The sequence below is a fragment of the Haliaeetus leucocephalus genome, unplaced genomic scaffold (genome assembly GCF_000737465.1).
Source record: "Haliaeetus leucocephalus isolate CR32 unplaced genomic scaffold, Haliaeetus_leucocephalus-4.0 Scaffold517, whole genome shotgun sequence".
Taxonomy (NCBI): domain Eukaryota; kingdom Metazoa; phylum Chordata; class Aves; order Accipitriformes; family Accipitridae; genus Haliaeetus; species Haliaeetus leucocephalus.
Window position 1 is genome coordinate 953,106 of NW_010972953.1, and position 144,179 is coordinate 1,097,284.

Genomic DNA, 144,179 nt, shown 5'->3' on the forward strand with positions numbered 1-144,179 from the left:
TCTCCAGCTTCCTCTGTTCTCTTTTTTTTGCTCCGATTCTTGTGATGTTCCTGCTCCCTCTGCCCTGCTCTCACTCCGCACCCTGGAGCTGGGCTGTCTGCTGGGGGCTCGTGGTGCACAGGCGGGTTTCTCCCCTCCGTGTGCCGACGGCGCGGGACGCTCCCCATCCCCGAGCCCGGCTCGTGGCCGGCTGCGGTCACGCTTCAGGCAGCGGGCTGGGAATCAGAGCCTCCCTGCAGCCTCCTGTCTGCCGCAGCATTTTGGGGCACTTTCTTCCTCTCCGGCGATCTGCTGTGGCTCCCCCAGCTCGGGGGTCTCTGCCGGAGACCTCTTCCCCTGCCGGTCACCCTGCCCGCTGGCAGCGCACCGCTCTCCACAGGAACGGCCGGAGCAGCCACGCGAGGAAGGTTCACTTCCTCGAGAGCTTTGGGACGTGAAACCGGCCATTTAGCACTGCAGAACTCCAAGGTGGTGTTCTTTCATTGGATGTGCAGCAAAAGGTACATCATGATTAACCTTAAAAGTATAAGCTTTTTCGTTGCCTGTGCGAGACAGATTTATAATATTTTCTCTTTCTTTTTTAACACTGGATTCTTAGTGCGGACAGTGATTTATGGAATAATCAATTTCCTTATCTGTGTAATACATTAAAGTGATCCATCAACGCCAGATAATCAATCCAGCTTGGGATTTTAAGTGTGTAAGAGTGTATGTATGTGTACTTGTATATATATTTTCCTCCTGTATCATTGTCAAGCCAAATAACGTCTCCCTTTCTGTGCTCCTTTTTCAGTGACTTTTGTTTATGGTGTGTAAAAGAAAACCATGACATTATATTACACCTTGTAAGTTTTACGGTACTTGAGAGGTTTATGCCGTATGAATGTAAAGGGCAATGCAATAATGCAAAGGGCAGTGAGACATTTTTAAGCACAGAAGGATACACACGGAGCTGCAGAGATAAATCTGGGTGGATAATCATCCCACAGTGTCTCTCCTATTTATGAGAGAAAAAGACATTCACTGCAAATCATGCTTCAGGTCACTTTTGCCCTGGTCTCTGGCTCTGCTTTGCATTATAGGCTGCTTAAATTGTTCTTAATCTAATTTGGGATCTCTGCCGTGGTACGCTGCCTGTGCTGTGCTGTGTCCTGTGCCCAGTGGAGGGGGGCTTACCCCTGGTGAAGGACAATGTAATTCCCCATCACTTACGTGGTACCTTGGTCTTGTGCAGTTCAAGGACCTGAGTAAATGGAATATCGTTTGGCTCTCCTCTGTGAGGTCGGAAAAGGCTGATCTAGAGAATTTAACCATGGGAGGAAGCAAGAGGAATCAAAATTACCAAGCCTGAAGCTTAGAGGTAGTTTAGATGAGGAAGAAGAGCCTGGGTTCAGTCTCCCCACAGTCTGGGTGTTTGCTGCCCAAGTCTGCTCAGTTTGAGCTGGGCAGAAAATTGCCTCTGAGAACAGGTCTGGGAATTTTAGCAAACGCTCTCTGTACAAAGAGAGAAACTTCATGGCATCTTGCTGTTGTTTGATTTCTTAAACAATCGAGCGATGAGTCCTTCTCAAATGTGATTATTCAGAATGCAGCATTTGTAATTAGCAGTAGAATTGGAGACTTTCTGAGGTCAAGACAAGTTTTATACATAGGTCACTGTTCCATGTGCTTCATTCAAAATCCAATTTGTTTTGTGGGCTTACGATGGCAGAAACACTGATTGTTATGCTATCTCCACATGTTCAGTACTTTCTGCTGCAGGAAAAGATTTTGCCTTAATTACTTTCAGTTTTAACTGTCTGGCACAGAGACAGGATTTTCCTGATTTGAACCATCTCATCCAAAGTTGAAAACTTAACTTGAGACTGGAATTCACGAGAGCTGGCAAAGCCCCATGGAGTTCCCAAGGTGCAGAAGCAGGCTGATGGTGGCATCTTGTTTCCCATCTGCAGCAATGGCAGCTCTCCCGCAGGCGCTTTTAAAGCCTGCACTTGGCCGCTCAAACCACAATTTGCAAACCCAGGGCCAGGCCCCTCTTTTGGCAGGACATCCCTGGGATGAGAGGAGGGGAGAGGAGAAGCCGCAGGGAAGTCCTCCGAATCCTTGTCCCTCTCCTCTGGACCCCAGTTCTGCAGAGCCAGCAGCTTCCCTGGAGCTCGCTGCAGCTCGAGATGCCATCACGGTTCCATTTTTGGTTTTTTTTGCACTATTACTATTACCATTTTAAGCTGAAACAGGGACCCGTAAAAAGGAGGTTCTTGGTTCAAATTTCTGGTCTATAAAATCTTAAGGATCTGTTCTTCCTTTATAGGGAAAGAAAACCATTTTCTTCCTCATTTTATGTACTTTTCTTCTTACAAATTTTTATTTCTGCAAAATCAGTTTTTGTCATCTTTACTTATAAGAAATTCAAAATGAGTCCTTGGACGTTTAGCTTCAGGGTGATATCTAGACTTGACTCATAATATTTGAATGGAAATAGGATCTTTAGTTTCTTTTCCTATTCATCTACATCATGGGGAAAGGGTTATCCAGAAAGTGTGTTGCAAGATCATAGATGAAGCTGATAACATTTTTTAAAATGTAGAGCTTGTCTTTGCACAGATTATCAACTTCACTTCAGATTAAAGTTACAAATAAAAGTCTCAAATATAAACAATCCTCTGTTCTTCTAGGAGCTACCTTCAATCCCAGTGGTGTGTTTCAATAGACAAGACTTTGTACATGTGCCCATCTATTTATAAACTGATCAGTAAAAAGATAGTTATATCCATATTTACTTAATTTTCTTATACATTAGTGTGGTGGTGGTTATCTGAGGAAAACATGAAATATTTTCTTGTCTGCAGTGTAACTTTATATGTTAAGTGTGGCAATTTTAGTTGCTGGATCCATTTCCTCCAATTAGAGGGAAAGCAATGGCATACTAAAATCTGAAACCCAGCCTGATTTGCATATCCTTATCTTTACATTATGAATTCGCATTTAGTTTTAGTACTTTTTGGAGGCAATTCTAACCTAATTAATGTTCACCCTCTTTCCTTCTCTCTCTTACTCCAAGGAACCCCCCCATACACTTTGAGTGAAGCAACAACTCGACCACACAGATGAGCCACAAGAAAACCCCACGATCCTTGTTCAGGATTTAACCTTGGCAGATGCGACCTGCCACTTAGTCTTGCCTAAATAATAGCCTCAGCCCCCTTGCATGGCAGCTCCCCCCACACTATCTTCATTTTGGATGCCGAACTCTACTCCTCACCCTCTGGCCTCAAAAGTGGAGGGAAGAAATGAATACAGTTTAAACCTTGAACAAACTGTACTTTCTCCTATTTTAAGAAAAAAACACATTCACAGGCTTCCTCAGCAGCTGGTTGGGATTTTTGCTTATTGCCAGTGCTTGGAAACAAAACGCTTAATATGTTCCTTGTTTCCTAAAGATCCTGCGAGGTGCCACCAGACTGGGTGACAGCACTGAGCACATCACTCCGACTGCACCGCAACACGCCTGACTCCACTCCGATGAGTTTACCTGGGAGTTTTTCCCCTAACCTGGTGACCGTCTATATTTAGTACTGGCCCAGGAGTCAGATCTGTATTTTTTGACTGCATTATTAAGGTCATTCTATGTGGTTACGTGACTCTCTGTGCTTTGTGAGTGTTTGTGGGGAAACCTATTTCCATATGAATTATGAAAGTTTATGCCAACAGGACTGTAATTTGTAAATTGTTATGACAGCAGCATTTTGAAAGAATACACAGAGAAACCAGGGTAATAAAACTTGCCATTGAGGGAGTGGACTTGTGGGTCCTGGAAATAATTCTTGTCCAAGGATTATTTATGATCATTACACACCAAAATGTGGTTTGGCATTTTTATTGCTAGCAAATTACTTGTAAACCCACTAGGGAGCTAATGATTTTTCCTTTGTGGCCATGCTACTTCGTTTTGGTTTTTTACATATACATTTTTGCGACCAGTTAAGCCATCACTTTTGATTTATAACAACAATAATTATTTCTAAATAGCCTGGGTGTTAAAGGGTTAACCATCCTTTGATTTCAGCTACCAAAAACTAGGTGACAGTGATGGATTTCAAAGGGAGAATGGCTGGTGGTGCCTGGGCAGGTTTTTCTCTGGATTTAGCTTTAATGGTGCTAACTACCTCTAATGGGGAGCACGGATTATTTATGTTCTTCAGTAGCTTCTCATTAATTTTACAGTGCACTTGGTTGAAGATTCCCTATGTTTTGGCTTCTTCATTAGCGTTACCTGTTCAGCAGTGCAGAGTAATGGAAGTGACTTACTTCAGGAAGGAACATTTGAATTCAGGTTCCTTTACAGGACGAGAAAAGGAGTAGGAAGCTCTGGGCAGCTCCAGTGAGAAGGTGGGAGCAGGGGCAAGATTCCGGAGACTGTTCAGTCTGGCACGGGTCGGCGGGGACTCGGTGCCCCGAGCAGCGTGCTCCGGTCGCTCAGGACCGGTTGCTGGTGCTGAAGCGTCCTGGATGCGACCCCGGCAGTACCACCGCGACCCCGTCGGGGACGCGCGGTGGCTTGTCCAGCCCAGCGCCAGCGAAGGGTCTGTGGGCGCAGAGCCGGGGCTGCTCCTGCTCCCTGCCCGCCGCCGCCGGGCGCTGCTCGGGGTGTCCCCTCTTTCCGTCCTCTCCTCCAGATGCCGAGACACGCGCTCTGTGCCGCGGGTGCCGGTTTACAGAGCAGCGGCAGTTTACCCAATTACTCCTCAGGACACGCCGATCGTTCATTGTAAGAACACCGTGGCTGCAGAGAGCAGCAGGCAGCTCAAAGACCAACCTTAATACGAAGGTTAAGCGAGTCCTAAATTATTCACTGCCGTGGTTGCGGGGGTGATTACACCTCTTGTTTCTGATGTGCCGTCTTAGAAGGACCGTCCTGGTGCAACGTAGGTGAGAGCTGCCTGCCAGGGATCAAAGCTCGGTGGCAGGCCATCTACTGTGGTCCCTCCCGGAGCCCTCTACCCTGATCTGGTATTCCCTGGACACAGAGAGCAAATGGATGGAAACGTTCGTTAGATTTTGGGGGCCGTGGGACATTTGTATGTTCATTACCAATGTCAGCGACAAAACCAGCGTACAACTAATTGCATTTTTGATCGTAATATAGCAATTTGTTAGAGCCGCATTTCCTTTACAGATTTTCAAAGCCTTATTTTTAGAAAAGTATTTTTTGATCTTTCGTTAGCTCCTGTTCTGCTCTGTTACAGACTCCCCGCGTGGCTTTGAACAAATGACTTTGCTCTTCTGTGCCTTAATTCTGTACTTGTAAAATAGGGCTAAGCGCACTCCCTGCTTCTCTGGGCTGTGGTAATGGTGAGGGTTTTAAAGACTGACATGAGGATGTAAATAGCGGAGATTGCTGCACCAAGGCAGGGTCTTTGAGGCAGAGCAAATAGATATGAGCAGGCACAACCCTATTAAACCAGTGAAATACTGAGATTGCAACCCGGGACTCTCTGACTGGAGTCATTCTGAAAAAAAATGACTATCCTAAATATGCTTAACTGCTTATTTAATGTAGATTTAAAAAGTTATTTATTGAAATTTAACAACTGTTTACTCAATATGGGACTGTAAAGCCTTAAAAACATACTCTTAATAATCCCTTGGTATTTAACTAATGTACAATAGTGTGTGCTATTACATCCCAATTAAATCCCTATTTGAGACACTTAATTAAAGAGGAGGCTATAATAAGCTCCCGATCATTTGGCTCCCCAGCCAGATCCATCCGATCAAGGATTCTGTGCGTCAGTCGGTGCCAAACGCATCCTGGAGCAGACGTGCCTGCAGCGCGGGGCTCTGCTGCAGCGGGGCATGCGCGGGGGCTGCCTGGGGGGCTCGAGGGGCAGGGACGGGGGGCTGCTGCCTGCAAGACGGTGACCGCGCGGTGCTCAGGCCTTGGGAATAGTTCCTGCCCCGTACATGACGGCTTCGATCCTGGGGTCGACAGAGCCAAGGTGCTGCAGGAGAGAGGTTGGGCTATGGATGCTTCAAGCTTCTGGGCGCCAGAGCTCTCCAGGGACTGGAATGTCACTGGGGTCCATGCGGGTGGAGGATGCTCCTCAGAAGCAGCAGCCCATAACGGCAGATTTGGCTTTATCACTGCCACAGGGAACAGCGTCAGGCCATTCCCCTACAGGAGACACCACCAGCTTCGTGGCCCCTTTTGGCCAGAAGTCCTGGTGTGAAGGAACAATCTTGGAAGGTGCAGCCAAGTCCAAAATATTGCATGATGTCTATGGGAACCTTGGAAATCCTGCGCTGCTGCCTCCCTGCTGGGTGTCTGAGCAGCACTCTGCCCTGGACTCTTCTGCAGTTGGGAATCATAAAACTGGCAAACAGTGACATGCCTGTATCGTTATCCTGTCCTGTGCCAGGCTTTCACAGGCAGGCTGCATTAGAAAGAGCCCTCAGGACATCCGTCTGAAGACAGCTGCTTGCCATCCAGCCAAGTGACTTCTCTCTGCCTCTCTTTAAAAAAAAAAATCCAAGCCCCCTATAATTCAAGCATGTTTGAAATAGGAAGTGACAATAGCTTTGTGCTAGCTCCACAGCATGTGATGTTAATTTGTATAAGTGATTTTTTTTGGTTTTAATTATCAGGCTGAGATTCAAAACTGAGGAATATGGGGACCCCACGAGGCATGCTTGACTGTTTCAAGGATGGAGTTTGTTTGTTTATTCAAGTGCTTAAATATAGCTCTTAATTGTGTGGCTGATACCACAGTACAGTGTAAAAAATAAAGGCAGGATAAGAGATTGGCATCCAGGAGCCTCAGGTCAGGTCCCAGCTCTGACAGAGACCCTGAGTAGCCTTAGGCAAAATACTTAAGGAAAATACTGTTCCCATTTTGCATATGGTGGGCAGGATGCGAGAGGGAGTAAATGCTACTGAATTCCGTGGAAAACACACTCTGAGTCCGGTGGACCTTGGGTCACCCGCCAATGGTCCCTGTTTCTTCCAAAGCCTGTCCCTCCTTTGCAGCCCCCGGAGGTGAGGGCTGGCTGCGCCTGCCTGCGCACGGTGCCCATGGAGGCTCCTGGGCAACACTGTGAGAGCCACGGATAACATGGGAGAAAAAAAGACACTTTCGCCTGTATTTTTGCGTAAAGAGCTGCCCTTCGGTGTATAACTACCCTCTCCCCCGGAATCCAAATGCTTCCAGAGACCGGGGGGCTTGCAGGCTTCTAGAGCACGTGTGCTGCATCAGCGGGGTCCTTGCCCCATCCTGCACGGCCACTGGCTGCTGCGGGGAAGTTGTGTAACTTCACCGGAGTAAGAAGGAAAGGTGGGGACCAGCGGGTTCCGAAAGCAGCTCCGCCAGCAGCTCCAAGACACCTCTGCTCTTCGGGTCACCGTCCAGACCCTTGCGGTGTCGCTGGGTGCAGCAGCTCAGGGCTAGTGAACCACAGAGCAAAGCAAATGGATTTACAACCGTAGTGTCATTTCTCCTAGAGAGAATTGATGCCCTTGTTTCCTTTTGTAGGCAGATAAAATAAGTACAGAGAGCTCTGTGATGTGGCAGCTCTTTGGACTTTGCTGAGGATTTTGAGGCAAGCCGTGGTTTATGAGCAGCCCATTAACACAGTGCACACTGTGTCTCATAAAAAATCCCATTTTCCCCATTTCAGCTCTACAGTTGTATTTCATTTGCAGTCTAAATCTAATAAGAGGATGAGCAGAGGTTTTGGCAGAGAACCGTCCCCGTCCTGGGAGTGGCGACCGAGGCAGCCGCATCCCGGCAGTGCGGGTGTGAGGCTGGATGGATGCAGGAGGGAAACCCAGAACAACCTGCCCTCCTCTCCTGGGGCGGCACGGCTCCGCAGGGATGGAGAAGTCTGTCCTCTGGGGACCTCGCTTAGGAGAGAAAAGACACTTCAAAGTGAAAGGGAAACATGACCATCCACTCCTCTTTTTGTTATCGTTGTTCCCACTCCTTTAAAATAATGTTTAGATTTCATGTATTGCTAATTACATACACTAGTGTAGCGTGGTATTTAATGCCAGCCAGTGATGGATGCTCTATAATCTTATATAAGAGACAGCACATTTGTTTTCTAAGGCTAACTGCACACAATCTGTTATTGTATAATGCTGAATACTTGGAGGGTTGGTGCCTTTCAGTGTTAAGCATAAAAGCCAGGCCACCCCGACAATAACGTTCATTAATCAGGCTTCCCTAGTCTGCAAGCATCGGAGACCACGATGTCTTCCTTGTACGTCAAAGCTTGCTAGGATTACACTTTGAAAAGCCTCCCACCGATCTTCCATTCTTTCATTTTTCTTTATTTAGTTTAAATGGGAAAATATCCTCCCAGTACAGCTACCATCATTTTAGTTGCATCTCCACACATTTCTTTTAAACTAACAGACAGCTTAAAGGAGGGGAGGGAGAAGCAGCTGCAACTTGCTGGGAGAGGAGCGAACTTCACTTAAAGAGGATTCAGCTTCTTTTGTTTTTCACAAGAGCTTTTGAGTGTTTGGAGCTTTAAAAAATACGGCCACTTATTCAGACTCCTGAAACATAGATTTAGGGGAGAGGTGTTTTGAGGGCTTTCAAGAGATTTAGAAGCACGAGTGAAGGTCACACAGAGCTCTGCTGGCTGGCGTGCTCTGCAGCATTCTACAAACTCCTGCCGGAACCACAATTTTGGTGCTTCAGCTCAAGTTTTCATAGCTGTCTGGAGTTTTAGATATAGCCCAGACTCCTTAACTCTCTGAGCAGATGAAAATTACAATACACAGTATCACTCCAAAATGAGCCTGCTTTTACTTAGGTGCCTAAATATGTCCAGGCTTTCAGAGCTGCTTCCCAAGTGGAATCGCCCCTGTGGCAGGGAGGGCAACGGTCTGAGTGAGGGTATCAACCGTCTGCCGAAAGAAGTGGGAACGGTGGCTAAGAGGGAGTGTAAGCGAGTGCCTGGGGAAGGATGCTTTACTCGCTAGGCTGAGAAACTGGGTTTGAGGAGACCTGGACTGTGTCCCCAGGGATACAGCCCCTGTCGGGGCAGTTCATCCTTGGTTCTTGGGCAACTTCAGCGGGGACGTGCGTGCAGTGCCCAGGCTTTGCAAATGCAGCGCACAGCTAAGCCATTGCTGGTCACCTAGTTTGCTAGTGTTCCCAGGGGTAGGAGAGGCTAACGTTTCATGGTGTTCCTTAGGGAGAAGGACTTGCCACAGTGATTTAAAGCACTTTGGGAAAAAACAAAACAAGCAAGAAAAGCCAACCAAACTTGGACTGCAGCTGAACACTTCGGTGTTGAGCAGTGTGTAACCTTGACCTCATTCAAGCTGTATTTTTCTCCTGGAAGTCAGTCTCAGAGCTCCCTGCCTGTCCTTGACGGGCAGTTCCTCAATGGAGACAGGACTCCTCCGAGCTGCTAGCCAAAATAAAACGAATTGTTAGATTGTGTCTGAGCAACTCCGAAAGTTGCTAGTAACGGCTATGTCAGGCCATTACAATCAACATAATTTTAGCTTTAATTGCCAAATACTGCTGTAGAAAGAACAGTTGTCTTCCTGCTCTGAGTCTGCACAGTTGCTCTCCCAGGTTTCAAGATGCAGTGAAAGTTTTTGGGTTGGTTTTTTTTTTTTTGCACTGTACGTTTCAAATGCTTCATTGTCAAACTGGTTAAAAGCCCTTATTTATAAAATGTGTGCGTCTCTTTCAGCTTAACTGAAAAGGCATTAAAATAACTGCAGCTGTGGAAAGAATAATTACAGCGAGATTTTGTCAAGGACTCTCTTGTCTCATGTTGCCATCTGTGACATGGTGAATGCAAAGATCATTTTAAACATAGGCAGTTAATGTAGAGAATAATTTGAGAGCTTTAGATATTTATGGTAAATTATTTAACTTTATTGTTTGGTTTTATGGCCTCATTATTCCATGTAGTAAGGATCTCTGCATTTTGTGTTGTTCTGCGCTTCGATTTTCACTTTGTGATGGAAAAGTACACTGCAGTAAAAGTAACACTTCACACGTTTCAGAAGTGTTTCAAGGAGACATCATATTAATCAGATTATTTTCATGCTCTTCAGTATCATCCTTGATGCCTTTTAAAAAGATTTTAGAGAAAGATCTTATTATTGACCAGGTGTTAATAGTTAGCCCTTCAAGCATGGGCAGTGACAGGGGCTTGTAAACACCACATTTTCGCATTAATTTTCTCCTGTCTCTTAGAATATTATTTTTGAGACCCCCACTAAGAGGACATTGCTGCATTATTTCCTTCAACAACCCCCTAACTGCCAAATTAAGAACAGACTGTCGCACTGAACTAATTGGCTGCTGGAGACACAGAAAAAGGGGACTTGGCTTTACTGATATTCGCTGCTCTGTAAATGGGGCTTATGGTGGAGCAAAGTTGGCTGTGCTTATTAATCAAATTAGGGCACGAGCAGCCCATGGGGCTGGCTCCTGCACAGGGTGCTGGGCTCTGCCGTGCTCCCGGGGCTCCTCCGTCCCCGTCTCCATCTCCTGCTGCTGCGTGTGCGCCCGCTGCCGCCGGCCCGTCCTGCCCTGGTATCAAGATGGGGCTGCAGATGCTGTGTGAGCATTTCCCTCCTGATTCTCCAGGTTGCAATTCCTTCACTCGGCTCAGAATGAGGTTTGAGCAACTTTCTCTTAAGGAGGTTGTCTCCAGGAGGAGACTGAGATGGGGGTGAGGGCTCCCTGGGTATGGTGCTTGTGTCCTTGCAGCTGGCTGCATCTGCTCCTCGCTGTAGATCCTTACTATAAAACACCCAAACAGCTTTTAACGAGCAATCTGGGGGACGGTTCTGCTTACAGAGGATGAGGTTTGCTCCTTCAGGGAAACTTAATGTGAGTCCATCTGAAAAGTGTCTAACAGCTCTTCCCTCGGTGGTGCTGCACAGCACATCCCTAACCCCACGGTGAAGTGCAGCAAGTGCCCCCACCCCTCCTTCCCTGCTCCTGCAGCCTTTCCACAAGCCCACGGATACCCGAGACAGCCCAGCACAAGTATTTTGTCGGATGTGAACTTTTCAGTGGAATTGAGATCATCTTTCTGACAGCTGAAGGCCACAGCTCCGTTGCATGGCTGCAGTCCTTGGCAGCCACCTTTGGAGTACACGAAACAGAAATAGGAAGGGACGAGCAACTGCCCGTTTGTTCTCGCAGAAGAGCCCTTTTCCCACCCAGCTTGCCCTCTGCACCCTGTGGCCGTGCGTGCCCTCTGCAGCGCCTCAACATCTGGATCTCTTTCTGGCTCGCGAACAGGCTCTGTCCATGCTAACGAGGCGACCGCACCGCAGCCCATCCGCCCAGAAAGGCACCACGTTCTCCATCGACCGCCGGCCTCGGCAGAGTCCCGGGGAAGGGGCACAGCCGCTCTAGCTCGGAGCACTGCCCTGCAGATGAACATTCGTCTCCAAGAGATGAGAGGTGGGCAGATCTGGAAACCATCTGAGAGAGCTGAAGTGCTGGAGGAGGTGGGCAGGGGACGGTCAGGAGCACGCGGTGCTCGGACGTGTTGCAGCAAGAGTGCCAGAAACTCAGGCTTAGTGCAGGTAATGGCACAGAGGTGGCAAATCCAGTAGCCATGGACTTACTACAAGGTGAACTAAACTGGGAACAAATGTGTGGTCTATGGACTAGTAGGGAAGACACCAGGTCACGTTAATTTTCCTATCTATACTACAGCCCCGGGGTGATTCCCTGTTTGCCCTCAGCCACCCAGGTGACACAAGAAACCCTCAGCAGGTTCTGCCTGAGCCTCGCTTTCCACCCCAGGCTGTAAAGGAGGCTTTGCCACATTTGGTTCAGTCTTTCACATTTCAGCACCTAAAATTAGATCGCTAGCTCCATCCCTGCGCAATTTGAGCACTTAGCTTTAGAGAGGCCAACTTGCAAACGTTTGAGAGCACCTGGAGAAATATTTGAAGAACAGCATTTGCAAACCCCTGGAAGTTAGAGGCTGCCAGGTGTTCCTTTGTTTAAAGGAAAATTGAGTTTGTGTGTGCAGGTGTTTTGTACTATTTAGTAAATTTTGGTAATTTGTCTATCACTGTAACTTGCATTGCAAAACAAAGCAGATCTTGGCCAGCCGCTCCTCCCCTTGCAGCAGCGGGTAAATAAGCACGGCTTTAAGTAAGAACTCCCCCAGAGGCAGATGAGTTAGCCGCTCACATCCTAGTATTTTATTTCTTCCTCAGTCATCTGCACCACCCGTGTGTCACACGCGCCATCAGGGTGCTGCTCTCCCCTCTCTGCTCCGCCGGCTGAAGCCGGGCCGGCTGCCTTCTCCGCCGAGACCCCGCAGCACCCGCCAGGTCTGGCAGCACCCAGGAAAGGTGGAGGCACCCAACTTCTTAGCTCTTTTGGGGAACAACTGAAGCAAATGGATTGAAGAGAATTGCCTGCAGCCGATAAAATAAGGGCTGTACTTGTGGACAAAACAGTTGTCACCACTAGCAACTCTTTTTTTTCTCCGAGCAGTGATGGTTTCTAAGCAGTAGCATGTAAGACAGTAAGAATCCCATGTACAGCCCAGCCCCAGACGGAGAAAGAACATGGTCCTGCTTTACTCAAGTCTCACCAGCCTACGGCGCTGACTGTGGAGTAGGAGCAGAAAAACACCAGTGGGGACAGCAAACCGCTGGAGCTCTGAGACAGCCTCAGACGATGAGAACAGAAGCATCGTCTTTAGGATTCCTGGTTTCTCAAAGACTGACTGTTTTAGTGATGGGAATGTAAAGGCCACAGAAATATCTCTATGCAGTGAAATGTACTCATCACATATGTATTTCTCTTGCTTGGCATCTTTCAGTGCATGCAAGGCCAAAGACTTCACCCTTTGTCAGTAGTTATTTTGATAGATGGACATAGAAGCCGGGAGCCAGCAATAATTCCTCAGTTTGAAAAGCTATTTTCTGCAACCTCATAGTTTATGTGTATAAAGAAAAAAATCTATGCAGTGTTTGCTTTGGCCATATGGAGGTGGAGTAAGAGGGCCTGATGATTAATGCAGCATTAGGTAGAGAGCATGGTGAAATGGGCCAAGCTGACTCTGCCTGATTCCTGTGCGTAGACAACAAGGTCAGAGATTTCTCTACTCCCTCGTTTTTGCGTTCTGAATTGAGGTTTGTTTACAGCCACTGCCTCAGCCCGTGAAGATACCATTGGCTCTTTTTGACACGATGCTGTTTAAAGATCTGTCTTATAGGAAAAGCCTTTCTCTAAAGATCACAGAAGCCTGTCCCCATAGGTCTCTGCCAGCAGCATAGGCTCCCTTTGTCCATACGTTTCTCTTCCCTGTACAGAAAGGCACAGATGGCCAATCCCTGGAGGCAGGCATGCAGAGTTTGTGAGGGCATGTGTGTGTCTGGGTGTGCATGTGAATGCACACTTGTTTGAGAAAGAGCCTGAGCGTGCGCAGGGCTCTGAGCGCTGCACTTGCTGCTGCCTCTGCAGCGAGAGTAACAAAAATGCCAGAATTAGTGCTGGTTTGGGTGTTGTCCTAGACAGCAATTTTTCAGCTTGGTACAACTATAGTGCAAAGGTGCTTAAATAGATATTTGTGCCTATAACAGCCAATACATATCTGACAGTTGCAAAGCTCATTCACCAAGGTCCTTGGACCCAAAGACCAGATACTACAAAAAAGCATTTGCTCTTCTATTCGCAGGGGTGCACTGTGGCTGCACTGGGTCTACCAACAAAGACGCTGAAGATACTTAAGAATTCAAGATACTTTTACCTTCTTTGAATGTGACTTTGTAGCTGGAAACAATGGGAAATGGTGTAGTATGATGGGATCAGACAGCTCTCAGGAACACATTGAAATATCACCTGGCCAAAGTGTAGGCTCTACACTACATCCATCTAAAACTGGGAACAGGGAAGTGCAGGAGAACATCTGTACCACCAGTGGGCTCATGCTATGCCCGTGGACATTTACAGTACGAGCGCAAGCCATCAGCAGTGCAGTACTTGCTAATACAATGCTTGGACATCAGAGTGTCCAAAGGCCATGCCATCTCTCACCCAGCACCCCCGTGCCTGCTGCACAGCCTCCGTGTACGGACCCAGATTTTGGAACATTATACCAAAGTCACAGAATCGACGCCAGCAGAAACTCGGGCTCACTGGCCCAGTTACTAGCAAAAACAGGCAGGAGAAGACCCTGCGCTTGCTCAGAAGCTGAAAGTCCTCATGCTCTTCGGTTCCCTTTCCTCTAGCTATCATACTTGTTAACTCAAATTAACATTCATAATGCAAAATCTATTGGAACATGCCTTCCAGACTCACAGACATTTCTGTTACGGTCAGGATTAATCACAAGGGATAATTAGAGTATTAAATGAAATAATTATAACATTATGACTCTAATAACCAAATTCATGGATATTAGCTTCCGAGAAGAGACAAATATGGGAACCAGAGAAGTTTTGATGGATGCCTCTAGCGGCATTTATTTTTCTTTGCATTTTCAATTCAAAATTCCCAAACATCTGCCACACTGAGACAACTCACCTTAATTTGAAAAGGCTAGGTACCTTACGAGCCACGGGGCTGATAGCAAAACAGGCTGCCGCAGAAACACTCCACGACCGCTCATTGCTGCAGTAAGCCATGCGTCTAGGAACGGGCCAGCGATGAAGACCACACTACACCAAGATTGCCCCCGGACCAAAAAGCCGCCTTCGCCATCCCGCTGGGCAGATTTCCAGGGAGGAGAGGTTCTGGCAGCCCGACAGCCCCGGGGCTGGGCACCTCGGAGCGGGCAGGCAGGGCTGGCTGTAATGGTGGAGCTGGTGCGTTTGGAGAGGGTTTGCTTGTGTGGCAAACACCGTGGTCCTGCTCTGCTCTCCCCGTACCCCACCTCCCCGCAAGCTCTGAACCGCTTGGCAGGTCCCGCTGGAGGCCAGGTCCAAGCTCAGCCAGCTCAGCTCCGCAGGACGTCAGGCTCTGGCAGCATCTCATGGCTCCGGGCGTTACCTCCTCTGAGAAAACAGAGATTTCCACTGCCTCTGAGGGCACGATTATCTTATCTGACAGAGCCCTCTGTGCAGCCAGGCCTGGCTTGTCCTACCGGACAGCCAGTGTCCTCCGGGGATCGGCAGCAAAGGGCTGGGGCTCGTAAGCCTGATTGTCAGGGTCCTCCTTGGAGCCGAGAAGTTTTTTGCACCGCTAATGTATGCGTAGTCTCTCTCCAATATTCTGTGTCGTGCTACAGAAGAATAAATGAATTCATTAAAGTATTATGCAATTGCAAATGTTTAAAAATACCAAGTATGCACATTTATGTAAGCCTACATAACAGCGTGTAGCAGAGTGCTGTGAGTTGCCGTTACGTGGATCTGGCACACGCTCTCAGGCAAGGGAATGCAAAGCACTGCTGGGAAAGCAAACGCCGGCGCTGGTCGCTATTCTGCACACACCTCTCAGCACAGGCAGTGCGTTAAAAATGCAATGAAATTTAAAACACACAGACTAAGCAATTTCATCTTTTCTACAAGAGATATTAATTCTAGATAATAAATTAGGATTTTTATCATATCATTCCTCAGTGATTTAGAGTACAGCCAAATTTATATTAATACTGAATATTTCCTCTATCAGGCAACAAAAGAGAGAGTTCCCTTTGGTACCTGGAAGCAGTTCCTAAGATCTGTGGAAGGAATCCTCTCAGTGTGAACTAGTAATATGCTGTACTCCATATATAACCTAGTACCTCCATACGCAGTCTGCATATGCTAGTCTAAGTTTTAGTATCACTCAGTTCCAAAAAAGAGATATGACTTATGGAGCAGTTACACATCATAGCATGCATAGATATGTATTGGCTCCTACGGACATACAGTGCTCTTTCTGTGCTGCGTGCCGTAATGTTCGTGCACAAGTTGGCTCAGTGCAAACCCATGCAACAGCTATCTACTTTGTATTTGTGTGCCATTCTTGAGTCCACTGCATGGAGAATACATTACACCAATTTAATTCCTGAATTTCTTCATAATATTAAATGATAAGAAATTTCTTGCATAGTTCTGACAAAGCAGTCAAAATCCAGTTGCAAATGCTATGCTGTTTATTGATAGCTCCACAATACAGGCGAGGTAGGTTGCCAGACAGCTGCGTTTCCTGGCATTTAAAAAGAATTCACTGTAATGTATTGTAATACATTAGCATAATAATTGGTAAGCATTCGCAGATGAATAGTTTACTGACTGATAGATTTTGTACAGAAACTGTGAAGGTTACGTGGAGGGTGAAAACATTTCACTGTGTCAATGAACATACTTAATTTTTGTGGAAGTGCTATTTAAATTGTGCAGTACTGGGACATTAGCATAACAAAGACATAATGCATTAGTTTGTGCTGTAATGGGGAACACTGCCCTGCAGTTGCTTCTTCAGGTGACCCATAAAAGATGGGGTTCGGAGTCTTCCCATACCTGGCCACTGAAACGTGCAGAGACTCTCTCTCAAGCTGCAGCCGCGGCTCCCTCCTGTCCCTGCACGCTTTCTCCTCCCTCGCCGGCACGGGCCAGCTCCCCTTTCTCCTGCTTTGCTTTACCGGGCGACCGTGTTCGGATCCCTTTGGTCCGTACCGGTACGTGGCACCGGGCTGGGCAGAGCTCGGTGCTCAGCCGGCAGCCCGCGGTCCCCAACCCCATCCCCGTCCCCGCAGGCTCTCCCGCGGCGAGTCACTACAGCTCTCCTCTCCGTCCCTTTCTTCTCTAGTCACTTCCATTTTAAATCCTGCAGGGCCCCACCGACACTTTGCTCTCCAAAGGCGAGCCGCAGAGCCCTGCAGCCGGGGAAGGCGCAGGACTGAGCAGAGAGGGTGAAGGGGGACGGCACCCGAGAGGCTTTGGGCTCAGGGGAAGATGAGGGATGCAGAGAAGCAGCTTTAAAATATACATGAAGTGTCACGTGTGTGTCTGCGCCGTTTCAGTTAGGGCACGGGTACGAAGACCTGCTAATGGACAAAATGTCATCTCAGATTGGGATATCTTGGCGAGGCTTGAGTTTACTCCCAAGTTTTCTCTGGGTCTTCTGAGTTCTTGGGCATGAACAGACGTCACCTGGGTCCCCTCGAGAAATGCATGACATCTCTGAATAATTTACACCCTTTGGCTCCTGCCTCCGTCCTTTCTTTCCCTCGTTTTACAGCAGACTGTCAGAATGACAACTTCACAATTAACTTAGAGAAAACCTAAAAGCTAATTGAAAGGGACAGAGCTGAATCTTTTGGACAGAAATTTTTTGGAAAGCATTTTAAGTCAGATTTTTGCTTGCCATTATATATGTTAATTCCATTGTCATTTGGAATAAATTGGGGAAAACAGATGTGAGGAGGAATGAAATATTCCAGCACATGAGAGGACAAAGCTTTCATCTCCACTGTCACCAAATGGAAGCAGATCAGACACGCACAGATTTTGCCTGCTGAGGGATCCCAAATCATTTTACCACATGGTTACCATTTATCTCCACATCAGGAATATGTTTTTTAAAAAACAATCAAAGGAGCTTTTTGCCCAGGTGACAAACCAAAAATCCATTCTTTCAGCACAACCATTTGACCTGCAGTTTCTACCAGAAACATACAGATTTTAAGTGTTTCAAGATTTCACCTGAAAGCCTTGTGAACAGCAAACTCTGGAGTATAGTTCAATGCATTTCTTCCAGGAATGACGGAAGGATGAATCAAACCTCATTTACAAAGATCTTTTAATCTTGACATTTGTGGCTCTCACTTTTCCTTCTCAGAAAGTTGCTATGGCATAAAGAGGGTAGGTGCAAACAGGATTTGTACTTAACTTCAAAATTTGTCATCAACCACCCTGTAACATGAAACACATGGGATATAAATTATGGATTAAGAAAATCTTCCCAGAGGTAAGAATATTTAATTGCTGGAAGAGGTTCGCTATTTAAGAACAGGGATGTTTAGGACTTTGGGGACAGCAAGCCACTGCTGAGGAGTCTACAGACAGACAAACATCCTGGCGATCTCCACCCCGACCAGACCCTTCCCACTCACCATGCCTAAGCACCGACCCCTTCCCTCGAGAAAGGCAGAGTAAACAATTAAACAGCTCTTGCTCTTGTTATTTTAACTGTGAAAGCTTGTTCCTGACGAGCTGTATACAAATACGACCTGTTTGACTCTCTTAGTCTAATTGGTAATAAGGAAATCGAAACACAATTTATAGTAACAGATTTCTTCCTACTTTACAGTTGCAACGTGTTTCATTAACACTTCTGCAGCAATTTGCACTATTAGGGACGCATTTGCTTCCAGTAAGAAGAGAGAAAATCTAACAGTATGGAGTTTAATGATGGGGTCAGCATGCCATGGTGCAGTACTACTGCAACACATGGGCTTCCAGCCGGCAACTGGTTGGCTGGTGTGATGCGACACCTCTTGTAAGAAAAGTTATTACTGGTACTTTTTATTTCTATTACTGTAGTCGCCAGGAGTCACCAAAAAGGGCAAGAACCCTGTTGAACAAAGGAGTGGGCTTGGTGCACCCAGAGCTGGTGTGTAATGGGAGAGGTGATGGCAGGTCCTACAGGCAAACATCTCAGCACAGGTTGATTTTTGAAAATGGGCAACATTTCTAGAAGTGCATCAGTAATTACACTGAGGAGGAAACATCATTTTTCTCATTCTTTCTTCCACAACCCCTTTTCTGTATCTGTAGTACAGCACTGTCTTCCTTCATATTTCTTAATAATTTCACTACATTTTTTAATGTGAGGGAAGAAGAGAGAACTCATTCCCCTCAACACTCTCTAGAGGAGGATCGTCCCGTGCCCCGTCTCTCGCCCCACAGCTCACACGGGCCGACTCTGTCGCGCTTTACCAAAGCAGCATGAGAGAAACCTCAGGCTCCTTGTACCAAATAAAGATTTCCGAGGAGTTCAGAGCTGTTCAGACAACAGGAACCGCGCCAGGACCTCAACAGTGCCATTCGGCATTACTACCACCTCGGTACCGGCTCTAGCTGCTGCATAAGGCTGCGTGATACAAATAAGTATACTTAATGCTACACGTTGTATTTTAAGAGCGTAGTCCTCACCAAGAAAGGACATCATATTGTGAGATGTTCTGTGAACTAAAGGCTGCCGTTATTCCTGAGTGTACCTTCCAGTGAAAGTGTGAAATTAGCTCATAGAAGAAGCGAAACCGCTCCAAGGTAACTGGAGCTCTTCCAGTTTGGGTTTGCTGAGGCTTTGGGGGAGACCAGGGCTTTCTCAAGGGACAGGCTGTCTCAGCACAGCTCTAGGTCTCGCAGTTTGCTTGAGAATAGCTATAAAACCCTGTATTTATTAGCTGAGGACTGGGACTGGAGAAGAGCTTGATGGCTAACGAGAGGGGACAAAGGCACACGGCTGCCAAAGCCAAGGCAGGGCCAGAAGGAGCTGCGAGGAGCCGGTCTGGGAGCAAGTGGTGCTGAGCAAGCACCAGAGGTTTGCTGTGCGCTGACGGGGAGGGCGACGCCTGTGGCTTAGGATGCATTAAGGCTACTGCAGCTTCAAAGGGGAACACACACCCCAACACCAAACACTCATTACATTTCACTTCTGCTTCTTTAAAGGAAATCTATTATTTATTTCTGTTCAGATATATTTAATAATTAGCATGAAAGAGAAATCTAGCAGCAGATGGGAACATTCCTGGGGAAAATTTCAGTGCTGAATATTTCATTATGTACAAATGTAACTTTCAGCCCTTTGCTTCAGACAGAATGTGGTTTGCAGACAATGTGGGAGGCTGCAAGTTTTTTTAAAAAATATACTATTTGTTTAACAAATAAATTGTACTTTATTAAAAACACACATTTTTAAGTAGTCCTGAGGAGTATGTTAACATTCGTATTAACATCTTAATGTTTTACTCCAGATGAAAACAGATCACTCCTGCAAATGACAATGATGCTAATCCCTTGACAATGTAGACAAAATCCTGAGTATAGCTGCAGGTGGGTTTGCCCGTGACAGCAGTACTTTCTCCTCTCATGAAATATCCCAGGGATTTCAGAAGTCAGCAATTCTGCTAGCTTTAAATACGAAGCTCATAATATTTTGCATTGAGATTAAGACCCCAGGTGGGGGTGTTCTCTGCTCAAGGGCCAATAGCATTGTTCCTTAACAGAAAATACAATTTTAGCAAGTTTTATTAGAGGAAGGTAAACCTTGCATGATCGAATCTCGGTGAAGATGCAAGAATGGGCCCCGAACTTATAAAATACCATGATTTTCGGTCCATTGCTTCAGAGTTACTGGGAAAGGCTTCCTGCGCACTCCCTGGGATGGGTTTTGGGGTTTAACTGAGTCTGGAGTGATGAGGAAATTCCCGGTGATAACTGATTTTACAAAGAAGAAAGGGGGATGTCTGCAGTGATGCTCATCCTGCTGCCTTTTCAAGGCCAGCGGGGCATGCGAGCTGTGCCTGGCTTCAGACAGGACCACAGATTACTGCACTTAATTAGTTTCTATCCCAAGGGAAGAAAATAGAAAAGTCTCATTCTTGCTTTTGTTGCTTTGGGTGAATCACTCCCTTGCTCAAATTGTCAACTGTCAGATCGTAATCAGAAAATGATAATGTGCCTGTCTGACAGCAGCTCTGCAGAGCTGTGCGGGACAAATGCTGACGGCTTCTTGCTCCCGTTCGGACACGGGTTCCCTTTGTCACCACAGAGCACGAGTGCACCGGGCGGCACGGCCAGGCCAGGCTGCAACCTGCTACCGACTCGCCCACCCCAGCAGCGCACAAGCACACTGATCCAGGGCCTAAAACATCCACTGAACATTAGTCAAAGTTTGATCAGTTCTTTAATGTACTTTTTCATGAAAACGCGTGCTTTCGTCCCCCAAAATTTAACAGGCTTCTCTCCCTTGCATTATTAAAAATCCCCACAAATTTGAATGTTTAAAAGTTAAATTCTATCTTAGTGTTGTTTTGCCAAAACCACTAATGGTCTGTAATTGCACTAACGGCAGGTCCCGGCTGCAGACAGACTCTCCGGACGGCACTGTCCCGTTCCCCATCGTGCGGTAACGCCGGCGAGCCTGCCCGGTGCCCGCCGCCGCGGTGCTCCTGCCGCTGCCGGCTGGGGATGAGTTAGCGCCCTCAGCTCTGAGAACATCCTAGAAATGAACAGCATGGTGGTATGCTGTAAAGTTGTATCCTGATATGAGATGCTTTGTGTGCGCAACACACTAGGCTGCCCCCATATATATTGGGTAATAAATGCCCCTTTGGTAGGAGGAGACAGTATTTCATTGCAAAAGTAAAAAATAATAATGGGGGAAAGTGCTATCTCAGCTTGCTGCATAAACAGCTAAAATAAGCAATATGCAGGCATATCATTTGGAACACAGATTAATAATTTCTGTTCTGAGTAGTGGTAGCTAGCCTGATTTATTGTGGTGATGGTGTTATGGTCCCAGGCTTTATTGTCCTTTAAATTATACTGCAGTCTATACAGGAGGCAGACAGGGATCTAAATCAAGTATTATTGCCTGTAAATTTGGAAACAAATAGTAGTTTCCCCCCCTTTAAATCACTGAGTTTGTGTGTTTTAGAAGGTGAACATTACGACTTTTTATGTGACCGAAGTTTTTGTTTCCCTGCTTCGCTTTTTCCAGCCTGCGGAGTCCACCTCCGCTCGCTCCCCCCGTCCCCGGTGGTTTTGCAGCCGCTGCAGCTCTGCAACTGCCTCCATTTTCCCATGTGGTGAGAGGGGCCGAGGAGTTCTGCTCCTCTGGGATTTCGCCACAAAGGAGATGGTTTTTATCTGACTCGATGCCACACAGCTACCTCTGGGTAGCCGGAGTTGGATGTTCACTGTGGCTCCCTTGCACACAGGTGGCAAAGGAGCACCTTTGCATGCCAGTATATTAATACTAGTTTTGCATTAAGCAGCCGCCATCCACACCACCAGGAAAGCCCTTTCCCCGCTGGCAGGATGGGAATCCTGAGCTCCAGGTGCGCGGGGAAGGACACAGCCCCGTGGGACGGGGGCACGCAGCCCCGCAGGAGCACCCGCTGGGGCGGGGGGACGCGGGCACCATCTCCCTCGTGCGACAGGAGAGCGATCGATACCGCCGGGGGATGGAACGAGGGCTTAGAAACCTTCTAAGCTGGTCTTTATTCCTCACCTTTTCCGAGGGAAGGGACAGCTGCTGATCCGCCAGCTGCTTTCTGTAAGGGGCCGGTGACTTCTGTGCTTTCTGTGAGGTCCACTGTTCAGCAGGTAATTGAAAAGATGATGAGAGGAGCTGTCATTCCCCCTGTCAGCTCTGCTCGCCTGGTTGCTGAATTGCAATTCATTTACAGGCACTAGGCGCGATGTTTATGTTTTTGTCATCTTATACCTGAATGTCTGGATCAGACTCTTTATTTTTGTCTTGCCCTTTGTACCGCTCGGTGTATTTGCAGTCTCCCTGTCTGTTTGCTGCTTTGATTACACCGCGCCTGCACCTCGCTCCCGCTGCCGCCTGCGCCGGGAGCGTGGAGTAGAGGGAGGGATGGCTCTGAGAGCAGCCGAGATGAAAGAGCAGAGACCACCTGTGGCAGAGCCGTGCTCGGCACGTCTTGCTACAACAGAGATGCTCCTGACTCACAGCAGAGTGCTCCTGCCAGCACGGGGACAGGGACACCGAGGAGGCTCCAACATCAAAAGGGCCCTAACGCGAGAGGGGCTTTACAAACACAGGGCAAAAGGCAGTTGTGGCTGCGAGGAGCTTCTGATGCAAACAGCTGAGAAAAATAAAAGGAAGGGGAAGGAAAGGGAGGGTGGGAGCCTAACAATGCAGATGGAGGAAAGAGGGGCTGGAGCGTGGTTACAGGGAAGACAGCATATGGCACATTACAAAGTCAGACCTGGAAAATGGGTGCAGGAGTCCACCCCTTCTTTCAGACTTCCCCAAGCGCAGTATTTCAACTGTCAGTTCAGCACAGAGGGAACCACGCAGATCCACTCCTTACCGGCCCAGGGACTGAGAAGGGATCACTTTGGTCCTCTGCTCCGTCCTGTGTGGCGTAAGCCTTGGCCAGTGGGTTACCAAGAGCAGGCAGGGCAGTGACGACAGGAGTCCCCAGTCTGGTAGGAGGTACGGACAGAAGGATTCATAGCATTTTCATGCATTAGTTGATGGTTGTGATGCTTTGCAGACCCTGTGGTGTATTAGCCTGGCCTCTTCTCAGACAAGAAGAAAAACGGGGTAGGTGAAATGTTTCTGTATTTGTAGGCTTAGAACAAATTATGTTAAAAGAGCAGCTGTAACCATTAGGGAATCCTGGTAGCCTTAAAGAAGAGCTGCAAAAAGCAGCTTTCCCCGGAGCTCATGTGAAACCTCGGTGGAGATGCTGGGTCTGACCGCACACTGTCCGGAGCTGGGATGCTGGCTGGGAGAGCCGCAGACCCCGTGGCCGTCCTGCAGAGCCGCAGGCGCCCGTATCGCCAAAGCAACTGCCAGGCACCAGCACTGCTGGTACAGGAGACGAAGGGGAGATTCAACAAGCTGAGCAAGAAACGGGGTGGCACAATAGTTTGTTTGCTTACCGTCTGAGCTGGGCCATATTGCAGATCTGATATCTGCTTTCCCAGTCTATCAATACCGTGTTTGCCAAACAGCTCTTGGCAGAGCCATCAGACACAGCCCTGCCAAACTCCTCCTTGGCACACGGGAGTAATCGCATTGTGGTAGCAAGTGAAGACATCCCTGTGCGGGGAAGGGGAGGAAGGAGGGACAGGACTCCCGTGCTAGATGCCTTGGGCCCGATCCTTCGCTCCCTGCCCCTGGTGTGAAGTCGCCCAGGGTTGGGGGCTGCCGGAGAGAGCGCAGAGGGAGGAAAATCGACCCCTGTGCATTATGCACTTCCTTTCCCAGCGCACTGGTTTCAATCTAACAAAAAGCTTTCTAGTAATGCTGTCTCCTATTCAACATGGTATAAACCACAGCCTTACATGCAAATAAACACAAGAAAAGACATACTATCACATATGCACGTTTTAGTCGAGCAAAGGCCTGAGTTACATGCAGCATGAAATGGCCTTTAACTGCAACAAGTGGGCTAAAATCCCGATGGAGTAACCCTTTCCAGATCTCTTAAGTGCACAATGCCCTCACAGAGGAGGAACAACTGCGTTACCTTAATACTTAAAGTTCCTGAGACTTCCCTCCTAGCATTCATTGCTCCTCCCATGCTTTCAGGCAATTCAGCTTTCAGCAGTTTTCTAGCTTGTGTTACGCTTTAGCCGAGGGGAAGCCCCACCACAGCCGAGCAGCGTGCAGAGACAGTACAGGCAGCAGACCGGCTGTCCTGCTGTGCGCTGAGGTAGAGCTCTGTACTCAAGAGATGCAAAAAAGGTATAAGATACTGCCTGTCTGAGGTATAAGTGTCCTACACTGCCCTTGCACAGGTAAAAACGATGAAAAGAGGCCCCAGGCCATGGACAACTGACTGTGTTTCGCCTACCCTCTTCTGCCTCTTTGTCCAGGCACTTGGAGTTATGACACAGACACTATCAAGGCTGAACTTCAGATGACTGAGCTGAGTTTTGAGCCCCTGCTTTTTGAGTGGGTTCATAAATTAAGCATCACATGATTTTTTTTTTTTCTTTTGTGATCTATAAAAAGCAGAGCGAACAGTGCTCCAGCAGGGCATCAACACCAGAATGTCACCATTGTGAGAGCAATTTCCCTCTGGCTCCTATTTTTAAACAACCTCCTGGAGTCCCTCCTGCCCATGTTCTGGTGAAAGCACTCCAAAGCTTAACAGGTTTGACATTTTCATTTCTGTCTTCCTTGAAATCCCTAACATCATCTGATTGAGCATTACAGCTTGTTTGCGTCCTATTGCCTGCAAATATGTATCACAAGCCCTAACACTAGAAACACAAGGCAGTGAGGCGGTGACAGAGACATCCTGATTAAGTGAATGATTGCAGATTAGCTGCTGCAGACCCCCCCATCTTTGAGCTGTGCTCTCCTCGCGGTCCTTTCTGTAGATGATTTGCTTTCTGGATAATGGCTTCTGGCGTGTAGCGCAAGAGGCATGTTTTTATTTCATGAGCACCGCGGAAGCTGCTGCCCAGACTCCTGTGCTTCATTTTGCCGGTAACACAACTTTGCACTTTCCTTCCGTCAGCTGCTGCTGCAAGTGCATTACAGACTCTGTGCTATTTAGCATTACCCCTCAGTGTCCCGCTCATCGGGTACAAGCAGTTGGGGAGCGAAACGCAGCCTCCTGCAAGTCAGCGTTGCCCTTGACTGTATGACAGTGCTGCTGTGTCAGTAGATGGAGCTCATTCCAACCAGCTTCACTGCTGGGAGCTCTCTAACTAAAGAGCTGTTGCTGGGAGCACTGTCGTGTTATTAATACCCCATATATCTACATATTCAGACATTAGCAATGTGCTCCTCACAGCTCGTCTCAGTTCTTGTCCCACAACTCTGAAACATCATCTTCCACGAACCTGAGTCTCTTGACGTAACAGACCCTCTCTGTGGGGTAAGGGAAAGCGGCAGGGCGAGAGCACGGCTGCTTCGTGCCGCCGCAGCTGGCTCAGCCGGAGATCCACGCCGCAGCCGCCGGCTGCAGCACGGCTCCCGTGCCTTCCCGACCCACGCTGCGCCACGTTCGACACCCGCCTCCGAAGGGACCCCCGGGAGCAGGGGGAAGAAACAACACCCACGTAGCTTTGGAGCCTTCAGAGCTGCACCTCTTACTCCAGCCCTTATCTCCTCCATAAAGCCTGTTCTGCTTCCCCCTCCGCCCTTGGTTTCAGCAAATCCATTGCAGACAAAGTGAGGGCTACAAAGGCCGGGCAATCTAGAAGCTTTTCCAAGCCCCATCATGTTTTCAAAGGCTAATGCACTGGACATCATAGGAACCTCGTGTCCCTTTCATTGCATAGCAACTAATCCTGCCAAAATTATTATGACAAACATCGTAATTTCAGCGCTTCGGGGGACAAATCCACAGCAACAGCATGGCAGAAGAGTGAACAGACTGTAGTATGTCACCAGGGACACATTGGTGTCCCCTTCACAGGACATATGTTCTGTGGGTTAACACATTCGAGGGATTCATTCACCTTTGATCTCTGGTTTTTTAAGCTTCTCATCTTGTGAGCAGCGATTAAAATCTGGGTATTAGGCCAGCCTTTGCCTAGATGACATGCTGTGCTCTCAGTGCAGGAGCTTTATACGTGAGCAGCTCCAGCAGAGATGACACCTATGTGGCTGTACTGACTTTTTCTTTCCTTTACTTGGGGGGCCCAAAGCATTGCAGGGTTCAAAGAACCCCTGGCAATATGGCAGCATGCTATCATCTCTGGGAGCATGATTATAGCTAGTACTGAAAATTGCACAAAATACCTCCCCAATGATGAAGATTGCAGGGAGGCTGGGAAAATTACCTTTTTCATTACGTCTTAAAAATACGGCAATCTCAGCCTGTGCCTGAGATTCTAGGAACCAATGCGTTATTCAGAATAGCACTGCTGGAGTGGGCTTGCAGAGAGCAAAGAAAATGGAGCCTTCTCTTAGCCAGATATATCAGGACCCCCATGACCGCTGGTTTTAAATCCCAATGCTTTGAATTTACCATGGTTGTTGAAAAGCTTTCTGCAGCTCCCACGAAACAGCAGGAAATGCTGTAGGCATCCTGGAGGAGGCTTAAAAGAGGAGAAATTGGACCCCAACAGATGCTTTTGCGGGATCTCAGAGGGTGCTTCGCAGCCTTCCACCAACCCAGGACCGGGTCTGGAGAGGACCTGGCAAACAGGATCCCGCTGGAGCCGGCGCAGGGAAGCGTCCTGCTGCAGGCTGTGCTGGCGGCTCCTCGGTGGGCGCGTGTCCCCTCCTGGGCTGCAGAGCGGTGGGAATCCCGCAGCAGTTCAATCGGCAGTGCGGACGAAAGCGCTGGTAATTCCCATTAGCAAAAACCGGCTTAGCTAAGTGGCAGGAGGACACGTGCTGAGGTGGGAGTGCTGCAGTTGCCGGCCGATGCTCCGTGCACCGTCCTTGTTACCGTAAGTCGGGATCTGCCGGCAGCTCTGCCAGCCTCCTCCTCCTCAGCCGCAGAGCCCGCGCCGCGGGGCTGCCGGCTCCGTGGGGATAGGGCAAACGTGCTCCACGCTTCATCCCAGGCACACGCAGAACTTGGAGACAGCCTGGGCAGAGAGCCGCGGGGGTGGACGTGGGGCTGGCTTGGCTCGATTCCTATCTGACTAAAGGAAAAACCTGTTCAGAAGTGTCTGGACAAGGTGCTTCAGAGCCACAGAAGCAGCTACTTCTCTGTGTCAACCAAGGAGCATCTTTCTACTCCTCTGAGCTGTGTTTGGGCTCTGGAGCAAAGGAGGAGCACACCAGGAAAAGACCTTGCCCAAAAGGAGTTGAAAACTCCCTTTATTGCAGTGCAGTACTCGGGATTCTGCCAATTTAAAATATAGCTGTGTCACAGCTGACACTCTGAGGTGTTTGAGCTGCAACACATCAAGTCATTTAACCTTCCGAAGTAACTTTCTGGTGCTGGGCACCAGCTTACACAGCACTGGCACCAGAGTCCCGGCCCGTGGCTCCCGGGAAGCCCTCACCGACCCTCACACCAGTGGGAAGCGGACCAGGCAGCTTGGGAGAATTTACCAGAATATGGAGTTATATTTTCTTTGGCAAATCAGAGAAGAAGATAGCTTTGGCTAGGAGCCCATCCTGGTTTATTGCTGAACTGAAGCCAGCGAGAAAATTAAAAGCCAGAAACAAAGCACAAAAAGCATAAAGGAAAAATATGAAATTGGTAACAATAAAGATAAATTAGAAGTTATGCTAAGTAGAAAATTTATAAGAAAATCTAAAGACATCCTGGTAAAATATCCATGGTTAGGGAGGTAGAGGAGAATAGATGAAATCCTACAAAATGCTAATAAATCAATAGGACATGATTAGATGAATATGATGTAATGGTTGTTAACAGTGCAAAAGTAATACACAGAAAGGATTCATACATATTTTCTGATCTTCACATGAAAAGAAAAGTGGTATCTAGTACCACTGAGGGATGCTGAAGTGTATTTCTTCCCATTGGTATTGGAGGGGGAGCCCAGACTGTGGTTGTAAGGAGACACTCAAAACCCAGAAAAGCTTCCCCAAGGCTCCCAGTGCTGGCCGAGAGTAGCACTGGGTAGTCACGGGCTGATTTTAACAAAATATGTAAGAGCTGGGAAGTTCCAGAAGCTGGGGAGACAGCAGTGTTAAAGAGAGGAAGGCAGGATGAACCAGTTAATGCAAGCTTGCCAGAGCTGACAGGAAAGTCAATTAATGAAGCATTTAGCAGTAGCACTAATGTAATGCCTCTCAACGCATTTTCACGGAAAACAGTTGTCAAATAAATCTGACTTCATTCTTTGATGAGGTTTGGGATTCGGGTGATGCAGCCCTCTCTCTTACTCAGTGTTGGATTTTAGTGTCAGTGTGAATGGGGGTCAGAGCTGTGTGGAGCCCAACTGGCATAAATGAATACGAGAAGCCATTTGGGAGGATGGTGAAAAGGCACAGAAGCTGGTAAGGTGCATCTGGAGGGGCGTGCATGGCACAGGTCATGGGTATTAAGGTGGAGTCTGGCATTTCTTGCTTCCCTGTCAAATTTTAGGGGAAAAAATATCTCTGTAAGACTAACTCTGAAGCCTCCCTAGAAAAGAGGGTTGGAGGGTTGGAGGCTGGAGGGTTATGTGTAATGAGTGGAGAGTTTGCACAATTCTAAGAGCAAGGGATGAAGGTCTCTAGTCTGTACAGTGGATATCTGAAAATGTGAACGCCACCATGCTTTTGGACACCAGAATCAGAAATTTGATTGTGGAAGAAAAGGCACTCAAGGGCTATTTCTTCTTCTTCACTTTATTTGGTTTAATCATCCTCCCCCCAACCCTTCCCATCACTGGGAAATAACACATCCTACACATTCCTGAACCAAGAACTCTAAACAATGTGCCGTCTTTAGCTAACCATGAATAAAACAGAAGCCAGCACATTTTTAAAGCAATAGTGGTTTTTAGTGCTTCTGCTATAAAAAGAAGTTTATATGAAATGTGCTAGTGTGGCACAGCTGCTCAGGTTACTACTGTTGCTCCATACATACTTTCTCTGCCTGGATCAATTTTTTGTGTCATTTTTATCATCCAGTGAATCTTATTTCTTGAAACAGTGTAATGGTAGGGTGCTAAATAATTTCATTAGGGGAGGTGAGAACAGATGCATCTTGTTTTTGAAAACATTATTTCCAATTGAATAAGCCAGGCGAATTCACTCTCAGATAGTCTGTGCTATAGAGACACTTAATAAAGGTTCCTCTTCTTTACTTGCTTTTCTAGGGCACAAATCTAATATATGACTTCCAAACTCTGGTCCCTATTGAATTTGCACTGACTTTTTTCCTGGCTATCAAAAGCAACAAAAGTAGCCCCAGACTCAGGTGATTTGTGGCTGTTTGGAGGAGCCAAACATTTCCCCCTCTGAGCCAGTTGGTCCCAGACACTCAGAAACCACCAGTTGCGCCCAGAGGTAACTGCAGACCTGCGCATCATTTAAAGTACTTCAGTTTGGTTTATAAAAGTCAAGCTCTTTCAGACCAAGGGCAGGAAGCAAAGGGGATGATTGCTACAAGACCTCCTGAGGGATAAGGGTCCCCCTCGGATGCAGGAATGATTGGACAGCAGCCGGCGGCTGGAAGGGGCTCTGCGAAGCACCCGGCGGCACTCCACTCCAAGGCCGCGGGCAGCACGACCGCTCTGACTGCGGCCGGCTGATGCTGGGAGACCTAATCCCATGCACAGGTAGTGGGAGCGCCTGGAACACATTGAGACACGAGCGAGGTTTGCAAAGCACCTCACAGTTTTGTCTGTGCGACCCTTCGTTCATCCCCACCTCACCTGCCCTTCCCTCCCCCTGGCTCGCAGCATCCCGCGCGCGTGATGGATTCAGAGCATCTCAGGGCATGACCTTGTCTAACAAGGTGCCCTGCTGAGTGTCTGAAGCACACTTTAAAACAATGACTATAAATGCAATCATAAAGATGCACTAATGCAGAAAAAAAAAGAATAGCAAGTATACACAACCCAGCTGAGAAGTAAGGGCCAGGCTGACCCGAGGTGTAAGCAATCTGCTTCCCCGTGGTCGCTGACCTTTCTCTCGGCTCCGACAAAACCAGCCTGTACCACAGGCGTTGAGATTTGCAAGATGAAAGACGGGAGGAAGATTGACAGGTTATTGATTGAAGGCTGGATTCGGGCTGCACGTATGTGATGCATGAACAAAGCAAGACATTAAAAATTAGTAATAATAGCCAAGTCTCAGCTACCGGGGGACATTATCGTCTTTTGCTGTCTGCTTATCAGGTTCCTGACGGCAGAACAGCTTCTGTGCCAGTTCTTTATTTGAATGTTGTTACGCTCACGGCTGGGCAGAGCTAAGCTGTGCCTGCTGCTGCTCGCCATGCTTCCCATTTGACTTTTGCTTGTCGGGACCAGGCTTAGTCCTTATGGGGCAAAGTGATTTCTCCTTCTGTCAGAATTAACTAAATATTGTCCCTTTGGTGAAACGCACAAGTGAAAAAGCACGTATCAGACCAATATGCATAAAAAGCTTTTTTTAGCTGGGTTTCTGAAGACACTGCATTTGAAGTCTGTCTCTCCTATCTGTCCCATGGCAGCCGAATACCTGCGGTTATGTACTCTCATTAGATCTTGGTGTTAATTGAAAATGCTGTTGAAAGCCATGTACTGTTGTTGTGCCGTAGCCCAAGTAACCTCAGTGAGGTCTGAAAAAAGGAGCTTCTTCCTTTGAAGAACACAGGGAAGAGATGTCTGTCACCAAGATACTTGGAAAATTTGCCCTATTAATATTTTAGAAGCAGAACAAACCTAGATTTGGCATCATCAGCAGAGAGCGTCTGACCTAGGTCAGTTATTTCTTGCACGTGCTTTTCCCATTCGGATAGGCTCTTCTGCACGTGTGTCTCCCGGCACCGTGCACCACAGGCAAAACATTTGTCATTACTACACAGCATCAAAACTTGCAGGCAGTAAGTATTACTGTCTTTCCATTAAACCCGCTGGAAATGCAGGTGCACCAGCCAAGGAAGAGCCAGCACAGGGCGGCACTGCCGTCTGCGGAGAGGCTCTAGGTATTTGGGAGAGGCACCGTGCGGCTGCCTCAGTGCAGGACGAGCTCTGACCGGAGCGAAAGGACTTCACAAAGGAGACGTCCTCCTGCATCTCCTCTGGCTAGAGAGCTGAAGCAAGCCAAGCTTGCTGAGAATCAGTGATTCAAGGCTGGGTTTCGCCCTTTCAAGCACCTGCATTTCCTTCTTACTTAGCAGGATACATACAAAAAGTACTTGACTAAGTCAGACACCGAGTTTCATGCAGAAATCAAGTAAAAGCTATCATACAATTTTGCTCTGATGGGAGGCAAATATAGAGTAATTTGGGCTGAGTTTTCCTTCAAGTTTCTTCAGAAATGAAACCTGAAATGACAAGGAGCATGAGGAAAATTGTTCCTATGTATCCCTGGGAGCTCAAATTGCTGAGTATTGCAGAGCTTCACCAAATCCCCTTATTCAGGACACACTCTCACAATACTGGTAGACAGGACAGGGCTGAGATTTGAAAATGTCACAAACAGCAGAGTGAACAGGCAGGGGTTCTTTCCTATCCAACAAGTGCGTAACAACTATGGTAGGCATAATATTTCAAAATATTCCCTCTGTAAAATTGTTTTTTTTAAATGAATCTGCTTGCCGTATATATACCATATCTGCAAACAGACAAGGGACAGCATTTTACAGATAGGAGTGAGTGTTTGACACAAACTAATTTTATCATCACGTGAGCTCATATATTCACAGGAGACCTGTATTTGAGCAAATTAAGTCTATATAGGAGCCAGAAGTACCTATTTGGTCACCCAGTAGAGCAGAGAACATGCACTAGGTGGCTTCTTAAAGAGCTCAGCTTTCAAGATGGGATAATCAGTGATCAATGACCATTACTTCAGCATATTTTCCTATCATCTAGATGAAAACTGTCAGACTCTGAGCCAGGGGTCAGCTCCAGCACAAGAAAGTTTCTTCTTGCTTGAGATGAATCACTGAGCATCACTGAGAGGAGACTGCAATATATACATACATGCTTTCTTTAGATCAAGGTTGTGGTGGGATCTACTTTTCTGATAGGTTGGGAAACAAAGCTCTTCTGGCCTTGGGTCACTGCTAAACACACTGTCCTGTGGGAGGTGGTCATGCTAACAGACAACACGCAAAATGCATCTGTCCAGCATTTTAAAGGCTGCACTTTAAAAATTAAGATACAAGAGTGCCTGCAAATCTAAAATACCATGTACATGTCAGTGGATTTAGAGAACAGGCTCAATAAACAATGGAGCATCTGTTTGCAAAAAGCAGACAAAGCCAATAATCAGGCCTGTGCTTATTTTTATATCATAATTCACTGCTGGAGTGTGAGTGTCTGTGGCTTGACTCCTGATAAGCAGCAGACAGACAGAAACGTGGTCACCAGCTGGTGCTGCTGGCACCGCTGCCTGCATTGCAGCAGGGCTGGAGCCCAGGCAGGATGGAGCAGGACAGGAGCTGCGAAAGAGCACAGAGAAAAAAGGCAGCAATTCTGTTAGAGAGGAAGGAAGGGGGCAGGGAGCTGAGTCATGTCCCTGGTGCACAAAGGCACCAGTGATCACCTCCTCGCTGCGGCAGTCCAAGGGTGGTGGTGGACCCTCACGGCGCGATGGGGCTGCCTGCGCCTTGCTCCGCACGGTGACCTGCGCTGAGGTGCACGGCCCCTCTGCACCGAGAGCTGGTTTTGGGAAGGGCACGAGGGACTCGAGAGCCAGAAGAAGAAAGTATTGGCAGAGAGAAGAAAAACAACCCAAATGTAAGTGACAAGTGGTGTTCGAATAGGAAACAGTGTCTCGCTGAACTCTGCACATAAAATGAGTGGAGAGAGTGGAAAACGTCTAAAGCAATTTGAGGAAGTTTATTGAATCCCCACAGGGAGCTCCAGATTGTTTGCGTGGCTAGCGCGGCTTTTGCTGCTCATGTAAAAGCTGCCCTGAGCTTTCAGGAGCATTTGTGATAATAATGGTGTTTGCTTTTCTCTCTCCCTCCCTCCACGGATGCGTGGATGTTCTCTTTCCCCACTGAAGCACTACCGGGGGCCCCTCTCTCCTCCCCAGTACCAACGCCAGCCTCGGCCGAGAGGGAAGTGCCCTCCCCGTGCAGCACGTTAGTGCTTCTCCCCCTTTTCCATGTTCTTTGGGAGTTAGAGACTCATCCTCAGATCTGCCCTTCTGGTTTATATGATGCTTAAAGATGTCTTTGTGGCCTCTATAATTAGACAATCTGTTGTCATTGAGCTGCGGGCTGTTTCATTAGGTTTGTAGCCGCATTAATGCTATGACATCGCATTTCCTCTGGGGGATGAGAGCGATGGGGCTAGGCTGCTCCTGACTCCTGTCGTGGCTTCCTCTGCTGATGCTGCTCCAGGTATAAGCCTCCATCCTGTCCCCAGCTGCATCTCTCAATAGCTTAAAAGTGTCAGGTTTAAATCACGTCTACAAGAGTCCCACATGGTTCTGTCACATACTGTACAGCCATCCCCTGTAAACCCTGAGCAAAGGCATGGTACAGGTGAGACCATCTCTTCCCCAGGCTCCATTTTTCATGGTCTCTCAACCTCAGGCTGGAGCACCAGAGCCAAGATGTTTAACTGGTATAAAGCAAATGAATCAAAGTCCAGAGGAATCAGTAGCTCTGGAGCAGCCTGTGACTTTGCAGAGCATCTCAGAGGCACAGAGAAGTCTTTCATCAATTGCACATGCAAGCTATTGTTTTCTTCCAGTTTCCAATTGTCTCTCCCCCCCCCATATGCTGTGTTCTCACTGTATTCTACCTAAAGTAAGAAGAAAAGTATTTGAGGTTTTCTTTTTTTAGTCGTGCATTTTTAATTGGACTATAAATTCCACTCTGTTGTGTTCTAGAATGTTGTTTTTATTTTCCAATAGAACTGTCTCTTCTTTGATGAGGGCAGAGATTTATTACCCAATTTCCAGCTTTATGTTTCCCTTTTGGTCTGTTGTTTTAGCTGTTTCCTAGTTATACAGACAACCCCTTTTTCCCATCTTTTTATAGTTGAATTTCCTCAAGTCCTTATTTCTGTGCTACTCATTAATGCCCATTTCCTGTACCCAGTCTCCTCAGGATTCATCTTGGATGCATCCATAGACCTACATTTCCACTTTATATCTTCTTGAGGACGTCTTTGAGTCTTCTATAATTAGACAATATATTGTCATTGAGCTGTGTGATGTTACAATGATTTTATGGCCATGTTTATGCTCTGGGCCCCCTGTACAATGCCTGCACAGAAGTACTGAAAGGACATCTTAGGTGTTTATTTTTATACACCCATGGAGAACATAACACCGCGACCTTCAATCCAGCTCGTGGTTATTAATCAGTAGATAAACTCACAGCCACTTCCTAGAGAACCTGTTAGAAGCCTGCACTATTAAGTGGTGTTTTAACCAAGTTTGTGTAACAGGAGAAGAACAGAGCCAGGGTTAGTTTAAGCACAAACACCTTGTAGCCTGGTAATTAGACCAACTCCCTAGTGCTCTGCCCTAAAACGCCTTCTCATTAATTGGTGCAGGCAGCACACGGGCAGCAGTGGCACAAGTAGGACAAAGCTGTGCCGTGGTGGACGGGTGTCCCGGTGTGGTCAGTCCCCCCCAGGCTGCAGGGCAGGTGCCCAGCAGAGATTCACGGAGACCTTGAGTATTTGTTCGAGGTGAGCTGACCTGCTCAAGTGCTGCGAGTGGAGATTTGCCTTGGTTTGGAAGAGCTGGGGCAAAACATGACCTAGGGCAGCTTCTCCCCAGAGGGCGAAGCCCAGGAGATGCCATGTGGTGGCCACGTTGCAGCCAAAATACAGACCAGGGCCGGCCCCCGTTTGGTAGGGTAACTTTGAGGGGGCAATTGGGGGCTGGTGGAGATCCCACTCCCCCCTGACTGCAAGTAAATACTTGCATCCTTTCTCTGTGGCTGGGGAAGAAGGGCTCTGATCGAGATACCCAGGCTCACGTGGACTTTGGCAGAGCTCCCAGTGCTATTTCCCCTCAGACCTTCTCCCTGCAGAAACCTCTCCTCCTTCTGGGAGGACCGGCCCCAGAGAGCAGGGCTGAGGCGTTCGGAGGAGCACACAGGCCGACAGGAGCAACCAGAGCAAGAACGGGGCGTTTTCAGGTCTCCCATGGCATCCATCCCTGCTGCGCCGAGCCTGGCGGAGCACCCGGGAGCAGGGGACACGCAGGGACTGCTCTGCAGGAGCTGCTCGGCAAGGCACCGCGCAAACAGATCGACCGCGGGTGGATCCAGAGGCAGAACCAGCATCTCCGAGACCAGACTGAAGAGATCCACAGGCACCACCAGAGCAAAGCACTTGTCCTGCCAGAAGCTGCAAAGCCTGCGACCGCCGTTCTCCTTCCCGACACCTGGTTTCCCAGAGGTGATCAGGTCCTTGCAGGCACAGAAACATGGACAAACTCCCCGTGGATTCACCTGGGGACACTGCCAAAGGGATTACACCCATCACGCTGCTCAGCTTTGAAACTGGTTGGGTTTTAAATACCAGCCTCTGCACTGACTATGGGACTGCGTTTGCTGACCTTTCTGCACATGCTTGCCATATTTATTTAAGGAAAGCCTTTTTTGCTTCTAAACTGAAGAAACAACCATCATCCTTCGATATTATTTTAGTCTGTTTATACAAAGTGTATCTCAGTGCAGACTTCAAAAGGTCACAGGAAAACTCTGGGAGCTAATTGGCCCCATCGTTTCTAATACTGCCTTGACATCAGGAAGATTCCTTGTTATTAACCAGGAAAAGGCTTAGTTACTAGTATCTGAAATGAAAATTTGCAGGAAGAGATTCAGCACATGTAGCTCTTCAGCACAGCTAAGATGCCTCCCCCCCCCGCAGAAAAGGCTGCATTATTTCCACTGGTGGTAGGTGAGGGTCAAGAGGATGATAGAAGTTAAGGAAGGCATTTGTGTTTATCCCTTTAGCTCCATAGGCTAGCCTCATATGTTCTCCCTGTGACCTTTAACTTATGTTCCTCCTGCAGAACTAGACCTTCATGTATATTTGTTTCTGCACTTAACAAGCAAGGATTATTTGAAGAACTCTTAAGGAAAAAATAAATGTCTTCTATTCATGCAATATACTCTATAAGAATGTTTTCAAATTTGCCAGCAAGATATATTTGAGAGAAATAAAAAAATACACACTTGTTTGAGTTCTGGAAGAGGAAGCTAAAAATAGCATGATTAACAGTGAAATCTGCATAGAAGGAAAAAGCAACATCTAAGCACACACATGGCTGCACACATCTCTGTAGCACCTTCTTAGCTCACACCTCATCACTGTAAATGCCCATTTCTTCGCAGCAGAGCTGGGCCACCAGCCGACAGGACACGTCCTCGTGGTCCCCAGCGGAGCAGCCGCCCAGGGACACGCGTGAAACAGGAGCTGCTGCATCCTCAGCAGCCAAAGCCGGCTGCCCCCAAACTGCTGTGCCATTAGCCAGGTGATCCTCAAAATGAGAGTGCTGGTGAGCCATCCCTTCATTCAGGGATAAAGAAAAGAAGGACTGGGTTATCTCTGCCGCCCAATCCAATATGTTCACCCTTCCATTAGATTCTATTGACCAGCTTCAATTGCCAAAGAGATTAACCTGGCTGCTCCTAGGATTTGTGTTTGGATTACACTACAGGAGGAAATAAATAGTTGTATGCTTGCTTAGGTGAGGGAAAATAGAAAGACCAAACTTACATTTCAAACCCATTCACTTGTTTTAGGAGCACATTAATGAATGAAGTTCAGACAAGCTCTTGTGAGCGAAGAAAGCCCAGCTGGAGTAAACAGTTCAGCATGCTAATCCAGTTAGGGGTTCTATATTCATCTCAGAGGGTACTGCAATATCATTACTACATTAAGGCTCAGCTACACAAAGCAGAAGGAGCAGAGGCTGAACCAGTGGGATTTTTGGTTTCATCAAGCCTGACATCTGAGATAACACATCATTTTCATCTCCATTTGAACACGTTAATAAAAATTTGTTAGCTCAACATGAATGCTTCAAGAAGAGCCTCCCAAATCCAGAAAACTGAACACAGTGCTCAAATGCACCAAAATTAACTCCTGTTTATTGGGGAAGCAAGCACTTCATTACTCCAACATGGAAAAGGATTATGGCAATTAAAATCTCTGAAGTGAGCACAGTAGGGTACCATCAAGGATATGCCACAGGTTTTGCAGAGGAGGATTTGCAAGTCGCTTTTTGTGCTGAAGCCTGGGTGAGGAGCAAGGGCAGCAGCTCTCCCGGAGGCTCAGAACCTGCAGACTGCTCCTCCAGACCTGCAGGACAGCGGGGAGGGACGGGGACAGGGAACCGCTCCACCGAGCGCAGGTTGGGCAAGGCTCATCTGGGATAAGTGGAGATGGACAAACACAGCATCAGACTGCAAACCTTTGCTCTGGTTTTCTGCATCCTCAAAAGACCAGTTGCTCCTGCTAAGGAGCAGACGAGAAGGGACAAGAAAATCTGCTTTCTACTATTCTGTGTTATTTCCCCAGATTTCAGCACTTCAGTTTGGATTAAGTTCCAGAAGTTCTGATGCATTTCCCAATGCTTTCAGTACAAAACCAGTCCCTTTCCAGCTCATCATGCTGCCATCCAGTAACCTGTCCATGTATACAAAGCCTCTATCGCTACTGGACCCTCTCAGAAAGCACGTACATCTGAAAGGATTGCGCCAGCATGTGAAAGCATTGCTTGAAAACGGAAAGCTGCAAACCAGCTTAGTATCAGAGCCCTGCAGTACTGAGCAAGACCGCAGTTTCCCTAGTTTGATCAATAGTTTCCCCTTCTGTCATTTGCTCAATACCATTAATAATTTTTCCACAGGAAATACCCCTGAAGTGGGGGCATTTAATATCAAGCACAGCTTCTCCTTCCACATTTGCCTCTCCTCAAGGGTAAGAAACACCCGCGGATCACCAGGACACTGGTAAATCTCTTGTCTAAAAAATAAAAGCATTTGCGAGCGAGCAGGAGGCCAGGCAGAGCCCCCCTTGGCAACCACTGTCCCCGGGGACACCTCACCTCTGAACGCTTCTCCCACACCGCCGGGGAAGCCCCTTGCAGTGTCTCCTGCTGTATTTCATGAGCACAAAGGGATCCCCCCCAGCTGCAAATATGCTAACATGGCACCAATTTTATTCCCAGTCCCCACTGCGGTTTCATCTGAGAAAAGCAATTATAGCTCAGAAAAATCTCCACATCATTGCATTGTGCCTGTCATCCCGGGGAAAGCTTTCACTGCCTCCGTCCCCCAGCTGCACTGCTGCAACCTGCTAACACGAGCACTTCATCTCCAGCCAAACTAGAGCAAAACCCTCCCCGAGAGCCCACCTCCAGCAAGCAGGACTCGAGCTGGCTGATGGGGACATGGACGCTACCTTGAATTTTTAGTCACTGCTGGCAGGTCACAGGTCACGCAAGGAAGGGAACAATAAATTTACTTAATATGGCCAAGTGGAGCAAATTTCCACCCTGGGAATGTTTGTCCTTTCTTCAGCCAAGTCGAGCTTTCAGTGTCCTAAAGCTCCTCACGCTAACTCAAAAGCGGCATAAAACCCAGGGTTCCTGCAGAGTAAACTAAGATTTTTTTCCTCCCAGTGATTTTTCAAGTGCTTTCCTGGGTGGCAAAGCATCACAAGTCATTACAGAATGTCTTCCAGACACTTTATTCCATTTGCTCTGCAACATACCAGGAGAGCATTTAACAGCAGAGTTTCTTTCCCTTTAAAATGTAAAAGTGAGGGTTTCTTTCACTGTGAAGTGACAGATTATTTTTTAAATTAGGCACCCCTCCCCAAACAGCCCTCTTGGTCCCCATCCCCCCTGCAAAGGGCTAAAAAGCTGCAGGGATAGGAAGGAGAGCGAGGTGTTGGGAGAGGGGAAGCAGCCAGCTGCCTGGCACTGAAGAAAAGCCGAGGACGGAGGTCAGCAGGACAAGCTGCTGGTCTGGTCTGCCCGTGCCATCCATCTGGCAGGATCTGTCTGCAGCCTCCATAATTACCAGGGAGTTTTCAGCTGGGGGTGATAGAGGAGAAGAAGAACAAGGGGAGCAGGCAGCGTGTCAGCGCAGGCGTTGGGGAGATGCTGCACAGCCGGCGCTGGCAGGAGATGCCCCTCCTGCAGGCACAGACCATCAAACTGGAACAGGACACTGGTCATAGGTGGCTCGAAAACATGGGGGAGAAAGAGGGAAGATCTGAGCTGGATGTCTGCAGGAGGACAGGATGCTGAGGAGGAGGTGGCAAATTCTTAGAGCTCACAACCATCCCCCTAGTTCACGACTGAGTTGTCAGTGTGGCCAGCCTGGCTCTTGGGTTAATCCTCTCTCACGGTCGGTTTAGAAAGGCAACTGGGAAAGCTGGTTTATTTAATAGTTGTGAAGCACCTGGTGCATCTGAAGCAATTTCTTCAGAAGCCCAGGACACTGCCTGGTCTGCAGGGAAGAAGCAGGACTCTGCTGCCCTGCGGGTTTCTTATTCCATCGCCCTCCCCATGCAGCTCTGCCAAAGCGAGTCTCTAAATTAAAGCATTGCTCCTGATCGTGTCGCAAGTATTGCAGCACACCCACTGCTATTTGGGGTTGTCTGTCAACTGAAAACAGTTTTTCCTGGCTGTAGCAGTTCCAAGGAGCCTGATTTAGCCTGCGAGGTCTCTGGCAGGCCGCTCCTGAGGACATAGGCCAGGAGAAAGCAGAAGTGGGGGGACAGCAGTAGGAGGTTATCTGCAGCATCAGGAATATTTCCATCCTAAGAGGCTGTGCCTTCAGTCTGTTGGCTTTGCAGCAAGGAAGCTCTTTTGGAAGCCCAACCTAAAATTTCCATCTGATATTCACTACCTCCGCTTACCCTCCTGGGACCTGCGCAGATGAGAGCTGATGCCTTCCAAACACTTACAGACAGTTGTCCCACCTCACCATAGTCCTCAGCTGGCTGAGCTCGGTCCTGTCCTCCACGGGGAGCTGGGTGGGCCTGTGGGGTAAAGCTTAAAGCAGCTGCCACATGCTGTTAAATGGTGCTGGTTTGCTCCCTGCGATTAGAGCACGTCTCTCACACCGCGTTGCGGGCACTGAAAGGGCTCTGGTCTAGGAGGGGACAGGCAGGTGCTGCGTGGCCCGGAGCTCCAGCCAGCAAGTTCCCAAAACCGGCCGGCAAGGTGGGAGGGAGAGCGTTCACATTGCAGGTTGGGTACCCAGGACTCTGTGCCAAACTCACTGCTGATCTTGAGCAAAGAATTAGCTTTCTGTGCCTTAATCCTACCGTCTGCAAGTTTTAAAAATCATGTATGTTTTTCCCCTTGCCTTCTAGTGGGTATCTTATTTTTCTCTTTACACTATAAAGCTATAGTATTCTCTTTATACTACAAAGCTGAGTGAAACACTAAGCAGTAGGGTTATTCCAACTCATTTTCTGGTGAGATGTGACTTAGGTCAGGCCTTAAAGTATTTATTTAAGAAGTAAAACAATTCATATTGCATTTCTTGCAAGAAGTTCTCTGAGAGGGACCTGAGCAATGCCTGGAGATCTACAATGCTCCCCACTCAGGAGAAGGCAAGTGCATCTCAATGGCTGGGAACATCCTAGTAGCTGCCCCTCTCCTGCTCCAAAGAGGAAAGCTCTGCTGGGGCACCAAGGAAGGGGGGGCAAGGACTGCACTCCCCCCCACCCCACACTTGCACAGGAATGGGAAAGAAAGGAAAGAGTGCAACAGCATGAAGGAGCCTTATCCCTCACTTTATGTTTTAATTTCTGATCTTTTCTGTATTTCAGCAGCAAGGTCCACAGCATGACTAGAAATAATGCTATTGATTTCCAATGCTAACTCATGTATGTTCATTATTATAGCCCCAATACATTACTAGTTGATTTTAATTAAGGGAATCCCACGAAGCACACGGACTGTGCACACTCACCCTGGCAGAGCAGCAGAGTTGTGATACCAGGTTTAAAAGAGCACAGCACAGAGCAGGACGCATGCAATGCCAAAACCCCGCACCCCCCAGTTCAGCCATCTTGCTGGGCATCAGCTTTGCTTGTAAGGTGGCACCGGTGCTTACACAGCTCTGCAGTGTCGGCACGCTCGTGAGTCACCACCGGCCCTGCAGCTCCTGCTGCGGCACAGGTCCCCTCGCGCTCAGCGCAGCCGTATGCAGCAGCTGCACACACAAAACTGCACCAGGCAGCGCAGGGCAAAGGGTACATTTGCAAGCGACGTATGATTCCTAGAGCTGGATCAGCACCCTGTAAGTTCCCCCAGCCACCCTCGGGACGTTACTGGGACCGATGCATTTGCGGTAGCTTAACTGAGGACTTTGCACAGGGTGCGTGGCAGTGACCCGACGCTTCAGTTCATCAGATTCATGTGCTTCTACCCAGCAGAGTCCCACTTACTGCTGGGCTAGAAGATGCTAGAAACATCTTTTCCAAATAGCCTTTAAATATATTACACGCATCAGGAAGAAAGCAATGCGTAAACCAGATGCTCAGCACTACAGTAGGCTGTATCTCTGCAGCATCCTCTCCAAATTTGCTTTCAGATGGACTGTTCTACTTATTAATCTTGTTTTTTTCTCACTTAGCTCTTTGAAACTGAAGCTATTACTTGAGTTCTGCACCAGTCATCTGTAAGTCAGGGTCACTGTCCCTGATTCAGCTCCATGGCCCAGGCATGGCAGTAGTAGCCACCATGGGGCTGCTCGTCCCACACTCAGGAAGAAGAGGGGGAGGACTGTTTTGCCCAGCTTCATGTGGTTTCCCCACAGACAATCTGCTTACTGTAGACCCACTGTGGAGAGGAGGAATGCCAGCTCATGTTCACTGATTTATAAATAGGGTGGGAAATAGGAAGCCTTCACTCCTCTCAGCTTTCCTGTCAGAAATCTCTTCCTTGAATATGCTTTTTAATTAAAGTCAAATTCAACTCAGCTGCATTTTAAGCTCCTTTTGCATCTCCCACTCACAAGTATCCCTTCCTCCCAAGCTTGCTTCTGTCAAATCATGTTTTCCATTGAATTCGTGCTACTCTCAGTTTATGGCTCCCAGTTTACTTTATACCATACAACCATTACACAGGAGATACCGACTCATCTAAAATGAAAGAAATACCAGGAAAAAACACCAAAAAACAACAATTCGGGGGGGGGGGGGAAGAAGAGGTAAGAAAGTAAGGGGTTATTTAACATCCCATGGGAAGCCAGTCAGTTTATCTTTCACAGTACTATCCCAACAGACCTAGAACTAAGACAGTGACACAGAGGGACAGAGATTGTGGTCTGCACAGTCCCCGCTGTGCTCTGACCGCAGCAAGGCTCCAGTCCTGGCAGGGAAGAAAGCTCCCAGACTTGAGCTACCTTCCCAGTCTTTACCAACTGCCTAGCCAAAACCCGATTCCTACAGAGACCTCTTCAGCTATGCCATGCTCCAGAGCTGGCAGAACGTGCCAATTCCTGTATCACCTACAGGAGAGGCTCCAGATAACAAAAAAGACTTTTTTATCTAAATAAAGTTCAACAAACATACCTTAGACCTACAGGTCTGCTCTGATCACTCTCTCAGCTTCTTCTATCACTCTGAAAGAGGCTCCAGCTGCCCCAGAGAGGCAGAAATACCCACCCCAAGGCCAGGGCAGTTAGAAGGCAGCAATAGCCCAGCAACAGTGCATAACCTGCAGGCAGGTGCTGCTTTTCACTGTCTACTTCAGAGTTTATAAAAGAAGTTTTACTTCAACCAGTAGATATTACCCCATTAACCCTTCCAGAGACCTGACCCCACCCTCCATGCTCCCTGTAGCAGTTTGCTCATTTGTGCTAACAAGGCATGTGTTATTGCTCATGTTTATGATTGGGTGATGTATCTCATTAATTAGCTCTGCATGAATCAATAGGGGCTACTCAACACATAATCCTTGGTAATTCATAATGCTGTAGCTGAGGAAACAGTGTCCTTAGCATTAAATAAACAGTGATCACTATGATAAATCTTAGAATTATCATAAGACATCAAAGCTATGGGGTTTGGTGTGAACAATTAAGTGGTTAGGTCACTGCTGAGCAGACAAGTGGTATGGTTACATCCATTGTTATTGATGACAAAGGTGTGAAGCACTATACAATGACTAACACGCATTTTTAATTAGATTTGAATCTATTCATGAAGTTTTCCTATTCCACCTCCTCTATAATTGGAATGGTCTTCAAATTTCCCCTTTTCTGAGCTACCAAACTAATAATTTACCCACTTAATTTGTGATTCACTTAGTTTGTTTAGTCATAATAATGAATATTCAGCTTCATTAGCACATATTTGGTTCAATTCATACTGAAATGCATTCAGCTCTGTCAGTGTGACAGTTGGATCACTCTGCAGAGCAGCGGCTCCCAGCTCTGGGTAGTGAGATGGTGTAAAATGGCACTTGCTGCACTTGTCACCTCCGCAGGAGCAGAGACAGAAGAACGGCCCCGCGGGGTGCCCTGCCCGTCCCCGAGCTCGGCGTGGAGCAGCTTGAGCCCCAGGACGGCGCTTGGGTCTGGTCCCATCTCACAGCACGATCCAAACCCCTTTTCCCGCAGAAGCAGAGCCCAGCATGGACGGGATCGGGCCCCTGCTCCGGCGTGAACAGCCTGCTCCACTTGCACCATGGGCCAGACCCTGGGTAGGGGGGCCAGAAACAACATAAAACCACCCTGGGCAGCCTGGCAGCGCGGCTGGGCGCAGGCGGGGTGCCCATCGCCGCATCCCTGCGCTCCAGCCACGCTCGCCCAGCCCCAGCGCCAGCGGCGCGCTCGGCCAGAGGCACCGATCGCAGCTCCGCGCAAGCTGCTCTTTCATGGGCGTCGTTCTCTTTTATGAGATGGAAAAGATTTTTAATAGCTGGTTTTGATCGTTTAGGGGAATGTAAAATTCCTTTGCGGTCGTGCTGGCGGGCAGTTCCAGTGCATCCCTTTGCATCCCCGGCTCTGTGTGTAGCTGTTTGTAAATTGAGAGTACAGATGACAGGAAAATAATGAGAGCATTTTTCAGAGCAGATCCTTTTGTCATTCCCTTTTTTTCTTTCATTCCCTGGAATAGAGTGCTGCTTTTAAGTCAGCAAATCTTTCAGCTGTAATTACCCTGGGTATTCAGAATTGACAATTAACAAATTAAAAATTAAAAAAAAAAAGGAAGGAAAAATAACCATTCATAAAAAATTTTGACCATCGCACATTTACAAAATGCCTACCCTAGGCAGATCTTTCCCACTGTGGAAGATGTTAGTCAAGGTAGACTGTGAAGGAATTTCTAAAAATCCTGAGCTTTGTTTCCTCACAAAATAGCGGACCATGCAGACGCAGCGGCCGCCCTCCCCCGGGATGCTCCGGGGCTGGGGGCTCCCTGCCGCTGCGCCGTCAGCGGGGTCTGCCCGTGCTGCCAGAAACGCTCCTCATTCCTCCCTCCCCACCACCTAGAAACAGAGAGGGAAAACCTCATCTCACCAAAAATGGGCTCAGAAGTTCTTTTCCCGAGCACAGCACGGAGCAGCATGGGTGCTGCCCCCCAGGCCCCCTGCCTCAGAGCAGCCCCCCGTGCTCCCCACCACCTCCCGCTTCCAGCACGCACAACAAGCACCATATCCTGGCAAAGTCTGGGGTTCTCTCTGTCTAACGACATTGAAATAGGAAGATAAAAAGGCTAAAATAGGTGTCTAGCTCTCCCAATTCCATCTCTGGCTGCCCCTGAGCACCAGCAACACAGGGCAGTTAATCACTCGAGCCTTGAACTCCCTTCTGCACCAGGCACCTCTTGGAAACCTGTTGCAGTCTATTACAGACCTTTGATCTTTTCCTGCGTAAAGGTTTTTCTGTAGAGAGTACATGGGATTAAGCAGAAACAATTTTTCCAGAGAACTCTGTGGGGTGGGGTTTTTTTCCCTCTCTCTGCTTTCTTTTAAAAAGAGGGGAAAAAAAACAGAAGATGCTAACAGCAAAGACCCTGACAAGGGTTTGGGATTGTCAGGTCCTGAATGGAATCCATTTCATCAATCAAATTCAGCATCTATCAGGAGCAAGTTCTCAGCATGTGGCATAAAAATCTTGTAAAACTGAACTGTTAAATATTTAGGGCAGATGACAAACAATATGTCATAATATTTGCAGAACTGCATTTGCTATTCAATGCATCATCTTACTTAAAGCCCTGATTTTTGGAAGCATCAACAGAAGAATGAGAAACAATCAGTTGACTGCCGGTATTTGGTTACATTGTAAATGAAGTATAGGATTTAATTTAGATTTAAGTCTAATATTATATGCTACATGCCAGGTGGGTATTAACATTTATTAGCTGGGGCTTAGCAATGAATATTTAAGAAGAAATCAATTAACATGCAATAATTGTAATTTTAATTGGGTTGAATTTTTATGCGAGACTTGATTTCATTTCAGGACACCTTCTATTTCATATTTATACCAGGTATATTTCTATTTCCAGGTAAAACAGGAGCTAGTAACTGGTAGGGAAAGAAAATGGACAGAGAACTTCAAAACCCACAGCCGGCCAAACTGCGTAGTCTCGAGGTTGAGCACTCGTTGGGAAGAGCGTAAGCCCGGTCAGTGTTCCTGCTCCTCCTCTGCAAGGCCCATTCCTCCATACAAGTGTCATTCTTAGGAATGAATTCTTACCGTCGCTCTTACCCGTGATGTTCCAGACTGGCCGTGCTCTCCTGGCTGGGCACCAGCTGAGGAGCCTGCAGGCGGCCCGAAGGCAGCGCCCGCTGCAGAGACCACCCTGGTTTCAGGGGGTTTGCGCAGGTCCCAGCAGCCCCAAAGCCGGGGCTCCCTTAATGCAGAGCCCAGAGATTTGCAAATTCCAGTTTAACTGAGAAGGCAGTTTTTTTCCTCAAAAACGTGTTCTCGGTTTTCAACGCCCTGTATTCAGTTTACAGAGAATTTTCACGAATTAACCAGTCGGACCCAGTCTGCACTGGGATAAGTAAGAAAAGCATTTTGCCCGCTCGGGCGGAGGCTCTGCCGTAGCACCCGTAATTCATCGCCTGCGAGGGCAGAGCGCGGCGGTGGCAGGGGGGTCCGAAACTGGAGAGCGTGTGCAGGGAGACACGGTGCCAGCGCTGAGCTCCGCAGCACATAATAAAGACAAATCTGAAGTATTTTATCATCCTGCAGGTTTTGTTACAAGCCCGGTCAATCACAGGCATGAGCCTGGATTTATTTCAGTTGTGGCCTTGCTTCTCCGCTTCGTATTTCGCTCGAGCTGTGCGCCAGATGGACATCATATCTAACACTAGATTACGCTGCAGGCCAATAAAACACAATAGAAAAATATACTTACAGCTGTGTTGCCTAAACCCCGTATTATAGATCCTTAATAATTTTAAGCTTTCAAACATTTTTTTCTCCCATATATTACAGTTTAAAACGTGCTTATAGCCCAAAGCACAACCATAAAAACGACATCAGAGCATGCCTGATTTATTCGGTCATCGGTGATTTCCAGGATGCGTTTGCCGCGTTTACACCGCCTCAGTAAGGTTTTGGGGAGGGAGCTGCTCGTGGCCGAGAGCCGGCGCGGGCTCACCCCCTGCAGCGCGCCTCTGCTGCGGGGCACGTCTGGGCATCGGGCTTGGCCGGCGCTGGGGGGCACGGTCCAGCCCAGATGTTCCTCCCCAGCAGCAGGGTGTCATAAAGCAGAGGCACGAATGAATGCTGCGGTTTAATTCTGTACTTGTGGCCGCCCACGCACAAAAAAATCTGAATTGCTAATTAATCAAAGTGAGCCCAAGTATTTGGTGAGGTATCTGATAGCGAGAACAATTCGAATGCGAGTAAGCCCAAAGCTTGCAAGATCTACCTTTTTCAGAGAAATACGCCCGCCTAAAGTAAAACTGTAGAGCCTGTGGGAGGCTTTCCCTTAGCCACTGCTGAGGGAAACTGGTGGGACTGGGTGTCACCGGGCTCATTCTGGCAGCTCTGCCCCTCGGGGGTTTCTTGGGCTGCAACTCACCGGTCACTTGTGGAGTTCTGCATTGTTCTGTGAGCTCTATATTGAGTGAATTCAAAGTTTCTTGGCATTTTCATTGCTCTTATCTTGATGGGAATCTATTCCTAGGAGATTATGACGCTGCTTTTTTATTTTTTTAATTAATTGAGCCTGCTTAAAAAATAAAAATGCCCATTTCATTTTAATCATGTATTATGCAAATTAAAAATTTAAATATCATTAGGAAATCTGTTGCTAGCTTAATTTATTTCTGCTGTAGCACCGCTGAAGGCCTTTGATCTCAGATTAGTGCTTTGATCCGCTCCCTTGGTCGGGGTTACGCACTGCTGCTGTGGTAAATGCTCTTTCTCAGATGTAAAACATGCAGCACCAGAACAGCTTGTTCAAAGAAATGGCAGAGGAAACATTGCCAATTAGGCCAAGCAAGTAGGAGTTGCAAAGGAGAAGTTTGTTTGTAGGAGCTGCAGCCCACTCAGGCGTGCGGGGACGAGCGGTGCCTGCGCCCGCGCGCGCTGACAAGGGTGCAAATGCCCGCGCTCCACAGACCAGACCTGCGCGGCCCGTGGACCGAACAGTAACTTCTACTGCAGGGGACGTGCCTTTCCAGAGCATCCCTGTCTACTTTTCCTTAAAAAAACACGCCGCCATATTCCATTAATTTCTCATTTAGTGCAAGTAAAGTGCTGATACGTACATTTTAGCTACAGTGGGTTTAATCAGTTAATTTAACCAGAAGCATTAATAATGTATTTCCTTGCCACTTGACTGCTCATCTGTTAAACAGTTTATACATAGGAGAAGAATGTCACCCCCTGTGACATGAACTACCTAATACAGTGCAAATGAAATAGGATTTTGCATATTCAATATCAAAATGAGAAAAGAGGGAGACGCCGTCTCCTGGGAATGGACCGACCCGCTGTGACGGGCTTTCTGTCCTGGCAGGCGGGAAAATCCCTCCTGATGGGACACACACATTTTGCATATCTGATTTTCTGGCTGAATTAATTTTCTTGGCATTACTCAGCAAGTACCTGGCCTTTCATTATGCTGCAAAATGTGGTGGAATTTGAGGTCCTGGGAATGTTGCTCGGTCCCCAGCTGCTGTGGGGTCCCCGGGACACCCCCGGAGAGGCGAGCAGCGCTGGGGAGCCGGGCTGCGGGCAGGGAGCCGGGAGCCGGACTGTCCCCGTCTCCACTTCAGCCCCACGCTGAAGTCCCACGGCAGCGGCCATGCGGCAGTGCCGGCGGAGGCTGCCGGTGCCTTGGCGCTGTCGTTAGGGTCAGAAATCTGAATTTTCGTGTTCGCTTTCGACGGTGTTGGGGGGACGGGGAGCTCCCGGCCACCTCAGGGACCAGCGGTTCCACTGTGTCTGTCTCTCCTCTGAGCTCACAGGGGGTTCAAACCAGAGCGAGAGCTGTATGCCCTGCACCACACCTTGCCTCTTCGGAAGGGTGTTAGGGAGCAAATTTGGCAATAGTAGCTGGGGGACTCACGACTGCCCCCAGCCAGGCTCTTCGAGCGGGCAGACGGACCACGGGGAGGCTGGGCTGAGCCCCCGCTGGGCTCCATCTCGCTGCTGGGTATCATGGGCACGGGGGAAGCTTCCAGCTCAGCAGGTACATCATGGGCTTCATCAGTCCATGGGGGCAGAGGGAACCTGGGGCCCTCAGAAAATACAGCTGGAAATACGCTGGACCTGAGAGCCAGAGAAACTGCCAGGGGAGTAATGTTTGTCTGCTCGGGGACAGACCCGATTCCTTTTTAATTCGTATAAAAGAGATGCATAATGAATACAGGCAGCGTGTGAGTGTAAGCAATCCAGACACACCGGCTCTGAGGTTAATCCTCCTCCTGCGTTCGGAGTCAGATCCTCCTCCTGGGTTTTAAGCAATTAGCATCCAGAGAGAGAGCAACCTCCGTGGGCAGGGGACAGCTTGCGCCTGTGAGCAGCAGCAGCAGCAGCAGATTCCTGCGCTGGGTCTTTCTTGCGTGATGCATGTTTATGAAGCCTGAAATTGCTTTGGATATGTGGCTGTGCTGCATCACATTAAGCAGTGCCACACTGAAGTGACAGGCCTGATGCATGATCAGCAGCAGTTTAAGGGGACAGGAGCTCAGATCCTGCTGTGCCGTTGTTCTGTCAAAATCAGAAACCCATTGACAGACCTAAGAGATTATTTTCAGCTCCTTCCCAGAAGGTTTGTTTCCATAAGTTTGCAAGTTCCGTTTGCTGCCTTTGCGTTGAGCCCGTCCCGTCCACGGTCCTGCCACGGGGAGGACATCCCGGGCTCCTGCCGGCTGACACGTACGGTCCGATGTGCAGGACCAGGGCAGAGGGCTCCAGTGCATGTCTCCGGGGCGCAAGGGCTTCCCAGGCAGTAAAAAGGGCTCTCGGCTGAAGAGGTGCTGAAGGGTGGGAGCCCCCAACTTTGCTCAGCACTGCCTTCCTCACTCATCCATTTACAGGATGATTTTGTTTCTGTTTGGAGAACACCAGCTGGCATTGACATCAGATACAGGGGCTCCACTCATGCCTGGCTGTACGAGGGACCAACTCCAGCTTCAGCTGCATTTACGTGGGAGCATTTTATAGTAGCAGCTCCTTGGGGGAAAGTGCAAGGAGAGATTTCTTGTGAACAAATCTGTCATTGCTCTTCCTTTTTTTTTTCTTTGCTGATATTTATTGCCTTCTGGATTTTGCTGCTTTCACTGCATTCAGTATTATTGCATCTGAGACTGTAACAGTCCCACGCTGACGGGCAGTCTCTGGGAGTTTTAGCTCCATCCCCAGTGCACAGCCTCGTGCGCCTGAGAACTTTCTTTTACTTCCCACCAGTGTCGTCTCATTTCTCTTTGTTGGTATAAACACCGGCCCTGGAGGGACCCGGACCATGACAGTGAAGTTCTCTCCACTGGACTGGTCAGATGAGCAGAAGCATCCTGGAGGAACATCATGTGTACAGCTCCTGATCGGCCTGTTTGCTAATATTGTCCCCAAAACAGAGCCCATCAGAAGAGGACAAATTGCCGTGCCACAGCCAGCCCTGCTGTTCAACAAGAAAGGTGTTTTGTGACCTCAGATTATAAATCCATAAAATACAGATCCCTGGGCACGAGAGGTCTGTGAGACAGAGGCAGGAGCTCTCGCGTCCCTGGAGAAGCTCAGGCTGGCTCCATCCTCAGTAAGAGCTATTTCAAAACAAGTATTTCTTCCAGGATGTCACATGGAAAAAGACTGTCAGAAAGCTGTCTAAATGTGTTAACAACACTGTCAGCGGGGGAGAGGAAAGTGTTATCAGAAATAGTTGTTCTTCAAAGCTAAGTAACTCAGTGATTTTATAAGGAGTAAAAGATAAGAGATCACACCACACGCTGAGGGCTGTTGGAATTTTCTTTCCAAGAATGAAGCTGTTTATTTTGTTAAAAAGGGGAAGAGGGGAGAAAGTGAAAACCTAAAATACTTTGACTTTCTTGACTTAGCTTTTGACAAGGCTAAAAATAACTCCAATTGCATTCAGCCTGCACAGCTGCAGCTCAGGATAAGCTACAGCACTGGAAAAGGATTCCCATCCCATTGACCAGGCTTCTTTCTGGCTCCCTCCTGGGGCCATTCCAAAAGTCTTCCAGCGTCATCACCTGGGGATGGGAGGAATGCAGCGCATCTTTGCTCAATGCAGACAGACTTGGGCCCGTTCTGATCAGCATTAGTGGGATTTTGGGTGTTTTCTGGGATCCAGATTTTACCCTGAACAGAGAGGCTGATTTTCCACTACTCACAGTGACATTCTCTGTGTTTTGCAGCTAAACCTCCCCTCACATGCAGTGCCAGCCTCCTTCCCGTGGGCCGGCCCTAGCTCTGGTCTAGATCTAAAGGACAGTTTCATGTGTTTGCTTTGGATTCTCATTTTGAATATTTAAAACTCCCCACCTCAGCAGCACATCAGTGGTCATCAAATAAAATAACATAAAATAACAAGACATGAAGTTGATTCTAATTAGCGTGTTTTCCCATATGCTGATTGACATTCTCCGGGGAGCAATTAGCCTGCTTTAAAGGCAGAAGACAACTGAATGATTATTTAACCTGCCTAGTGACTGATATTTAAAATCCAAGAAGTCAAATGTAATAACGGATGACTCCATCAAAAACAACGTAAAAGTAAATGATAACAGTTGATAGCATTTGATCCTGTCCTGGCTGAGAAGGTATCAACAGTTTGTGCTGAGGCATATCCTACAAGGCTGACTCCCAGACCTGGACCCCATTGCACTAAAGGGGCATACAAACATGGCATAAAAAGAAGGTTTTCAGGGAAAAACATATATGCAAACAAACTCAACCTGAAGTTGGTAAACCTCGGTGTGTGTTGAACAACACATGGCGTTGCAGTAGGGAGTCTATGGGCTGTATTGACTGGTCAAGGAAACGGCACGGTACCTTCCTGGATAAATTAAGCAGCAAATGCACTTATGAACATCAGGAGGACATTACAAAGCATGGCAGACCTCAGCATGGCCATCTTTTATCTGTCTGCAACACCATGGGAGGTAAAGAAGGAAGGAAGGGGAAGCTGGGACCTTAACAGACAGAGGCAGTACTGGGAGAAGGTCGTTAGCACCAGCTCAAGTGAGCAGCATCCATTAATCTCCAAGACATTTGAAATAACTTCAAAAATAGGGAGGAGGCAGAAATGGTTTAGAGAGAGACAGCAACACTAAAGGACCTGTAGTTTTACTATCTCAGATGAAACTTGTTTATAGCTAGTATATAAAAGTGGAAACTGTTTTGTTGTTGACTTTTTATAGCCCATTGACTTTCTATACTTTGATAAGAGTAAAGTCACAGTGAGGTTACTGTTGCAAGACCCACATGCAATCACTCTCTCTAGGGAGCACAGGGAGAACTGACCAAGTTTGTTTGTTTGAACACTTTGCAGCAGATTGCTCAGCTTTGCATTGCTTCATCTTTCCTGTTGAGGGTTGCAGGGGATGCATGGGGTCCCCCCAGCCTGGCGATCAGCCAGCTGATGTCACATCCCTCATTCTTTCAATAGCACAAGCTGATACTCTCCATTTTGCTCAAATGGAAAAGCTGCAACAATTATTTTCATAATTAGCTGGCTTTTCAAATTAATGCCAGTTATGCTATGTAATCATGATGAAGATTATGTATTAATCAGCTGTTTCAAGCCGGTTATTAGGCTCTTTAAATAATGATCAGAATGAACATCTCTGAAGGAGAGGCGCACAAGCCAAGAGGGACGGCAGCACTCGATCTCCAGGAGCAGGGAGCCGCTACCGAAGGGACAGGGCTGTGCTCAGCACACCCAGCTGCAGTGCAGAGCTGCCGTCAGGCACTCGCCGTCCCCCAGGTTTCTGAGAAAAGAGCAGGCTGTTGCATGTGGTGGCTGCTCTTCAACACCTTAGCAACTGCAGTAGATTTCGCATTGTCCCAATATATTCAGCACCCAGCAGTATAACCAGAAATACATTACTTCTGCCTGTCTGCTTTCTCATTGCCAGGCACTAAATTCAAGGTATTGGGTGGCTGCACAGAAAATTCTTTTCTGTCAAAAAGCCTGTTATATCCAGTTGGATGTCTGGAACATGAATTTATTTGGGACCAGACACCAATAATCCACATACCCAGCCCTTCTATATTCTATCATAATAAGACATGCTCCAAAGCAACCCTGAAAGCTCTGAGCTAGGAGAAAGCTTAATGTCAGCTAGTTGATAATCAATGTAACATGAACCCTGTTATCACTTCAGGATGATGCTAGAAAACAAAAAAACCCTTGCTAAAATGTTCTGGACAGTAAAGCTTTGAACAGAAAGACAGGGATGAATCTCATGCTCACTTTAGTTTTGTTTATTGTTTCTGCTGTAATATTGTATATGAAGTTTCTCAGCCCTAAGAATCTTAGATTGAGCTACCAGCATGTGCAAACTTTGATATGAAGGAATAATTTTCCATGCACTGGTCAATAACTAAATGTTTTGGCATGATCCAGTGAGAATGAGGCAATTGGGTAATTTTGCTAGGCTCCTGCCTACACTGCTAGGCATTCTAGATTGAAAAACCTGGTCAAAAGTGACTTGCTGAAGATCGCATGGGACTGAAACGGGTCTCCAGAATGAGCATTCAGCCTCTTTTTCTTTATTCTTCCCCCTATTACCAAAGTTAGTACTGAAATCAGTACTATTTTTTTCTAAGAGACATGCAATGAACAGGTCAAATGTTTTTGGATGTTTATGAATGTAAATTAATTACCACATTCACTTTACAACTGGGGACACAGATGCACAAAGGCTGCAGGGGAAGAGGATGGAAGTGACTTGTCATGATTCTGGGGAGCAGAAAAGTCAGAGGCCTTCTGCAGCTCCCTTTGCACCCTTGCTGTGAAAATCTCCAAGCATTTGTACTGTGGTTCGCTCAGCCCATGGCTTTGGTCAGGTTCCTGGGAGGACGCACAGAGTGTGGCTGTCAACAGAAATGTCAGCTTGGCTCTTGCAAAACTGGCAATCTTGACTAACACCAAATTGCCACAAAAACTGTAGATAATGTGTTCTGGCTCCTGGAGGAAGATTCACGCAGTTGCTTGAAAGCTAGGAGGGCTGAGTAGACATCTGTTGTCTATAACAAAACATTTCAGGACTACCTTAAATTGAAGAGGAAGATTTTCCTTCTGCTAATGAACCCAGAGACCATCTGTTACCAATTGCACTTGCTTATCTTGCTCATCCATTAATTATTTTGGTTTACTTTTTAATAAGATAGAGCAAGGTTTATGTGTCTTTCCATGGTTCTGCAAGGGGCACAGGACGGCGCCTACATCTCTGAGACAAGGACATGCAATTACATAATTTACGCCTGCACTGAGTCACTTCAATTAGAGTGGCTGTCAGTGGGGAACTGAGGACAAGACTCACAGATACAGAGCCAAGAAACCCAGCGATACTGTGACATGAGCTTGTTGCCCTTGGGGATGTGTAATGGCATTAACAACTTTTGAACACCGGAAAGCATGCATTCAAGATGTGCATTATTGAGCAGATAAGCTGTAGGGTAGGCAAATTCAGAAGTCTCTGCTGGTCTGAATTGAGAACTTGGATAGCTAAACATGAGGAACAATAAAAGATGAGAAGGGCACTAAAAAAGGCACCAAAAATAGAAAGCAGCAGAGCTGCACTGCCTGCCTCCTGCGTGAGGACTTGGAGCTGGGTGGGCAAGGCGGGGAGGGGTCCAGCGTGGCACGGGAGGGCAGTGCCAGGTTCGTACCGCAGTAACTCCTCAGAGCACAAACCTGGAGCATCTCTGCAGCCGAGCAATAGGCCTGTCTGCACTTCCCAAGGTCTGGTCCTGAAGTTTTATGGGAAGACACTCATCTGTCTCATAAAAATATTCCAAGACTTTAAATTTGTCCCCTATTGCCCTGCAAAGCTGGCATTCTGAACACTGTCATGGACCAGCATATAACAAAACCCCACGTTTTTCATGTCTTTATTTCAGTCCAGGAAATGTCCTGGGAGCAAGGCTTGTTCAGCCTGCAAATGGCACAGCTCTGTCCAAGAGTTTTCTCATCCTTGCTATGTAAGATTTTGAATCAAACTTTATGTGGCTTAATGCTGGTTTTCTCTTGTCTTGCAGGAGGAATCTTTGAGTATGCAGATGGCCCCAATACCCAGGTTATGAGTGCTGAGGAGCAAGCCTTCAGATTTTCTGCCAATATTATTAATAGAAACAGAACTTTGTTGCCTAACACAACACTAACCTACGACATTCAGAGGATACACTTCCACGACAGCTTTGAAGCAACTAAGAAAGGTAAGAGCAGAGCACACTTCTTAGCAACTTTGTGGCCATTTATTCAGCAAAAAAAGAGCACAGTTTCACTTGAGACCCAGCAGCTCATTTTGTCCTGCTCTAGTCAGTGATATAGATGAGAAGTCCTCCAGGAGCTGACCTTCCAGAGGCATTTTAATATAAGGGGAACAACTGTTCTTTTTTCCCTCTGCAGACCTCACAAAACTCCTTTCAGTGTTTGCTTCTAATCCTGAGCGAAGGTCTGTAGGCCATGCCTTTGTTTATTTTACTGTATCCCTGGCAGTTTTAACATCCGTAGCATAGGTATTCTGTTCTCCTCCTAACAGTAATTTTTCATTATCGGATAACAGCAGCCCACTTGAATTACTGAAAGGGAGGGAAGAAATGGGACTATGCAGCAAAGGCTGTGGGGCTGATGACCTGAGAGCTTACTGAGTTTGCTTCTGGTTTTGGGAGAAATGAAACCTGCTGCCTGAGCCCACAGTTATAAGAGGGGCATCCCTGGAGAGAGGGGATATCTGCTCACAGTCGAGTTCACTGACCCCGGCTGTCCCTTTTTAAGACAGTTTTGTCGTGGAGGTTTCCTCTGTGCCAGGCTCCTGGGAGCACGCGGGTTGGCTGCACCAAGCGTTGGGACAGGACCAGAATGTGCAGGACCCGCTCCAGGGACATGTGCGGGTCTGGGGGGGACCCGCATGCCTTCGCTGCTGTCTGCGTTCATGCCCCTCTCGGGCTGGGAGCAGTTGCTTTCCTAAAATCTTTTCATGAAATGTAGCCGTCACAAAGCTCCTGCTGACAGTGCTAAGCATCAGTGTTCAGTTTGGAAGGACCTGCAGAGGCAGCTGAGAAACAATCTGTTCCTGTTCCCCTGAAAAACTTTTCCCTGTTTTCCCCCCTAAACATGCAGCCCCAAATGCTGTTGTTGTAATTTCTCAGTGAAAGCTTAAACAAAGGTATGAAAAGCATTATTTTGCAGGAAAAAAAAAAATCTATTAAAATTGATGGAAAAACATATTTGTCAGGGCGGTTCTGATCATCTCTGGGTATTCCTTTCACAACTCTGGAGGCTCAGCCATTTCTAACCTGCTGTAGCTGTTATTCCCTCCTCTGGAAACACGTCTGTGCCTCTAACCACTGGTCCAGACCCCCATTTGCCATAATTCCTCCTCTCTCTCTCTGTCTCTCGTCACTGTTGTAATTACCTAATGGCTCTGCTGCTGTTAGTGCCCAGAAGCTTGTCTGTCTGTCCACTGCTCCATGGTCCAGGTCAGAAAGAAGCTGTTTGTGCCCCCACAGCTACCCCAATGCAGAGGTGCCCCGTACCCTACTGACAGCATCCCTCCCTTCCCTTCCTTTTCCAGCCTGTGACCAGCTCGCTCTGGGGGTCGTAGCAATATTTGGACCTTCCCAAGGCTCCTGTACCAATGCCGTCCAGTCTATTTGCAATGCCCTGGAAGTCCCCCACATACAGCTTCGATGGAAGCATCACCCTTTGGATAACAAGGACACTTTCTATGTCAACCTGTATCCTGACTATGCTTCCCTTAGCCATGCCATTCTGGACCTTGTGCAGTATTTGAAATGGAGGTCAGCCACTGTGGTTTACGATGACAGTACAGGTAGGTAAAGGAGGGGCTTTAAAGGAGGAATCCAGGAGATTTTTTTGTTGTGGGTCTCATTTAGGAACTTTTCTAATGAACCCTTTTAGGAGCAAAATGCCCCCCCCATGCAGTGATCAGTGCATGGGGACACACCAGTTCCCCAGCGTTCAGGCGAGCGCTGTGGAAGGCCCTGGGATCCTTTCTGAAGCATTTAATTCACAAAGTGCTTAGAAATCGGGTAACCCTCAGCACCACCCTGGCTGACAAAGGGTCAAGGGAGGATTAATTGTCCGCTGGTGTGCTCTGGCTCAGCACGGCTGTATTTGGCACACTGGTGCCCATCTACACAAGCAAAGACCTTGGTCTGCGGCTGCCATTGAGGATGCAGTTTCCCAGCTAAAAGCAAAAGCAGTTCTGGGAAGTTTTTTGTTTTTCTGGCTAATTCTCTAAAACATAGCTGACAAAGTTTTTCACATAAAGCAAGTTGTTGACGGTTAAACAAAGCAAAGCACTGCACAGCACTATAGATAAAGCCCCCCAAAAACAAAAGACACATTGGATAGCCTGTCCAACCTAATTCCACTAAACCAAATGGTTTCTTTAGGGGAGGGCTGATGAGAACACAGTTTGACATTCCTGTTTTGCAAATGTGGGTCACAGTATGTTCCCTTCGTTGTGTATTCTAATGTATTTCTTCCACTATGCAGAGGGACATGCCTCTCTTTTCCTCCTTGCAATAGGCATCTGCTGAATTTTTTCTTGCAACATTAGATACCAATAATTCCTGCTCAGCTGCATTCAGCATGGCTTTGTACCTTCTGCCTAAATAAGAACTGAATTCTAAGGGTAGTAAGAAAGTTACAAGCCGTCATTAAGTGACTGTTATGAACGATACGATTCATAAATCTAAGCGCGTATTCATTTTTTTCTTTTGCTGTTGTGCACGGTAAATACTGCAGATTTTAATTTGTTATGTAGCTGATTATCACGTTCTGTCCTTTCTCAAGGGCTTATTTGTTTAAGAAAAAATGTTGTGATCCCAGAGATGTCAAAGGTTAGGACCAATCTGCTATTCTCCTCTTCCTACCTAGTGCAGGGACCCCAGCTCTACCATAGCTGGATGCAGGGGCAGCAGGGAAACACCAGGAAAGGCCATTCTGCCTTAGAACAACTGCTCTGGAGATATCTGGGGGTTTAATGATTGACACATGACACCTTGGCTTTAGCAGTGGCCATTTGAGGGAGGGAGGAAGGTCTTGACTGCATTCCATAAAGTGATATAGGAAGAAATAACTTGCTGTGATACCCAGCCTGCAGGGCAAAGGCAGGCTTCCCTGTAACACTGTGGGTTTGTCTTTGTGCAATGCTTGAAGGCCTTATACGGCTGCAAGAGCTCATCATGGCCCCATCAAGGTACAATATCCGGCTGAAAATCCGCCAGCTCCCGCTGGATACCGACGATGCCCGGCCGCTGCTGAAGGAGATGAAGCGGGGCAGGGAATTCCGCATCATCTTTGACTGCAGCCACCTGATGGCAGCTCAGATCCTCAAGCAGGTGAGTGGGGGGGCGATGGGGGGCAAAGCAGAAGTGGCCACCGAGGGACTCCTGCATCCAGGGTGGCCGTACCGCAGGGAGAGCCCTGCAGATAGGGCTGCAGACCTGCAGCTTTCCCTCTGTCCCCAGCTGCACCAAAAGCTACAGCATGTAGGTTCTTCAGGGATACTATTGCGCTTCTACAGAAAATGCAGTTGCGCTGAAAAACTGGAAGTATCAAAAAATGACCATCGGTAAGAACGAACAAACGTTACGGGAGCAGAAAGGGCCAAGCAGCTGTGTCGAATGCAGCGACCGGGCTGTTGTCCCGCTCACACCTGTGGCTGCGCAGCCCCAGCCCCCTGCCCTCCACCCGCAGCCGTCTGGAGCAGCGTTCTCTCCTCTCCCAGCCCGGGCATCGGGCAGGACCGTGCCCTGGGCCACTTCTGTCACTCTTCATTTAGCCCTGAACGAGCTTTTCACGCTTGCCGATTTTAAATATCTTCTTTCCCTTCTGTGTTGCTTCATGCCCCCAGGTTTGTGAATACATGCCCAGACAGAGGGGCAGGGTATAAAATGCGTCGTTTTGGTTAGCTGTTTTCCGAGTTGTGCACGCAGTTCTGCGCCTCGCTGCAAGCAGCCAGGACTGGGCCAGCCAGGGAGGGACGGCATCCTCTGTCCCTTCATGAGCACCATGTGCAATTCTTGGACTTTAAGCCAGATGTCAGTGATTTTCCATTCATTTGGTCTCTCTCCTTTCTCCCCGAGTTCCTCCACTGGCATTTTTCGCAGACCAGAAGGTTTGCTGCTCACTGCAGCTCCTCCTCATTTCAAGTGCCTTTAGGTTTCAGGGTCAATATAAGGCAGAGGAAAATGCTCTCACAAAGAATTCTAAAAACTAGTCGGTGGAAGTGTTGCTCATATCAGCCCAGCAAGACACTACCACATAGATTAAATAAATCCCCTGAAGGGCTGAGAAAGCAAGCACATGGAAAGAGACTTCTCTTGCAGCCTGCTTGATGCAAAATGAAGGGAAGTGCTCAGAGAAATCAGAAAGCCTGGGAGGGATTATTAAAGAAAGCAATATAAGGGACTCATTGTCTCCTGCCTATTATTTTAACATGCTGGCTGTGTTTGGTGCTGTTCACTTATTATGCAGTTTATTATAGTTTATTGTGCCATCTGCTCTGCTCATCACTGTGAGTGCAGAGTGAGGAAGATGGAGGAGAGGGGGGACGAGGGGGAAAGAAGTCTTTCTAAGTCCTTCTGGCTGGTTTTGTGTGTGTGTTGTTTTTTTTCAGGGACACAAAGCCATGGATTTCAGCTTAGCAATATTATGTAGTGTATTTTTACTCAGGAAAAATCTGTTAAATATTTTCAGAGTTTGGGAAGGTGCACAAACCCAAACCACATCCTGACTGGCCTCTGCACACTTGTACACTCCAGTGTATAACACCGGGGAGGCTCTGAGCAGTGTGCACCATGACCCTCGTGTCTCTCCCACTGTTGGCACTCACATTTGCTGAAGAATTAGGAAGCTCAGAAACCTCATCTTTTCCTTACTTTTCTACCCGTATCAAGAAATGCACGTCTAGGGGTGCCACCTCCACTTGTGAAACAGCTTTTTTATTTTCCATAGGATGGGATAGAAAAACAGGCTTCCCGACCCCTACTCTACACTACCTTCCTCATGCTCTGCTTTGCACATTCACCAAAAGTACGAGCTGGGTAAAGCCAGAACTGTCTCGTGGAAGAGCGGAGTCTGCTTTTGCCTTCCAGTGTTAGAAGAACAACACACAGAAAAAAAACTGAACTGCAAAAAAAAGTCATGAAAGAATGGCTCAGCCTTCTGTTTGTCCCAGAAACAATAACGTTCATATATTATTGCTATTATTTGCCTTTTGTAATGTTTTGGTAACTACACCAGTCACCTTTGCATATGTTTGGCCTCTGGCGTTTGCTCTGACCAGACAAGGTCCCTGGAGCCTCTTGGCTGCACTGCCCGCCCCACTGCAGACCGATGGATGGCAAAAAGGTTCTCTCAAGATGTGTGCTAAAATTTCCACCTCTTGGTACTGATTTTAACTGTGCATCATTAGGTAACATGGAATGGTTTGAGCAACTCCAGCCTACAATTGCTAAGGTAGCTCTGACTAAGCACACACAATCATGCCAGTCCAGGTCTTGCTCCCAACTCATTTAAGGTAACATGCTCCCACAGCACACGAGTAGCAAGGCACTTCACTGATAATCTGGGCAGTATTTTTAAACTGGAGTAGTAAAAAATCCCCATGGAATAACAACACAAGAGCTGGCACAAGGATGTACAGATGACATTGCTACATGCTGCTCCAGTCTGGGTTCCTTCGAGTGACTGAGACATCAAACCATTCATTATTCTACCCTCTTGGACAAACAAATCATTGTAGAAACCTATCACAGAGCTAGGCCTGCTTGTGAGGCCTTCCCATCCTGCCCCAGCTCCTCTGGCCTCACTCATTTTTGGTCACTTGTTAATGCTTTACATCTGTTCTCTGGCTTCCCAGCTTCTCTCTTCTCCTTGGCAGCTGTCTCTGAACAGTTGCTGCACTCTGCGGCGCACAGATGTGCCTGTCTTAACTTTAATGGAGCTCCCGTTCTCATCCTGGCGATTGCCTGTAGCTTATCCACCAGGTTTATCATTTATTCATTTTCCCACAAACCCAGATGTATCCTGCACACAGGCTGCCAGTACTGGAAAGCTGGAGCTTGCTTCTTACAGCGGGTCTGGACTCTTCATCTACCACTGAAATGATCCAGCTGTAGAATCTGAACAGGAATCTCATGATTCACTCTCGATTGGTTTCACATCATCTAACTGATGCTTCACATACTGAGGCATCGTTCTCTGCTCCAGCTCTTGGCACCCGGGTGTGCAGGTCAGGAGAGAGCTGTGGCACAGCCCTGCAGATCCACCGACCGGGCAGGGAGGAGGGGGACGGGACGGTGCACTGCCGCACAGAGACGGCTGCCGGGCTTTCTACAAGGTGTTTCCAGGCCAGGAAACCTGGGGTAAAGTCACACTCCAGAGTTACAATATTTAGGCTTGTAATCTAGGTCCTTTCCCTTTCCCTTGTTCTTTGACATCTCACTTCTTTTCAAACTGTCACTGCCTTCCTCAAAGGAAATTCTGCCCTAGTAATTTTAGCAAAAAACAAGGGAAGCGAATGTTTCCTGGAGGGACTTGAAGTTACTTTCCCATCCGTGGAGATTTTAAAGTGCTCTTGCATGTGTTTTCTCCAGAAAACATGCTCACAGAGTCAGCATCACAGTTAAAACCACAGGTATCTCTTTCCTTTAGCCACCCACCAACTCCAGGGTGACTCTTCTCGTAGACAGAAATGCGTTCCCCTTGTGTTGTGTAGGGCCTGGACAAGGTCATCCAGGCAAGGTGCCTTCAGCCCACAGCCGTTTTCTGACAAACCTCACAGAACAGCATGTTCTCTCCACTGCTCAGTTATGCAAATCCCAGCAATCTGCACGAACCGTCCTTCGTGTCGGGGCTGGCACACCTAGAGCCTGGGCTCGCCAAGAGCCCTTGGGTCCGGACCACAATCTCCAAGGGCTGAGGGACAGGAGATGTCCTCGCTTCCCATCCCTGTGCCTCTACTTTCACTGACCCGTTTCTAAACCCGGCACTATGTTAGAATCTGGCTATTGCACGCAGGAAGGAGGGACTCGCAGACAAGAGCTCCAGGTACACATTATACAAACCGACACTGAAGGGGAGGGGATGCAGAGCACCAGAAATACACGTGTAAGGAACAGAAAGCCTTTTCCTTGGCGTCTTAGCCAGTACGTGGACTTGTAACCATAAGAATAGGCTGCTTTGTGGTCATTCTGCACAGGTTTATGCGAGGTTGCTTGTTGTTTGGTATCTGAGAAGGAAAGGCAACCTTCTGTCTCCCAGCTGTGCCGACAAAAGCAAGCCTGCATCCCTGGAAGATTTTGCACCGTGCGTGACCCATGAGCACGGCAGCGTGCCGCAGTCGGTGTCCTGGCCGTCTGTTGCACAGCAACACCCAGAAATGCCACCGGCCTCTGCAGGAGCTGGACACTGAGGCTTTGACACCATTTCAGAAAGGTTCGAGGACCACATTTCAGCTCGCTTAAGTACATGCCTCTTGCTGGCTAAGCACATGCTTAACTGCTTCACGGGACTGATCCAGAAGCCAGCTTCTGTGTTTCTGGGTCTGCCTCCTACCACATCTACCAGATCAGCTCTTTAGAGGTTTATGTTGCATGACTGTTGTTATATTCTTGTATCCACTCCTACTAACCTCCTTTCCCTACTCTCCTCAAGGCCATGGCAATGGGAATGATGACAGAATACTACCACTTCATCTTCACCACTCTGGTAAAGTATCTAATCTGTGCAAACACCTTTTACACTCACTGCTGAGATGGAATGGAAAGGGAGGAGGTCGTCTAAGCGGCAGGAGAGCGGGCTGGGTGTCCTGTCCTGGGCGTGCATTGCACGGCTGCAGGATACTAAAGCAGTGGGGTGTGAAAAGAGAGGGGAAGGGAGGTCTGGTACCCTAACAGAAGGGGCGACCAGGGGTAGACTGAGCTTCAGGTTAGAATCAGACCACAATGATTTGGTTGTAACATCTCTGCAGCAACCGCGGCATCGCCCAGGTGCTCATTCTGAGAGACGTCAGTCTTTTCTCTCACTGCTTTTGGACTGGCTCACTCCTCTGGAGCTGTTCCGGCTTTGCACAGATGTAGGTTCTGGTTTTATTTCCCCTCCCAGTCATTTTGATTTCAGTGCAGCTACCCACGCACTGAAAGATGAGCATATGTGTGAATTTGTGAGGTTGTAGTCCCACAGACAGGATTTGATGGGACCAAGTTTCAGCCAGAACTGTGTTTCTGTGTGTTCATCTAGGTCTCCCTTAAGAGCCAGGAGCAGCCCTGCTGTGGTCAATAGTTCAGTACTGCAGGTTTATTTTGCATGAGAAGAACTCAGCTTGAAATTAACTCCACTGTCATTAAACACGGGCCAGTTCTTCTCTGACTCCAGGAGGCATTTTGGTTTGGGTTTTTTGGCATGCCACTTTTGTTTCCATTTAGGATGCTATTGTCTAGTATACTGTTGAATTTTGTGTGATTTTGAAAATCTGATTTATCTTTTTTCCTTTAGGAAAGAAACAGACTAAACTAACCCTTAAAAACTGCAAAATTTATTTTTCAAATGCAAAAGACATTTTAATTACCCCTGCTGCCATTATCTATTCCAGGCAGCTTTAAGCATTTCCCAGATAACCTCCTATTAATCAGCCCCAGCTGAGCCTAGAGTACATTTCATGTGTAGGTACAGCCTGGAGGTGGGAGAAGAAGAATTATAATAAATTAATAGATAAGCAATCACAATTAATGCCACTTTCCTGAAATAACAGTTATATCATGGGAAAGATATTTTAATCTGTCATTCCTTAAGGCAATGTTTTCCTAGCTTGCAATGCATGTGCTTCAGCTTCTACAGTACTAGACCCATGGGGTGCTAATGAATTAGTCTATTATGTTATACTGAATGTTTCTAAAAGGTCCCTAGTCAATACTGAGTACAGTGTATCAACACTTGGCGTGAAATGCTTCAACATTTTGCTAGGCAGCAAGACTACAGTTCACTGACTTCTGCATGAAGAGCCCCATCAGCCTTTTCTACCAGAGGAGGAGGAACTCTTCTGAGCCTTTGTCTAATGCACGCACAGCATTTACATCCCGCGAAGTCCCGAGCAGTGACAACCCCCTTAAACTCAACTCAACACTTCTAGGAATTTCTCAGCAGCTTGTAAAAATGAGTCCTTGCAAACACAGAAGCTTCCTCACTGCCTGCTGTCACTTCTGGGGTTGTTTAGCCCAGAGAAAAGGAGGCTCAGGGGAGACCTTATTACTCTCTACAACTACCTGAAAGGAGGTTGTAGCGAGGGGAGGGGGGGGCAGTCTCTTTTCCCAGGTATCAAGCGATAGGATGAGAGGAAACGGCTTCAAGTTGCGCCAGGGGAGGTTTAGATTGGATAGCAGGAAAAATTTCTTCACCGAAAGGGTTGTCAAGTATTGGAACAGGCTGTCCAGGGAAGTGGTTGAGTCACCATCCCTGGAGGTATTTAAAAGACGCGTAGCTGTGGTGCTTAGGGACGTGGTTTAGCGATGGACTTGGCAGTGCTAGGTTAACGGTTGGACTCGATGATCTTAAAGGTCTTTTCCAACCTAAATGATTCTATGATTCTGCTGCTTACAGCAGTTACAGACAGGCAGAAGCAGGAATCTCTTCCCATCCTTTGAGTCGACATAAACAAAAATTCCACACCCAACCTGCCTTCTCCCAATTAGGCACTAAACCAGACTAGTCCAGTTTTCCACTGGTGTTGATGATCAGGAACTCTTGTTAAACTCAGTGTACCTGAGGCTGACGACATGACACAAATGTACTCATGACTGAGTACGTGGCAGTTTATTATTCAAACAGCACTGTACGTGCATGCCTCCCATTACGGCCATGGCCACTCCTCCCAGTGACAGCTGCCCGAGCAAATCCGTGCCCAGACAGGGATCCTCGGTGATCCGTGGCAGGCACGCTATCCATGAGCTGTTTTGCACAATAGCAGACGGAGGATGCCCTTCCTGGACACCTGCCTTTGCAGCTTCCTACTGTGGATGCTAGATGTGGTGAGGATTAGACCTCAGCATTGCCGCCTACGACTGATGAACCAAAGCTGGGGATTTTAACAGGGGAGGTGGGAGAGCGTGGGTAAGAAAGGGGAAGAGCCACACAGAAACACTGAGAATAAAATTTCCTTAAAGGTAGTAGGACGGAGGGGAGAATTAATCTGCAGTACAGAAAATAATGAGCGAAAGGGAATGTAGATGAGGTGGAAAATAGACCCAGATGTTTCAATTTGTGGCTGTGCAGGAGCAGAAAATCCAGAAGAAACTCTTATGGCAATTCCCCCCACACCTCTGCACGTTCTGACACTCAGCTTGTATTCTTAATTATCCTCTAATTCCAGGAAATGATAAATCAGGTTGCAGCTGAGATTTAACCTGGAACCAAGAAAGGATCTGATGGGAGGTTGGCTTCTATAGGAACTTGGTGAGATGAAGGGCCAAGGGAGAGCAGCAGGATGGGGAGGGCACCCAAAATATCAGTAGAATCTGAAGGGTGGCCAGGGCTGGCGGCCTGACAGCTGCGCGATGGAGACCATGAGGTCTGGAGCTCAGTGGATCAGATTTGTCACATACAGTCACGTTCTGAGGAGGAAATTATCTGCTTTTGCAACCAAAAGTTATTTCCCCACAACAATTTCCAGAATACAAACCAAAGTGTCTGACAAAAAGTTACGAACCTGGAAGAAGTAAATCTATTCCAGTGGGTCAGGCACAAGACCACTGTACACCCTCATATCCAGATGATATAAGCATCTGTCTGAGGTTAAACAACTGTATTTGCCCTTAGTAAGTCATTTGAAAGTCAACATTATGGCCTAGTTTTCACAATGCCCTTTAACAAAACATGGAGGTTGGTACTTGCGATTTTTCAGGGAAAAAAAAACAAACAACAAACAACAAAGACCCTGAACTCTGTTGTGGGTGTGATTAATGACTCGGTCCCTGGCTGCACCTGCAGATTAAAACATGGCATCCATCAGCAGTATGCCTTGGGGGTGCAAAGTCAGAGGCCAGTGCTTAAGGAAAAGATCAAACCCCCAAAGCTTATTAAAGCAAAACAGCTGTAAGAATTCCTTGCTCTCCCACTGAGAATGAAGTCTCAGTTGCTGGCAAGTGCTGATTTTGTTATGCTTTGCTTAGGGCAGTATGTTTTAGGGCCAGTGCTTTTCCAGCTCCCCAATGCACGCCATGTCTGAGTGAACCCACAGCGTGGCTGTGTCCTACCAGTATAGCTACATTATACAAAACAGCAACAGCCACGTAATCTCATGCTGTATTTAAACTCTTTTTTATAATCCCTTGTGAGAGCAACGAACACTGTTCCCATATTCCCCCTCCACCCTCTATCACAGAAGACAGTGCTGTTGCCTTTCCACCTCCCCGCATTTTTACTACCATTAAACACTTGCAGAAATTGTTCAGGATAAACTCTGATTAAATATGTCCCGTGCAACAAATGATTCCCATTAACAAAGCCCCCTCCCGACTGCCATTCTCCTCTACATCCAGTCAAGATCCCCCTCGGGTCAGCTGCCCCGGGTTTTTGTGAGCAGATCAGCTGTGGTACGCTCCTGCCGTGCTGCCTAACCCCAAACTACTCAGACTAGTTACTGAACACTGAAGTCAATCCCTGAATGGAACTTAATATTTCGATGTGCGGCGGAGCCAAGAGATGCATTAAAGAAGTGCACTGGCAGAGGCCTCCAAATGCCCCTCGCTCACTGCCTGCCAAGTGATGCTTGTGGGCTGGCTGCCAGCAGAGCTGAGGACTGCCTGGCTGTGGGTTTTTTAATTCGTATAAAGGGCACTCTCATTCATTTGCAGACTGTGTAGGCTGGTCGTAATGTCAAGAAATGCGTCTTAGTTCCTCTTTGATAGCCGTCTGCAAATTGGCGTTCTGCATTCAGAGTTACTCTGTCATCTGCAGCACCCTGTGGGCTTCGGCACTCACAGCAAATCCTCCATGGAAAGGCCCCAGGGAGCTCTGGATACAGGAATTCTGCCTTGTCCCCTCCCCCTTGGTCGCAAGCCTCTTTTTTCACCGTTGCAGATAGTGATTCTGGTTTTCTCCCCACAATTCACTTGCCTCTTTTATACAGAGTGAGCTCTTTGGCAGGAGTTTCCCTCTGCTGTGCGTGGGTGAACCTGCACATATGACACCCGAATGCCACTAACACCTACGAGTCTCTGCAAGCAGACACTGATGGCAACAGACAGTACGATCCACCAAATTCATGAGGGCATCATCCCACCTCCCGCCTTCTGCAGGCTCTGCCTTCTCACTTCAAACACAGACATGAATCGTTGCAGAAAAGACAAACAAAACAAAGCTAAACAAAATGTTTAAACTGGTTTCTCTCTTTTAAGGATCTTTATGCATTAGACCTAGAACCATACCGCTACTCTGGAGTGAACCTGACCGGTTTCCGGATCCTCAACGTGGAGAACCCGCACGTGTCCTCCATCATTGAGAAGTGGTCCATGGAGCGGCTGCAGTCCACGCCCAAGGCAGAGCTGGGACTGCTCGATGGCGTGATGATGGTATGAGAAGTTTAAACAAAGCACGGGTGAAGTCTGGGTAGCAGACCAGAGTGGCAGGGAAGTCAGGAACAGTCATTAAGGCCTAAATGTTATTTTTATTGGTGCTTGTACTAGTAACAACTCATCCCAGGTATCTTCCCCAAGGTAGTTACTTGCATTCTTTAACAACTGTCCCTCAAATGCAGTGAGTTTGGCTGGTGAATCCCCTGCAGCCCACCGCTGTGTTAACGCTCTCCTTTTGCAAGCCCAGCTTGCCAACAGATTTGCCAATTTTGAGAGACTCTGCTCCTCCCCTCCCTTCTTGCCAGTAAAAAGCTGCCCCCAGGACTGGCAAAATTCAAAGCTTTCAGTTCCAGAAAGGGCTGAGCACGGTGGGGAAGTGCCCTGGCTATTTCGTGCTGGGAACAAGAAGAGAGGGAGCTGCAATCAGCTGGGTATTGTGCCCCTTGTTCAGGCACAGCAGGATTTCTCCGTGCTTGCCTGACGTCCCGATGCAACGCGCGCTTGCTGCCCTGGAAAGGGATGGGCTGCGTGCGCCCCAGACCCCGGAGCACCCAGGAAAGGGCACCCTCTCTCTTCGGTTGCTCTCCCCAAGTCCTGTTTCAGCTCAGGGCAGGACGATCGCCTCCCACGTCCCTCCGGCCAGCCCTGGGAGCAGCAACGGGGAGCAGAAACGCTCCCGTCCCACCAGAGGAGCCGGGTAGCCGGGGCTTCTCCCACAGGGGCTTGCAGGGCTCCAGCTGCCATCGTCTCCCCACAGAGTCCCCAAGAGCAGCCAAACGCCCAGCTCCCGGGGCTGGAGCACAGCACACGGCTGGACTGGGCCAGGCAGTTCGCTGAGATTGATGCGGGGAGAAAGAGCCAAAGCTATACTCAGAGATGGGCTTTGCTGCAGCTTTGATGACTCCTTTTAGGGTCTGATGGCAGCTCTGCTCCGCTGAGTTACTGCTTGGAAGGTACAGCACCTGCTCGCCCATCTGTCTTCCCTGCGAGGCTGTCTCTGACCCCCGTAATTGCTGACTGGCTCCCTCCTTCCCTCTCCCTTTAGACCTGCCAGAACCAACCCCACAAGTGGCAAAGCCTCCCAGACTTTCACCTTGAAAGGCTCCTCGTATCCCTCCTGTTCTTTTTTTTTCTTAGAGGAGAGCCCCACCATTCTCCTTTAGCCTTCTATGTTCATGCAGCACTGCCCACAACTGCAGCGTCACATTGCCTGCAACGGTGCTGGGCTCCCCCCGCTGCCGCTGGCTCCTCTCCCGTTCCCTGTCTGTTTGCTTCTTCAGAGGGGATCCTGCCTTTTATTTGTGTTTGTCTGGTGTCTGTCCCAGTGGGGCCCTGATCTCAGCTGGGCATTACAGTATGTAATTCACCATGAAATTGCTTGGACATATTCTTGTACTCACTCTCCTCTAGCCCCAAACTTAGAAAACCTGTCCCTGCTGCTGTACATACAAGCCCGTGGGATGCAGATCGGGTGCCTGCTCTTCATGCTCGGGTGCTGTGGGAAGGGAAGGTCACGGGGACGGCTGCCAACGTTGAGGATTTTCTCTGTGGCCATGTCCTGTTAGATATTTGCCCAGTTATTTGCTGTATTATTTTGTTTTATTGTGTTTTATTACGCTGCTGCTACGCTCACATCTGTTTTGTACCTTTGTGAAGCCAGCAAATAATGTATTTTCACTAGGAGGACTTACCATATCAGAGTGAAAAATAAATCCAATTCTCTTGATCAGTGTTTGGAGGTGAGATGGGGCATCTCAAATTGAATCTAAAACCATCACATTATATGGAAGAAAAAAAGTTCCCCCTAGTTCAAATCACTGAAACGTAGGAAGATGTTATAAATCTGTGAGGTCCTGATTTCGGTGACAGTTTGGGTCATTTTGGAAAATTCCATGCCCACGGACAAGCTATTTAACTTCTCTGTTTCTTATTTCCCCATGTATAAAATAGTGTGGATAATATGTTCTCATATGGGGTTTTTTTACACTCAGACAAAACAGACTAAAGAAGAAAATTCTGCTACTATCTTCTACATTTAGAAATTGCTAGCTTCCTTGTGTGACAATACAGTAGTAAATGCACTAGAAATAACCAGAACAGATACACACAGACAAATGACATTTTCACAATCTCTGATTTTAAGACAGAACTATATCTTGTAGTCTAAAGAGCCATGTAACAGAAAAACATGCTCATGAGGCTTTGTCATGTGCAGAGCTACGTGTTCTGAGGACGTGCTTTGCATGACAGGTCAGCTTAGAGGTTTATACAAGTCATTGTGTTAAAGCATACGCATTTATAGCAACGTCTTGAGATCCCAGTGAATGTCTTGAGAGCCCAGCCCTGCCCTCGGAGCGCTGTTTGCAGGGTTGGACTGCAACCCAGGAGGTGGGATGGTCGGCAGTGGACCAGGGTAGAGGAACCCTCAGGTCCCCCAGGTGTTGGGCAGGGGTTAACGCAGAGGGGGTTCTTGCAGCTTCTCCTGCGACACTTTACGGATCCCCCACTGCTTTGCTGTCTGAATGCTTCCTTGCTCTGGAACTGCTATCGACACAAATGCTGTTCCCCTTTACTTTAGACAGACGCTGCCCTGTTGTACGATGCGGTGCACGTGGTCTCCGTCTGCTACCAGCGCGCCCCTCAGATGACCGTGAACTCCCTGCAGTGCCATCGGCACAAAGCCTGGAGGTTTGGTGGCCGCTTCATGAATTTTATAAAAGAGGTAAAAGCATGATTTGCAACCATAATTGCTTCCCACTAACGCAAAACTTCCCCGGCAGGAGCAGTGCAGCTGCTCAGCGCGCAGGTACGGAGGCACGTGGCAGGGAGGCTTGGCAGGTATAGGGTTATAAAAAATCCCCCCACCTGGGCAGGTACAACTGGATGGAAGCACAGATATACACCAGGCTGCTGAGTGCAGCCAGAAAGGAAAAATCCTGTCTTTGCCTTCAAAATAACATCCGTGCAGCCACGCCGCAACATCCAAAACAAGCTGAAATCTCCCATGCTGTCACTGAGACTTGCCCTGGCCTCTTCTTGCGTCAAGAGCAGCTGGACCACTCTCTCTCCGAGGCCATTTCTTAGCAGAGGAATAGCCATTTGCCTTTTACAGGAACATTTGCTTGGGGTCCACAAAGGGCATTCAGTGCTGCTAAATCCCAGTGGCAAAGCTGGCAGCGCTGTGCATCTCTGCCTGCGTGCTGATGAACGGCTTTGGCAGACCGGTGGATTTAGCAAGTAGGGAGCCCGGGGAGTGAGGAGGCAGCTTCATTCTCTGTTTTCAGTCATTATGATTTCTTTCTGTTCAGCCCACGTAATTGTTTGTTTGCATCTGGCTTAAGCACGCAAGCAGACTCAAAGCACGGGTGTTTTATGAGCAGTGAGCTCACCAAGGGAGCGCAGCACAGGGAAGCTGCAGTGAGGGGTGGTCGGCCCTCACAGAAGAGCCCCCGTGCAGGCACCCCTGCACTCACACCCTGGGTTTTGCCTGTCTGCAAAAAGGAGCCCTCACACGAGAAAAAAATGAAAGCAGAGCTGCCAGGAGGTACTGCACACCCTACCAGATACATCTTTGTGATAAAGCCCCCTTATTTACCCTGAGGCCTTTTTAAACTTCTACGCCTGTGGCTCTTCACATGGGAAGTTATGAAACTGGCTGCATATCAGATGCATGATTGGGCCACATTTAAAAGGCTGGGTACAAAATCCCCTGAAGTTTTAAAACAGAAGAGTAGAAGTACGTTGTTAACCGTTACTACGATTTGTGCTGCAAATCACCTACAGACCCCAGCGGACCCTGAACACATAAGTGCAGTGAGAGCGTGCCCACCCCAGGTGCTGCCGGAGCTGCACGAGCGCACAGGTGTAGGGGAGGAAAAAGGAAGAATGATTCCCATTGCAGAGAGAGAATGAACTTTTTTCTTAATAGGCACTGAAGATGGTCCCTCTCCTCTCTCTGCCTCTCTCTCTCCTTTTTCGTGTTTTGTTCCCTTCTGCAGAAACCTGCTCCAGCTGGCTGCCAAAAGAGAGTGTAAATAATTTGTTTGGTTGGCTCCTTTTGCAAATTACCCTGAGCCTCACACTCCAGTGCCTGCTTGTTGTTTCCCTTTCTGGCACCGCGTCAGCTCGTTGCGGGGATAAGCTTCCTCCCCATTGCAATCAGAACACACAGTAATTGCTCTCTCTAAACTCCTGTAAAGACAAAGCAGCGCGCAGAGGGATGCCTCGCTGCAGACACCCGCTCCCCCGGCCCTGGGCTCCCCACAGATACCGGCACCGCTCGCTCTTCGTGCACGCACGGGCCGTGGTCCTCACCGTACCGGGTCGATGGAGAGTTGTGCATCGAAGCCCTGCTTGGTCCCATTTGCTGAGGTGCAAAGGGGCCGGGATGGGGCCGTCAGGGCTCCCCAGGAATTGGGGGGACAGGGCCACGCGTGGGGGCAGGAGGCAAGAGGACACGCTCCTCTGCAGCCACTGCCAGCCCGGAGGCCAGGACAGCGGGTGCTCGGAGTTTGCTTTGCAGAGACAAGGCTGACCCGAGAGGGATCAGAGCCCACTGGGGGCCGTGGCGACGCCACGCACCCCCAGCCCGGTCCCCGGAGCCGTGCAGCCCGTGGGTGCTCTCGCTCCAGCCCTGCAGGAGCTGTGTGGCTCAGCACACAGGTTGTGTTTGCTTGGGTATGTTAAACGCTCCGTGTTTTTCCTGGCTCCCAGGGGGCTCCGCAGGCTGCGCGTCCCACAGGCAAACCACCTGCAGGCCAAAATGAGCAAACTGAGCGCAGCCTTCCCCAAAACTCAAGGGTGGTGAGGCTGGGAGGAGGCTGTCATTATTCCTTGGGAATTAATGAGGAAGAGCCGGAGGAGCATATTTACTGGGAAATATGCCAGTCATTCCCCCCTGAGAATACATTATGCCACCTTCATCACACTGGGATATTTCAAGCTCTCCCACCCATAAAGGAAACACATTCATCAGCGAGGAACGCACACTGAACTGCTCAGAGGAAGGAGCCCGAGTCTCAGCTCTCCACTGCTGAGATGCGATTGTAAAGCAGAAAACCATGTCAGCAGCCCGGCGCTCTTACGGGAGCATCCTCCGTAGGACAGATGCTTATAGTACATCCTAGCACTGTCCCTGGGCAAAGCAGGCATCATATACCATGCTGTCCCTTAGCACCTGCTCTGCCAGCACAGCTAGCATCTGGTATTTGGGGGTCTCTCACCTCCTAAATCAGAAGAGATTAATTCTGGTGGTGCTGCAAAGCGTACAGTGGAAAAGAAATGGAATCATAGAATAATATTGACTGAACTGAATCTAGATATTTTTACCCCAAGCTTCTGCTCACAGCAGGACTAGCTCCCAAGTCAGACCAGGCTGTGCAGGACCTGGTCCAGTCAAGTGATGAAAGTCTCCAGCAACAGGGTTTCCCCAGCTCTTTTGGGCACCTGCCCCCTGCTTATACTGCCAAAAACCGAACCAGGGGTACCGATGCAGCACGCGCCCACCAGATTCCCGTGCCTGTTTCAAAACAACAGAACCTGCTAGCATGGACAAGCCCTTGGCCTCTTCTGCTCCACTTTCCATCTGAAAGGAAGGGAGGGAAGTGTTCAGGACATTTTAGCTTCCACACACCTTGGAAGCATCAGCAGGTTCATGCAGAAAAGGATTATTTATGAACTTGACTGGAGTTGTCCCAAACTCAGGCTCTCTGCAGCCCAGCATTTATCAGTACTACAAGGATAAATGCAGCACACAAGGATACCATGATAAATGCAAGCAGTTTTCTACTGAGTCATCATGTCCTGCAACAGCTGGCGAACACAAAAGGTGCGAACAAAATTTGTAGCAAGGACTGCAAGAGAGTTAAGAAAATCTCTAGCTCCGTCTGTAGTCTGAACGGACGTGATTATTAATTAATCATGCTCTTTGGGGAGAAAGAACCCGTATAAGGACTAATTAAAAGAACATACAGTGGAGGGCAAAAGATTATTTATGATACCAAGTAACAGCCCTGCTACTTTTTCTCCCTTCCACAGGCCCAATGGGAAGGATTAACAGGACGAATTGTCTTTAATAAAACTAGCGGTTTACGGACAGATTTTGATCTGGATATCATCAGCCTCAAAGAAGATGGTCTCGAAAAGGTAGGCAGGGTTTGTCTTATCTGCATGTGGCTTAGTCTAACTCTGATACTCAGGCAATAGAGGAAATGGTTGGTGGTTGTATTGTTTCCAGGTTTTCTGGTTTTTATATAAAAGGATATTTACTTTGTGGAATTTCTCAGATCCTTTTCCATGCCTCAGCCATGACTCACTAGCCCCGAAGCGGTATGTGTGGGATTACAGTTACTAGCTGCAGAAGTGCTTGTGGCACTTTCCTGAGATAGTAGAAGCAGAAGAAACTTTCTGAGCAGCCATTAACCTCTCCCTGCCCAGGCTAAAGGTGGAAGGAATAAAGGCCGTCCCACCCCATCTTGCTGGGCTTGCTTACAAAATGTTGATTTTTCCCTGAGGAGGCAACAGCTCTTGAAAGCATCATCTTGGTGTGATTTCCCACAATGAAAATTGCCTAAGGCTTGGAAATGGCACCAGCTTATTACAGCCTAGATTTTGCAGGAGAATGCAGTGTGTACTTTTGTTTATTTCTTCTATGTGTTATCTAAGGGACAACGAGGAAAAAAAGCAAAAAGTGCATTTTTGCCTGGCTGGCTGGAGGGATCTCATTCGGTGGCCATGTTTGCCCAGCCACCCAGAGGCAACACAGCACAAAGGCTGCAGCCTCAGATCCTCCTAATTAGTGCAACTCTACTCTGGGCACAGCAATATGATGCTGATGTGCAAATCTGATTCTCAGGTGTTCATGGGGATTTCATTTCCTTTTCTACAATTACTTTTCAAAAAAAAAAAAGGCAATATGCAAAGCATTAAACACCCCTAGAACATCCCTTTCAAGGTGAGATCAGTTCATTTAAGACAAAAGAGAGCAGCAAGTGGCCTGAAATGAAGAAAGTACTGCACTGGGAACAGCTGATACCAGCGAGCAATGCCCAGGGGCTGCGCTCTAATCAGGCTCCAGATAACAGCATGCGAGGGCTCCTGGAGCCTGACCCCTTTTGTGAGTAATTCCGAGTCCCCGTTCTGCTAAAGGTGTCTTGCAGATTTACAGAAGAAAGTTGGCGACTGGGCAGCAAATCCCTTTCTAGAGCAGAGTCTGCTTTTCGACACCCACAAGGTGCCTACTGGCAGCCAGGGAGGAGTGCTGAGTCCTGTAACCTTTGGGCATGGAGACAGGTTATGGTACCGCGGGAAACGCCAGCCGGGAGCAGAGAGAGGGAGTTTTCAATTAACCATGCAGCAAGCGGCCCAACATGCACAGATGACTTTTCCAGGGAATTAATCACGCAGTGCAGGTAGGCAGCCCCCGGAGGCTGGAGGCACCAGTTTGACCAACCCTCCTGTTTGGAGGGGACGGATCCTGTGCGGTGAAGCTCCTGGGACCAAACAGCTTGACTTCCCCACTCCCCTTTTTTACAGTTTGTTTTTCCTTCGCTTTGAAATAAATTGTTGCCACGCTTTCACACCACAGCAGTAGTTCTTTGCTTCATGTAAAAAATCTCAAGGTCACCACAGCACTCTCCTAGTGGGTATTTTTTGGTGTCACATACAGAATAAAGAAAACATTTCAAATAAACCCAATGACCTTCAGTCTCAGCTGTAACCAGCCAAGCCCGTGCAGGAAGGAGGCGGGAGAGGAGCAGGGGAAGATGCCACCTTCTCACAAGAACTGAGCAGGAGACGATCTTTGTAGCTTGACTTCTTTTTTACAAAATATTTTGTTTATTGTCTAAACCAAAAAACCCAACATGTCTTTTTGGAGTACCGTGGCACCAACAGACCGCCAGAGAGCTGTGTTGGTAGAATAATAGAAAAACGTGCGAGTATTTGGATACGATGTGAATCTAAATGTTTAAGTACAACTGCAATATCTATCTGTCAAACTAATACTCCTCAGGTGTACTGGAGAATAGCTGGCACCAGCTGTATTTATTGCTATTGTGTGTCACATAAAGCCCATAGGAAGCTGCCAAACCTTGATGCATACTCTGTACAGCCATTCAACTTTTGTCTCCGACAATTCAGAGATTTCACAGTTCCCACTATTATTTTTTTGAAAGCTTCTTGTCAGCTCTAGAGGGGTTTTAAAGTATTGATGTCAAATCTCTGCTGAAGCTAGGGTTCTGTCAATAGTTAATCTGAAATAACAAAACACCAAACTACAAACAAATCCCATATGGATTGTGCATTATGTATAATAGCTTATGTTTGTTGAGCTTTAAGATTGAACTCCTGATCCTTATACCTCCTCAATGTTCCAGGGATTACAGGAGTATTAACTAAACCTAATTACATGTAGTTTGACTATCTGACTTGCACAGTTCTCTTAATGCATTTTTTTTCCTTTTTTTCTCCTTTTAAAATATTTTAAACTGATTAATTCAGTCTTAAGTGCCATGTATTTAATTTGCTTAAAGAAAACTTAGCAAGGCATAGTTAACTGAGTCTGCAGTGCTGCTAAGCAGGGGCCTCTTGGACTTGCTTCTCTTTTCCCATGCACAATAATAATCTTTTGATATTGCAGCTGTTGTGTGATTGAAGGGAGATATGGGAGATTGCTTAGGTTTTACCTGAAATATTTAGAGCCTTTCACAAAGTTCATGGAAACTCTTCTAGAATTTGTGATATTTTTTTGCCAGGCAGCATTGCTCATTACAAAGTCTCTTTTTGGGGATGCAGTAAAACCAAGTTCTCCCCTTAGACTGCTGAAGAGGTTGAAGAATCTTAAAAATAGCAATAAATAAAGTATTGGAATTTCCTGGCTCCCCAGTGGGTTTGAGCTGTCTGCCTTTGGTTTCTTTCTGAGTCCCATCTCACAGTTTGACCCTACAGATGGATTGTTCTGTTCCTACTTCCGTGTGGGCTTTTGTTTTTTCTCGCTGTCAGGCTGGCTATGTGGCCACCCTGCTCCGTTTGCTGGCAGCAATCCCATATGCCTCCACCTTTCCTGACATTTTATCTCACTATCACAGTCCTTTAGCCAGTCCTGCCTTCCAAGTTTGTTCTAAAGCCTCCCCTGCACTGCGGATATCAGGTTAACATGCTTAGATTTGCCCAGATGACTTCTCTTAGAGAGAGACATGTTTTGCTATTTCTGGATCAACAGACTTCTTCAAAGTCTAATAATTTATTAAAATTGACAGCTTGAGAAAAACAGAGCACCTCAAATTGATGAGGAACGTAGCTGCACGTGCCTGTGCCCATGCAAGCCTGCAAGCCTGCTGCCGTTCCCTCCTCCAGGTTTGCTGCCAGGACCAAGACCTCCCCTTGCAGTGGTCTTCCCTGAAGGGATGACCAGGGCCTTTCCAAGGGGATGTGTTAGAAATCTCTGTCTAGTTTACCACAACACAGAGGATAGGAATGGTCCCTACCAGGGATTTGCAGAGCTGGTCAAGTCATTTTTAATTCTCCCCACCAAAGAAAATCCATGTGGAAATAAAAAAAAAAAAAAAAGAAAATGGCCTCATTATGTGTGGGGTTTTTCATTTGTTCTGCTTTGTCCTTGCCCAGAGTTGACTCTTCAGCATGGCTTGATTGCTCTACACAGTACCTTTGCAAATTGTTCATTCAGCCCCTAAATTCCAGTCATTTTGGTCTTCTTTCATGTACCTGCATCAGACGAGAGTGCAGGGGTTGTTTATTATACAGGTGCAGCTGGAGTGACCTGCAGCTGAAGGGTTAATGCAAATCTTCCATTTAGGTTATACAAGATGATAATTTCAGCTTTGTTTCTGTTTACTGTAGAGGAAAGAAGCAAGCTCCATTTTCCAGGCCAGTAGGATGCTGAGAGCAAGTGAGGAATGCAAGGCGGGTATTCATGCGTTTGCTTGCTTCGTTTCAGGTTGGAGCATGGAGCCCTTCTGACGGTTTGAACATCACAGAAATTTCCAAAGGACGAGGGCCTAATGTCACAGACTCGCTGAGCAACAGATCTCTAATTGTCACCACTGTCCTGGTAGGAGATTGCAAGCCTGTCTTTTTTTCCTCCACCCATAAATCTCAGGGATAGCTGATATCTCTGAAAACTCACATCACCCCAGTACAGATCTGCTAGTCCCTCTGGAAAGCCGAGCAAGGAGGCTGGGCTCAGCAGGGCAGCGCTGTGCCCATGCACCTGCACCGAGGTGACCTGCGGCATCCTCCGATGCCACCGCTCCGGAGCAGGCTGCCAGCCAACGCACGGCGGACGGTGAGGCTGGCACGGGCCAGCTGGAACCACGCGTGTTCCCTCTGCCCAGGAAGGTGCTGCTCGTCCCAGCTGAGCTCCCCCCGCTTCAGCTGCCTGGCCAGGTCCCCTGTCTCCCCCCTTGCTCCCCGCGTGCTGGAGGGCACGGGAGGTTTGCACGTGCTGAGCTCCAGAAAAGCTCCGAATCGCCCATTTATCACCAGTGCCCGGGCAGGCAGCAGCGGGCACTGTCAGATGGCCGGCGCTGCCTACCTCGGATAGGAGTGTTCTTGTTACAGAAGGAAATACTAGGAACAACCAGAGACCCTGGCTTAGCTGCGACAATTGTGTTTCTTTCCCCCTCTTATGTACATATTTGATAAACTAGCTAAGAGTAATGCCATTATCCAGCAAACCACAGTTGCTTAACAGGTCTCCTCTGCTTCCAGCTGTCGTGCTGCGTTTTGTTGTCACATTTGCTATTGGATTTGACGGCCGGCATCAGATCAGAATGAATTTTTATTTACTATCTAATGAATTATGACTAGTGACATTGGTTTCTATATGGCTGTATTACACAGCGCAGGCTCACGGAATGTCACCAGGAAGCAAAAAAAATATCAGCCCTTGGACAGTCTACCCATGATTAGGCCTGAATTATGGTTTTGCTTATGGAAATTTTCTGGCCCTTTTGTGTTCCGTATTTTCAGGGAGCATAAAGGTACAGATGGTAAAGAGCCAGCTGGGGACGCGTTCCCCAGTCCAGAGCAGTGTGATCCCTCATGATGTCCCTGCCTTCCCAAAAGGACGTGACCTGACAGTGGGGTTTTGTGTCATAGAAGGAAAGGGACCGAGAAAGTGCCCAGAGGAGAACAGAGAAAGGAAACACTTGGTCCAGGGCAGAAGAAGAGCTGGAACCAAAGGTCTTGCATCCCTCAGCAAGAGGTTAGCAGATTAGAAGCAGGCAGAATATGAGCCAAATACAGACGCTGCTGCAGCTTTCCTTGCAAATTAGCCACTCCTTCTAAAGAACTTCCCATCCACCACATAATATTTGTTCCAAAGAAACACTTTCATTAAAGTCCCTCTCTCCAAGAGTCAAGTGCAGCCTTAGCTCATTGACTACACTTAGTAACACATTGCTTTCATGCCTCAGCATGCAGGGGAGACTGGAAAAGTTCCTTCCCTTCCCAGTCCGAAAGTTTTCTACTGTGCCAGTCCCATGAGATCGCAATGGGTCGTGCTTACAGGAGAGTCTGCACAGGGCGGTGTTCCTGTGCCATGTGCATTAGCAGAATCGGCGGCAGCAATGGTCCCCCACTGGCTTCGGTTATTGAAATGAATCGTCACATCAGGAGTTACTGCAGAAGCAGCAGAGAAATGACAGAGCGAAAGGCACTTTAACAATTCAACATGCATCAGATTGTAAGACTGCTTCTGTTGAGACCCTTGCAGCAGTACACGTGCACTCAGGCACAATACACACAGAGTTTGGGTGGTTTGGGGTTGGGGATTTTTTTGCATTTAAGCACTCTTGGTGTGTTCAGAAAGCAGAAGTTCAGGCAGTATTTTTCTAACAGGCCAAATGGAGAGACCTGCCATAGCAGGTTTAGTTCATTTTAGCAAGAGTAACCTAAAGTGCTGCCAGTACCTGTACACAGGAGATGCAAATTTTTAGGGCAACATGAATAACGCATCACATCAAGTCACTCCCAGGGGGAGGCTCAGGATCAGCTCTAAGGGAATTGTTCAGCCCATACTGTGGCTGGATAAAACTCACCAGAAGTTTATATAACAACTCCTCTTCCCCCCCACTCTCTTTAATCAGAACTGCGCGCAGCGCATTGGGGAAAATTCTTGGGGTGGGACGGCTGGTAGCACTGGGGGGTGGTTTGAGAGACGGCAGCAGAGGTGCCCGCACTGAGAGCTGGAGGAGCACCCGACTGCAGGGCAAAGCCAAAGGACAGCAGTTCGGGACTGGAATATCAGAGAGCTGTACAGACAGGACTGAGGGAAACCAGAAAAGATGCGTCTTGTCAGGGGTAAGACGCATGGCCAGAGTTGTGGAAATGTCTGGGTCTAGGGTGCAATAATCACTGTACCTCAAAGATCACAGCATAATGCAAAATGATGGAGCCAGGAGGAGACCTGTCAGCCATCTGCCTTTGACATGCTTTTTTCGGGCAGCATTTTCATCTCGTACTCCACAAGCATGTACAAATTACATAATGTACAAGGGTGATATCAGTTCCTATTAATTGTGCCATTCCTTGGGCCTGCACATGTGCCACGGGGTATCTACCTCGAAACCACAGCTGTCCTGCAATGCCCTTGCCTGCAGGAGAAGAAAATGTGCTTAGACCCGAGTTCTGCAATAATTGCATTTTCATATACTGGATTCTAAAAAAGAAAATACAACCCTAAATTTTATTTGCATTTGCAACACCTTTGTACTTTTGCACTGGTGTGAATGATTGTAGAAAAGCCATAGGAGGAACCTTTAAAAGGAAAAGCATGAAAGGTTTTTTTTTCCCCCTTTTGATCATATTGCAGTGACTTGTTGGAAGAGAAATATTACCCCAGCAGCCAGCGCCACTCTCCCCAAGCAATATGGGAACTGTGAAGTTATGAAATTGAGGGCACCTTCACTGAGAAATCGATTAGCAAACTGAGAGAGCTTGTGAATTGGATGTCTGGCCATTTTCAGTAATAAATTGTGAAATAGTCCGTGAATAAGTGGTTCACAGAGTTCAGAATTACCCCCTAGGAAATGTTTGAGACCTGGAGATACATTACTGAAGCGAGTGGCGTCCTAATGTTCAGTGCTTCGGCTGTTAAATATGTATGTAATCCCTACAGCGCTTCCCAAAATTAATAGTGCTTTACGGCTGCTCTGGAGCCAGCGTATTTATATCAAGATCCATAGATTCAGCTGATCCACAAACAAAGCACTAATTCCAGAGAAGAAAGCTGAGGAGGCGGCCAGGGAGAGCAGGATTTAACTGAGCTGTGCATGCCAAGCTAAACTCTATAGGCGTGATGTTATCAGTTTTGCTTTATCATACTGCAAATCGAGCTTTGCCTGCTCGCGTCCCCTCCCTACCTCACTTTCAGGCCGAGCAGGCACCTCCTGCCCACTTGCCTGCCCGCACCGCAGATGGCAGAGGTGGGGGCAGCAGATCGCGCTGGGAGACAAAAGCCACCAGCCCCCAGGCTGGCACAGCCCAGCTCTGCGTCCCGAACCCCCTCCTCGCCATACCCACCCGAGGCAGGGCGCCTGCGCTCCACCAAACTGGGCATCTCGGTAGTACCCGAGCTGGGACTCCAGACCTTCCCTCCCGCGACTTCAAGCCCCCTCGTCCCCACGCAATACTGCGGGGACGCCAGCAACACGGTTCGCTCACCAGAGCAAAATGTGAGTGAGCCCTCCCCTCGCTGGCCACCCCGTGGGCAAGGACAGTAACCTTGCAGATACCTTCAGTTTGAGCCATGTATTAGCTGCTGTTGGTATCTCATCCTCTCCTTGCCTCCTAGCTTTTGCCCGCTGCCTACCATCTTTTGCCATTTCCATCTGTCCCCTACACGTTTTCTCCCTCAGGCTCCCCAGTCTCCCTCGTCCTTAGTGACTGCCCAAGCCTGATACTCACCACAGGGCTGTGCAGTTTGCTGTGTGTTTGCTGACTTCACCTGCCAGCCTCCGCTAAAGAGGCAGGGATCCATAGGGCAAAGCCTGCTGTAAAGCACTTTATTAGTTATTTTTCGCTTGTGCTGGTGCTTGGCACTGCTGTGATTAAAGATGCCTCCCAAGCATCCCACAGCAGCCGTAACTGGAGCAGACAGCAGAAACTCTCTCTGGGTAGCAGTTGGGCCCTGTATCCCATCAGCCAGTGCCGGCAAAGGGAAAAGCAAGCTGAACTGGGGAACATTTTGGGCTGGGCACCAGCCACGCGCGGCTCCCTTGCCCTGTATTTAACCCACCAGCCTCTTGCTCGCTGCAGCTGCAGCAAATGACAGGTACTGTGGTGCGGGTCAGCTGCGTTTCTGCTGTGCGGGACTTGGGGTTCAATTTTTCCTCCCCCCTTTTACAGTTTCTCAACACTTTTCATTTTCAGAGCATGAAATGGTTATTTTTCTCCCTGAAATCCTACCAAATGGAAAACAGTTGGCTGCTTAGAAGAGACAAAATTAAATTTTGTGGGGTAAACAAGGTTGCTAATTAGCTGATGTGCTGTGCAAAGTTAATTTATTCCCAACATGTCACGGTGCCAGAAGATCCTGCGCCTCGTGGCTCAGGCTGACCCGCAGGGATGGCCTGTCTCCAGTGGGAGCTGGGCCCGCAGCTGACCCATAACGGGGACTTTTTGCCTTCCCACGTGCAGGAAGAGCCCTTTGTCATGTTCCGAAAGTCCGACACAGCCCTGTTCGGGAATGACCGCTTTGAGGGTTACTGCATCGACCTCCTAAAGGAGCTGGCCATCATCCTGGGCTTCACCTATGAGATCCGGCTGGTGGAGGACGGGAAATACGGGGCGCAGGATGAGAAGGGGCAGTGGAACGGCATGATCAAGGAGCTCATCGACCACGTGAGTGAAGCCCATCAGCTGGTGGCTGCCGAGGGGTGGCTGCGCCCGGGCTGTCCCCGAGGATTTCTGCCTGGGGCGGGATGGGTGCCCGCTGCTCGCTGGCTCGGGGTACCCGCAGCGAGCTCCTAACGCAGAGCCTGGGCTCCGTGTTGCGCGATCTGTCGTGCAAGTAGTATCTCTTTGCCTGACTCTCCAAATAGTCATTTGGAGTCTCTGAAAACGGACATTCTCGCAGGACAGAAACGGGCTCCGTGGCTTCAGCCGCAGACCCTCCCCGGCACGCAGGGCTGGGCACGCAGAGAGGAGGGAAGAGGTTTCTCCAAGCCCCGGCTGCCCACCAGCTCGGCAGCGTGGCCCCCCGGGCAGGAGCGGCGTGAGCCTGCTCTCACCCCCGAGGACGCTGCTGCTCTGCCCCTGAGAGCTGTGGGCCAGGGCACAACACCAAGGTGGCTCAGGGACCCCAGACGTGTCCCAGACACAGCTCGGCTGAATCCAGATGATGTATCCAGACTGCAAGAGCAGGTGTGCAGGGGACAGTTTAATATTTTTTTATTTTTATTTATAAACGCAGCTTATTTTCTAAAATCTCCCGGGACGTGGAGCTCCCCCTGCAACAGAGCAGCTGTGCTTTTCCTTCCGCAGGCACTTCTAAAAGCCCATTAAACACTAGTGAAACTGTCGTGGCAGCTTTACTCTCGCAGCTGCCAAAAAGTCACCTAGTCTGAAACCTCAGCTCGCGGCCAGAGGTTGCTCAGTTTCCTAATTAGATATTTTGCCTCCAGCACGTCCTGCGATCCCAGAAGCCGAGTTAGGGAGGTGAGGAAGACTGGTAGTTTTATGAATCTCCGATTCCCAGAAAAAGTCTCCGGAAGAAAAGATCAGGACAAAATTAATCTATGATCTCCACTGTGCAGGCAGCAGTATAAGCAGTCCTAGAGCCGTAACACAGCTCTCTTCTCCTGAATACCCTGCTCAAGTGGTGCAGCCCTTGGACCACCTCTGGAGTTCCTGGCTACATTTTGAAAACAGTGCCTAAGCAGAAAAGAGACAAAAATAATCCCACGTACGTAGCAGCTGTGATGCTCTCACAGTTCATGTGAGAAGAATGTATTTGCTGGGTGAGTCACCTCAGTAAATGAGCTTCGCTGTGAACAGATAACAGAGCATTGTCTGGCGGTGAGACTGCGGAGCTGGGGCTCAGGGATCTAGGTTGTGTTTCCGGATTTGGCTTGTCTGCCTTAAATGACATTGGACAAGTTGCTTCTGTGCAATACTTCCTCCATCTGTAAAATGCAGATGATAATGATTACATCCCTTATAGGGACAAAGTGATGCTTAATCAGTTTGTGAAGAGTGCTGGAGTCCTTAGATGGCTCACCCTGGAGAAGCGGGAAGGGCACGCAAGGACAGCCCTTGGAGGAACATGATGCTGTGTCTCACAGGGGAATATGCCACAGGCTGTGCAAACCTACCTTTGTATTTTGGCTTCCAGAAAACTCCATACAGCTCAAAATACAGATTTTATAGTCTCTTACGCAACACCCTTGCTAAGTTAGGGAAGTGACAGCGTCCCAGCAGAAGAGATCGGTGCTTTGCCGTTCCGAGCGATGTGTGTGACGTAGATACGAACAGACGCGGAGCACAGGCTGCGATCCTCGGCAGTGCGCTCCGGGACACGGCCTCCCGCGGTCCCGCGCCCGCTGCCGGGAGCAGAGTCTGTGGCTCTCACCGCGGAGTATCTGTAGTGCAGGGCTCTGAAGAAGTAAATCGCTCCAAAGCAGGGAATAAGATGTAGGGAATAGAAGCCAGACTGTCATTTAGTCCGAGCCATGTCACTTCCAATGTCCTGCAAGATGTTGTAGGGCTCTCGGGAGGCTTTCAGCCATTCCCAAAGCTGTGGTCAGCTAAAAGAGACAGACTGAGAAGAAGATATGGGGAACCACCTCATTAAGTAACATGAAATTCATAGTCAGCTTGCGTTAAAGTATTTCTTGGCTAACTATTTCAAAAGCAAATTAACATACAGCTACAGGAAAGGACTAAATCCCCTCTTCTTGCAAGTTTTACTGTAGCATTAAGTTTGAACTCTGCTTTCTAACAGGTGTGGTTGGGTGCATGCCTTGGAGTGATTTATAACCCTTGCCCAAACTCCATATGAAGCCATTATTTTCTTTATCTGCATGTCATTGCTTTTTATAGCAGTGTTTATGTAAAGCATTAAAAAGTGAAACTGCAGCCAGATGGGGCCTTTCCTCAGCAGCAAAGCATCTTCAAATCGTGTGGGGAAAGGAACAACTGATTGGCACTTTGCAATGGGAAAGTTCAAACCTATTTCACACCTAGTAGGAAAAGTGTTGGAGACAGCATTCAAACAAAGTTGTAGTGATGAAAACAGGGCTGCCCACACTGTGAGTTTGATATCTGGGCTGACTTTCCTCCATATTCCGTGTCTCCTTCTCATAAAAGAATTGGGACCATTCAGGTGGGAGCATAAAGCAGGTAGGATTTTGTGAGGTCCAAACACCCAGGCCAGGATTAACTCTATGCAGAAAGTCTGTGTATTGCTGAAGACCCCCTTAACTCATCTGCATCTGAGACTGAGCCCCCCGAGACTGCTGTGATGCACCAGCTCTGGTGGGCTGAGCTGATGTGCAGGCTGGATTGAATGTCCCATGCATAGGAGAGGGTGCTCCTGAGGTGAAATGAGAAGCTAAAATGGTGATTGTTATCACTCGGAAGGTCTGAGAGCTGTGGGAGTGGGAGATGCTGTGTGCCAGGAATAGCCTGATCCAAGGCTGAAATTCGGTGAAAAGGAGATGGGAAAAGCAGGGGGCAGCCAGCCCATCACTCAGGATGGCCTTCTGCTGGGCTGGGAAACACAGCCAGAGAGGAGCCGGGCGTAGGCAGCCGTCAGGGTAGCCCAGGTAGGTATATAATTATAGTGTTTCAGGGATGATGGTGCCTACCACGCAAAGGTGTAAATCACGGCGCACGTGACAGAGGATGGGCTGTTTACGCAGTGGGCTCTCATGGCTTGTTTTGGAGTCTTGCATCATACTCCTTCCCCTGTCCTCTCTGATCTAGACATGCCTGGCCATAGGCAGTAATGCCTTAGGCTATGATCCTTTGTAAAATTGCTTTGTTTCTAGTCTGGCCTTAAGCATAAACAGGAAAAGCAACAGCAGTCAGAGCAGCTCACAGCATGACCCTGTCTTCCAGGTCCCCAGCAGCAGATCTGGAGAAGACAGCCTCGTGCCGTTAGATGCGAAAAGCCCTGCCCTGCTGCCTGTCATCTGCTGCTCGTCCTTCATCACAAAAAAAATCCCTGTTTTGAGGGAGTTCAGTCCGTTCCCTGGAGAACTAGACTCTTTACTCACTGCAGTTGTTTATTGTCACTCCCTGGCCACTCCCGCAGAGGACTGTCAATCAGATGGGCCGTGAAAGCTGAACTCGTTTGCAACACTGGCATTAGGGGAGGTTTGGGGCACCCAGGTGATACAGAGAGGCTCCGGTGCCCTGCGCATCCATAATAAGTGGGGAACCTGGCAACTGTCAGATCTCATCCTTTCATCACTAGCGAACTGTTATTGATGTTTATTCATAGAAATTATTATTGATACAAGAAAAACTACACTGTGCATTGTGGCCCATCCATTCTGATTTATAAATTCTAGTTGTCTGGCAAAATAATGCCTGCAAATCTTCCCTATTGTTTGTGGGCAGAATCACATAAAACCAGCAGAATGAGTTGTTCTGGACATTTTGCACAAACTTGTTCACAAATAAAACTTGTCTTCTGCTGAGACAGTGCATATCAAATTTCCATTCAATCTGAAACTTCATGTGGGAATAAAAAAGGTATGAAAAATAATAGGGTTTCTAATGGAAATCCCTGCCAATGGTAACTATAGAGAAGATGTAATATCTGTCCTTAGGGACGATTTATGACAGTTGATTTAACACTTTCACAATAAATGGGCATTTATTGACAGTAAATTCTGGCAGAAATACATACTGCACCACATTGCCACATTCCCATTAATGTCTCTGCACTGGTGGATGTTTATTTCAAGTGTCGTTAACTGGGGATTCATTTGGAAGCTACCGGGCCAGGAATAGGGAAAAAACAATTTAATTGGATGAAGTGTCCTCTATTTCTTGTTTAGACACTGTAGGAACTCAGCATTAGGGAGGAGAAGGAAATAAGCCAAAACACCTGGTTGCATTTTCTCCTTTTGTGCTCAGCATCGTTAATTGGGTGAATTCGTATTTATCATATTCAGTGATCCAGGTGGTTGAAGCACACTAAAGTGTACGTTGCGAGCCCCGAGTTCTCTGCTTGCTTCTGCAGTTCTCTCTGGACCTGCCTTTCCCTCCCCTGGCTTGCTCACCTGCCAGTAATTCATAGGATAGGCCTTGTCTCTAAAAATACGGCCATTCTCACCAGGATCCTACAGCCTTTGAGATCCCCGCAGTAGAATTAATGGCAGTTCCCTCTCTGAAGAACTTCTTAAAGAAAAGATTACGAGAGGCCCAACAGGGCTTCATGGTCCTCATTTCTCCTCTTTGGCTTACAGCTAGGTTTTCCCTGCTGACATCTGTTCTTAATTCACCACTGATATTAAATAAATTCATTGACAAAAATTATGTCTAAATTAGGTCTGAAATTGTAAGAGCAGCCATTAAAAGCTGTAGTCAGACAATTAACACTGACCCCCTGCGCACGGTGAGGGCCGAGGCATGTCTGGGATGCTGCCGGGCACGACCTGGCTCTCCTCGAGCATCACTTCTCGCGCTGAGGGTTTTCCTACCCCTGGCCAGCAAGAGGGGAGGGCTGGGGGCACAGGGCTCTCGGCAGAGCGCTCCGACGCCTGCTAAAGCAGGAGCCCCTCTGCCTCCAAGCCTCGGGCTGCAAGACAGACCGGCTGCCTGGGCTGCGCCTTGTCATCCCCCAGTGCTCCGGGATGCCCAAGGACGCCTGGGCGCTGGCTCCGCCACAGGGGAAGATGCTGGAAGATGCAGGAGCGAGGCCAGCGCGCAGCAGACCCACGGGGGGACAGGGTGCGGGAGCACGGCACGGCAGCCGAGCAAGCAAAGCAGGGATGGGGGCAGAGACGGGACCTGAAGCAGGGCGGTGGGAGCAGAAAAGCGCTGCAGCCCCAGCGCTGGCGGCGGTGGTGGCAAAAGAGAGTGAGGGATGAAAGTGTCGATGCTGCCAGACAGACACCTGAATAACAATTAAATAAGTAAAATATGCACTATTTACCTGTCTCTCAGGCAACACACACATAATTAGTTTATGTAAATACCTAACTCAGATTGGCAAAATAAGCACAGAAGCAGCTTATTTTCTTGAATAAATATTTATCTTGGTGCTTATGCTATTTGTGGGCTCTGCTGTCACTGGCCATCACACACAGCTTTCCTCCGGCGGAGGTCGGATGCTGCACGATTTCCACAGTGACCGTGGCTGTGCAAAAGCTGTTCTGACCCACAGGCCACATTCCCATGATAACTGAGAACTTGAAGATAAGACTTAGCATTTTCTGATAAAAGCCAAATACCTCTGCAGAGAATACGATCCTCCATCCACTGAACGCTCGGTGAACTCACATCAGTTCCACCCAAGTAAAAATGCTGTAACACTGGGTGAATAAGGAGATCCAAATCCTTCAAGGTGTGTTAGAGAAGTGTCTGCATTTGGTGTACAGCTGCCTTGGCAAAATTCATATTTTTGGCCTCAATTCAGCAGAACACTTAAGAACATACATAAGACTTGGAAGGCATGCAAGCTCCAGTAAAACAGAAGCGGGTGCTTAAGTGGTTTTGCTGGACGAGGGCCTTTCAGCCACTGGCACTTGCTATAATTCCTCATTTTTAATAAAACCCATCTTACTGTGCAACAGCATGAAAGTTGGGGCTGAGTGAAGGAAGCAGTCAGGGCCTAATAATTGACTTCCCAGTTTATAATGTCAGAGCACGACAAATGAAAGCTTCACCCTTGGTAGGTTTTGATTTAGATTCTCTCAGTCAGCAAACCCTTAATTAGAGGCCACCTTCAGAAAAATCTGCATTGATAAAAAGGATATCGAAGTACAGCCCCGCACTGCCTTTAATAGCTCAGGACACCACACCAGCCTGGGCTCCCTAATACGTGCTCCATTCTGCCTGTGTGTGACATTTACTGCCAAGGACGTGGGGCTGTGATCAAATCACAGGAGCTGCTAAAATGACACAGTAAAATTTTATTTCTGCACTAAAAGCATTTTGATCCTTGGGCATCCATGCAGATTTCTCTCCATTTTCTGTGGTAAAGCATAAACTGCTAGCTGTTATTTAGCTTGCTATATCATTTTGACAAATTTGGCTTAGGATCTTTCAGACAGGCAGTTGCTAGTGAGCACTGACCACAGAGCTGCTCATTTGTTTCCTCCTTCAGAAAAATCCGTAGCCAAATCCTTCAATATCTCCTTCGGTTTTCCCTGTTGAGTCAGGACACCCACACAGAAGTGATGGAGGAGGTAAAGTGCTGCATTTCTTTTGCCACTTCTGCCTTGTGACTTTGGAGACCAGTAAGCCCAAATTCTCAAGTATGCTGTAATGTGGGGAGAGCAGCCAAGCTACAAACCTGCCAGGCATCCTCCACCAGGACAGTACCAAGGATGCAGACTCTGCTCCTCGGATGCAGAAGTTCACCACCTCAAGCTGGGCAGCCAGCATTGCTGGTCCACTTTTAAAAGCCACTGTCCTTCAGTTTTCATCAATGTCACCATAGCCACAGCTGGCACAAAAGGGCTCATTGGGAAAATATGGTTTCCATTTTCTCTAAGTTTTGACAAACGCCAGTAATTGAAACGAACACTTTCTCTATCAAGCTGATTTAAAAATATATTTCTGTTTGGAAAGTGAGAAGGAAAGGGAACCAACCAGGGCTCAGCTGAAGAACCATGTTAGGAAAAAAAAAACCATCATTTTTACCCTTGTTACAGAATTCCTGAAACTCTTCTGTTCAGGACCTCTAAAGCTATGTTCTTTGGAGAAGAGACATCTTTCATACAGACACACACATGTATGTAATGGCTAAAAGCTTATGCAGAAACTCTTCTTATAGAAAAAGGCCCAGATCCCTGTGTTTAAAAATATTCCACTGACTTTCATCACAGATTTGCAAGGTCAAATGAGATTATTAGTCTGACCTTCCTCCACAACTCAGGCAAGAGATCTTCACCAATTTCTACAGTGAAACCATAGTTTCTCTTGGAGTAAAGCATGTTCTAGCAAGACAGCTAATATTGATTTAAAGTTTGCAAGTAATGGCAAATCCACTACATCCTAGGTAATTATCACTCATGGTTAATTTAGAATTTTAATCTTCAGAACCAGATGTTAAATAAATCTTGCACGGGTATGCTAGGCGCCTGGCACGGGGGGAGGTACTGCTCAACTTCAGAAATGTAATTTATGTGCCTGCATTTCCTCTGAAGTCAATGATACCAAAAGAGTGATTTGCAAACCCCAAGCAAGGCAGCTGACATTGAGGTAGCCTTGGATGTATTTACTTAAGGTTTTTTTAAGAACCTGAATGGATGTTTAGTGAGAGGAATGAACACAGCTCTCGGCCAATGGGTTGTATGTAGTTGCTCACTGAATCTAGCATAGAAATTATTCAATAACAGAAATAATAGAAAGAAACACAATTCATACAAGAAGTCAGGATGAATAATATGCTCAGCTGAAATTCCTCGTGCAGCTCAGACAGTTCCAGCATGACTGGCTGTGAAGTCCACCATTAATTAGCAGAAACGTTTCCTCAGTGGGACTTGCAGCCCTACGCACAGAAGAAGATGTAAGGGGAGCTGTGTGAGGTTTTGCTCACTCCCACCAGCCGGGGAAGCTTGCGAGCATTCCCAAACAGCAGCGCTCCTGCCCTATGCCACAGCTTCCTTAGAATGAGCCTTTCAAGTTGCATGGTGAAGGCAACTCAGGGGAAAGAAATTGAACCTTTTACCTCATGCTGCTACAATATTACTTCCTGCAACTTCATTCTGGAGTGGCCTCCCTCTGTGACTTTCTCTTCTTGCAGCAACATTGAAAGGAAGGCCAACAAAACAAATCATCTCTGCAAACGGTGGGATTTGCACACAGCAAACACTCTGTTGTAAAGAGTTCTGCGGCAAGGAGCGAGCACAGCAAGGATCACAGACATTTTATACCGTTGTAAAATACAATTTTTCTGACCATTTTAGAAGAGCCTATCAAAATGAGCCCGTTGCATCTGGGCAAAAGCTGCAGAAACGGTAACGTCTCTGTTGTCTGCACCGTATTTCGCCAGCTAACACCAACCAAAAATCTATACGATGAAAGTCATAGAGTACAATTAGCAAACAGCAGACCACTTTTGCTCTCCAGCCCACTGATTTAAATCTGGAACAACTTTCTTAAAGGTGGTAAGCACATCCACAGCAGCACCTCCAGAATCTCGCCTAGCGTGTTTTGGAGACCCTGCATCTGTGTTGGGGTTTTGTTTAGGTGATAAGAAGTATTCGTAATAACTGGACCATATTATATCAGGTGTTCTTGTGTCTGATGGACACGGACCAGTCCCTGGTCCCTTTACCTGGAGGGCTTTGGAGCAGAGCTGGTGAGCTGAGCACTGCCCAAACACTTCATGGGCAAGGCGGCGCAGCTCTGACGACAGCTTTGCGTTCGCCTGTACAGCAGGATTGCAGGTCTGAAGGGAAGCAGTTACCTGTGCGAGCCCAGCCTGTGCCAGGCAGAGGGCAGGAGGTCCAGCCTGGCTCTGGCAGAGGCACAGAGCAGACGTACCCCATGTGCAAAGGGAGGGGGGAACCCCAGGGCTGTGCTTTGGGGGTTTTTTTTGGCCCATTACTGCAGTGTGACTGCTGCGGGTGTCCCTGAGGGGATGGAACGGCCTCGGTTTCTAATGCCTTCTTTTTGTCTCCCTCGGTGCCTCCCTCCCTCGGCGCCGCATGCAGAAAGCTGATCTGGCCGTCGCTCCTCTCACCATCACCCACGTTCGGGAGAAAGCGATAGACTTCTCCAAGCCCTTCATGACCCTGGGGGTCAGCATCTTGTATCGGAAGCCCAACGGGACCAACCCCAGTGTGTTCTCCTTCCTCAACCCCCTGTCTCCTGACATTTGGATGTACATCCTCCTCGCCTACCTGGGGGTCAGCTGCGTGCTGTTTGTCATAGCCAGGTAAGGGGACGCCGGTGCCGCCCCACGCGACTGCCATCACGCCACATCTGCTGCCGTGCGACAAGACACCCTGCCCACGCTCAGATCCGAATTGCTGCCTGGTGTGTCGCAGGGATCCAACCACCCAGCGGGAGCCGCAGCATTAAACCCGTGTCATTAATGAAATTACTTTTGGTCCATTACCCAAAGGCAGGCTGGTCTCTTGGCGTGGGGCTGCTCCCAACTGCCAGACTCCTGTGCCCTGTTCTCTTTTGGGTCGGTGTCTCAGAGTGGTTGTAGAGGTAATGCAAACCCCACAGTGAAAATCGAAGAGTTATCCACAGGGGAAATTTGTTTCCTTCTTCGCTAGCTAGAGTCTGCATTATATCCTTTGTACTGCTTTACCATACTAAATGTGCTTGTGTTTGTTTGCTTTATTAACATAAACCTGTAAGCCTCTTCTGCCATATCAGGGCAGGCAGTTCCACGATTTAATAGACTTCCAGTACAAAAGAATTTTAAAATGCACTTTTACGACTTTAGAAATTTGGTTGCCTTTCCATTTCATTAGCACCTCCCTGGTATAACGAAGGGTAATCTTCCTGCTCTGTATCATTCACTATTCATGCTCCTGTTAGGTCACTTCTCACCCCCCCTTCTCCAGGAAGAAGCCCAGCCTCTCCACTGTGTCCTGGACCTTTTTCAGTTCCTGCCTCTGAACTCTCCACCAGCAAAGCTCCCACAAACCCCTCCCCATATCAAAAGAATGGAGAACCCGTTGCTACGGATGAGACAATGTGTCTGTTTACAAAATTAATATGCATCTAATTAGCATGTTTAAAACCTCTATATTTAAAAGCAGCAGAATTTGCATATATTTGCATGTGTTATTAATTTCACAGAGTCTTTGATGAGACGCACAGTCCAGGGCTGTTCTCAATACATGATTCCACCTTTTCAAACCAAAACAAAGCACTTGCCTCCCTTCTGCCAGGCAGCCGCCCTCCCTGGCCACACACAGACCTTGCTGGATGTTTAAATATTTTGTGTAAACACCATGCCCAGGGAAGAAGCACAATCTGCAATTAGACATTCATTTCTTATTTCTTCCAGTTCAAGCTATGCCAGTGGTGCCTTCAGAAACCCCCCTGCTAGCCCCACACCTTGGACTGGGGCTCTGTGCAGACCCCCTCCCCCCAAGGGCTGCTGTGCTGTACTTTCCTCAGAGCATCCTTCAGAAACCAGCTTCTATCTAATCCACTGACATCAGTCAGACAGTCAAAGTAAAGATTAAATATGAAACTGCAGCAACCAGAATCCATTAACCCTCCTGTTACAACAAATCTGCAATTTTCAACATCCCTCAGGTCCATGGGGGCATTTAGAGATGATTTCTTGAGTTTACTATGTAATATCCTAATTACACATAACAGCAGTTGTCAAAGTAAACTCAGCTTAGCAGACAGCATTAGTGCTCCAAACCATCTGGGATGGCGAAGCAGCTACATAGTCTGATCCTTCCTCTGCAGAGGTGCAGAGCTGGAGAGGTTGCACTTCACTCTTAGAGGACACAGAAGGCCCTCCACGTTCAAGATTTTAACTGCAATCGCTCTCCTCCCTAGTCTTTGTAATGCATCTCAACCAAACGGCCATGTACCGGGTTTCCAGGCACTTCCCTGAGATCCCACAGAAGCTGTCTGAGCACGGACGTCTTTGCAGGCTGTTTGCACAGTGCCTGCTGGAAGCGCGGGCCTGGGCTCTTATGGCACTGCAGTACAAGCAGCAACTCATAAAAACAACCTAACAGTTCACTCCAGCGAGAAGGTGGTGTAACGCACAGAAATGGTAGCACTTGTTATTACTACACTACTTTATAATAGAGGACAAGAGTCACGTTGCCATTAACACATCACTCCGCCTTCCTGCCAGCTCTGCCCCGCAGACCCCCTGGCCAGAGGCAGGCAGCGGCCAGGGGCACACACAGCGCAGGAGAGTTCGGCAAAACGCTGCTGCCGGCTCCGTCCTGCCCGGCTGAGACCCTGGGAAGGCTGTTGGGGACTCCAGCGGGGCAGGATGAGGTCCTCAGCGGTTTTGCTTTGTGTCAGAGGGAGAAGAACCAGATGCTCTCAGCAGGAAAAGATGCTCTTCTGGGAAAATGAACCCAAGGTAATTATGAGAAGGAAAAAAATTGTGATGACTGATAGAACTCCTTCACTTTATGTCTCCGTTAGCCATGCAGAACATAGCTAGATGGGCTCTGCTGCCATAACGTCTTTGGCTTTAATGCCATAAAGTATTACACTACTTGCGCAGCTTGGAATGACAATTCAAATAAAGCTTATTTTTCCCAACTCCTCTGATGGCCAGGTACCCAACCAGGTACCAGCCTGGTAACCCCCCCTGCCCTGCCTGGCACTTGGAGGGCTCTCGCTGCCCAGAGCGGTGTGGACCTCAGCTAACTCAGACCGCAGCGTGTGCCCGAACACACGGCAGTCACACTCAGTAACCGAGGGCCTGTTTTGACATCCCTGTGACCGCCCTGGCACAATGAACGCAAGAGGGTCCGAACCACTTGCTGTGCTGGGCTTTGTGGTTGGCATTGAGGGATGAAAACCTGAAGAACTGTGGTTTAGTGTCTGTTTCGGTTCTGAAATGAGCCTCATAATCTCTCTGCATCATAGCAGTTATGATGTAATACAACAGTTTTCCCTGTCAGGCTATTCTTTGGCTGAAATTGAACCTATAAAATATTGCAATTACAGTTTCTTTTTCACATGTTTTGCTCCTGACATTTCTTCTGTCTTCCTATTCTCTTTCAAAGAACACCAAGTATTCGGTGTAATTAAGGTTCTGCAGGAATGATCTTTTAACACATAGAGATGGAAAGCAAGAGTTTTCATGGGGAAAATATTTACTGCATTCAGAAGTAATGGAAACAATATCTGCTTTTGACCCCAGCAAGGCCTCTAAAATTCAATTCTCAGGAGAAAAGCACAGTCAAAATAGCAAAGCCTTAATTCAGAGACATGAGTCTCCTGAACTAGGCACCAGACTCCTCTGCTGATGCTATAATCATAGGTCAATGCCACTTAAAACCAACTTAGGGACTATTTAGAGGCAGGCAAAGGAGGTATTTGATCCATCTCCCCTTTTAATCAGTCTTTCTTAGTTATTGATGGAGCCTTTGCTCCTAACCACCCCAGCCCCCAAAGAGCCATAAACACTAGCAATTTATAAGGCTTCTTGGGGGTAATTTGTCTGGTGACTCTGGTGCAAGGTTGCAAGTGGGTCGTGCAGCTGGCTGATTTGAATTGTCACCCATCCTCAGACTCACATGGCCTTCAAATTACAGCTAATCACCTTTGGGTGCACAATGAGGCGGGTGGGTTTAATATTCATCTTAATTGCAATGAGGACTGGGTCATCCATAAGAAATTTCTCTGGAGATGCAATTTAGGCTCAAAAGTATTTTGTGTTAGATCTTTAAAACTTCTTTGAAATGCTCCCACTTCCCTGCCAAAAAGGCCAAGAAGAGACAAGAAAATAATCATAGTTTTTGATGAAATATTTCTCAGACCCCGTTCTGCACCTGAGGAAGAGGGAAGTCAGCCCACGGTGAATCCTGAGCAGCTCCCATTTATTATGGCTCCAGCTGCATGGGGTCAATGAGCTCCACTCACTCCTTCCTTCATTACCCCTCTGTTTCCACTAATGGTCCCACTCGCTTTTTAAGCACTGAAGATTCTGTCGCTGCTTTGCAGTTTTCTGAATATTTCTCTGTAATTTGAGCAGCGCCAGTAGGTTTTCACTCAGAGACCTTGAAGTTCTTCGGTGTGTCATCTTGTCAGGCTCATTTGATCTTACCAATTCCTCTTCTGTTTCATGTTCTTTCAATGGCAGCCCAAGAAAGTTTTCATCTAATTCTTGAACTCTGGCTTTATTCGACAGAAAGGGCTTAGGCGCCATCCTTTATACACCTCTGGCATAAATTTACAGCAAGGTTCAAGGAATAGGCAGGATGTAAAGCCAGGTCTGAATTCAGCCTGATTCTTGTTTTCCTTTCTGATTTTCTCTTATTTAAAAAAGCAGAGGGAGGTGGGCAGTAAGAATGGCCTGGCTGTTACCTGGACGAATGAGCAGGATTGGCAGGGTGCAGCCTGAGCAAGGCTGCTGGGTCTGCACTCTGCAAACCCAGGGCGGGCGATGGTCCCCGCTGCAGAAAGGCAAGGTAGAAGGAAGGCAAAGGAGAGGTGGTTAAACTGTATCTCGCATATGGAAAATAGAAGCAAAAAGTGGGACAGATGTGCCCAGGATGAACTTTTCTAAAACCACAAGAAGTCCTGCACGTTGCACCTAGTCAATCCGCCGTGGTGGGGTCTTCCCCACAGACACCCTCCTGTGCTTCACCCTGCTCGGTTCACGTGCCCAGGGACCGCAGCTCCATGTTCACGGAACGTTCCCGTGTGACGGGCTCCAAGGGGAGTCTCACGGCACGACTGTGCAGAGCAGAGGCTGGGGTAGGTGTTTTCTTGGGGGAGCTTTTTGCGCCAGGAGGGGCACCTGGGAGAGAGCTGTGGCTCTTCTCTCCAAATATATCCAACTGTCTGACTGAGGGGGACCATAAAATTAAGCAACAAGACACCTCCTTGGGTAGCAGTGCGTCTGGCAGAGAATTACACAGAGAAATATCCCCTAATACAAACTGTGGGCTGGGCTTTAAGAAAGGGCTGTTGTGAAGCTACAGGGATTTCAGAAGGAAGCGGAGATGATAATTAATGCCTGGTTCAAAAGCAGTTATACCAATTATGTTTTTAATTTAATCTCTGCAAAATTTGGGACTCTTAGAAAATGTAAATAAACAGCTCTAAAAATATTAATGTCTCTCCTGTTAAGCATCCTCCCCAGATCCTGGCTAAAAGAGCTACACTCACGGTGGTGCTTGCCTGCAAATCCTAGGCAGGATTTGCAGAGAGATGATCATAGAAAATTCCCTCGGTGTTGCTCAAGAACTACAGGGCTGTCCATGGAAATATGCCCCCACAGGGAACAAGTGTTCTCCCACCACCTGCAATGGGGCCGAGCATCACAACAGTCCACAGCGAACCTACACCAATTTCCACTGTTGTGCTGGTGCCCTGACAGTGCAGGATTCCTGCTTGTTAGCACAGTGGAAAGTTCTGCTTCTCAATTAGCTAAATCCCGCCCCGATTCCCATGTGCACTAAAGCAAGACTTCCCTGAAATACCGTGGTTTGTCCCAGCTACCGCTGCAGAATCGCTGCAGCATCTCCCCGCAGTCAATCCAGAAATGCCATTTTTCTCCACATTTTGGAACTGTTACATACTAGAGGTCATGTGTCTGCACTGCATCCCATCCCATAGTCATGTGCTCCAGTTGCTGTCGTGTGATGTATTATTGCAGAGATGATCCGAAGTGACCAAAGGCTTTGGGGAAGCAACCTGAGATACCTCGGAAGGACCTGGATTCCCAGGTTTCCTTGCTCTCTGCAATGCAGGACACGGGGCTTACAGCCATACTGGTCACTTCAGAAAATCTTGGCTGAATTTGTCCTTTTCTTTAATAAGCTCTTTTTTTCCTGTTCCTTTAGGGTCTTGTCATGCCACATCCCGATTAATGAGCTCTCGCTTTCCATGTGCCGCCGTAGGTTCAGCCCATACGAGTGGTATGATGCTCATCCCTGCAACCCAGGATCGGACATCGTGGAGAATAACTTCACCCTATTGAACAGCTTCTGGTTTGGGATGGGAGCGCTGATGCAGCAAGGTACAGCGGTGCCTCCCTGCCCACACACCCTCCCACCGGTTCTCCAGCACGGACCTTTTGTCATGGCTTTTTAAATTTAAAATGTACTTTGTTTGCAACAGGAACAACATAAAACATCTGAACAGGCACAGAAGCGCTCGTCAGCACCGGCTCCCGGCTCCCCGCTGAAAGGCGGTGAGGTGTGGGAGAGGGGAGACAGCTCTCCTCCGGCACCTCCTGGGACCAGCTGTGCTGGGAAGCGCTCGGCGCCTGCTGCTCCCGATGGAGATGTGCCGTACGGCACCGGCACCGCAGCGCCCAAGGGAGCTGCTCCCTGGGGAGCTGTGTGTGCGTGGCAGGCAGCCTCTGGCTGGGGCCAAGGCCAGAAAAGGACTAATGAGACAATAATCTCATCAGGGGAACCGGCTGTGCTCTGCAGTTCAGGAGCTCTTGGCAACTGCGTTTGTTGTTATTCACTCACTTTGAACTTCATCTCCACGCAGACGCTCCCTGAGCCGTGCCGGTTCACCTGCACGGCAGGGATGGAGAAACAGAGGGGGACACGTGCCAGGGCCGAGCCCTGTCTGGGGCACCAGGAAAAGGTCCAAGGCTCTTACGCCAAGAAAGCCATCCAATTTCTTCTGCGTCAGAGCGGGCCAGAGCTTTTCAGTCTTTCTTTTCTTTTTTTTTTGACACCTGCCTCTATTTGTACTTTCCGCCTTTTGCGGGTCAAAGCCCCCATCCCAAGCAGCTCACCCCGCAGCTCTGGGGACAGACTCATCGCTCGCCCCGTGAGGCAGAGCCCCACGAGCTGCAGCTGGCTGCCGGCACACGCGTGCCACTGCATAACAATAATTACTATTAATGAAGCATGAACATTCTGGCAGGTGTCAGAAGGAGCAGCTCCTGAGCCTGCCATCTGGAAGCGCACAGCTCGATGATGGAGCGGTGGCGTGTTCACCCGTGTGCTGCTGCTGGTGTGCACAGAGGAGCACCCACCCACCGTGCCCCAAGGAGGAACACTGCCTTGGTCTCCCTCGGCTGTTTAATTCACCAAACTCAGCAGCATCCCACAGATTCTGTACATTCTTACTCCTGTAAATTCAAGCAATTTGTTTAATTTCAGGATCTCTGTCCTGGCTCACTCTGGTTTAAATCAACTTCTACAGAAGACAAGGCATCTTGCCCTCTGGTCTGTCTCCATTTTCATCCTCATCTGGTCATTCTGCACATTGTGAAATGGCCTGAAACTCCCTCTAACACAGGGCAAAAGTTTCTGGGGCAAAGAGGATGGTGAGGAGATCCTCCAAGCAGCTCTGCCTGGCACCCACTGCGTGTGAGACTGAACGTTTTCAGTGTTACTGGTGTAAAATACCACAATAGCAGGGACCTTATAAATGGGATATGGATAGGATTACATTCATATATGTGGATGGAATAGAGCAAATAGAGTATTTACAGATGGAATGAATAGAGTAAATCTGTTAGGAAGACAGCAGAAGGGGAGCTTGTGAGCAGCTCTGAATATGGAGCAAAATTCAGCTGTGATCTAATTGCAGAAAATCCAGGAATAGAAATAAGTGGAAAACATCAAACATTTGTCACACTTTAATTTACCATATATCAGTAGTTATACCCAGAAAGCAAAAGAACCACAGCACCGGCTTGGTGGCATGCACAGTGCTACTGCTCCATGCTCCTCCTGCTGCCACTGCTGCAGTGTGTAATATTCTTCCCAGATCTCGGCTGTCCTGATGGACAGTGACAGTTCCCAGCAAGACGGTTTAGCAGGATGAATCATCCTCTTGTCAGATCCTGATAAATGAAAAGAGCTGTATTCTTTTTAACTCTATTCTGCATCTAAGAAGAAAAATATTTCAAAGCTAGACTGATGTCACACCACCCAATGTATCAAAGGGCAAGAGATGGAATAGGAAAGAAGCAGGATCTTGAGAAGAACCGAAGCAGTCCTCAATATCCAAGGCTCCTCTGTTTCCTGGTGCCTCCTTGCTGCACTCAGATAGGAGAAAAGCTATACTCCATGCTATGCTTTGATGCCACACTGCTTAAAATTGCTTTGCAAAGCCCAATCTTTGTTGCAAATTCCAGGCTGGATATATCCCCCGAATGCAGTTGTTTCAAACCCAAAGCTCTTTCCTGGCTTTAAAAGGTGTCTTGGGCAATTACAAAAATAGCACTACCCATTTAGTCCTTCATGTCTGCTAATAAAAGTCATTCCAGACCTGTTACACCTTTTATGCTGTAACATCTCCTGCTTCCCTACTTCTAACTGGTATTCAAAGTACTGGACCCTGATAGTTCCTTTCTCTCGTTGTTTGATTTTTTTTTTAAACCTTGTGTATTTGAACACACTCCCTAGAGTGAGTCCTTTGGAAAGTAATCCATATAAAAGCAAAGCACTTTTTAAATGGCAGAACAAAACACTCATAAAAGTTCATAAATAGCTTGCTATTTAAATCTCATAAAAGCAGCCTAGTTAATTACTTCAGTTTGAATGTTTCCTGTAAATTGTGCACTGTACCCAAGGTCAGCAATAAAGGGAGAGGGTTTTTCTGCAAATGCTACAAAAACCCCACTGATTTCCTTGCGTGCAAGATGTCTGGATAATTTGCCTCAAAACCAGTTGGCTTTAATTACGTAGCTGTTACAGTTTTGACAGTGAAACCTAACCCTTTTTATACATATATGTATACAATGTGTATATGTATATATAAAACGGGTCCTTTCTCTCTCTTTGTTTCCCCTTCCCTCCTTCTCCCTCTCCCACCCCAGGTTCTGAGCTGATGCCCAAAGCACTGTCTACACGGATCATTGGTGGCATATGGTGGTTCTTCACCCTAATTATCATCTCGTCCTACACGGCCAACCTTGCCGCCTTCCTGACGGTGGAGAGGATGGAATCCCCCATCGACTCAGCAGATGACTTGGCAAAGCAGACAAAAATAGAGTACGGAGCAGTGAAGGATGGAGCTACTATGACCTTCTTCAAGGTGAGACCAGGCAGAGGCTTTCTACCTTCCAGGCAGAGATGCAACGCTCTTAGGCCAACAGGAGTGAGAACAAAGAACCAAGGACAAAAAACCTCCTAAGCCACCACTGCTTCTCCTTATAAGCAGGTTGTTTCAGTCTCACATCCTTGTCAAGACTTTGACCCCTGCCAGTTTAGGTTACCTAGATTCACATCATGGCCAATCTCCCCTCTCTCCATTGCTAATTGAAGTCACAATTACAAAATTGTATTGATTTTACAGCTTCAGAGACTGTAACCAATATTGGCTCTGACCCCCTAAAATGAAGCACATATTGGACACAACAGGACAGGTGTATCTTATATTAAAGCCCTACAGAAAAATCTTATGTTCCCTAAAGTATCTTCCCTATTTCCACATCTTAGTCATTGCAGCTCCTTCCTTCTCTCTGCAAGAACAGCTCCACAGAGCCCTCGGGGCTGACCCGGCCGGCCTTCAGGGACAAAGAGAACAAATGACACCTAAAGCTGGACAAATGTTGCAAAGGGCCCTCCCTGACCAGTATTTTTTACAGCTGAAATATCTTTCTCCTCCTTCAGGTATTCACATTAATGTAGTCAAGTTTTATTAACCTCTGAAACCCAGTGCAAGGTAACACCGCCAATGCATCAGAATCAAATTACATTAATTTCTTCTCTTTAAAGCATAATTAATTTCAGAAGTTAGCCAACACTGCAGAGAAGAGTGCTAAGAGCATTCATATTTCACTATTGCCTCAAAAATGGAAAGAAACTGAGAGACTTAAAAAGACCCTTAAAACCACAGCTGGCCTGTAAAAACACACTCTAAAAAAAAGAGTGAGAGAATAAAGGAATAGAAATGAGGGGCTATTAATCTCAGGAACGATCACCCTGGCTTGGAGAAGAGTTTAAATTCAAGGATGAACACAAAAAGCTGTCTTTCAAGGCAAGGTTTGGAATTACCTCCGCATGCAGTGCATGGCCCCACTCCCCTGGGAGCACCGCTCAGAGCTCAGACCTGGCTGCCGCACGCACAGGGTCCAGCGCTGGTGCTGAGGGTCTTGCTGAGCACCGGCAGATTGGAGCCTTTGGCTGCAGGGACGGGGCTGCCTCCCCCCACGGTGCTGGGGAATAGTCCTTCTCCCTCCGGTCACCCGAATTCAGCAGGAAATACATGGGCCAAAGTTTGACAAACATAGTTCACGCTTTAAAAAGCAGGTTGTGCCTGGAATACTGCAATAATTTGAATAGGCACAGTGTAAAGGCAGATAGACTAGGCCATCAGCAGTTTAATTGCCAAGACTCATTAAAGGAAGCCGACGTGCTGAATTTTAATAACAAGAAACAGCAGCACTCTCCTGCAACTTTTCTTGGCTAGGACTTGGTTAAGGAGCCACTATACTTTCCAAATCTCCATGCTTACTTTGACAGGCAGCAACACGGATGGGTAAAGAAACATGGAGGATTTGGTTTAGTTTGATCTTTAATTAATTCTGGGAAATGAAAACGTTGCATAGAATAGCAGGTTGCTGCTGGTTAGTTTGCTTTCTGCAGTGGAGCTGGTGCATGCAGTTTTGCCTTTGGCACGGTCAAATGCATTGCGTTACCTTCCAAAAGCAATATAAACCTGGAACAGCTATCAGGAAAAGACAGACTTTTACTGTTGTGTTTTAACTACTCTTTCCAATAAGAGTTTTATATGGGAATAAAAGGAAATGGTCTTTATAAAAATCATCAAGGACACGGTATATTTATTGTTTCATATCATTATCCATCAGAATCATTCTTCAGGCTTCTAACAGGCATTTGGCAGGGTTTATTGATGCAGTGTATTTTCCTTTTTCTTTTTTATTATTATTGTGTTTGGAGATGAATTCTCCAGGATGTCCCTTCTGACAAGTGTTTCGATTACTGGAGCGGTGAGAGCGCTCGTATGGGATGCTATGTTCACTTGTCCTTCGTGTACAGAGAAACGCAGAAGAGCCAGAATTTCTCCCACCCCTCAACGTGGTCTTTGTCAAATGACTGGCCAAATCCCACAGTGGTTTCAGTACGGCTGCTCTGCCAGCACCACCTTCACGGGGACATCTGTCAAACAGCACAAGGGTCCGGGGCACAGAGCGACGGGCACCCGCGGTGTCTGCCGAGGATCCGCACTCCCTCCAGACGGGTGGGACTGAAGGACCAGCGAAGTGCACAAGGCTTCACCTCATCTTCCTCTGCTCTGCTGAAAAGGGGGGGTTACCAGCAGAAAGACAGCCCCACGCAGGCTGTACGCTGCTGTGCGACCGCTGGTCTTGAAAAGCCCCCGGAGATCCGGAGGTCAAGCAGTCCTGCCGTCAGCTGAACAGTCACTGCATGCGGGACAAAAGGCGGACGGCAGCATCCTAACTAGGATCTCACCTATTTTGTGGATTATGCGCTAGGACTTAGCCCAAATTGCTACCTTGAACTTTGTATGACTGTTCCCCAAAGTCGTTCCCCTTACATTTGGAACTCACTCCTCCACTTCTCCATGTTAAAGAAGCTGCAAACCACATACACCCACCCCCCAAGCCCTGGCCTGGGCCCCAGGACCCCTTCGTCTGTGAGTGGCGGCTGTGGCCCTCGTTGTCGTTCGCTGAACCTTGTCTGGGTCTGCAGCCCTCCTGACACCTCGCAGGTCTGACACAGCGGGAACTAGGGCCGCCGGAGGAGAGCACGATCCCGGACCTGAGCTTAGGGAGCAACGTGAAATGGGAGGAAGAGGAAGGCAAACACCTCGCGCACTGTTCCCTGAGGTGGTTCCCAAAGCGCTAACCGGTTTTCTGCCCACGGTCAGGCTGACTGAGGGTTCTTGCAGAGCTCACCGAAGACACTGCAGAAGTTCCCTGTTGAGCCAAGCCAAAACATAATCTCTGGGGCAGACCCACAGTAAGCGATCTTGCTCCCACAAAAGTTTTTGCCTGTGCAGCTGAGCTAACCAGCTATGGCAAATAGGAAGCAGAAGAGAGAGTTTTACCAACCGTACTGGCAGATTTTTACTTAATGAAAAGAACTTTTGAGAAGCTATTTATTCCCTGGCAATGCAGATCGAGTTACAGGAATAAACACAGATCAATTAATTTAGGAACAGCAGCTAGTATTCATTATAAATCATGCCAGAAAGCCTTCATATCTTGCAAAGGATGCTGTGTCTCTCTGAAAAATGCTGGGTTTAATGTGCAGTTTGGAGTACGAGTGTGAGAGTGTGTGTATGTGTGTACACATATATTCACTTGTACAGAAACGTTAAATCCTCAAGAGTAAGTATCTTCAGTTGCTGAAAATCAATTTATTTTTTCATACAGGCTGGAATTGAAAATCTTAAGCCTGAAAGTTACTTTCTTGCCAATTTCACTGATAAAAAAGCATATATGTCTTGGCAAGATGCCTTGTAGTGGCTCCTCTAAACTATTCCATTAATTTATTTGGGTGACTGGTCTTGAAGCATTGGTTATTAAAGGTAGCTTCTGAGCTGTGACTCTAAAGAATGAATTTAGAGACGTTCTCAGTGTTGTTGCAATTGCTGCATTCAGAGGGGCTGGCACTCAGCTTTTCATACATGCATCTCATTTAGCACTAACGTAGGGTTTTATTAAGATGCAGAGGACAGGGGACCAGATTCTGATGTTATCTATCCCAACCAAACAAGGAGAAGCTCCACGCACATGAACCAGTGGGAAAGGTGTCAGCGGAGAGAGACACGATCGCCTTGGTGTGAACCATGGCTGCACTGATCAGCAGCGTTAAACTACCGCCTTTGTTTATTAGCAATAATCTCCATCATTCCTAAATGTTCCGGAGTTCCTGACTCTGGAATTTCTCTGCCAGGATGAAGTCAGTGTCAGGCCATTTATCTTAATGCTTCAGAGCAACCAAGCAGTTCCTCTTCACCTACCTTTGGCAGCAAAACAAAGCTGTCATTGAGGGGGACCTGGGGAACCCATGGAGAATGCAGGGGCACAGGAGGGTCCCTCTGCCTCCCACCAACTCAGATTTCTTTTAGGCAGCCCATAAAAGTAAATGGTGATTCCATAGAGAAGAAATTTCCACCTAGCCACAGCACAGCAAATACCAGTTCAAACCAGTAACTAACCCCAGAAAGGATTTTTTAAGGTAAATTACTTAAGCTGTAAGATCAGAGGTGCAGCAAAACAAAATGTACACACATACAAAAAAAAAGTCTAGCAAAATAAACACAATTTATGTGCATTCTTTACTGACTATTAAATTACTACTGGGATGTTTTTGCTTATTTGAATGGCACGTTCTCAGGTAACATCACCCAAATTCCCATAAATAAGCAACCACCTTTGCAGCATGGCTGAACTATTCAGAGAGGAGGAATGGGAGGAAGGAACAACTTTTCCCCTAATAGCGGTGGAAGCTCTCCGGAATTAGGTGTGAGTTGGAGCACTGTACGCTCCTCACCATGGTTGCTCCTGCAATTTTTGATTGATGACTGCTCTCACAATGACTGACAATTGCTTCTAAAATGGATGTTTAACAAATAGCCCGGTCTATCAAACTGCTAGCACTGTGCTGAGAATTACAGTTGGTGAGTTTTCACTCGGAAAAGGAGCATTCTTATCTCACGTTAGTGAAGTTAAAGAAACTAATAGGAAATAAATTCCCAGTGAGGAGGCGGCAGGTTTTAGACTACGGGGAGAGCCCGAGATTGCCTTGACCAGAGACGTGCATCGAGCTGCCCTGCCTGCACCGAGGTTCTGCCCTGCCCTCCCCGAAGGAGCTGCCACAGCCTTATCTTTGGGGAAGACGAGGCCATTGCAACCAGCGGCATTTTGCTGCGGGGAGACGGCCCTTCTCTGCTGAAGGGCTCAGCCCTGCGTTGCCGGGTCTCTGCTGTTCGTTTAGGCACGAGCGAGCAGCAACGGGTAGCTCTGGCCTCACGGTGAGCTCCAGCCGGAGAGGGTGCTCGCCCCACCACGGGTGCCCCCGCTCAGGACCCCCAGAGCAGGGCTCGAAGAAGCACAGCCGGATCTGAGAAAGCTGGGCTCCTCCTGGCATTTCAAAACACAATTAAGTCCTTTCAGCTGGTCAGAAGCGGTGATTTAAGAAGAGAAGAGAAAAGTGTTTTTTTCTCTTCCAGGGAGCCCTGTCTCATGTAATTTAAGTTGCCTGAAGAGCTACAATGCCTCATGCAAGTCCTATTAGCTTCACTAAATGCAGCCTATTGATTTTTTGCCAGTTTATTTTGCTCTATGCTTTAAACTGGGAGAACACTGATGTTGTTTAAGAGCTCTGTGTCAACACCCAAGGAGCATTAAACGCAGGAAGAGAAGGAGAGAAAGGGAGAGCCAGTGAACCCAGAGGCCTCTGATGTGAACTATATAAATGTTAAACAAGTCCTTATCAGCAAGCCAAGTATGCTATTCATTTCAATTACCCATTGTAATGCACAGATATTTAATAATCCTTTTGGAGGCTACATTTCTTGCTGCTCTTTGAGGTTTGATAGGTGCCACAAATCTACCTTACAGGCACTGGTCCAGATTTTCAAGTGAGGGAGATTATCCTGCCTCCTGAATGAAGTTTGCTCCGGCACATCCACTACTGCACGTTCATCAAGTGGATTATAACAAGCATGAGCTTTAACTGAGAAGAAATGAGTCCACGGATATATCAGTCAGGAGAACGATCCCACAGGGTTAAAGACAGAGAAACAGCCTTTGCCACTGCGCTACACTAACCAACTTTGGGGTGTCAAGCTTTTGTTTAACTTTTGTTAAACATGCTGAAAAAAGGAGGTAGACAGGCAAAGCATTTGAAATACAAAGCATTATGAGGGACTTTTTTTCTTAGCTAATTTACCCTTATTTATAGTGGATTTATCAGAAGAACCTATGCTGGCACATTTTTGGGTGATACTGAAAAAATGACGGGGGAGATGTGATAGCAGCAGTTGGGATGGGCTGGGGCTCCATCTCCTGCTTTCTTATGGAAGGACAGAGACCTGAAACGGAGATAAACGACAGCTAAACCAGAAAGCGCAGCTTCTGCTGCAGCGACTCCTCGTGCAGCTGCAGGTGAGCAGTTACCCTTATTCAAGGCAAAGCACAAAGACTTATCAGCCCCTCCAACTTATCAGCCAGCTTCAGGCTTTGGCTAAGTAGTGTTGTGGAGGAGGTGGTTTTGGCTGACTAAGCTGCCTCTTATAAAATAAGAAGGCAAAAAGATATCTAGGAAAAACAAGAAATTAAGCAGAAAAGAAGAATGGTACATAAAGGAGCAGGCAGCAGCATGAACACAAGCCTCAATATCCAAGTGCTTTTCCAGAGCTCAGCTGGATGCATAGAGTTGGTTTGATGAGAGCTACATTTGCCCACGGGAACACAGTGACCAACGAAGGGGGTATTTCAAGAGAAAGCTGATATGCCTTTCCTGGGGAGTTTTTCTAGACTAAAGCCAGTTACGTCTTTTGTGACAACCTACACAGAGGCAATTCAGAAGGTGCTTGTAGATAAATGGTATATTTCAAATGTTATGGAAAGACTTAAAATAACCATATTTCTTCTCACCCAATACATTTTCTAGAAGAAGAAAAAAAAAATTCACATGAATAGTAAGCTAGAAAACATATTCCTCCTTTTTTAACGGAATGTCTGCTGATAGTGAAAGAATATCCATGTTTATTTTTAGCCATAAGACAACCTTCTTGAATATTTCTATGCCTCTGTTTATGTGGATATGTTAAATTTGTTTGGCAGTTGCACATATCTCAGAGGAGACATGTTCCCTTGTGATGCTCGAGGAAAGAAAGAAGTATAATAGAGTGTGTGCAAAAGAGAAAAACATGCCCTCTGAAATGTTCTCTGTCCTCTCTCGTTGTGCAGAAACATTACAATATAAACAAAATTCTGGTTAGGGAACTAATACATTTAAATAGATATGCTGATAGCCTGTCACTCTAGCAAGTTCGGCAAGGCACCAAGGCAGGGTCTCACTGTACCTCACTGAAGCGAATGAACTGTTCAGTTCCACCTACAGGATAAGGTCTCTGGCGCAGTGAATCTTTTTGCTGAGCATCTGCACAACGTGAAGTGTGCTGGAACCTTTGTCACTTGTTACAGCAACATGAAACCAAACAATGCTGGGCAGTGAAAGTAGAGAGACATTTAAGACAAGGTCAGATTGGTAATAGTTCCATTGTGTGATCTGTTCTCAAACCGGTATTATTATTATTTACTGAAAAGGTACCAGGTTTCAGCAAATAGAAGATTAATTCTTATTTTGGGGGTGGGGGGTATAATTTTTCCAGAAATCCAAAATTTCCACATTTGAAAAAATGTGGGCTTTCATGAGCAGCAAACCCACAGCTCTTGTCAAAAACAACGAGGAAGGAATCCAGCGAACCCTCACAGCCGATTACGCCCTGCTGATGGAGTCAACCACCATCGAATACATCACCCAGAGGAACTGCAACCTGACTCAGATCGGGGGGCTCATTGATTCCAAAGGCTACGGGATCGGGACTCCCATGGGTAAGTGACAGCGGTGGGGTTTCCGTAGGTACCCCAGAGGGGAGCTAGTTACCACAAATACAACAGATGGGATTAAGATAATCCACTCCCAACAGCAAATTTCCAAATACCAAAGCTTACGCTGTCTGCCTGTTGGAGAGAGGTCTGAACAGCCCTGCTTGACGCAGACACATTCCCTACTTTGTGTGATTTTTGTCCTATTCCCTCTGTGTGTAATGGTGTTCCCCCTCCCCAGGGTCACCGTACAGGGACAAGATCACCATTGCCATCCTCCAGCTCCAGGAGGAGGACAAGCTCCACGTAATGAAGGAGAAGTGGTGGCGGGGGAACGGCTGCCCTGAGGATGAGAACAAGGAGGCCAGCGCTCTGGGCATTCAAAACATCGGTGGGATTTTCATCGTTTTGGCAGCAGGCTTGGTGCTGTCGGTCTTCGTGGCTATGGTGGAGTTCATCTACAAGCTGCGCAAAACGGCGGAGCGTGAGCAGGTACTGATTTCCTCCGTTTCCCTGCACCACCATTAGCCCAGCCGTTGAGGATTTTGCACGCTGACCCCAGAGACAGGCAGGGAGACGGGCAAAGGGATTCAGCCCTGCCTCTGCTGCCTGGAGGTCCAAGCGCCCACAGCCCAAGGGCTGAAATGCAGCACCCCCAAAATGCCATCCCCTAAGGCTCATTGCTCTGTCCCGCTCTGACAGCCTCATGTCAGAGGGCAAATCACGTCTACTCTGATCAGGGGCATCTGCTGCTGCAGTAACTAGACTAGTAAACATTTGTAGGGTAATTCTAGGCAAGCTGACACATAAGTCATGAAAATATGGACAGAGGTCTGTGGGAGGGACCTTTCTGAGCTGTTATATCCACTCGCCACTATCACATGCAATCGTGTTGCGTATTCCAGGCATAATGTATACACGCATGAAGTCTCCATCTCTTCTCCCCACTCCTGTTCAAAGAGCCTCAAGGAACTGGTCAGGGTCCACCAGGAAGCCTCATACCATTTTATCAACGTTTCACAACACTATCCAAACAGCACCTCCCACCCGCAGTGGCTGATTAGTGCTCATGAAACGAGGACTGCTTTTATGTTTTTCCCTCTTCCTTGGGTGTCATGGTACAGTAAGTGGAACGTGCATTTGCGTGCATGACCAGAAATCAAAGCAAGCTGCCCACGTGATGGACTAGATAGATGAAGGAAAACTGCCCACTAGCAAGCCCAGCAGGATTCGATAGCCCTCTGATTCCCAGCACATAAATCTACCAGACCCCCAGCAGGGATCACACAAAGCACCAGCACTCCAACAGCTGCCTATAGCTCTGCCTTTTTGCAGGATTTAGTGGGTCAAAGGTACAATTCTTGCCAAAGGAGAAAGGGGTCAACCAGACGCCCGTGCATCACTGAAGTCCCACTAAGCACAGCTGATGCCTTAAATGCAGCCTAAACCTCGTGCTTACCCTCTGCAGAGCCCAGTTTAAGCATCCTCCTGCTCACGGAGAGGTTAGCAGAACATTTTGCCAGGAGTAACGGTGCTTTTTGTCCCTGCTCTCCCCAGCGCTCCTTCTGCAGCGCCATGGCCGATGAGATCCGGCTGTCGCTCACCTGCCAGCGACGGGTCAAACACAAGCCCCAGCCACCCGTCATGGTGAAGACGGACGCCGTGATCAACATGCACACGTTCAATGACCGACGGCTGCCAGGGAAGGACAACATGACCTGCAACACTGGATTGACACCTGTGTTTCCCTAGGGAATGGGAATGGGGGGGGCGGGAGGGAAGGAATTGCGGCAGACAAGGCTGGATGCACTCTTAACTAGGGAAGAAAGGATTAAAAAACAAAAAAAAAAAACAAAAAAAAAAAAAAAAAAGCCTGGTTTGGTTCATTTCAAGAACAAGGCCTTTACAACACAGCTGCATCGATCACCGGCGTAGAAGAACTTCAAAGCACGGACTGTAACATGGGTCTTGGGGCTTTTCTGTTTTGTTTTTGTTATTTTTTGTTCCTTTTTTTTAAATGCTTAGTTCCTACAGGCCTCATGGAGTCCAAACACACTATCATCCAGGAGTCTGATGTTTACATACTGAAAACACATGGAGGCGAAACAGAATTGAGCCAAACTGACCCTTGGCGGCTAAGAAGGAGCCCCCGAGCAAGGCTTCTTTAGCATGGCAATAAAAAGAAACACTGTCAGGGGCAGCGTGAGCAGCCATCTGTGCGAGCATCTATTCCACACTGACATACACAGCACATTTAGCATACATTGTCCAGGAAAGGGAAAAGTATCTGTGAAGCACCGTGATGGTCAAGGCTGTGCCTTCTCTCGAGGCAGCTCACGGTGGCCCTTTACCTCACGGCTGTGCTGGCCGTGGCCACCCGCAGCTGGAAGTCCGCGTGGGGCTGTGGTGGGAGAAGGCAACACACACATTCATCAGGAGACCCAAGACAGCTGATGACAAGGGGGCAAGGAAGCCTGAATGGAGCCAAACTCCTGGCTAGGGATGGGACAGCGTGGTGTGCACAGGAGCTACTGCCATCTCCGAGTGACCACCCACGTGCCCTGTGCCAAACTCCAGCCCGGCCCAGGGTGACACCGCGATCTCCAGGTCCTCAGCTCCTTCACTCTTCCTGCAAAGCTCAGTCTCTCCTGCAAAGAAGCATGGAAAGTGGCTGAGTCCACAGGCTTCGGCAGAGGCAGGAGCAGAGCCGTTTCCAAGAGCCCAACAATACCAATTTCCATGAAATTCAGCAGCACTGAACAGCAGCTCTGCTGCGTTCGCACTCGGACCAGGAGAGGACTGTATGTCTGGTTTAGGACTAAATGCTCTCCATTGCGTCAGAGACCTGAAAGATGAAGTCTCAGCCTGTGGGGCCAGGGCTGGCCTGGGACAAGCAGCACTGTGTGAGCCAAACCTGACCCCCCTCTCTGCCTGGTGAAGCGCAGCCCCTCAGGCAGCATCTCCATGTGATTTAAGCAAACACACACTAAAATGACTTCAAGAAATCTTCCATGAACTGTGTTCTTATTTTCAGGTTGCTTAACCCAGAAGGCTGGTCCTGCAGATGAATTTAGTCAGAATTACCAAAGATCCCTCTGCTGACCTAAAGTAACACTCAAGTAACATCACTGAGCTGCATCCCTCCACAGGGAACCACATGGGTGGCCAGTGAGACACTCTGCGGATTAATTTGCAAAATGAAACAAATAGAAATGGCTCTGGCCATTGTAACCCAGAACATCACACAGAGTATTGCAAAGGTTCTTAAAAGCTCTCATTTAAACACTGGTGTTGAAGAAAAAGCAACCTCCTTCCCTTGCACACGTTAAGGCTGACAGTGACCTGCCACAGACCATGCTGCTGCTGGAAACCCTTTCTGCACCCACCACCTCGATCCTGGTTTGGAGGGCAGGCAGGGCAGTACAGCACAGCGATGGAGCAGCCAGTGCCCGAGCTCTGCATCCCAAAACTTCGCCTTCTGTGTCGTGAGCATAGCGAGGTGCCACGGCCGCCGCAGGAACCAGCAGCTGAACTGACCCAGTTTGCCCTCCCCTAGCTGCAAGGCCTTTCTGGAAAGTTTATCCTCGCCCAAAGGAACAAACCTGTTTGTAGCTGATTTCAGATTTTTTTTCCCACCTGTTTCTTTCTGACGCTCAGTTAGGAAGGTTATCTTTGGAGCTCATCAGTATTAGCAAATTAGCTCAAGGGGAGATAGCTGTTCCCCCCCCAACACAGAACACAATTTGTCCTTATTTTGTTTTTTCCATGATGTAAAGAAGCAACAGAGTGACTCGAAACAAAAAAAGGTAATTTTGACTCAAGTAAAGATATGCAAAGAATTCATGTTAATTTTCACAGAAACCATGAAAAATTAGGGTTGAAAGCTGGCAGCTCAATGGGCATCATATTCTTAATAGTTTGCTGACCAAATACCTACAGCAGAAGATAGATTGGAAGTATGGGTCTGCTTCCTAAACCTAATGACATTCTTTCTGTATTTCTTTGCAAATCCTTAGGCTTGTCAGAGATTTTATGCTTTCTTTGCAGATTTCTAAGCTCTTAGAGAATTTTACAATTAAGGCAGAGATCAAAACACAGCCTGAAAATGGCTTTAAATGTCCAGAGAGTAAAACACCACAGAAAATAGCATTAATTTTGCTTCTTGGAAGATTTTTTTTTTAAATAAATAAATATTACTAATACCATAAACCCCATTTATTCATCTTTGACACCAGTTTGATTTGATTTTACTCACAAACGTCCCAGAGTGACAGGTGAGCATCTGGAACTACTGGTGCTATCCGCCAGCAAGACCAAACCCTGCAGATCAACCTTTTCCATTCCCTCTCTGCACTGACCGTGAAATAGCATCTACCTTATCGTTTTACGGTTAAATCTTGATCATTAAAACATTTGACAACGAGGAAACGTTCTGCACTGCTCAAAACACCGTAGGAGCTGGGCAGCTGCCTGGGACCCCAGCCTGGCAGGGACCGCCGGCTCCCCCCTTCCCTGCTGGCTCCTGCTCACTGTGAACTGAGGGGAGGTGAGATGGTTTCAGACCTCAGCCCTCCTGCTCTAAACCAGGGGCAGCTCCACCCCGAAGGAGCGTTGATTCAGCCTGCTGCTACGCTGCTTAGCAGAGACTGGAGTCTCTCCTGTCGTTCCCATTTACCCTGCGTGCTCCTTGCCTTCGTCCTGGGGGGAGCGCAGGAGCCTGTAAGCCATGCGGTGTTTAATCGCAGAGGAGAAGCAATGAGCCTGACGCTTCGCAGCGATGCGTTCGGAGACTTCAGAAGGGGCAGACCTGATGACAAAGCCTCAAAGCCTTCTGTGAGGTATTCTGTGACCTGTTTGTGACTGTCAGCGACTCATGTCTTAGAAATCATCCGACTTCCAACTTCGTTTAAATCAGTTCCTTTCTGCGCTTGGTAGGCAGAGGGACTGAAAAAGTGAGGAGGAAATAAAGAAAAAACAGGTTTGGGCTATTAAACTGTACCTAAACTGTTGTCACCTCAGCTCACTGTCCCCTTATCACTTGCTTTTTCCTTCCAGCTCTCCTGTGACACAGAGCAGGGGCACAGCGGGTAGCTTTGTTTGGGGTTGCTTTTCTGTTCGGAGTTACCCAACGGTGTGTGTTGGGTACGATGTCAAGACAACAGACTCACAAAGAGACGGAATATGCAAAGGGGAACCAGCTCCAGCTCTGGGCAGCCACTGCTCCCCTCTGGGTGGGTGCTCCTGTGGAGCGCGGTTGGGCCGGGTGCCGGCACGGGTGGTCTTTGGGCAGGTTGCCGCAAAGGGACCCCATAGATCCTGGCAGCTGGTGGCAGCGGTGGCAGCAGTCACCCAGTGCTCACTAACCCAAGCCACGTGTGGCCAGACTGCGTGGAGACCCCGAGCCCCAGCACCCAGCGACTGTGGGGTGTGACAGCATGTCCTTGCGTGGGTATCACCAGGGTGGCGTGGGGCTGGCCGGGCAGGAGCATTCCTGGGCATTGGCTTCACGAGCCCTCTGCTGTCTGTACCTTACTTTGACATGTTTCTCAAAAAAAGACAAAAAAAAAAAAGAAAAAGGAAAAAAAAACAGAAAAGAGTGGAAAAAAAGGAAAAAAATGGTCTCCGTGACATTCAGGGGATTTTCCTTTGTGGACATGCAGAATTTCTATGAATATAGTTTTTTGTAAACATTTTGTAACAATTTTGGTTTCATAGTAACTGTGTTACTTGCTGATCATTCTAGGCTGATGTAAATAAAATTTCCAAAAAAAAAAAAAAGAAAAAATTCTGATTATTTTCCTTTTTAAGACACTGTGATATATCAAAGTGCACAGTTTGCTGTATGAAGTAATATGGTTTTAAATTTTAAATAAAAAATAATTTCTAGAAAATAATGAAGTTTATGCCTGTTTATACTGAACAACTCCCTTCTTCCTTGTTGAAATTTTATACCTAAACCCAAGCTGTTTAATGACATCCTCCATCTCTCCTGATAATCAGCCATAAAAAGCCAGTGATAAAAAAACCAATTCACAACTAAACCCAAACATCTTAGAAGAGCTGCTACAGCTGCTTGCCAGAGGGGATTTGTGTGTGTTTAGGACTGGTGATGATGGGCTTGACCACAAGCCATGGGGAGGAAGGAAAGATCCCCATTCGCTTCACCTTCGGTCGGGGGGAGGCAAGAGAGACGATGAGGCTCAGACAGCGTAACTCTCCCTGTCCGCATATACCTGCGGAAAGTTTGATATCAGACAAATAGTTAAGTCCAGACACTCCACGAAGAGCCATCTGCAGAAACGCTCTCCCAACGTGGGTCGCCCGGAGGCTGCGTGTGCTTTTCATTACAAAAAGGTGCCTGAGCCCGAGCCCCTCCGACAAGACCGCAGGTCCCCAGCGGGCTTCAAGGTTCATAAAACCTCTGTTTACTTGCTTTCCCTTTCGATGTAAGTCAAAAATCTTATTAGCCTGATAAAAGCTGAAAGCACCCTAAAGGCCAATGTTTATTAGTCTGAAATCTTTATGACTCTACTTTATTATATTGAGGCAGGGAGAAAATGTCTGCGGTTTCTGGGACGGGAGCAATGAGAGCGATCGGGGCTGTACCGTTCGAGGCTACAATAAACTCTAAAAGCAGGGGACCAGCCCCAGGGACAGCTAGCCCAGCTCCGGGCTCCTGCAGCACGATGAGCCTCACTCCCCAAAGCCCTCTTCTGCAAGAGGCCCTGGAAATGTGTTTGGGGTGGAAGGGTGGCATTTTAGGCACTGTGGTTGTGCATTGATTAAATAACCCCCAGAAGTTGCCATTTCCTGTACACTGAGATTTAAAGACAGTTCCTTCCCATTTTAATTACTTTTAAGGGTCACCCTCATAAATCTTTCTCATCTCTATTCACCCGGGCCCCCTGGAAAACCGCAGCTTTGACGCTCCTGCCGATGAGGGACTTCCAGAGCAGAGCCGAGTCTCGCTTTCATATTCTGAACCCCGATCAATATGCAGAGAACATGTCAAAAAGAAAAAGGGGAAAAAAAGGTAAAAGCAAATGATGCCTTTACAAAGCTGCTTCTACATTGCTTAGCATGTGAGACCTGCTTCTGGGGATGAATTCCCTCCCCACGTGCCAAGCATTGCAGCGAGGGAACGGCTGCTCCCGTCTGCCGAGGAAAGCACAGGGCAGGACAGGGCAGCGCTGGCTGACCCTGCACGGCAAACCTCCGTCTGCACTAGAAATACGAGGAATTGTCAACATAAATCGTTATCACCAATAACGTGAGGCAGCAATTAACCTTGTCAGTCAACAGATCACCCTTTACTGACTGTGAACCCATCACCTCAAAGCTGCCAATCATGCTACAAATGAATAATTAATCAGACAACAGATTTCACTGGTAAAAAAGGAGATTGGTTCCCTTTGAGCACCAATTAGTCCCTCTGGGCAAAAGAGGGAGAAAATCAGGAAATGGTGAGAGAAGCATCTCTGCCCATTCTCCCACCTCCCTGTTCCATCCAGGCACCTTTAGACAATTTAGATTTTCAGCTCAGCAGAGAGAACAATTTTTAACCTGTATTTCTTTCAGCAAAATCTCATTTTAAAGCGGTATGTACATCTGCAAGCAGGTGTTTTCCTGACCCTGGGTGTCAGAGCTCTGACGCATCCCTGTGCCTGCTCGCAGGGAAGGACAGATGACGTGAACCACCACAACTCCTCCCTTGCACTCTTGCTCTCTACCCGGCAGCTACAAACACCAACTCTCTCCTACTCCCTCAAACCAACCCAAAACTTTGTCACTCAGGAAGGACTCAGGCAAGTTTGAACCTAAATGTTTTCATAAGCAAAATACACCTGATTTCCTTAACAAAAATCTGGGGATGGAATAGAGAGAACGAGGGCAGCAGGAATCCAGCTTCTCCTCTAATGCACTGTGTGGTGGGTTTAGCAGACCGAGAGCCGGTCATTGCATGTCAGAAGAATTGCGTGTGCATCGTTAATGTACAGGCCCATAACAACCATGGAAACAGGGAGCTGTGACTACATATAATAAAATAACTTTCCACTTGAAAAAGCCGTTGCCTTTCAGGCATCGAGAGCCTTTCAGGATCCTGATGCGATTTTCAGAAGTGGCATTATCATCGTCCCTAGCGAGCTTGCTGAGCATGCCAGGGGTGAGCACGGCTCGCACCACCTCCATCTCTTTCTCCACATATGAGAAACTGCAGCGACTTGCACCACGGGGGAAGTCAGCAGGGAGCGACGGAGCATCCTCCAGAGACCCCTCCACTATCCACCCCCCCTTCCAGGAGGAACAACGTGGGAACGGGGCAGGCTGGAACCAGAGGGTAATGTCAATGAGAGATGAAACCCAGCAGAGAAGTGAGCTCGCCAGCTCACGGCAAAGCAGCCAGCACAAAACGTAAACCTGCCCTGAGCCTTTGCTGGACACTCAGCCTGAATCCGAACCTGCTTGTGACATTTGGAAGAATTTGGTGACCCTTGCCTTCAAGAATTTCTGTGCAACATCTGCATCTGATACTTTCAGCCAGGAACTGAAATATCAAACCAGCCATGGGGCCAGCGTTGTACAGTAACGTTCTGCTTTCAACTAGAAAAATCTGGGATTGTGGCTTGGAGAGCTGTGCATCTCACAGGAGCTCAGGTAAACAGAGGAAAAGAAACAAAGCAGAAGACACCAGAAAACTGAAAGACGTGTCCTACCCAGAGGAGCAAGGAAGGGGAGGAGAGCAGGAGTCCGGCTCTGTCTGCAGAAGGGTGGGTTGAGGGTCACATCAGCCCCAGGACAGCAGACCAGGACAGCACTGGGACGTCCTGGGAATGCAACTGCACTCCCCGCTGGGCCCAGTGACAGACAGGCTCTGTGCCTGCTCTTCACACCCCAGCAGAAGCTGCTCTTCTGCCGCACGTTTGCAGCATCAGCAGCTATGGACATACGGCTTTGGCTTTTCTCTGCATTTGCAGACATTAAAATCATTAAGACAATAAAGAAGTGCAACACCTTGCCCCAACCTGAGAGCCACTTTCCTAACACTGCTGTTGCCTGGCGCACCCCCCGTGGTGCCTGAGAACTCTCGTTCAGAGGGAGACGGGGGAGCGCACAGGGATGGTCTTTACAACGCGGGAGAGCACCAAGGACGGGTCAGGACTGGGGCAGAATCAGGCCCTGCTGCCAGACTGAGCGAGCGGGAGCAGCTCAGCTGGAGGCGTTAGTGCACAGGGACATTTCCAGAGCTGGAAGTGCTGAGCAATTTGCTGGGGCAGACAGGGTGCCGACACCTTTTATTTTAAGTAGTATCAATGGTGCTATTTAGTACACTCCGAACACCGACTGAAAGCATGATCTCAGTAAACAAGAACTGTTTTGGCAGCACTGAAGTAACATATGGGCTCTGTATATAATGCGCCTTGAAATGGTTTTCGTAGATTAGCAAAGTGACTGTGATACAGCCAATACTTCACAACCCCAAAGATACTCTGCACTGGCTGAAAGGAGGACCAGGACTGGAGTGGCTTCTTTTTGTGGGCATTAAAGGGAAGCAGGCGGAACCAGAACACCATCTCCAGCAGAAGGCAAAGGGGGATCATTACGGGAAGAAAGGGGACACATGGCAGAGTACAGGGTTAGATGAATCATTGCAGAAAAGACTGAAAGTGTGCTGCAGAAAGGTATCAGACACAGACCATCCCATCCTTTTAGGGCTTTTTACCCTTCAGCACTAGTTAGCTTATTTTCATCCTCCCCTGCTGCCCAGAATTTCTTTCTATTTTCTACATGCATGCTGTTTATTCACATTATGGCTCTTTCTCCATTAATGTGTTTATCTTTCTCCCTATGCTTTGTTGGACGCACCATTCGCTGCTTCTTTATAGCAAAGTGTCTGCTACACTTTGACAGCGAATTTTGCTCAGGGAAGTTTAGGCTGCTGCTAACACTGTTGTTATTGCAGGTATCATTAACCATGGAGATTTGCACCATTTTTACAGAGTCAGTGGCAGCCCCCTGTGCTCCTCAGTGCCGGGGAGCGGAGGGGCTGTGGGTGCCGTGGGGAACCAGCCCACAGGGGTATCCCCATGGTTCGCTCTCCTGCAGTGAGAGCCTGCAGGGCTGGGAAGCAGGACCAGGGCACTCGCCCCTCTGGGACTGCAGCAAGCAGCAAACACATGGGAGAGCCCGGCTGCTCCCAGCGGCCTCTGAAAATTCAAGCAGGACAGCACAAGAAGCCACAGTCCCCCAGTGCTCCGGTGTCTGCAGTCCACACACACCTGCCCGGGCTGTTGTCCCTCCTGCTCTTGCTCAGAGCTGGAACAAATGCTGTGCCACCTACCCAGTGATGGCCAGGTCAGTGTCTGGGATCTCAGTGCCTGCAACCCATGTCATCCCACCTCTGGGGGGGTTATCTGCCTGTGAGGACTCCTCTGTCCTCTCTCAGGACCCGTAACAGGCATGCCCTGAGCCAGAAAAGCATTTGAACAAAGGAGAAAAGTTTTGGTTTGGAGGAGACTTCAAGTTGTGGAAAGGGAATGGGGTTTATTCCAAGTATTTCAGCAATATTGCTCTCCCTTTTTGTGGCCTAGCTAAAACTGCTCTGAGAGACATAATTAAAATGTTTAAGAAGCATCTGTCATTATTAAAACAAAGTTGATTTGCAATTTTACTATTTTGCTGCAGTTTCATTATCTTATGTAAATGAGCTGTCTATTCCCTTCTGCAGCGTGGGCTGCAGAGGGATAGAAGTCTCAGTGAGAAAATTTATTACCAGCCTCTCACTCTTGAGATTATCAATTGCAAATGAAGGAGCATAAATACATCTTCTTTAGCTGCTTATGCCACATTAATGAATATGCTCCAAGCTAATGGCTTTGCCACTCTTGTCTGCTCAGACAGGAACAGAGCATGGCACGGGAGGACTCCTTTAGTTCACAGAAGCATTAGAGAGGCTTGAGTATCTGGGTGTTAAGCAGCAGGTTGTTCCTACAATGCTAATCCCAATCTATCCTGCAGAGGATCACTCAGCTACAATAGGTAATACAATTGGAATAATTTGTCTTTTAGCATGAATTCTCGTCCTCTTGATGCACTGCAATATAATCACACCCCAAAGCCCTGCTCGCATTTCTAGCTTCATAGCTTGCTTATACACACACGTCTAAATTTCCCGTTTGCCTTGCTGCCCTGGTGTTTCCACAGCACAAAACACACTTTATCTCTAACCCCAAACCTCCTTGAAGGCTCCGAGCCTGCCAGGATCAGCTGTCCCTGGCTGCTGCTGGATGGGGAGAGACTCCCAAGCCCACAGAGTGAGCCCGTGGGGAGTCCCCATGGCTGCACTGCTGGGGCAAGGGGCCATGGCCACCAGAGAGACCCTGCTCCCCTCCTGGCTGGAAATCAGCATGAACATAAGCAGGGTCGCCTGCGCGTGTGGGGCTGGCAGGGCTAAAGCACAAGAGCTCATCACCCAAGCTGCTTCTGGGCTGAACAACCCTTGGAAAACTGGAAAAATTAGATGTAACTGCTGCAGTTTTTCCTCCACACAGAGCTATACAAGAACACAAATGATCTATGTTATAGATCCTTAACCATCAACAGGGCAGGATCTGGCTCATGTACGATATGGCTTGGCTATCACCTACACTCGTATTTACAAGCTATGGCCACTACTTGACATCTGTCTCCCCAGCCTCACCCTGAACAACCAGCAGGGGAACAGCCTTTAAGGTGCTTTGCAAGCCATTACAGGTGCCCTTGTTTCTGTCACCAAACATCCGGCAGTGTCTGACTTTAGTAATCACGAAAGAACATTAGAAAAGAGGCAATTAGCTAAGTAGACTGGCCACAGACATTCAGGCTGAACACTGTAATCACGACGTGGTTTGACAGGCTGCCAATGCAGACGCTTACCGCTTGCTGTAGCAGGGATGCCAGGGTACCCGCTTCCCCAGCATCCGCCAGTGCTACAGGTCTCCTCCACGTGCCAGACATCCCCAGCAAAGGTGGAGGTACATTTTCTTTAGAGCGTTTCTAGCAGACAGAAATGGCGGCTAATACTGTGCAATCCAAACCTGGCAGCCAGCAAGCAAACATCCATCAGAAGCGGGTAATTGATGCTATCTAGGGCCAGTTTATTCCAATCAATACAGCATTCTGTACATTGGTATTCACCACAGCCCTCTTCTGTTCCGGAGGGTTAGAAAATGTTATTATCCAGACAAACCCCTAATTCCAACAAATTCGATTACCCAGGCAAATGAAAATAACACAAACAAAACCGTCTGAGATTCTGAGGGCTGAATCGCTTGTTGGTGGTTTTATTTATTTATTTCTAACAGGATTTACAGTGCACACCATCGGCGTGTTGGGTTTAAAAGCAGTTTGGAAAGAGCAGCCCTCTGGCACCCACTTACGCAAACACAAACCCACGATTATCTTAAAGACTGCACTCCAAACGGCTTCTCAGAGGACCTGGCCCTTCCAGACTAATTGAGTGAGGCTTTTTCTCTCCCCTCATCTCTTTCAGCCTCATCTGCAAAAGGCAGGCCTGTTCAGTGAGGTCCGAGTGCTCCAACTTGGACCTAAGATCTATTTAAATGACCATGTTAAATACGAGATTTGGAAACCTTCTGAATTTGTTCTTACTCCCTTTAGGCTTTTTTCCAGTAGATGCTGATAGCTAGAAAGGTCTGGTAAACAAATTTACAACCCCGAATGTTTTCTAACGCAGTGCGATTGAGGTAGATGCTGCAGAATGGTCCCAGAAAATAAAGCTGCAATTTTTATTCCCCTCAGAATCAAGGTCTGATGAGAGAGTCTGGACTAACTCACCGATGGACTTCTGCATGCAAGCATGAGAACTGCAATTTCAAGTTTCACACCCAAGAAAGCTGTCATGGCACTCCTTTCAAATGAGCTACGAAGCAAGGATGATTGATGAAGTAAACAACAAAGCTGGGTGGAAAGGGCAATGTTACTGTTTTTCGGGGGGGGGGGGGAATAATTTTCATTACAAAGCCTCCAATGAAAATTTAAAAACAATCTAAAATTATTTAGTTTTTCTCAAAACATAGTAGTAAGAGAAATGCCACTTGCCCTGCCAGGGCTGCAGGGACCCATGGACCTCGGCCTCTCCATGCAGTCCCTCACCCCAAAAAGACAAAAATTTTGCATGAAGCCATTCGGAAGTATTTCTGCCAGGCTAGCCAATGTCTCGACATGCTCCCCTTGCAGAAGTCAGGACCGTGCCTGCCAGCTGTTGCAATGGCTTTCCCTGCACTCGCCATTTTGTTCTCCCAGGTTCCACGTCTGCGCTGTTGCAGTCCAAACCATAGGTGCTCCCATCTTTTAAGCAAGATCATTTGAAAACGCTTTGTTCTGTTATACACTGGAATATGTAAAAAAAGTCTTTCCCAGGCTGGTGGCAGGCCTAAGGCAGCACTCTAATTAGGCCATCAATAACCCAGAGCAGCTGCTCAGAAAGAATTCAGCTGTTCAAAGATGGAAAAGTCCATTAAGTTTATTGCATGAAATGTTGGACATGGTTTAGACAGAGGATCACTGCCAAATTATATAAACTACCAAAAATCTGCCAAATGAAGGAAGTGGAGGCAGGACAGGGCATTTTTAAACTGTCATTACCCCTGGAGGGAAGGGAAGATCCATTTATCTAGTGTTGCTATCAAGAAGCAACAAGTGTGATGACATTTACAGAGCCAGTGCTGCTATTCCATGGCTGATTTAGAAGAGCAGAGCTTTTGGGGGAGGAGGGCTGGACTAAAAGACTTCTTAAAAGCTTTTTTTCCTTGCAAGCAGGCAGCAAGTTAAGGTCATAAAATGCTAAAGAAAATAACATGTATACCCTCTATTTACTAACAATAAGATGACCTCAGAACTCAGCTTTGTTTCAGGAGCTCCAAAAATCTAACTGTACCACCAACGCTGACGTCTGGACTCGGAAGAGGCTTTTACTCATCAGATTCCTGGCACCAGCAGTTCTTTCCCAGCCACAGCACAGATGTGCACAAGCAGGCACAAAACTCTGGTTAGCTTTATTTTATCCAATCTTTTCAGAGTGTAAAAGAGATTCTGCTTGGAATTAGCTACAAAGATGAGCAGAGACACCTCCAGGCAAAGATGTACAATTAACAGCAACAAACGGTACAGTCTACAACTGTCGGCTAACATGATATGGCTGTAGTCTGCTAGGGAGCCGACCCAGTTCTCAGCACAGAAAAAGCCAGGGTAGTCTCAGGGACCTTGAAAGCCTGGGAACTCCTACAGTGCAATGTGGAGTAGTTGACCACCACCTGCCAGTCCTCCTTGCATGCTGGACGGTGGAGCAGGTTGCGGTGGCAGCTTCACGCTCACCAGAAAGCCGCTTGGGAGCTTGCACAAGCACGCTCATGTGCACAGACAAGGAAGCGTCACCCCAGGTGAGCAGAGACACCACAGACACCAGCCTTATAGGGACCATGATTCTGAAAGTGTTCAGAGAAAAATCTAGAAATTAAAATGGAATTAATTTGCCATACGACATGAAAATGCATGGAGTAATACAGGAGTAGAAAAAAAATCCCACAGAGTTATCAAATATCGCAGGGATATAAGCTAATTACTAAGTATTTCAGGAACCGTGGGGTTTGAAATGCGACGATACAACAAGCCACACAAAAGGCTTAAATGTTCTCAAGTTGTCGAGGAGGGGAAGAAAGTTATACTTCATCTGCTCATAAACATGATAAACCATACACGGGATTAATTAGCAGCAATTAGCAATTAGTGAGTTTCTCTGTTAATGCTTCAAGGAAGGAACCCATGCATTTAAAGGATCTCAGACCACAGCTGTGTTGGAGTGGCACACAGCCCAAACCGCTATCCCAAGAATAATTTCTACGATCTGCATCAAAGCCTCCATCCTTCAGGAGACCAGCAAACAGGAGACATTTTGATAGCTACTTCGGTAAATAAAGAACAAGTGGCAAACCAGTGGGCGAGTAGACGCAGGTAGAGCCCAGCAGGGAGGTGGCCGGCGGCCACGGGGAGCACACAGACAGCTCCCCAGTACAGCCCTGACCCGCAGCAGGCACCCAGAACGTGCTGGACCAGGCTGGACCGTGCCTGCTCACACATTCGGGCTCCCCGACCTCGCCGAGGTATGGATGCAAACTCCCAGAGACTGCTGGCCCTTTGAAATCGCACGTTACACGGAGCAGCTCGCAGTTAAAGTCACAAGAGCACGTCAGGGCAAGGAGCACGGCCAGGGCAAAGGCAGCAGTCAGGGATGCGAGGAGGAGGAGGAGTAATTCCAGCTTCAGGGGCACATCATCTGGCTGCTTCTCTATGAACAGCCACCTCGGCAGGGACTGACTGGATGGCATGAATGAGCAGAAAGGTGCAGCAGGGATCTGAAGGCACCGTATTGTCAATCAAAAGGCAGCCTACAGGGAGGTATTAGCGTATAATACGTGGCTGGCCCCAGTGACTGCTAAAGGATGGCATGAAGAGAGGAATAAAGGAAGAAACTTGAAACGCCTCAAAGAGGTCTATTTTTAGGAAAAGCTGAGCACTTGCCTTTGGAACTGCCTGCCTCACAATGCTGGTGGCTGGGCACTCAAATCACCAGGCGTTTCTGAAGACGTGTGCCTGCAACTCGAGAAAAGCCTTTCTGTGCCTGGGGAACCGGGCCACATGCCGCAAGCTTCAGCTACGTCACCTCTGCAGGAAAGAGTCGGGCATTTTCAGTAACTACTTTTTGTAACTAGCAAGATTAATCTGTGGAGTAAAGATTCCCATCAAAACTAATAAATAAAAATCAAGCCTACGTCTTATCAAAAAATCCTTTTCTTTCCACTCTGGGGGCCGTAAATTCCCACAAAGCTAAGAAAATAGAGAGCAATTTTTAAATGCTGGTCTGGCAATAAAATACTGATCTCTCGCAAATGGAATTCGGAACATAGAACAACGGGCTATACATTATCCTGCCTGAAAACTCCCTCAGGGGAAATAAGGTTATCAAAACTTGGAGAACATAATGCAAACACTGATCCTTCTCCAGTCCAAATGAACAGTATGGGGAAGTATAGATACAGCATTTTCCTCTGCTGCAAAGAGGTTGGCTGGAATTTGAACTTGCTGAAATAGCCCTATCGCCTCTGATTTTTCATTCATGCTGCAGGTGCTCCGCGGTGTTCAGCACTTATTTATGGAAAAGTTATTTTCGTGCTACCCTTCACATTATGATACAAGCTACTGCAGAGTTCACAGGCAAGGTTCACATAAACAGTAAGCTTAAATTTGAAAAATCATTCATAATACTGTCAGGAGTTGGGGGAAAAACAATCCAAAATCCGAATGAGTGCAAACTGAAATTCCCTCTCAAGCTGCTTCAGTATCTGATGGGAGTCAGTTACAACCTGTTTCATCTCTGGCCATCCCATGAGTGGAAGAGCAGCAGAAGCTCCTTGCTATCCGTGGCGAAGTGTGAGGGTTTGGCGTGTGTTCAGGAGCACCGGGTGAGCACGAGCACTGCGGTGTGGGTGAGCATGGGTTAACACCAGCTCACCGAGGAGCCCAGCTGGGGAGACACTGCCCACGGCAGGGCCAGAGCTAGTAGAAGTGTCCTCATAACATGTCTTGCTGGACGTCTACAAAGCCTAACACAGTTTCTTGGTAAATGCCATGTACTTGTATCCAACCGAGGACGACCTGGGATTGCGTGGGCAGGGTGTTTTCAAGAGCCACGTCCAGTCCAGGCAACACTAACAAGGTAAAAACTTCATACATTTTAGAATTACAATTTAGAGTTATGCTTCTTCTGCAAGTTTTTATGAGGTTTCCCGCCTGGAGAGCGACCTTTGTCTCACCAGAAGAGGACTGGAGTGTCTCCAGCGGGCACTGACACAAGCCCTGTCATGTACCATCACTTCTGCATCTGTCTACACTCTGCTCACGCAACTGCCTACCCACCAGATTTCAGTTTGCCGTGTCTCCGGTGGCTGCCAGAACCACATCAGAACTCTCTTTATCCAGCTGTATTTTTAATTAGGGTATATTTTGTTTCTACCTGTTCAGATGTCTGCTCTAAATACCATATCTCTCTCTGGGGTGCCACAACAGACTGATATACAGCATACAGCGCTGGAGTATTTGTTTTCTTCCGCTAAGACACAGTTTTACCACATTTAGCAAGAGGAGACCCTGAGAAACATAATTGAATTAGAAGAAACCAAGTTGTATTTCCAAGAAGGAGGTTTTGCCTAGCTGACTCGCTGGATGCATGCCAAGGTTTCGCTGCTCTGCGAGAGGAGGGGAACGGAGTGAGCTGTTGTATTTGTGCACATAACTGCTCAGAACCTCTCTGCAATGCATTGCCTTGTCTAAAGTGAAAGATACAGTAATCAGAGGTACTTATTCAGTGATAATCGCCATGTAAGTCATCAATTTGAAAACACTCAAATGATTTTTCTTTTTCCACTGAAAAATGCCACATAGAAAAGTTGAGCATATTGGAAACACTAGAAAAATGAGAAAGAAAAATACTAATCAAAATAAGTTACTAAATCCTTGTGTTCTGCAGCAAAAGCAGACCCAAGAATTGTCTGTCTTAGGATAGATATGACGTTTCTAGACTGAAACATTATCAAGAAGTTTCCTAGCCTCAAAGACAGATGTTAGCATTAAGCCTGTCTGGATCTAATTAGAGAAAATTTAGAAATCCCCATAAACAAAGGTTCCCTGTAAGCAAAGAGGTTCAGTAATGAGGAGCACAGTGAAGACCCTCTGAAGATGGAGACCTCGACACACTCCTGGTACAGATGCCGTTCCGGATTTGGTCATTCTTTTTCTTTTCACTAAAACAAAGCAAACCTGCAGGGAAGGCCCCTCTTAAGGTCCCAAAGCAGCAAATACACCTGGGTTTAGAAGGAAATGGGGCATTTTTATGCCAAGAAATAGAGGGAGAGGAATCGGTAGAGAATTTAAGGATGAAGTGGTAAAGACTGAGGTGCGGGTTGGGATTAACTTGGAAAGAACAGCCTCCCCAAGAACTGAACGGCTGTTTCAAGCCGTTTCAAGTAATTTCTTACAGCCTTATCTTTACAGGCAGTTGGGCCTCTGTCATGTAAAGCTCCGGTTACAGAAATGCCCAGTTCTGTAGAAGGTGTTTGAGAGGAAGACTTGTGCCTGCCTGGCAGGAGGCAATGGGACAGAGGGACCATTGTGTAACAGCCTGTTCTTCCCCTGTGATGCTTTATACTCATCAGCACCGAATGCGTGTTTGGCAATTTAACACAAAAGAGAAATCCCACAGCAAATACCTCCTATGCATATCTCGGGGTGCCATTTGAATACACACCACAAATTTACATTGAAATCTGCCTCTGCAGGACACATCCCCTGCACAGACGTCCATCAGGACTAGGGAAAACACACTCCAACCCTGGGTACACAAAGGGCTGCGTCCCCTCTGCTGCTCCGCATTGCCCCGAAGCACCCCATTCACACGATAGTGCCTGCTGGAACCCAGCACCCTGTCCTCTACCGCCAGGAACAACTTATTTTTTAGTTGACCTGCCAACAGTTTGTAACCCAACCAAAAGCCAGAAGAATATTTATACTGCTTTCCTTTCCCAGTACACTGTGAAAGAGATTTTATAGATGTACTAAATATTTGCTTTAAATTATTATGAAGTGTTGTAAAGCGCCATAAAGCCATCCGTCACCTGTGGGAAATGAACTAAATTAAAGCTGGTTACAATTTACAGTCCAAGTTCTTGTCCAGCTATTTAGGGTTTGTTGTATCCCAAAATTAACTATGGAGGAAAGCCAGATTTCAGATGTAGGAGAAGCAATACCAGTAGCAGCAATACCAGTAGCACTGATTTCTTGAGCAACACAAACAGCACTAGTGAGTCCCAACAATACTGCCAGGGAAAAAAGAAAAAAAGAAAAAAAGAAAAAAAAAAGGCAGTGAAGCAAGCACCAGTTTTATTCCATCTTTGTCTCAGTCTGTGAGCTGGGCAGAGGAGAAGGTGACCAAATTGCTGTCACTGCGGAGTGTCCCAGAGGTCAGTGTGGCACTGTCTCGTGCAGGAGGGTCACCAGCACCTTCCCCTTCCTTCTCCTGATGCCTCCAACTACGGGCTGGAGGTGAAGCTGGTGGCGTGCAGCCCCTGCTCCAGGACCATGCAGACAAGGAGCCCCAGCTCCTTCGGTTCCCACGGATGCCTTTCTGCAGGCTGCACGCTCCTTTCTACCCATGAATCTCCACCTGTTCTCCCATGTGGCAATACAATGCCATTTTGTATAGCTCCTTTTCTGCCATCAAATACCATTTCCTCAGCCTTACCTGCGACAAAAATCCCTCCCCATTGAAGCTGCTTCCCAGCTGTCCTCGGATGAATGAGGTTTTAAGGATCTTGGTTAAAATGCCAGCCAATCCATTTCTAAACCTTTCTTTAATTTCCTTTTATCCAGGCAACGTAGACAGGTTTTTGTATGAGCCTCATGAAGAAAACACTAGTCAAAATCTGTGTTTCCAAAGAAATTTATAGCAAAATAACATTTGTCAGTTTTTTACTTTTTCTTGTTTTCACAATTAATGAGGCCTCATATTCTCTCTAAAATGTGGAATGATTTCTTTTGAGATCCCATGAGACACATTAAACTTTTGGAATATCAATCCAATTCATGCCTTCATGAGATTTTAAATTAATCACACTGATTACAGCTTTATTTACTCACTGAGGTCTACTTAGTCCTTCCTTTGTTGCTGTAAAAAGCTTGTTATTCTCTTTAATTGAACTGCTTTTGTAAACTGCATGCATTCTCACTAATTATTTTCCTTGATGAGAGTGGAGTTCCTAATTACTAATGCTCTCCTGAAATCTGTCATCTGACAAGGAACATTAGAGTGGCCTGTGGGCCAATTCTGGGCTAAGCGGGACACGGATCAGAGTACAGGGAAGGGAAGGAAGATGTTGTGGGGAAGCGGGGGGTCTCTGCCCCTTCTGTGCTTTCTCCAAGCCATGCTGTGGCTCGCCCTGTGCCCCCACAGCAGAGTGCTCCCGTGGCCACAGCAGGCGGGGGAGCCAGCCCGGAGCCACATGGAAGCAGGAGCCACAAACTACGCCAAACTCTGCCTTTCTAGAATATATGATGACTGGGGGGAAATTATGATTATGAATTTTATGATATTTATAATCTTCAAATGGAAGATTAATTTGATAAAGTGTTTCATGTATATCAAAATTATGCAAACACTTGTGCTGCTTTGTTGAAGACATTTGCCTTTTAAATTTATTTTTAGAGTCAAAACACAGCCTTTTTAAATTAACATTTTTTATTTCAATAAGATACTTTTGAGTTAATTTTCCTCAATCTAATTCTAATGCAGCATTAAAAAAAAATCAGAAAAATTTGTATCGACTAACAGAAACTAAATGTGCCATTTGATCAAAAAGTCTGTGTTGTCATTTTTCATTTTGGCTAGAAATAAGCTTTTGCAGTGGAACATTCCAAGAGGATACATGTAGTTCTTAAGTTCAGCCTGTAAAGTATAAACACTTATTTGCAAGAAAATAACTATATTAATCAAACACAGAATAAAAACACGTGTTTCCTATTGGACATCCCACAACCTAAGAAGGCAGCAGACAGACAGGAGGATGCCAGAAAGGAGCCTGGCCACGGCACACGGGCACGACACTGGCAGCCCCAGCGCTTCCGCAGGCATCATGGGCATCGTCCTGTCCAGGGCAGGTTTGAACAGAGGATTCAGAGGAAAACAATGAAATTACTTTATAGCTGTTTACACCAAGCTCTCGTCAACCATGAGGCGCAGTACCAGGAAAAACTCTATGTTATAGTTTGCAAATCAAACAAGTAACCAACTAAATCCAGCATCTTGAGCCAAATGGAAGCAGGGGATGACCTAACCCTGAGCAAAGAGCTACAAAGGTGGAGCGGAGACAAGAGCAGGCAGCCGAAGCCAATACGCTGAACTGAGTGCAAGGGGAAATGGGGGAGCAGAGGAAAGATGCAATGGGCCATAAAATAATGGCTATAGCAGGGCAAGATTGCCTTGACCAGTAACTGTGGATAAGCAGTTTCAGGCAATGAAAGTCTGAACAAATTCAGCTATGCAAATGGAGAAAAATAGCTTAAAGATGCTAAGCAGAAGTGTACAGCACTTTAGCACAGTCCGGATGTGACTCCCTGGTGAGAAACTCCACTCTAAAGTTTGGAAACTAGTATCGGGGTCAGAATTTAGTGGGCTGTGCTGTCGGCTGGGCTCCAGAGGTTTCTGGAGATCAGGATGGATGTGCTCAGGAAGGGAAGAGCGCTGCCATCTACAGAGTCACCACTGATTGTTCCTATGAGTTTCTCATCCAGGTACAGACTCAACCCAGCCTTGCTTAATTCACGAGAACAGGTGAGTTCACAGTTTGCAGTGATGCTGATGCAGACACTGTCAGAAGCTGTAAATATGTAGTACATGCTTGTTCAGGTTTATTTGTGTGTTTGTTCTTCTTCCTGGCAGTTACATGGGTTTCAGGTCAGTAAGCGTGTTGTAATGCTTGGATAAAACAGCTCTGTCTCTAGTCGCATGCATAAAATACCAATCTCTCATCTTTAGCTGAATGCATTACACGGGTCTCTTGCAGAATGGATCTACTAACCAGATTAGATGCCATTCGAAATCTCTGGAGAGCACTCATAAATACATTACGGGATTTGCATAACAACAAGCAGTTTAAGTGGCACACAGAAGGAACAGATGACAATCCACAAAACAAATCTGCATGTCTGAAAACTCCCTACTCAGTTGGTATTTGTCCTGTATGGCATCAACCCACATCTCAGCAAGCAAACAGCAAATCCTCTGACTTGATCTTAGTGATGCAATGATAATCTTAAATAATGTCCCCTACTGATTAACCAGCAGGGATGGAACCCCACACCTCTTCTCCATAGCCCAGGCTCACACCACCATCACGTGCAGTATTTGGTGATGGACAATGAAGTGGGATCCTGTCTGCATGGCAGACTCTCCAGTGCTTTATGGAGAGGGCAGGAGTACGAACAATAACAAGAGCAAAACAACCCAGCCTGATGGGTGACTGTCAAAGACCTGATGCCTTTGAAAGATCAAAGGACATATGGTATGCCCAGGCTGTAACAGACTGGTGGTGGAGACCCTGGAGGAGCTTACTCTGCCTTATGCAAGAGATGCAGAGAGGCATCAGGAAGAAAGGTTTCAATCACCTGCCGTCTGTTTTGCATCTTCTCTTGGTTTTAAATGTTTTTAAGAGACTACACGGGAAGCTTCATTTTCTTGGTTCAAAGAAGGTTGTGATCCTCTGACAGTCACTTAAGTAAACAGTACGTAGTTTCTAGAAGCTGAAGTGAGCATTAGGCCATGAACAAATGTCAAGGTGCAGAAGCATCCCAAGCCAGCAGCAGGCACAAGCTCAGAGTAGCAGGGTGAGCAGAAGAGCTGGGTGCAGGCACAGCTGCAAAATGTGTGGGGAAACCAGAGTCAGGCATGAGGCACTAGTGAGGTGCCCCAGAAAAATGTATGGGTATGCTAGCAAGGCTAAAAGAGAGCAGAATTGGAACAGAGAGGGAAAAAGGGTCTGAGATTATATCTGACTTTGTTGCTCAGTTCCACAAACACTAGAATTATCTCCTCTCACCCAAAGGTATACTCTTTTTTTTTTAGTCAAGAAAATCCTACTGGAAAAGACATTCTTCACTGTGACAGATGACCATTTGCATCCAATTACATATCTCCCCCTTTCCAGATGTGGCTGAAAAATTATATATCCATCTCAGGGACACTGCTGGATGCCATCCCCAGCCTCACCTCTTCCAAGACTAATGAGACACTATGAAGAGTGAGGCTTTGATAGCTCGGCACATTACAACAAAGAATCTCAGGTCATGCCTACAGCTGGGAACATTTAAATGAGACGACCCCAGTTTTAGTACAGGGCTCGCTAAGTAGAGAGCTTGCTATTTTGGGTAGACACAGAGGAGTCCCTGGTGTATTTAGTGCCTTAAGAGGACTGTCGTGATGGGCAGTTCTAATGAAACCTCAGCTGCAGAGCTATTTACACAGATGTTTTACCAGCACATAGTGCAGCAGGCTCCGCATCAAGACCTTCTGATGGACCCAGGCCCCATTATCTGCCAAATGTTCTTCAGCTTTCCTCTGACCGGCACTAATGGACCCACTTAGAGCTACAAATAAAAATTGCTCAGCTTTAAATTGGAAAAAATACTTCTCTGTGCATTCATGTGGGGGGCAGGGTTGGACTGGAATAGCAGAGGGACAAAGAGGAGCAGCAGGACTCAGCTGGATTGGCAGAGCATAAAGGAATGAAATGTGAGAATTACTGCAAAAGCCCCACTTGAAGTGACTATCAAATCGTGTTTACCAAGGAAAGCTGTGCAACAGCTCTGGAACGCCCTTCTTCCGACAAGCACCCACGCAGTACTGCAAGCGAACAAAGCAAAGATAGAAAACAGATGGAGAAAATAGCAACGAAAGGAAAGTTTTCCATCTATACTGTATGTTTCCTCCCAGTCTGAATAAGCATGTACATGGACAGAGTTCTTTGTGTGAAGCAACTCAAACTGAAGCGAACACTTGCTACTGCTCTCTGTGGTTATTTTAACACTGCCTGAGGCTAGAACAGCAAGCAAGCATTGTTGCAATGACATGGGATGCATTCACAACCCTCTGGGTGAAGTTTCCTCCTGGCAGCTTGGATCTAATTGCTCACAGGTATTTTCACTGACCTTTAGGGGCTGGCGTGGAACATGCCACATTTGCCCACACACCAGAGTCCAGAGTGTAGACCCCTTTCTGAATCTTTCTTTTCCTTTCTCTGAATTTTGTTTGGGATCTTGTTCTTTGCTTGGATATATTATTCAGTTCTGATCTTGCATAAATCTTTTCATTGTTTTCTCTTCCACCCCTCTATTTCCTGCCCCCCCACCTAGGCATGGGCTCTGCCATTCCCTCCCTGGTGCTGCACCCTTTTCATGCAACAATTTGCTCTTGCACAATCTTCTGAAGTTTCAAATTTCCCCATTTGATTCCTCATTCACATCGGCTGGAACACTTCCATGACAGCATGTCAAATTCTACAAAATCCATTACACTTCCCAACCCCTTAAAAACTGCATTCAGCTCAACAGTAGGGACTTGGCTTGGTACACGTGTCATAGAAAGGCAGGCAGACATTTCTCCCAGTATGAAGCAAACACTTTCCAGCATGGCAGCCTAGCTCTGAGCTGCAGCTCCCCTCTCAGGGCTTGCACACGGGGAATCAGTCCTTGCCTCCATCCATGGATTTAAACCTCTGACACGTTGAAGGGGCATCTGCTTTCAACTGGCCTGAGTGGAGTCACCTAGCTACACCCAAAGGCAACCACCGAGCTCCCATCTACCTCAGGGACATCAGGATTTTGTGCACGTTGCTTCTCTAGTGCCTGGCCCAAAGGGGCCAATTTAGTAACAACCCCGGTAGGAGCTGTAATAGGGAGGAAAGAGGCTGCTAAAAAGAAAGTGCTTGTTCTGACAGTGCTTTAGACAACTGCCTCTCGCCAAATAATCCTACATTGGTTTTCCTGAAGGGCTTTTAAAACTGAAATAAGATTGAGTTAGAAAGCTCACAAATGGTATTTGAGGTGTAAGGGGATGAAAATTAGCAGCTGATACAAATTTTCTGTGAGTGGTTCACAGAATCAGATTTGACAGAACTTCTAATTCGAAAGATAAGTGTGTTCATGAACATTTCATCTGTCACGTCAGGTCACAGCAGAGAAATGGAAACGCAGCAGGGTTTGAAACAAGTTAACTTTTGTTCAGGAGTCCGGGCGAGTGCACTAAACTGCCAGAGCTGAGTGAACAATGAATCATTTATTCAAGAACTGTCAGCTTGCTTTCTTCATTGAATTGTCCTGGCTTCCTCCAGTTTATTCTTTAGCCAACTAATGTGTGTGATGAAATATCAGCTGTAATTCATTTGAGAAGTTCCCTGACATTACAAACAGCTGCAATTGGGCCCAGAGGCCACAAGATACATCATGTCTCTGGCTGAATGAACGCAACCTTGTGGCCCTTGGTTTCAAGCCCAAGAGACATGCTCTGTTCTGGGTGGAAAGGAGGATTGGGCTTGTTGGACCCCCCATCGCACACCTCCGGAGCCCCACTCACTGGGGGCAGGGGGAGAAGAGGGGCCCACTGAGCCACCTCCCCCCAAAGTGAATTTACCACCACTTTCCCACCACTCTTAAATACAAAGGGTGGGAGAGGGAAATGATCTTCCCAGACATCTGGCGATGGAAACCAGCTGCGGGCATCCAGACTGAGCCCTCGTGTTCCCAGCATTGGCACCTACCCACAGAGTTCCCAGGGATGGGGAGTTTCTGCATTGCCTGCTGCTGCCCCTCTGCAAGAGCTCCATCGGAGCCCTACTGGCCTGACAGGTCAACGCTCACAGCCAGGGACACCCAGCTGTTACAGGAACTGGTCATCCTAATGGAAAGCCATTTTTAAGTTGAGTTAACCGCTCCGTCAGAAGAGCTGAGCAGGGAGGCAATTCCATACACCACACACAGGCAGGTCCCCTCAACACCTGCCTGGAGAGCCGTGAGCATCAGGACCGCAAGCACGCCAATCATTTCTAGCGGTAACGGCCTCGGTCCAGCACTCACCTACGGCTTAGAGAGAGTCCATGGGAACTGAACCACTGCAGCTGACCTCCCATTAGCGGTGAAAGCTTTATCTCACTACTACTGATGTACTTTAGGTGTTCACTGATCTGATCACTTTATTATCTCCGCTTGCCCTAAGAGTGCAATGTTGTATTCAAAACCATGTATTTATAGCTGGCTAATCACAGCTTAATTACAGAAGCTCAGCAGGTTCCTGTATGAACACTGAGTCTGAGGCAGTTCCACTAGGAAACTTTTTATGAGATAAGCAGAAGCATCAAATTACTCAAGATGTGTGAGAAAAACCTATTTAGTGTTAATTGGGACAATTACCTTTTTTCCTAATTTGCATGTGTCATGAATATTAAAAGCATAATAAAAAGAAAACACTTTCACTGGCTAACTGCTGCCCAAAGAAACAGTCTGCAGGGAAGAAGGAGAGGTGTCAAGCTCGAGGGGAGGACGGAGCCGGCAGCAGTGATGCATGCCCTCGCTGCAGCTGCCAGGAGCTTGCATCAGCCTCAGTGCATCACTGCAGGTCAGAGATAAAGGGAATCCCATGAAAACAAAGCAAAACAGACAAGACCAGCAGCACCGCCTCTCCATAGATGTTGACGGGAACCAGAGGACCTCTATTCTGTACTTCTTTAGTGCCTGTCAGAGCTGCATGAGTCCCAGCAGCTTGTACAGAAAGGCGACAGATGAGGCTGACTCAGGAAGTTGCTGCTAATGCACAACACAGCAGCAGTGAATCAGTCCCGTGTGTCAGTGACAGGCACGTCCCCCGACATTCAGCTTGCTCTTACCAGCACAGCCCCAGTAAGCCAATCTATGCTTGCATCCCAGTCGGTTGGGGTGTATCAGAGATGGAGTCACTCACATAGCCCTTGCCTGTGAGCAACGAGAGCTGTGGCTCCTTCCCACCATCTAAGAAGCAGGGAGGCCCCACCACTTTATGGCTTCTCAGCCGAGAAATCCCTTCCCCACAGAAATCGGGCAGTGCACTGGTACAGTTGCTGGAACTTTGCTGACATTAGGCAGATATTAAGTTCTGTTAAGCCAAACATCAAGCTGTATTGACCCAGAGCTAAATATTGACAGAGACGATGCAGGCGCTATCCGACTGGCTGCAGCGGTACTTCAGGGAAAACTCTTATCAGCTTTCGTGAGCCCTTCAGACGTCGGAGTTTGCACATGTGATTGGACTGACTAATGCCACTCGCAGAGTGAGCCTGTCTGACCTTCAAGGAGCTATGCAAAGCAGGATTTCCTAATTCCTTGTGACTTTCAAGCAAGGCATCCTAGAATACTATTTTTTTCTCATCTGTAGTGATTATTGTTGCTGGTGGAAACACAGCTGGGTTACGACAGTAACATACTTGGCTTTCCAAGAATGTGGGGGAAATGCCAGTGTTTTCCAAAGTACCTAAATATATTCTGGAAAGAACTTCTACTGGACATAATTACATTCAATGACATAGAAATAAACCATTACAAATTATAGGTATTTAAAACCTTTTAAAAGCTTCATTTATAAGCCTCAACGATGTTTCTAAAAGCATGCCTTAAAAAGGAGAAAGTGAGAAGGAATGGGAGATGAAATTCTTTCCCAGGGCCGTGCTGCCCCCCAGGAAAGTGAAAACCCTGCGAAGCAGCTGCTGGGAGCCGGTTGCCGGCACGGCAGGACAGGCTGTGCCCTCTGCTCCGGCAGGGTCCGGAGAGAAGGGCACAGCGACGAGACACGGCTGGCACCAGCAGCATCCCCGCAGGAGGGAACCGGCTCAGCTCCTCCAGCAGCAAGGAAGTGCCAATAAGCAGAGCAAAACACTGCGAGAGCCCATCCTCCTCTCTGTTTTCTCACGTGAGTGATGGCAAACCCATGAACTAAGATATCTCAAACTTGTCAGCTAATGCCTAACAGGGCAAGGTAAGCTAGATGGGCTTGCTGGGGTGGGGGCTGCAAACATGTACGTTCAGCTGACCTCTCTTGTGCTTTCATAATTTACCTCTACTAAAGAATCATAACAGACCTATTTACAGCAGCCATTAAATGAGGCAATATTTCAGCATTGATTTTGTCTTTCCCACTAGTGCACACAGCTTTTGATAACTCAAACCTTATGGATTTTTCTATAAACAAAAAATTAATATCTGCAGCAGAAGGGAGTGTACAACTGGTTACAGCAGTGACAATCCAGGGCCTTGTGGGTGCTGGCTGGAGCAGGGAAAAGAGGGAGAGAGAACTAATGCACTTGTGGCTTGTCTCCCTGGGGATTAACAAGCAGCCAGAAAAGGGTGTTTGAAGAACAGCAAACCATATGGCGTGATCTGTGCTGACCTTTCAATTGCCCATGAAGCACTCTTCATTTACTTTGTTTCTATTAAATTCCAACGCTCCTCAGGAGACAGTGGCTCAGTCTCCAAGGGCCCAGGCACACCAAAGGACTGCTCGAGAGCAGGAGGAGCCCAAGGATGAAGAAGGAAGCAGAGATCCTCCTTCAATGGGAATGGGAAATGTTCTTCCTCCCTCCCAGCCCCAGCCTGCTGTCACTGCTGTTAGCCATGATATGCCAACACCTATTTAAATAGTGTGCAAGCATTGCACAAGCCTTGTTCTGACTTCCTACACAGGGCACCCTGGAAGTCCCCACAAATATGCAACCGGAGCATGAGAAAAGAGTTTGTAAAATGAAGAACTCAAGTACGCACAGAGCGGGGGATGCTCTGGTTTGTCAGGGCGGGCTTTTTTTTCCTCTTATCAAGCAAGAAAGAAGGGAACTTTGATCAGGATTGCGTTTTTGCTAAGGAAGCAAGAGCTTGTTAGAGATTCACAGAAGAAAAAGCAATCAGTTCAGAGCCAGCTCGTAAACAAACTTTAAAGTCAGAAGTCCGTATCAGTGATTCACAAGAAAAAATCCTAGAGTCACCACTGCAGCTTGGAAGCAAAGCGCTCTTCTCATGTCTGATTTTGTTTGGGATTTGGCCAAGTCCTTTTGTCTCTTTTTCTGCAAACACTAAACAAACTAGGAGTGAAAACTGGAGACAGAATGAAACTACCATCTTCAAGAAACCTGCAGCCTGCAGGAACTGCTGAAGGACAAAGAGTGTCCAAGGACAGCAGTCAGGCACTTGGAGAAAAGAAAGCAGTGCTGAAGCAGGGAAGGAAGGAGAAGACAAGGAAGCCTCAACTAACAGCCTGGGGTTTGGGAAGATTCAAGTACCCTTAAGGCTTCACAGCTTTCATCTGCTGCAATAAAATAGTGACAACAGCAGTAAATTGGGACTGAAAGTCTTCATTTACACAGTTGAGCAGAGTAGACCCCAACGCCGTTGGGAGACACATTACTGACATGCAGGAGCACCCTGCAGCCAGCTCTGGCAGGGACAGGCATTAACTGGCTATTCTCTCTTCTGATACCTGCTCTCCAGGGCTCTGCTTTGCTGTGTCTCCACGTGATTGCGGACCAAAATGGTGATGGCATCTGAAGGTATTCTCCAGCCCTCTGCATCAATCTACAATCCCACATCTTATTGCTGCATTATACTGAAAACATACGTGAGAAAATGCATTTTTCCGTGCCTAGCTGGAATCTGACCATTTTAATCACCTGAGCTTCTGAACAGCACCATTGACTCCATGGGTGGCAGAAACCAGCTCCCAGTCCATGGGCACTGGTGCAGGAAATTAAGATGAATTCAGTGACTGCACACAGGGAGTGGAAAGAAAATGATACAGCCTGGTCTCATCTCATATGTCTATGGAATATTAAAAAAAAAAAAATGTGCTAAATCTTTAAAATCCCCAGCCAGAAATGTTAGAAAAATACTCAGAGGCAAGGATTGCCAGGAGAGGCAGTACTTTTGTTAACCAGACAGCAGGGCTCCTTCCCCTGCTCTTCGCCCGAAGGCAGTATTCCCTAACCATTTCTTCGAGACCCTTTATGTATTACTCACAGTAAATCAGAGGCTCTGCTGCTGCTGAGATATAAGCTGGCAGGGCGTACGCTGCCTGCAGTGCATTTCTTCCTCAGTGCTATTAGCTAGCACTCAGCAACGCCTGGGCCACGTAGCAAGCCCTCGAAGATGAGCCTCCTTCCTTAATGCTGAGAGATCAGTGCCTCCTTCGGGCAGCAGCCCCAGCTCCTGCAGCTAATGTTAAGTGCCTGTGAACATCTGTAATCAGTGCTGCCTGGCACGGCATCCCGCATGAAACTCCTGCAGCAAGGCGTGATTTCAAACCTCTGTCAGCATTTGGCCGCGGCTTGCAGCTGCTTTGCGCCACCTGCTTGGGCAGGCGGCTGAGCTGCAAAAGGTCAAGGCACAGCTGAGCCATCCTGCTGCCCGAACAGCCCCGAGGTCCAGCTCCCGTCACCTCTGCACTGCTGAGCTCAGCTCCCTGCTCAGATTCTAGCTCTGGCCATGGCAGCGCCGCTCGCCGTGGGGTGACTCAGCTGCAGGACTCCTACCAGCACACGTGGGTACCTCACCCCCAAACTGCAGGGCTGGTGAGAGAGCAGACACACTGAGACTGTGCACACGTGCATTACATTTTTGCTTATTAGTGTTTCTATTAGGTTGCTTGCAAACTCTGATTTTGGTATTTGGCTGGCTGGTTTAAATCACAAATCCCCTTTTTTGATAGGAATGATTGCTGGAAGAACAGTGAGATTAAATTAATAAAACAATAGTAAATTGTAAGGCAGCCATGCCATGTGCTTTTCATAAAGACAAAGGGATCAGGGAAGCTATTGCAGTAATCATAGAAAATATTTTTGTGTGTCATGACATTTGTATACTGAATTTATTGCAATACAAAAATTACTTTTTTTTTTTTTTTAAGCAAAAGAAACCAGTTCATGGGATCAGCCACTGAATGAACAAATCTTTCAACTGATTCAGACTTCACATCCCTTAACAAGGCCAAGTAGGGGCAATATAGGCTTTTACAGCTCCCCCAATTTTGGTGTCATTTTTTCTGATTCTCTGTCATTTTGTGTTAGTCTGATTCCATTAGAAGGAGTTACAGGAGAAGTAATGGGCAGATAAAGGGATCCAACCAAAATCTAATGGAGAAAACAGGGTTTCCTTCCATTAGCCAAGTGGTATGACAGACAGTAATGGATTTCATACCTGACTGGTGTGAAGCTTGTATTAGACTGAGGATAATTTAGTGATAACAGTTTATCGACATATTGATGGAAGATAATGGGTAACCATCAGACACGGCCCAGGCTATGTGCATGCCCTCCTCCAGCATGTCACTTGTTACCTATTCCAGGCCCATACCTCACCAGTCTCTCTCCCTTACTTTGATTCCCATTTGCACTATCTGCCGCAGGCAAAAGTCATGATACTGTATTAGCATAACACCTTTTTACTGTTCTATAAGCAGAAGCCATCTGTAATCCATATCCCAAGAAACTGAAGGACACATTAGCTCATCTGCTATGGCTTTCTATTCTAGGAAGCAACTTGGAAGTAAGATTTCATACTAGCTCTCCCAGGAAACCTCTTTGTCAGAGGTAACAAAGAGTCACCCCCAATTTAAACTGCACTCTTGATACAAATAATACAAATTTCATTTTAAATACGAAAACTAATCTTGGTAGCTGCTCAAACAGCAGCAAGCCCAGTGCAGGACTTGGATTAGCAGTTCATGCCTTTGTAAAAGGATTAGTGGGACTCCACTGAGCTGAGGGTTAATTTGAAAATAAATTTGCATCTATAAAGATGCATAATGCAGAGTGCATGATGCTCTCCCAGGCCCATACATCCCACGTCTTCACAACTCCCTCGATTACACATGTGCTGCAAACAATGCAAGACATCAGGGATTACACTCTATCAGTGCTTTGTTCCAACAATACAGATTTCTCAAAATTACAGATTTCAATCTTCACAGTGCTGTGGGCTTCAGGAAAACAAAGAGATCCATCCCAGAAAGCATCAGCTAGAAAAAGTCTCCTATGATCTTTTTCAGACCTGCCATATAATCCTGACATGTAACATATAAAGTGAAGATACACTTGATAATTGCTGATGCTTTTTTTTTTACTCCCCTGTATTTCTTTTGGAAGGCTGTTTCAGGTTCTGTCTCCTCTGACAGACTGATTTTTCATTCTCATTTTTCATCCAAAATTATTCTTGGCCTGTTTACACCCATTTGTTCTGCATTAATATTATCTGGGAGTTCAAATAGCTTTATTTCCATTTTATTTCAATTTCTTCATTGACAGCAATGATATCAGCTCTAAGTTTTGTATTTTGCTTGACCAAGGGAAGCTGAGAACTTTCAGACACTGCATGGGACCATATATATCTACACACATAACTGAGCGACAGAGAGACTAAGGAGAGTTAGGGTGCAAATATTTTCATTACATTTTAGAGAAGGTACAAATTTTCATGGGAAACCATCTATTATACTATGTTTTCCATCCAAATAAATGTGACTTTAAAAAATTATTTCAAATTGCAAATTCAACAAAATCAGGATTATTATTGTTTGCTCTCATTTAGTTTGATGGATAGGTGATTTTTGTTGTTGTTGTTGTTGGAATAATTAAAGATCTGCCTAGCATTCCACAGGCAGGCTGTGGCTGCACTGGCATTTTACATCAGTTTTTTAGTTCCTCTCCAGAGTCTCACCTCTCTCCTGCTCACAGTCTGTGCCAAGGCATTCAGGCTGCCCATCCTGAAATCCCATGCACAGACCTGGTTTCAGCCTGCGGGACTTGTCCGGGACTCCCTCACCAAACAGGAGCAAAAACCAACCCCCAAAGCAGTGCCAGCCGAAGGGAGCTCAGCCAGGAGCATCAAGTCCCTCTGGATATGGTAGCGCTAACACCAGAGCCGTGATGCCCCTGTACCACTGCTCAGACTCAGCATGCTCAGTGGGCAGTGGGTCACGCATGGTCCCATGGGGACCAGAGAAGGAGATTATCAACCCTGCCACTAAAAGAGCAGTGACTTACAAGTGAAAACAGAGTGCCACCAACAGTTAAAATGCTTCAAGCGCTACAGGCAGCGCATGCTGCCAGCTCTTCGAGGTGGTGGCCCAGCCAAGCAGGCACGGGAGCACCTTGGTGCTCGTAAGGCGGCCGTGCGCAAGGCAGCCGTGATCGATAGACTCGGAGCAGAGCCCTGGGAGGGTGAAGTGGTCTGGAGTGACTGATGGCTCCTTCCATCTGCAAAGACAGGCGTCCACTGTGACACCCGCAGGGCGGTTCCAGGAATCACCTAGCATGACAGACTGAAACCTGGGCAGGGGCAAACAGAGCAGCATGCATGGGGTTGGCTGGCCTTTGACAATGCTGACTGGGGAGGATGCAGTTTAAGTGCCAGATGCTCCAGACAAGGTAAGGAACGTGTCCTGTGAGCATCACCTCTGCAGGGCACATGCCCGTTGACATGGCCCAGCCACAGCTCATTTGTTGTGGGTGCTGGTCTCTGAAGCTGGCTGCACCATTCCAGCGTGGGAAGAGCACAGAGTCTGGCCATGCTCATGGGCTACAAGGAGACCCTGCAGCTGAGGAGCATGGCTAACCCCAGCCTAGCAGAGCTGATGCTGCAGAGAGGACACTAGCACATCAGGTTCATCAGTCGTCCTGATGCTGCCACAGGACTGACAAAGCTCTAACACTGCCATTGTAGCAGAAAAAACGTTTCATAATGCTATGGGCCCAGTTTTCAAAACTTGTCACCATCCAGTGCAGACGTTTGTTTTTAATGGGTGCTTATACTCTAGCTAGTCAGCTGCTGAAAACAATCAGGATATGAGACAAGTGTTATTTGCATCTACAATTCTTTCAGAGATAGTAATCTGCAGAAGAGAAGCCTCTTTTTGCTCAAATGTGAGATATCAGGAGTTTAACTCTATCAATTTATTTCTGATGAGAACACAGCTCCAGCACAACTATGAGGCTTTTTTTTTCCCCTAATCAACTCCCTCTACTTAGAAGTGTTTTTATAAAGCATCCCAGCCAGTCTCAGCAGAGAGCCTCTACTGAGTCACGTACCACAGCACAGCACAAGACTGAAAATGTAATCCCGGCCAAAGCACACACAGCTCAGCCATCAACCCTCCACCTCATTTCTGGGGATGCTCAGCTCCTCTAACAGTCACACTGCTCTTCCCCTGAGCCTGCCCCCAGCAGAAACCCTTGCTTGTTCTGTGTACAGAAATCCCCTCCTGACACATGCAAGTACAGTATCCATTCAAAAAGAGCTTCTCCCACCCACTCATTTCCACATATAACTGATGTATTAGGCCACGAGGCAGAGTATCTTTGAGCTGGAAAGTGTCAAATTCTGTTTGTCAGTGTAAACATTTTGCAAAAACATTTTTAAGTGCCACAGGCTGAGACCAGCTTTGCGCATGGCATTTCAGGATGGGCAGCCTGAATGCATTGGCACAGACTGTGAGCAGGAGAGAGCTGAGACTCTGGAGAGGAACTTAAAAATGTTTGCAAACATTATCTTTCCCCCATCCAGGGACCAGTTAATTGCAAACCAATAGAAAGAAATGTGAATGTAAGCTGATTAAAGAAAAAGCAACATTTCTACAATTCGCCACCCCCTTTTCACCCACTGCTTGTTTTTCAAAGACAGGGGACTGGCCCATCCCCTGGTTTTAGGTTTTCTTGTAGAAAATAAGTTTGTAACTTCCCCCAACAGTTGTGTGCTCCATCCTCACAGGGGGCACAGAGCTGCTGTGCTGCCCCACTGACCAGCACAAGGTTCCCCTAAGGGACCAAAAACATCACCGCAGCTACGGGGCTCGTTTCCAGCCATTGCCCTCCCTCACCCACTAATGAGAAATTTGCCATCTGAAGCTTTCTGTGGAGACAAGTCATTGACTGTTTTGACCATGCAGAGCAATAACCACCCAAAACATCCTTACAAAAGCCCTTTGTAGGCACAGAGTTACATATGTGACATAATGCTGTTTCTCCTGCTCGCACCCATATGCATATCCTGCAAAGTGTATATATAAATAGCCAGTGTCACACAATTTATCTTCATTTGTCAGGAGTGACAGGATAACTCACTTGTGACTCCGCTACTCCATCCTCTCCTCACTCATGAAGATTGATGCTTTTACAGATATTCCCCACCATGTATTTTTATAGCCGCCTAGACGCAGGAGTTTCTTGTTTGCTGGGGACCCAGGGCAGCCACAGGAGCAGCACCCACAGGGTCTCAGCCCACGGCTGCAGAGGCACCTGCCCTGCCTACCCCTTCCAGATCATGGTTGTTTTATTTTCCCTCTGCATTACAGGCCATTACCACAGCTTCGCTCTAGCAATTCGTCCCACACGTCAGCCCATGTCCTCCATCACGCTGCCAAGCCTTGCCTCAGCCCAGCACCTCCGATTACGAAGCTGGGACAAAACCGTCAGCTGTGACAAAGGCAGGGACAGGCACCCACCTCAGTGCAGCCCTGGGTGGCTTCCACCCCAACGGGGGAGCAAACAGCTCTGCCCAGCCGCCCTCCTGCTCCCTTGGACTTCGCTTTTTGGTGGCCAGGAGGGATGGTAGAGGAAGGGGACCGGGCTCGGACAACGGGCCACAGCAGAGCCGGAGCACAGGGCCCGTGTGGGGCAGCAGCTGCCCTTCCACCCCGCTGCCCAAACATTTGCCTCAGGCTGACAGAAGCGCTTGGCCTTCGGCAGTGTTTTGGCCCCGAAGGAGGAAGGTTTTATTTGTATCTGTGGGCTGGGCCCTAGGACAGGGGTTCGGTCAGCTCCTGCCGGCCTGTCTCCCTGCCCACCCCGTCCCCGCACCCCTGCTCCGGCCTGCAAGGAGTCTTCAGTGCCGGGAAGGTCCTTTTACAAAGCATCTCCTTTTTCAGTCATCTCTAACGCTACAACCACCCGCTCTGCTTAACAAAACCCGCTCCTTGCGCAGGGCCCGCAGTCCCCAGTCTCTGAGACCAAAGGGAACAGGCCTGGCTTTCAGCCCCCGCAGCAGGGGCCCTGCACCGGCCTCTCCAGTTAAATACGCACCGCTTTGCTGGATCAAGGCCAAAAGAACAAAAGTTTCCAACGCGTTTCTCAAGCTTTCCCTGTTCTGCAGGCTGAGGGGTCTCACCGTTCGGCTGCTTGGTCCAATGGGTTTGGAAATTACTCACAAAAGCTGCTTATTTCAAACGCAGCTGGTGGTGGGAAGTGCATCTCGATACTTTCTTATGGCCTGCTAGTATCCCAGGAGCTTTCTGTGCCTGTAGTTATGATTACCACAGAAATCCGTAATGGAATGAGCAAACAGTTTAATACACACCTGTATAACAACAACATTAGCAGTTGCCATGTGGCATAACGAGCACAGCACCTTCCCTGGTTATACAGGTGCTCCCTGGGTTTTTAAATGAGATTGTATGTCCCCTGCAATTATCACACAGTGCTCAGTGTGCTGATATGTAACATATTTCTAGCATTGCTACCTGGCAAGAAATATTTGAAACTCCCCAGAGAATAGAATTATCTTAAGGATGGCATAAAGGATAATGACAAGATTACAATTCACATAGTGAAAATAATAATGAATTAAGGTGATGGTATTTCTCAATCTTATTTCCAGCCTGAATGAGTTGAAATTGTGCCCATTTCTTTTCTTGCTGCTGGCTTGTTAGATGGGATTCTGC

General features: G+C 47.6%; 1 protein-coding gene across 1 annotated transcript; it reads left to right on the plus strand.

The window, feature by feature from the left end:
- The first annotated feature begins 50,125 nt into the window (after positions 1–50,125).
- On the plus strand, positions 50,126–109,675 carry GRIK3 (glutamate receptor, ionotropic, kainate 3). Its single transcript, XM_010576302.1, has 16 exons — positions 50,126–50,297; positions 54,886–55,062; positions 56,424–56,681; positions 58,037–58,218; positions 62,540–62,593; positions 67,276–67,449; positions 70,031–70,174; positions 73,489–73,596; positions 77,408–77,521; positions 82,111–82,314; positions 91,311–91,534; positions 97,179–97,297; positions 100,070–100,287; positions 107,587–107,809; positions 108,045–108,295; positions 109,361–109,675. The coding sequence occupies exons 1-16, from the start codon at positions 50,126–50,128 to the stop codon at positions 109,553–109,555; spliced, it is 2,817 nt and encodes a 938-aa protein (XP_010574604.1). The 3' UTR covers positions 109,556–109,675.
- The last annotated feature ends 34,504 nt before the right edge of the window (positions 109,676–144,179 follow it).

Coding starts and splice junctions, on each gene's coding strand:
- GRIK3 (XM_010576302.1), top strand. CDS start 50,126: ATGACAGTGAAGTTCTCTCCACTGGACTGGTCAGATGAGCAGAAGCAT. Junction 82,315..91,310: donor TCAAGGAGCTCATCGACCAC/GTGAGTGAAGCC, acceptor CGCCGCATGCAG/AAAGCTGATCTGGCCGTCGC. Junction 91,535..97,178: donor GTGCTGTTTGTCATAGCCAG/GTAAGGGGACGC, acceptor GTGCCGCCGTAG/GTTCAGCCCATACGAGTGGT.